At 41.8% G+C, this 144,179-nt stretch overlaps 1 protein-coding gene, 1 long non-coding RNA gene and 1 pseudogene across 4 annotated transcripts; all 3 read right to left on the bottom strand.

Annotated features, from left to right (window-relative positions):
• Positions 1–775: 775 nt before the first annotated feature.
• Positions 776–20,215, bottom strand: CSRP2 (cysteine and glycine rich protein 2). 2 transcript variants are annotated; one of them, XM_002711354.6, is made up of 6 exons: positions 20,128–20,215; positions 7,548–7,660; positions 4,671–4,839; positions 2,907–3,036; positions 1,780–1,873; positions 776–1,064 (listed from the first exon to the last, which is right to left on the bottom strand). In XM_002711354.6, exons 2-6 carry the CDS (start codon positions 7,657–7,659, stop codon positions 988–990), a joined length of 582 nt encoding a protein of 193 aa, XP_002711400.1. In that variant the 5' UTR covers position 7,660; positions 20,128–20,215; the 3' UTR covers positions 776–987. The 2 variants fall into 2 exon arrangements, with proteins under 2 accessions (XP_002711400.1, XP_089163600.1); XM_089307474.1 differs by lacking the exon at positions 4,671–4,839.
• Positions 20,216–24,372: 4,157 nt separating this feature from the next.
• Positions 24,373–53,676, bottom strand: LOC149123543 (uncharacterized). Its single transcript, XR_016216190.1, has 3 exons — positions 53,551–53,676; positions 24,990–25,115; positions 24,373–24,545 (listed from the first exon to the last, which is right to left on the bottom strand). It is a non-coding gene; the product is annotated as an uncharacterized LOC149123543 (long non-coding RNA).
• A 58,825-nt stretch (positions 53,677–112,501) lies between these two features.
• Positions 112,502–113,913, bottom strand: LOC100349068 (AP-1 complex-associated regulatory protein pseudogene; annotated as a pseudogene). Its single transcript, XR_016217150.1, has one exon. The product of XR_016217150.1 is annotated as an AP-1 complex-associated regulatory protein pseudogene (transcript).
• Between the last annotated feature and the right edge of the window lie 30,266 nt (positions 113,914–144,179).

The raw sequence follows: 144,179 nt of genomic DNA on the forward strand, positions 1-144,179 counted from the left end.
GGGGATAATGAAAACAATCCTTATAGTCTAATGTGCCTTTGTCTACCTGACCCAGCTCATGTGCCCAGACACTGCTCCTTACACACGACTGTGTGAATGGTATACTTCAGCTTCCAGGATTTGGTCAGCCAACACCTATCACAGCAGTCGAGGAAGAGCCATATGTAGATTCTATGGTTGTCTAATGATTAAAAATTATTCTGATACATCTACTTAAAGATTTACTTAAAAGACAGGGAGTTCCATCTGCTGGTCCACTCCCCAACTGGCCGCAATGGCTGGAGCTTCTTATGGGCCTCCCATGTGGCTACAGGGGCCCAAGGACCATAGCAGAGAGCTGGATCAGAAGTGCAGCAGCCGGGACTCGAACCAGCACCCACATGGGATGCCGGCACTGCAGACCAGAGCTTTACCCACTACACCACCGCACAGGCCCCAAAAACTTCATTGTTTTAACAGCTTGCCCAAGTTGGGTCAATGGGCCTTTGGGAAACTTGTTAAAAGGGTTTCTCTCTGCACCTACTATTCTGCTTCCGTGGGGCCGAGGTAATTCTAAAGTAGGGTATCTACAAGCTGTGCTCTGCGGGAAAACTGCCAAGCAGTGATGGGTGGGAAGGAAATAGAGGGCAACAGCTTGCTACTGACCAGCAACCCTCTTGAGCCACCACGTCTGAAGCAACCGTTAGCTTGGGAGTCACCTGAATAACAGGATTTAATTCTCTAACAAATCAGAGCAGCTCCTCAAAACGATTAATAAAAAAAGTACACACCCAGATCAAACTGAAGTTTTATTTAAAATGAAGAAAGGGTTCTTGAAAATGCTGGTGAATAAAGCAAAAGAATACACTGCTCTCTTCCTGCAAGTTGGCCAGCTTAGCCAATTACAGGCAATACACAGTACTTAATGCTGGTGGATTTTCACAGTAGTTTATCGGTGTATAGATTATGAGAAGATTCTTGGTGTGTAACAGTTCTGGGGTTGCACCTTTACTGAGCGTGAACGAGAGCTCCTGCTCCTTGGCCATAACCAAATCCCTTAGGCCCAAAGTTCTTTGCATAACATCCTAGGAAAGAAAGCGTACAAGCCCAGTAAGCATTGATAGCCTTGTTTAAGACAAGACAACCTCAGTATGCCAAAGAGTTGAACTTACTCTAATTGCAATATGTGCCTTTAAATGTCTTCAATCTATGAGACAAATGTAAGGCATTCCTTAATGCTCATGGTCCCTTTGAGTATCAAGCATGAAGGACCAGGTAAATTATGTATCTATTACCTTCATATGTCCACATGCTTTACTTAAAACAGGCTAGTATATTTATGGGAGAGTTGTAAATGGGCACTGTTTGTAGTTTTCTGCCATCTCTAAGTATCTGGATTTTAAGACTCATTTATAATTGTTTACATGAATGGAAAGTGAAAGATCTTCAGCGGCTGGTTCACTTCCCCAACAGCTAGAACTGGGACAGGCTGGAGCCAGGAATTCCATTTGGTCTCCAACATGAGTGGCAGGGTCTTGGGTACTTGTGCTATTGTCTGGTGCTTCCCAGATGTGTAAGCAGGAAGAGGCAGTGCACCCAGGATCCCAACCCGCACTCCAGTATGGGATATGGCTTAACCTATGCTACAGCACTTGCTTCAGGATATTTTATTTTCACATAGCCAATATATATTTTCCCTATGTACAGAGTCCTAGTTTTGTTCTTGCTTAGTGCTGGTGACTTTGCATTAACCAGCAGTTTGTATAGTGTTTTCATATGGAGATCAGTGACAAATTTTACCTTTACAATAGATTTCTCCTTCCTTCTCAGTCAGAGTTGTTGATTCAAGACTCTTTCCACATTTTGCACATCGGAAACAGTTTTTGTGCCAGGGCTAGAAGCAACAGATGTGTTAGCACATTTGAGAGGCATGTTTCCTGCAGTATTTCTTTTAAAGATTTCTTTCTTGGAAAGGCACAGTTAGCGGGAGGGAACATCTATCCACTGGTTCACTACCCAAATAGCTGGGACAGGGCCAGGCTGAGGCCAGGAGCCTGGAACTCCATCCTGGTATCTCATTTGGGAGGCAGAAGTCCAAGTTCTTGGGCCATCTTCCACTGCAGAGAGCTGGGTGGGAAGCAGAGCAGCCAGGACTCAACCCAGTGCTCACAGGCAGCTTGACTCACTGCACCACAGTGCCAGCCCCCTGCAGTGTAACTTAGAGAAGCTGGGAAGATCGACCCAATGCAAGTTCCTGATTGCTTTGGTTCAACGTCATCAAGGAAGTTTACAGAGACTCGTCAGGGTCTTACATCCTAGGTCACCTGCAAAAAGGCAGTGCTTAAACTTTATTCCATGGACTGAGAGCTGTTAGGGAGCCTCAGATCTTGCCGAAAATCCAATGTGATGCTGTCAGGACTGCCTGTAGCCTTTCTGGGTGAGGCACTATAGCTCCAAAATGTTATATGGTGATAGTTCCAAGTCCACATACCCAATAGGCAGCCAGTGACTGAAATCTGATTGTTTTAAACTACACTGAATAACCTGTACATTCCAGGTCTGTAACAGTCTGGCTTTTTAGGTGGCTTAGGTGAGAACTGGAATCATTTGCTGTTAATTCAAAATGGCACTGTGGCATAACAGGTGAAGTCATCACCTGCAGTGCCAGCATCCCATATAGGCACACGTTCAAGTCCCAGCTGCTCCACTTCTGATTCAGCTTTTTGCTGTGGCCTGGGAAAGCAGTGGAAGATGGCCCAAAGTCCTTGGGCCCCTGCACCCATGTAGGGGACCCAGAAGAAGCTCCTGGCTTTGGAATGGCCCAGCTCTGGCCATTACACCCATTTGGGGAGTGTACCAGCAAATGAAAGACCTCTCTCTGTAACTCTGCCTTTCAAATAAGTATCAAAAAAAAAAAAGTACTTTACCTTTCCAGCTCCAATTATCTTCTCGGCAGCATACACAGAATCCCCACATCTGGAGCACTTCTCAGCACCTCCGTATTTCTGAGCAAATTTAGAAGTGTTCGGATTTGTTGTAGGTCTGTGAGGCTGAACACTTGTGGAAAGGGGAAAAGACATGTTAATATTTTCAAAAATGCCTTTAAGTCCACAAGGTAGGAATGAGGGAAGTGCTATTCTATCTTAAGGCTAGATGCCTTTGCAGATAATACAGGAAAACAGAAGAAATTAATGTCAGGTGCTAGCCAGAGTTACTTCTTTATCCTGTACAGAGGCTCATATTAAAGCCAGACAGTACTCCAAACTGTTAGAGCTGTCCAAGTCCAGAGAATTCATATAATCAAGCATTAGTTTCTCTGCTCAACAATTATGTTATGCCTTTTAAAAAAAAACCTACTACAGCACACATTTTGACCCCAGATCCACATTAACATCACTGGAATCACAATTAGCTTTTTCCTTCAGAGACTGAAAACAAATATGTTAAGTAGTTAGGTAATTCTGCAAATAGGTCAGTTGCTTTAATAAGTACTCGATAACTAGAAAGTGAAATATGCTTTTCAGATTGCTTAACTTTTCCCAGTACATCCTAAATAAGGGAAAATGAATAAACTTTTCTTACAGTTTAGCTTTTTCTGTGGAGATAGTAATATTTCTTTCACTATTCACTGGGTGTAGTTCTCAGTAGGAACTTTTTTCCCCATTTAGTAAAGTAGGTGTGCCTACTGTATATAACATCCTGGGCGTCTGTAATATTTTAAGAATCTTGTTAGTTGAGAAGATACATAATGATAGTTGATACTTAGCTATCTGCTGGTAACATTTTTTTCCATTAGGAAAAATTTGTATTCTCTTTAGTTGCAAACTTATTTGACATCACATAAAATGTTTACTTATAAATACCTTTTCATAAACAATTTACTCAAGTATTTCCCATGCATTTCCAATATATTATACACTTCTAGCTAAGCATTTTTTTTAACCATCTGATGTGGCCACTGGAAATCTTATTCTAATGACCAATACCAATTCAAAGTACTTCAATGTCCTTAATTTTCCAAAACTCTGCAACCTTCAGGTACACTTAAAAGTGATCTTTAAAAGCTTATTAACATTTTAAGTTAGATTTCCATGAAGAATTTCCAAATCCAGCTGTCAGTATAACAAGAACTTCTCATATCACCCATCTGCTTTCAAAAAAATTTTGAAGGGTTTGTTGCCTATTATAGGTAAGGCACAACAGGGGCTCAGACATTAAATGAATGGCTAGAGAATCAGTAAATTGGTGAGCCTTAACAAACAGGAGATAATTCCAATTCCTAATCGGTTGGAGGAAAGTAACTTCTTGAAGAAAAAGTCTTACACAAAGAAGTGACAGGAATTTTTGTTGACATGAGAAAAAACTCATGATTCAGATACCACATTTTTCCACCACTGAATTTCATTACATCTGATCTCCGAAATGCTGTGAAATGCAAGTAAATTTAAATCACTTGCTTTTGAGACCACAAAGACTCCTTTATACTTCTTGGAATGCTATAAAACCAGGAGTAGAAATCACTGGAATAGTAAGAACTTGAACAGTAATTTATATTAGAAAACCTGAGTCACATTTTGTTTGCTGAATTTCAGCTACAAATCTGGAAACTCCTGGGTTCCTGCCACCAGGTCACATTGTAAGAACTGTAAGAACTCATTTCTGAAGGTAACACACACACACTCCTATCTCACCTCTCTGGCTTGATGCCCAGTCTCTCACCACGGTCCATGTTGAGCGTGCCAGCACCCTGGCCATAACCATAGCCTTTGGGCCCATACTTCTTTCCATAGCAGGATTTGCAGTAGATCTCTTCATCATGAATTGCCACTGTTGTGCTATCTAAATTTTTCCTGCAAACCACTGGGGGGGGTGGGGGGAGGGAGTTAGACTTTTACACATGTTCCATTGACGCCGTTTCTAAAAGTGGGGGCTAAGTTGGTCTATAGTCGGTAAAGGCAGAGACCCTCACATTCCTAGTTTACCCTGTGATTTCCCAAAAGCCATGACATCACCTGGACTGATCGGCTGCACTTGAGGAGAGTTTCTTCCTCCACAAATATGATAAAGGGATTTTTTAATATCCAGCAGAGTTTTCAAAGTGATTTGCTACTCTGGCAGAAGGGAGAGAAGTTTCAGACAGCTATAATTACATGAACAGAAGGAATAAAATGAACAATGCCTTACTCCCACCCTCAACACAATTTTTTCATCTATCTTTACCAGGCATTGTCAGGCCACAACCAAACAAAGAAAAGTTATTTTGGTGCCTCTGTGGCACCTCCCACCCAAAATGCATCCTCCCGGGATACAGAGTTTTGAACCCAGGACTCTAGTTTTCATCACTGGTCTGGAGTGGGGAAGTGGGATGCTCTCATCTACCCTCCGACTTCTCCAGCAGTGATAAGTGTCTGAAACTCACCAAGTGGCTTAAAGTCTGCTTTGTTTTCCCTTCTGTCCCAAAGGAGATTCATACATTCTTTCTTGATGGATTTCTCGCCACAAGACATTTCCACATATCCCACTTCATAAAACTGCCAAATGTCATCATGTTTTATCCAGACATTATTTCACTTTCTAAAACTTCAGTTAAGCTTGAGAAAAATAGTAAAGTGTGAGAGAACATGCTGGTAGCACAATCAGGCAGTTGGAAATCGAAGAGGAGTGTATGAAAGAGGGGTTTCCCTCCCCAAATAGGAGGGAGGAGGGCAGACAGCAAGAGGGAAGGGAAAAACAAGCTGGCCAATTTAAAAGAATTTAAGTTTTCTCTTATCTTAGACTGAAGTCTTGGCTTCTGGAACCTAATTGTTAAGGCTAAAAAGTGACAAAATGTATTTGCTTAAAGATACAGCTAACCTAAAATTACACCATTGCCAAAGTACAAATATTCTTACTGGACAGAATAAATGTAAATAAGTAAAATCTGCTATAAAACCATGTATTGCCAGCACCGCGGCTCACTAGGCTAATCCTCTGCCTTGCGGCGCCAGCACACCAGGTTCTAGTCCTGGTTGGGGCGCCGGATTCTGTCCCAGTTGCTCCTCTTCCAGGCCAGCTCTCTGCTGTGGCCAGGGAGTGCAGTGGAGGATGGCCCAAGTGCTTGGGCCCTGCACCCCATGGGAGACCAGGATAAGTACCTGGCTCCTGCCATCAGATCAGCACCGTGCGCTGGCCGTGGCAGCCACTGGAGGGTGAACCAACAGCAAAAGGAAGACCTTTCTCTCTGTCTCTCTCTCTCACACTGTCCACTCTGCCTGTCAAAAAAAAAAAAAAAAAACCTACAACATGTATTAACCAAGGTATGCTTGGGCATAGGAAAATTAAACTTAACCACCCATCTCTCCCTCTTCTCATTCCCATTCTCTGTAGTAAAGTTCTTAGAGGTCTGTAAACCACTTTGAATTATGTCCTTCAAAGGCTTTAGTCAGCAGAGACCAATGTTAGGAAGGAGTAAAAATGACCAGTAGAAAACTTGCCAATTAGTAAACACTAACTTTAGATGAAACAATAATTTCTAAAGTATTTGCATTTTTGTTCCTTTGCTTTCTTGGTTGCAAAACTGCTGAAAAAAGACTCTTTAGAAAACAAAAAGTAACCAAAAAATGGCTAGACCAAATCTGAGGAACAGTAGCTACTATGGAGGTTACACAGCAAACACTTGCGATATTTTTTCTGACTGCAATGTTTCACCGTTTGTGAAACAATTGCACATAAAGAATCCTGACACCTTGAATGCTGAGACAAAGAACAATACAGGGTTCTGAAGATGACTTTTTGATGTCACTTAATTTTTAACATACGGCTTCTTACAATAATTTTGACTACAATGAAGAGAGCAGGTATCTGCACTCTAGGTGGCTTCCTCTGACCTAATAAATCTTTCATTAAAGAAAACTCATCAAAAGATGAATCAATGAAGACTTTGGTTAAGCCGCTCCTTTACCGTCTTAAAAGTGAAGATGCTGTTGTCAGACAATCTGCGGGGGCTGGGCTGCTCTCCTGTGTGTGTCTACTGCATGCGGACAGGTGGTGGTTTAAGTCCAGTCTGCAAGTCACTGAGATTTCCCATGCAGTACTTCCCAGTCTGCCCCTGAGGTGTTCCCACCTAACCTCCTGTCCCTCAAATTGAGAATGCAGATAACTAGAACTCTGGACATTCACTCAGAATAAAATTTGACCAAGATATCTGAATTTTAATTATGAGTGCAGTACCAGTTAAGCAAGGTTTCAAAACACAAGGAGCCAACCAGACAAGAAAGCTGGAGTGTCACTAAAAATCTGGAGCCATGCCCTTAGAATGTGCCAGAAACTGTTAGGTGCCAGACTCCATCATGATACTGAGCTCTCAGGCAAGCAAATGAGACAGATAGGGCAACTAAGTGGAAGCCAGATGGCTAAACCGAAGGCCAAGAGCTTCTTGTGTCCAGGCTGTTAAGCTCAGCACTTGCATACCTCAGAGAACTGCCAGGTAAAACCACTGTGCATCTCTATTAGCAAAACTACATTAAATAGGTAAATGGAAGCTTTTGACACATGCATTCTGTGAACGAAGAGCATGGAGACACACTTACTGCATAGGAAGCAGCAGCGGTGGAAGCTCCTCCCATCGCACTGCACCTCTTCTGCATGGTACACGGTCCTCCCGCAGGCCCCACACTTGTTGCCACCTCCCCAGACAGGCATTCTGTAAAGAAAAGGATTCATTAGAATGACCTACCCAACTCCTCTTTTCTGACAAGCTCCCTAGAGGGCTGTTTAAACCCTGGGACGGGCCAGCGCTGTGGCGCAGTGAGTTAATGCCTTGGCCTGAGGTGCCAGCATCCCATATGGGCGTCGGTTCAAGTCCTGGCTGCTCCACTTCCTGTCCAGCTCTCTGCTGTGGCCTGAGAAAGCAGAAGAAGATGGCCCAAGTCCTTGGGCCCCTGCACCCACGTGGGAGACCCGGAGGAAGCTCCTGGCTCTGGATCGGTGCAGCTCCGGCCGTTGCATCAATTGGGGAGAGAAGCATCGGATGGAAGACCTCTCTCTCTGCCTCTCCTCTGTGTGACTTTCAAATAAATCTTTTTTAAAAATAAACCCTGGGACAGCTGCAGAGGTTTTAATTTATCTGAAAGTGACACAGAGACAGGAGAGACAGATCTTCCATCCACTGGGCTGGGCCAGGCCAAAGCCAGGAGCTACTTCCAGGTCTTCCACGTGGGTGCAGGGGCCCAAGCACCTGGGCCATCCTCCACTGCTTTCCTAGGCCAGTAGCTTAACCCACTGTGCCACAGCGCCCACCCTCTGATTTTCTTTATTAACCACTCCGACCACTTATTTTAAAGGCCTGTGTTTCTCCAAAATAACCTCATGTCTTCTCTCAAATTACAGCTGTCTTGAGGAAACTGAGAAAAACTTATGCATGACAAGCCAAACAGACCTAAATTCAGCGCAGCAGTGCAGGTTACACCAGGCATGAAACAAACCCTGGCACTAGAATCCACCGCAGATAAGGAAATGCGAGAAGCGAGAAGGCAAACACGGGCTTCTCCAACACCTCCACTTTCCATGAGTGTTTGGAAACCTCAGCTGGAGAGCTTCCTCTTGGGTAGACACTTTTATTGCATTTAATTCATTCTAGCACTAAATTCTTATCATTTAACAAACACAAGCTATAACACACTTGCTAGGGGGAAAGAAAGGGTGTTGCCCTGTAAGAGCAGGTTTTGTATTTGTCTTCTGCAATTGTGTATAATTACTGCCTACGTTGTGTCTGTGACTGGTACAGATGCCAGCATGGAGACTGCTGTGACCACAATAGCCAGCCACCCAGATGGCTGTGACTTAGGTCTCTGTGCCGCACTAAGACCAAGGTCCATTTGCTGGGCCAGCAGGGTCTTCCCTCTTCCATAGGCCTATCAGAAACACTACCACGTTCCTGCACATGCATTCTTTGTAGCCTGCCTGATGTGGATGAGCTGGAGTTTGAATCCTGGGTCATCCTGCTGGCACTGGGCCCACATTTTCTCATCTTCCCCTCAACATATTCGTCTACCTGGACACAGTTTAAAATGCCTACTTCTCATGGCCAGCATCCTCAAGTGCCTTAGCCAAAACAAACTTGTGCTGCTAAGAAAGCATGTTATGACTGCCTTGCCCTGATTTATAGACAGATAGAAAAGGCCAGCAAACAAAAGCAGAGTAACTCTTTGCCCCAGCATCCTTTCCATACTTTCTCCTGTGATACTTGCAGCCTTTTCCCCTTAAGTCACCCGGGGTGTGCAGCCTGCTTCTCTGGGCAACAGCTGATTATGAACCATGAGACCTCTTTCTAGTCACACAGGTGACTACAAAGTGGGAAGAGAAGCGCTGCTTTGTGCACTCGCTCCCCGTGTAGGATCTGTCGTTAATGTGTTGTACTATGCGAACTAACAGTAAAACTAGTATTCAAGCAGTACTCTATACTTTGTGTGTCTATGCGGGTGCAATCTGTTGAAATCTTTACTTAGTATATACTAGGTTGATCTTCAGTATATAGAGATAATTGAAAATGAATCTTGATGAAGAATGGGATGGGAGAAGGACTAGGAGATGGGATGGTTTGTGGGTGGGAGGGAGGTTATGGGGGGGGAAAACCGCTATAATCCAAAAGTTGTACTTTCGAAATTTATATTAAATAAAAGTCCTTTAAAAAAAGAAAAAAGGGAAGTGCTGCTAAAGCAGAAAAGATCAAAGAAACTTCAGTCTCAAAATAAAAAGGGAGGTGGTGAATTCTCATCCTAACCTATGAAGACAGTCCAAAACCCAACAATTTCCTGCACACTAAGATAAGGACATTGCAAAACAAAGATCTAGAGAATTCATCACTGTGCTGGGTGTCTTGTTTTAGGAATAGCTTTTTCATAGTTTCTTCCACAAAAGGAATCATAGCCCTCTCACATTTTTAAGTCTCCCTCCCTCCCTCACACAGATGAAGGGAGGGCAGAGGTATCTCCCATCTACAGGTTCACTCCCCAAATGCCTGCATCAGCTTCAGATGGGTCAGGACCAAAGCCCCAATCCATGATCTGCACCCGGTGGTGGGAACTATTTGAGCCATCATCTGCTGCCTCCCAAGGACTGCGGTAGTATTAAGCTGGAGTCAAGAGTGAACCCACACTCTCCAATGAGACATGGGATCTTAAGCACTAGGCCAAATACCCCTGTAAAGTAATTTTTCTGTGAGATGGAGCAATTTGAAGAGTGAGCATCCATCTACAAGTTCACTCTCCAAATTCCCACAACAGCTGGGAATGGCCTGGAGCTGAAGCCAGGAGAAGGGAACTCAATCCATGTGCGTGCGGTAACCCAATCACTTGAGCCATGATGGTTGCCTCTCAGGGTCTTCCCTAGCAGGGAGCCAGAGTGGGTCACTGAACCCAAGCTCTCTGATATGAGATGCAGGCATATCTGCCCCCTCCTAATCTTTTTAAACACACGTCATTCAGAGAAGCAGTTACTAAAATGTGGTCTCCTAGTGATGGTCCAGCATGCTGGTTACAAATTCAAGACAAAACTGCAGCAAGCATTTGAAGCTCATATATATATATATATATATAAATTTTGACAGGCAGGGTGGACAATGAGGGAGAGAGACAGAGAGAAAGGTCTTCCTTTTTCCGTTGGTTCACCCCTCAGTGGCCACTGCAGCTGGCGTGCTGCGGCCGGCACACTGCGCTGATCCGAAGCCAGGAGCCAGGTGCTTCTCCTGGTCTCCCATGGGGTGCAGGGCCCAAGGACTTGAGCCATCCTCCACTGCACTCCAAGGCCACAGCAGAGAGCTGGACTGGAAGAGGAGCAACCAGGACTGGATCCAGGGCCCCGAATGGGACTAGAACCCGGTGTGCCGGCGCCACAAGCAGATTAGCCTATTGAGCCATGGTGCTGGCCGCTCTTATACATTCTTAAGCCACACCAATGACTTGAGCAGTGTACTCAATTTGTTAAGCACAATCAGTCTGTACTTAGAAGCTAAAACAAAATAGTCCTTAAGCTAGAGAAAAGCACTAATTTAGATACTGATTCTGCCCCGTCTTCATCCATTTTATGCTGCTAGAATACCTGAAACTGGGTCATTTATGAACTACAAAATTTCTCAGTTTGGAGGCTGGAAGTCCCAGATTAAGGCATCAAGCGGTTCCGTGTCTGGCGAGTGCCCAGTCTCCACTTTCACAATGGTGCCTTGCACACTGCATCCTCCAGAGGGGAGGAGTGCTGTTCCTTACCTGGGAGGACAGGAGAACACCAAAGTCACACTGCAAGCCTTTTTCAGTGGTGTTACTGCAGTTAACCAAGCACTTCCTATTAGGCTCCACCTCCAGACACAGCTGCATGGAGGACTGAGTTGCAACATGAGTTTTGGAGGCAACAAAACATTCAAACAGCAAACCGAAGCTCCAGGGCTGGAATGAGGCTTAGCCATGGGCAATAAGATTAGGGCATCCCCCCTTCTTGCCACAGTTACTGGCAAGAAAGGAACGGGCACATACCCAATCTAGTTCAATGAAAGTTAAACTCACAGCCTGGGTATAGAATTTTGTGAATATGGACCTGGAGGTGCTAGCAACGCAAAGAACTAGAATGGTTTATAAGAACTTAAGAATGAAGCTAGCAGAGAGAAAAAGATGGTTTACATCGTCTCTGCTTGAGTCCAGCTGTTTCTCATCTTATCCTGCACTACTCAGTTATATGAGCCAATAAATTCCTTTTAAAGCACTTTGGAAATGGAGCTCCTGTTCCTTTAAACAAACATCACACCACACACAAAGACCTGGCGGGTATGACTAGTTATCACTAACCCTTCAACCTTGATTGCAAAAAGCCTATTTCTTTTATACGAACACAGAAAAGTAATTCCAAGAGTTCACAAATTGTATATGGCTGTGAAGGCATGCAAGTAGGATCAGTACCTTGCAACAACTGGACGCTTCTGTAGTTACATGAAATTGTTCACTCCCTTCCCTGGAGACAGGTGCTCCATTGTTTAAATCCAGAATGAAACTCGAGTCTGACTGTAAAACTTCAGATACACAGCTTTGGTTCTAGTAGCCTGCACGGGCCTGAGTTTGGAGTGCAATCAGTGACTGACTTTCCCCTTGCCTCCAAGGTGACCTGAGTATTGGAATGCCCATGGATAGGACAAGACATTGCTGGCAGCCCTTTTATGATACCTGCAGAAAACAAAGTCCAACACAGGCCAGGTGTAATGACACTACAAACACTCGTATTGAATCCCAAGCACCAGCTGGCTCTCAAAATACTCTGCTTGCCAAAGCATTTCTATGACTGTGGCACTGGTCAGGGCATTAGGAAGTGACCTGTTTGGTATCAACCCGGTTATCTTTCATTTTCACACATTCTTGTTTTGGAACAATCATCAATAAGGAGCCAGACTTGTATCAAGACTGAGGTCAGAGGAGGTTGCCTCTAATATTTAAAAATACATTCTTAAAAACCTAACTCATCAGTGTATGTTATTCTCTTCTATGCTTTTGAAGAGCAGCATGGATTTGTTGAGGGAAGAACCTATCTTCCCTGTTTCTGTAATTCTAGGTTACATTAACTTCACCTGGGATAAGTCAACTCTTTCTATTGTATGCATGACACCAGCCCAGTGTGTGTGTGTGTGTGTGTGTGTGTCAGATCTCAGGAAACACTCAAATTCCACAACACTCAAATTCCTGTAAGTTACAAGCTTCTGCTCCTTGAGAGAAGACCACATCTCTGCATTCCTACACCAGTATTTCAAGTTCTACCCAAAGGGTTTTCTTTCCTTTTTTTTTTTTTTTTTTTTTTTTTAAGGAAAAAAAAGATTTGTTGATTCTGTTTAAAAGGCAGGACATAGAGGGAGAGCCATTGGCTGGCTCACTCATACGGCCCCAACAGCCAGGTTAGGGCCAGATCAGACAAGAACTCCATCCTGGTCTGATACATGGTTGGCAGGGGCCCCAGCACTTGGGCCATCTTTTGCTGTCTTCCCAGATGCGTTCCATTTAAGGGCTTTCCCGGGGATTGCTGTTAACAGATTTAGTTATTTCAAAGTTTATTACTTATAATAATTTAATTTTATTATATAAATTACTTATAATTTACTTACTTGAAAGAGTTATACAGAGGGAAGGAGAAATAAAGATATTCCACATACTTGTTCACTCCCAGCTAAAGTCAGGCGTCAGTAACCCCATTCAGGTCTCCTGTGTGGGTAACGGAGTGCACTACCTCCCAGGCACATTAGCAGGGAGAGGATTGGAAGCAGAATTGCTGGGACCTGAAGGTGCTGATGTGGAATGGCTGCCTCACGAGCCTGGACCACAATGCCGGTGCCTCCTGAGGATTTACGGAATCACCTTTACTGTGATAAAAGCCAATGACGCAGGAGATGATGCAAATGACGATGCTCAGAAAGCGTCAGCAACATTTATGTTTTCTAAAGTAGATCATGAATAGTTGGGCATCCTTAATAGTATTCTCTAGTTTGTGTGCCTGAAACATCTTACAATGGACGGCATGAGAGTGAGCAGGCTGATTGGTTTAGACAGACCTGGATAACTCCAGTATTGCAACAGTTGTGCAGTCCTGGGTGGTTTAGTTTTCTCATCTTCTAACTGGAGAAAGGTGGCTCTGTCCACCTCAGAGAGAGGGAGGTATTGTGAAGCTAAAACAAAGAAACAATTACTTGGAGGAATCCAGTAATTGCTAGGTTGAAGATGGAGGGGGCACCTCGTACTATCCATCCTGCTTTCAGTACTCCAGGAGGAAAATCCAACGATCAGTGCCTAAGGGACACAGCTATAGAACTACAAACCACGTAAAGGAAAAACCATCTGATCAGCCGGTCAAACTTTTCCTGAGATGCCAAACACGGCACAACTCTAACAGTTCCCCTGGCGGTAGTGACCGTTGAAGAAAATGAAGCTCAGATTTACATGAGGCAGAGCCTCTTTGGACATCTCCTGAATCTGGCAGAAGGACGTGCACCTCTACCACTCTTGGCATGGTTGTGCACTTAAGAATGCAAGGCTTCACTTTTCCTACAAGCCTTTGGCTGTCCTACTTCATGACAGCTGCCATTCATCACAGCAATTGGATCTGCACTGAGCAATGGGAGCTCCCTGCCTCTCCTGAATCCTGTGCATCCATTACAGCCTGCAAAGGACAGAAATAAAATCCTATTTGACACCCATCTCAAAAAAAAAAAAAAAAAAGGCCAAACGCAAGCTTATTCTGCTTCTCAGTCTCATTCTTTCTCAATCAAGCACTAGGATTTACACACTGGGATAGATTCAAACACTTGGCCAGGAGCCGAACACCTATGGTCACCTTTTCCTTGATCCTTCTCTTCAGCCGAACTCCTAGACTTACCCCTTACCCCATAGAAAAATTGTAGTCTGAATCTGAATCACCTGTGGTAAAGTTACCCGATTTTCTAGTGAACAAACTGAAAGCTGCTACATGATTACAAAGATCATTCTTGTACCACAGCTGCTGCACTTAGCACCTTACCTTAGAACCCCAATGACTTAATTCCATGCATCCTGGGTTCACATGTCACCACTCAGTTTCAGCTGTCTGCTCTAACATTAAAGGTTTGGGGTGACTCTGCCTATAAATCCAGATTCTAAGTGTTTCCAGAAGGCTTGGCATCGTCTTACTACATATGAGTCTGTTATTACACTAGAATGTGGCTACAACCCAATTTGCCAAAAGGAAGAACTTACTATGATGAACCAATCTCAAGCCAGATCCATAAGGATTTTGCTGCTTACAGTTAGTAGAAATATCCCTAATTACAAAGATTTTTTAGCAAGGTCAGGATTTCAGGGCTGTAGATACTTGGAAATTATGGTTTACTCAATGCCTGTTTCAAATTTTTTTCTTCTACTACCCAGTTTACCTGGGTATTCAAGTTCCTTTTGACTCACTGGATACTGTGAACCAAAGATGTTTAGTGATCTGGCATCTGCTCCATTTGGCTCTTCCTCCCAAAGTCACATCCTCAGCCTGGCCTTTAAGACGGCTCAGCTCAAGGGTGAAACAAGAGCGTGGGTTTTGGAGTCAACAAAGTGTCAGTGCTCACTTGTAAACCAAGGATAACTGTCTTGGAAGAGTTTGTAAGAGGACTTGATAGGAAAACGCGTGTATAACAGGCACTCAACAAATGACAGTCTTTGTTTTCAATATTTTACGTTGTTCAACCTTTGCTATCAGTGTGTGTGTGTACACATACTAATCTTTCCCTCCCCATCATACATCCATCCTCTCATTATGCCCCTATCCTCTCTCTCTCAAGCCAAATACTTACCTTCCTCCTTCATCCAACTACATCCTGACTTCATTACTGTGTCTCACGTGACTGGGTTAGAATAGGGACAGCTTGCAAAATACTGTGCAATGCTTTACTGATTACGAAGCCGTCCAACATTTTATAAACTATACGCTGGGTTAGGAGTTGAGAATAAAACGGTTATAAGCAAAGGTGCCCGTTTCTCAGGGAATTCTACTTTGGTAAAATATACATATTATATATGTAATACAATACAACCAAGGATAGAGAGGCATGTAGAAAGGGCTTTTGGAAGTCTGTGTGGTTTATTTTTTAAGAGATGGAAAAATGGTTTCTTGTTGCAAACTCAATGATAGTGCATTCCTGAACTTACACTGAAGATTATCAAGTGCAGTCAAAGTAATTAGTAATACTTGCCATCAAAACAATGGCATACATGCCACCTCTTAGGGCTTCCCTGGTGTAAAAGATCATGAAGAAAACAGCGTGGAGATTAGAATCACACAGACCGAAGTCTGACATCCAGTTATCAGCTCCGTGAACTCAGCCAACTTCCTTAACTCCTGAGCATCAGTTTCTTCCTGTTAGAACATGGAAATGGAGAGCTCACAGGTGACTGTAAGGATTTAATGACAATAGTTGTAAAGTACCTGGAAAAATGCCAAGACCACACATTTTGACTTCCTTTTCCTTTAGCAACATTGCTGGAACTGAACCCGGCCACCCAGCTCAGGCATTAGGCTAGTCACTGAGGTCACCGACCAGAGCCACACTCACAAACCCTCTGTAAGGAACACTAAGGGATAAAGCCATTCAAGTCACTGAGAATGACCAACTCACAAGCACAGGAGTGCCTTCCTCTCCACCCAGCTGCACCTACCCTGCTGGCAGTAAGTTCCCTCTGTCTACACACCTCACACCCAAACCACTACTTCCAACCAAAAACCTGGCACTCATTTCTGCTAACCGAAGTCTAACCTCACTCTAGTGTTTACCTCAGCCTCGCCATTCTCACTAATCCTGTATCCTGTAGTCACTTAAGTCACATTGGGTACAGCAAAATTCTTGACAGATTTGGATCACTACTTGCCAAAACACTTATTTTAATTAAAATGTAGCTTATGCTGTAAGCTGGGTAACTATAACACCCAATATGTGCCACACAATCCACCTTCTGTCCAAAGTACAAGACAGTAATTATTCAAACAATTTAGCATTCGCATGACTTTTACATGTAGCCAGGCCTAGATTTATATGCCAATACCAGAGTTTATTTGCCAGATGATTTTGGGTTGTCTATGTGATCTGCTAGTTTTCTAATTTTAAAAATGGAAATGTTTAAGACAGTCTGAAATGAAACAATATACGCAAGACATTATCTGTTGTGTTAGGCAGTAATTATAAATATTTACATGAAGTTTACTATATGGCTTAGCTACCTTAGTTTATTTACATTAAGCTTTTAATCCTCCCAGCTAAAGATTATTCCCACTTCATGGGTGGAGAAGCTGAGGCACTGAGATAGAGTGGCTCCCGACTCTGAAAACAGAATTAGCTATTCAACTTAAAAATGAACACCAACAAAACTCAAATTCAAAGTTCTGTAGTGCTTTGCCCAAAATCAAACCACTGCTGGCTACACAGAGGTAGTACTGTCCCCTCTGGCAATGGCATGGGTTCTTTTCAACTCGGTACTACCTTGTGCCCTGTGGATTCAGTTCTTTTCAATTCTGAGGATTCAATTTTCTTTATTTTCTCTTGGAAGTGTTATTACTCCACCATGAAATGTTCTTTTCTAGAGCGATTTGAAGACGTATCTGGCCCTAATGTATTACGCAGGCTCTGATCTTTTCTTATTAGACTAATAATAAAATCAGTAGTTCTAACAGTGTTGGCACACTCAGATTGTAAATGAAAAACTAAGAGACCTGATAAGCTTTCCAGTGATCCACAATACGCTTCCACTGGCCCTTCCTCTAATAAAATTGTCAACAATCAGAAACTGTCAGACTCTTCCACATGCAGACTGAGAAATACTGCCGTAAATCAAACTTCTTAACCAGGGAGGACTGACAGATCCCTTCAAATTTGGGGGAACTGGTGAACTTACCACTGTGTACTTTATTTTATGCACTTAAAAATGCTTTGCAAGGGGTCTGGTAGTCTCAGAATGTCAGAGGTATGTGAGACAAAGTGAGAAATTCCCACCAAGACCCGAAGGGAATCTGGGGTTGCCATTCTCAGAGCCCAAGGGACCACATGAAAACACCAGCCCAGGAAATGATACAGCACATCAAGGAAACCTCTTAACTATCTGCATGGGGCAGACTGGAGACCACTAGTGAAGGCCTGGGAGACACCGTGAAATTCCCTAACATTTCTCTCCTGGAACAGACTTTCACTGGTAGCCATTCCCCCACAGGTTCAACACATGACAGACCATCGTCTAATTACAAGGAGCCGCTCAGGCTGAGCAGGGCTTTTTTTTTTTTTTTTTTTTTGGACAGGCAGAGTGGACAGTGAGAGAGAGAGAAAGGTCTTCCTTTTGCTGTTGGTTCACCCTCCAATGGCCGCCACTGCCAGCGCACCGCGCTGGTCCGATGGCAGGAGCCAGGTACTTCTCCTGGTCTCCCATGGGGTGCAGGGCCCAAGCACTTGGGCCATCCTCCACTGCACTCCTTGGCCACAGCAGAGAGCTGGCCTGGAAGAAGGGCAACCGGGACAGAATCCGGCGCCCCGACCGGGACTAGAACCCAGTGTGCCGGCACTGCAAGGCGGAGGATTAGCCTAGTGAGCCGCGGCGCCGGCTTGAGCAGGGCTTTATCCAGGCAGCAGTGTGCTGCATGACAACCCTGCAAGAAGTACGCCTGACCTCATTTTACAAGATGAAGTAACTTGCCTGTGAGCATCAAGCCCATGGGACGGATTTGGGCCTGACTGGCTTTGGCCCTACCCTTTTCTGCCAGGCCATCCTTACTCGCCCTTGGGGCCTGTCTTTCTCGTTAGACTCATCTCATTTTTGGCATAAGGAAAGTTGGGAACCCAGATCATGAAAGCTATGTTGGCAGAGCTGTGTGTGGACCCAGGCTTCAAAGGTTCCCCATCTCTACTCTATAAACATCCTCGGTGCTTCAGGATAAAATACAATTTTCCCCAAATCCAAGTGTTTCTGCAATTGCATCAGGAAAGGCCTCCAATCAGTAGTACTTTCCGCACAGACTAGTGTCATGCAGTATTTGACACATCTGAAAATCCCTTAAAAACTTCTGATAATCTTCAGACCAAGTCTGCTAACACTACGTGAGTCAAATTACATCTTTGGTCACCTCACCTGCACTCTTACTCCCTCTCTCATTCCTTCCACTGACCCATATTTGGCTCTGATTCAACATGTTCAAAGCACCCAGGCAAACACTGTCAAATTTCAAAGACTCAGAGAATGTAGATCCTGCCTCTAAGGAAACAGGGCTCTGAAAGACCAAACAAAATGCAAAGGAAAAAGAACCTGAGAGATACTGAGGAAATTATCAGATAACCAACAGAACTGTGACCCAGATAGTAGTAGAGGAAGGGCACGAAGTATTCAGACAGTTTGGGGTGCAGTTTAGCAATTATGTGCTTTCCCCTTTCCAATCCTATCCTCCCCAACTCTCCCTGGGAAAATGTGAATGGGGGAGGGAGCTTTGTGGTGCGATGGGGTAACTCCCGGCTGCCCTCCTTCCCAGTCAGCTCCCTGCTAATGCACCTGGGAAGGCGGCGAGCAGCCCCCAGTGCTTGGGCCCCTGCCACTCCTGTAGCATGGAGTTCTGGGCTCCTGGCTTTCCAGCCATTTGGGGAGTAAATCAGCAGATTTAAGATCTTTTTTCCCATCCTGTTTTTCAAATAACAAAATAAATCTTAAAAAAAAAAAAAAAGAAAGAAAGAAAAACGTGAGTCAAAGTATGGCCAACATTGGGCTGTCCTATTAAAATTCTTGTTATTTTAAAAGGAGTGCTTTGGTACAGGTTAATTACAAAAGTCAGGAACTAGAGACTGTTTTCACTTGCAGAGTTTAAGTACTACCCAAATGAAAGCAATGTTCTGCATCAAACACCATTCTCAAGTGAAAACCTACGTGGTCTGCAGACTGCAAGCAAACAGGTTAAACGCGTTGGGTAACCCCTTAATCCAGATCTTTCACCAAAGGCCCAGGCTTAGAAGAGGGAAGGGATCCTTGCCTGGGAAGCCCTCCTCTGCCCCCGGGAAGGGGGAGGGGTTGGGGCGGAGTGCCTGCCTGCGGGAGCTCAGGAACCCAGCTCTTTAACCCCGGGCTAATTTTCCCTGTTCAGTACCTGTTGCAGGCTCTTACAACCACCATTCTGCTCCCCCTGCTTGGAGCTGAATCGTGGAAAGTTCTGGAAAAACCCAGGAGTGACCAACAGCTCCAGGCAGCCGGTAATGGGTGGGCAGAGGCCACCACACAATGGGGTTGCCCGGGGCCCAGCACGGCTGCACGGAAAGGTTTCTGGGCAATAGAAGCCCCAACTCACCCCCAGGGAACCAAACCCGCCCAGAGCGCGCACCCGGCCCCCCGCCTGCGCCAGCGACGGGGAAAGGGGCTCAGCGCTCCTAAAACGCGGAGCAGCAGCAACAGGAACCCCGGGAACTCCGCCTCGGTCCAGAGGAACCCGGCAAGGGGAAACTAACGGTCAGGCCGGATTTCTTCCCTCCCACGGGCGCGCGCAACGAGCAGGTGTTTTGGGGGCAACGGAGTGGAAAGTGGGAGCTGGGTGGGGACAGGCGGCGCCAGCAGGGCAGCCGACTCGGGGGCGGGGGACGCTGCACGGCGGAGATGTTCCCAGCCTACTCACTTAAGTCAGAGACGCGGAGCCTCCCCGCAAGCGGAGCAGCCGAACCTCGTCGTGAACAACCGCGCAGGGAATCCGAACACCCGAGCCCGGCGCGGCGCGTGCAGGCGTCTTTTAAACACACGCCGGTGGGCGTGGCCTGCCTCCGCCCCGCCCCCCGCCCCGCGGCGGATCCTGGGACTCGCTCCCGCAGGTGTGGGGGTCTGACGCAGGCGGGGTGCGCGCGCTGCTCGGCTGCGGGCCGAGGACCGAAGACAAAAGGCAGGAATCCCGCCTCTTCCTGCTGCTTCCCGCGCGCCCCGAGTCGTGGGGGCGCTCCCGCCGGCCGAACCTGGGCCCCTCCAGACCACAGCGGGCAGATCCCAGAAGCCGTTGTGGGTGGGGAAGAGGAGGTCCTCGCCCACCGGCGAGGCGAGGCCGGCCGGCAGCACCGCCCTGCCCGGGAAAAGCCCCCGCCTCCGGGCAGTGGCTCTCTGCGTGGCGGGCGCTGCTTTCCTTCGGGAGGGAACAATACGAGGCTGGGGGCGGGGGGCGTTCGGCCACAGAAATGGGCCAAGCGGGGATTCCCAGCGCCCTCCCGTGTGCCTTGTCCTTTTAAGTAAACTGAACTCCATGGCCTTGCCCAGGGGACAGCTGTTCTCTGGTCCCATTTCCAGGCTGGGGGCCTGCGACATTCTTCTAGAGCAAAACTCCTCTTCCACACTAAATAAATGACGTCAGGGAAACGCCGCTTCCCGAAATGTCTAGCTTTCCCCATCACAGGGCACAGGGCACAGCGCACGTTGCCGAGGGGAGGAAATGTAAACCAGGAAGAAACCTGGGCGCCGATGGGCTCTAGTTCTGGTTTGTTGAGGCCGGAAAACGCCAACGGTGCCAGTGACAACCACAGGGATCTGCAGCCCGAGCTACAGGTGCTTCATGTTTTACATGGAAAGGAGACAACGCCGTCTCCACCCAGTCCACACTGTGGGCCTGCTGATGACCTCTCTGCTAGGATAACCAGCCCTGAGCATTGGGATGTAGGGAATGGGGAGCGGTGACCAAAACGCCCCCTCCCGCCGCCAATGCGATAGCCTCCCCCGGACCGGAGGTTCTCAGCTCCACGCTGGCCATCTTGGGCCGGACACGTCTCTGCTGAGGGGAGGCGGTCCCGTGTGCTGTAGACACCTCCACCCTCTAGATGCCGGTAGCATCCCTGCCCCCACGGTGTGGCAATCCAACATGGCTGCAGACCCTGCCAGACGCCCTCTTGGAGGGAGGCAGGGCCCAGGGGTTGAGAACCGCTGCTCTGGTATACATCTGCATGATGAAGTGCAGAACGGGCTTATAACCCTGTTTTATTTGTGTGCTGGGGCCAATCCAGGGTAAATTCAGTACAATTGCAGCCTTATTCTCAGGCCTCCAACTCCAAGTACTGTACAAAACCACGTAGTGATGATTGACGCGTCCTGATACTGTAGCAGGAATCTGAAAGCATTCCTGCCTGCTGTGACCTTTTCTAAATATGGCAATCCTTATTTTCATGGTATCAGCTAATGTGTGACTTGGCTCCTGGGACCAGCACGAAAATTCTGTTACTCAGAGTGGAGGTTTGCGCTCCTTAACAGTACTTATGTTTTCCTGGGTAGGTTGGTGTAGTGTTGCTGTGGAATGAAACTGTAGAGAGGGTTCCCAACCCAACCTGCTGCTCTTCCGTCAGGATCCTGTTGTCCCTCCATTCCACAGCTAGCATCTGAAGTTGGGCTTGCTTATGACCGAAAAAGGTATTTGTGCTATCTGTTCCTCTAAGTATTTGTATATCTCAACATGAGTCATCTGTACCCATATTTAACTATCAACATTTAAAAATATTTTATTTCCCTTTTCTATAAATATTTCTTTGAACTGTTGAGTCTTTTAGTTTTGGACAATGATGGAATTATTTTTATGTGTTTTAAGACACAGTGGTGTAAAAGAGTGTGGTTTTGGGTCCAGCACTGTGGTGTTGTGGGTAAAGGTTCCGCCTGCAACACCGGCATCCCATATGGGTGCTGGTTCAAGTCCCAGCTATTCCACTTCCTATCCAGCTCTCCACAAATGGCCTGGGAGAAGTACTGGATGATGGCCCTGATTCCCTTTTGGAAGACCTGAATGAAGCTCCTGGCTGCTGGCTTCAGCCTGGCCTAGTACTGCCCCTTGCAGTCATCTGCGGTGGGCGAGGGTGGGGGGGGTGAACCAGCAGGTGGATGATCTCTCTCTCTCTCTCTCTCTCTCTCTCTCTCTGTGTGTGTGTGTGTGTGTGTCTCCCTCTCTCTGTAATTCTGACTTTCAAATAAATAAATACATCTTTAAAAAAAAAAGTGTGGCTTTGTAATCAAATGTGGTTTTAAATACAGCTTTGCGACCTAACTAGCTCGGTGAGCTTGGTTTGAGTACTTGATCTCTTGCACCTGTTTATCTGTAAAATGATGCTACTGCACACCTTGAAGGGCTGTAACAAGATTAAATCAGATGACGTAGGTGAAATGCTAATCATAGCACCTGGCACATGGTAAATACCCTAAATACATGATGGCTGTTAGATTGAGCAAGAATATCTAGATGTAGTTTTCTGATCTTTGGAAATAGTTATAAATGGTGCTTTGCTAAGCATTCATCTAATGTTGTGTTTTTGAGGGTTTGGTAGTGAAAGACTATTAAATGTTTTCCAACACAATTAAGAGCTTTCAGTGGAAAACAGCTTGTGAGGCTGGGAAAGGCAAGTGTGAGAGATTCTCCCTCATGGAGAAGAATAACCCTTCTTAATTCCACCTAGTCCTTGTCTCCTTGACCCCTTCAGCATTGTAATAGGCAAAACCGAAGTTAAGTGTGTCCAGCAGCATTTTTTCCCCATTGAAAATGCACATTATCCTTGAAGTAACTCCTTCATTCTCTGGGACCCATAAACCAATTCTGAATATGAGTCCTCTGTCTAGGCCAGTGTCCTAAGGCAAGCTGAACCACAGTTGCCTTTTTCTGTAACCTTGTGTTCTAGGCTTAGATTTTCCAAATATTTTATTTCATGCTCCTCTTAACAAAACTCTGAATCAGATGAGTTGACTATAAACACAAGACCTCTTTATTTTATTTTAGGGCAAAAATTCTTCCCAGAAGCCAGCTAGGCTCTGTTGGGGAGGACATTTTTAGTATGTACTAAATAAAGGGGAAAAGTAAAGCCTTAATCTGCTAATCTTTGCAAGAACCCAAAAAGTAAGTACTTTTCTACTTTATTTCTTTTTTAAAAAATAATTTATTTATTTGAAAGGCAGAGTAACAGAGAGGCAGAGACAAAGAGAGAGAGGTCATCCATCCACTGGTTCACTTCCCAGATGGCCGCAAGGCCAGAGCTGAGCCAGTTTGAAGCCAGGAGCCAGGAGCTTCTTCTGAGTCTCCCACTTGAGTGCAAGGTCCCAAGTACTTGGGCCATCTTCTACTGCTTTCCCAGGCCACAGCAGAGAGCTGGATCAGAAGTGGAGCAGCCGGGACTCGAACCGGTACCCATTTGGGATGCTTGCACTACAGGCAGCAGCTTTACCCACTATGCCACAGCGCCGGCCCCTCCACCTTATTTCTTTTTTTTTTTTAATAATTATTTTATTTATTTGAAAGACAGAGTTACAGAGAGAGATAGAGAGGTAGAGCCAGAGAGAGAGAGAGAGAGAGATATCTTTCATTCTGCTGGTTCACTCCCCAAATGACCGCAATAGCCAGAGCTGAGCTAATCTGAAGCCAGGAGCTTCTTCTGGGTCTCCCATACAGGGGCAGGGGCCCAAGGACTTGGGCCATGTTCTACTGCTTTTCTAAGCCATAGCAGAGAGCTAGATCAGAAGAGGAGCAGCCAGGACTCAAACCCATGCCCATATGAGATACCTGCACTGCAGGCTGGGGCTTTAACCCACTGTGCCACAGTGCTGGCCCGTATCTTATTTCTTAATCAAGATGTAGCAGTGGTGATAGAGATTAAAAATTATTCAACTCTAATACTCTATGATACATGTTCTAGTAGACAAAATGAGCTACATGCTCATGCACTTAACATGTTGAAAGGTAGATTCCAGTATCATATTCAAATTTACCATAGTTGCTGTTTTAATCAGTCATCAACTGCTTCCTCATACTTGCTTCGTTCCCTTACCCTTTTTTACTGGTGTTATTTCATATTTTTATTATGCTGTTATTCATGTTCTCTTTTCCACTAACGCATTCTAGTTTTTCCAGTTCTGCTTATGCTTTTTTTTTAAAAAATATTTTATTTATTTATTTGACAGGCAGAGTTACAGACAGTGAGAGGGAGAGACAGAGAGAGAGGTCTTCCATCCACTGGTTCACTCCTCAGTGGCCGTAACAGCCGGAGCTGCGCCCTTCTGAAGCCAGGAGCCAGGAACTTCATTCATTTCCTTCCCCTTGAATATAGACAGGGTATAGTGAATTGCTTCTAGAAAACCCAATAACATGTATAATTCTGAAACTAAGTATAAAAAAAGTGGGGCCAGCGCTGTGGCGTAGTGGGTAAAGCCTCTGTCTGCAGTGCCAGTATCCCATATGGGTGGCATTTTGAGGCTTGGCTGCTCCACTTCCAATCCAGCTCTCTTCTATGGCCTGGGAAAGCAGTAGAAGATGGCCCAAATCCTTGGGCCCCTGCACCTGCGTGGGAGACCCAGAAGAAGCCCCTGGCTCCTTGCGTGGGATCAGCTCAGCTCTGGCCATTGTGGCCAATTGGGAAGTGAACCAGTGGATGAAAGACCTCTTTCTCTCTCTGTCTCTCCTCCTCTCTATTTAAAAAAAAAAAATCTTAAAAAACCATGCCTCCCTCCTCAGTCTTCCTCATCTTCTCATCTCTTCCTCACCTTGTATGTCTGTCTTCCTGTCTTCCATCACCTGCTGCAGAGGAAGCCAGCCGCATGGCAGGAGGACACTCAAGCAGCACATGGGAGGCACATGTGGTGAGGAACAGAGGCCCCCGGCCAACAGCCCTAGAGAAGGAGAAAAACAAAGGCACAAAAAGCACATGAATGTTCTCGTGTGATTCTACAGTACTGTGAATCACAGGAAGTGATTCCAGCCCTGGCCAATACTGACAGCACACCCTTGAGAGGTCTGGGGCCATTAGTGAGTTCCCTCTTGCCAAACCAATTACCATTTTTCAGACGGAACCCTCCCTGACCGCTAAGTTACTGGGCAACCTTGAGTGGGTTGGAGTGTGTATTCGTGCACAGAACAGAGTCTCCCGAAAAGGGCCACACAGCTGGAGTTTCACACGAATGTTACATTCCGTCTTTGAATCCTGTTTTGATGCACAATGTGAATATGTTCTCAAACCATCACCACTAGGAAGCTTATTTCTTCCCCTAAGTTATAGTGATGTAAGAGATAGAGAATGCTACAACGCAATAAAAATATTTTATTGTCTCACTTATGATTAGAAACACCAGACACTTCCAGGAAAATGAAGTGTATGCATGTGTATTTTCTAACTTTAAACGACTTTATTTAATGCGTACAAGTTTCACGTACTTCGTATATACAGATTTAGGAACACAGTGATACTTCCCAACCTACCTTCCCTCCTGCCCATGCTCCAACCCTTCTTCCTCCTCCCTCTCCTATTCCCACTTATTTTTTTTAACAAGGGTCTATTTTCAGTATACTTTATACTCAGAAGGTTAACTCTACACTAAGTAAAGAGTTCAAGGGCTAGCACTGTGGCATAGCAGGTAAAGACGCCACCTGCAGTGCCGGCATCCCTTGTGGGCGCCGGTTTCGGTCCTGGCTGCTCCACTTCTGATCCAGCTCACTGCCTGGAAAAGCAGTGGAAGATGGCCCAAGTCCTTGGACCCCTGCACACGTGTGGGAGACCCAGAAGAAGCTCCTGGCTCCTGGCTTTGGACCGGCTCAGTTCCAGTCATTGCAGCCAACTGGGGAGTGAATCAGCGGATGGAGACCTCTCTCTCTCTCTGCCTCTCATTCTCTGTGCAACTCTAACTTTCAAGTAAACAAATAAATCTCTCTTTTTTTTTAAGAGTTCAACAAATAGTATGAAGAAAAAAGACACTGTTCCTCAACAGTAGAGACAAGGGCTGTAAACAATCATTGAATCTTAAAATGTCCATTTCATTCCAACATGTTACATTTCAGGTACTCCATTAGTTACCCCAGATCAGGGAAAACATGATATGTGTCTTTTGGGACTGGCTTATTTCACTAAGTATAATGGTTTCTTTCTTTTTTTAAAAGATTTATTTATTTATTTGAAAGTCAGAATTACACAGAAAGAGAGAAAGAGAGGCAGAGAGAGAGAGAGAGGTCTTCCATCCGCTGGTTCACTCCCCAATTGGCCACAGTGGCCCGAGCTGCGCCAATCCTAAGACGGGCAAGGAGCTTCCTCCGGATCTTCCCACATGGTTTCAGGGGCCCAAGGACCTGGGTCATCTTCCACTGCTTTCCCAGGCCATAGCAAAGAGCTGGATTGGAAGTGGAGCAGCTGGGACTTGAACTGGCGCCTATATGGGATGCTGGCACTGCAGGCGGTAGCTTTACCCACTATGCCACAGTGCTGGCCCCAAAGTATAATGGTTTCTAGTTGCATCCATTTTGTTGCCAAAGAATGCATTTCTTCTTCTCCATCTTCCTTTTTTCCTTCCTCCTCCTCCTTCTCTTGCTCCTCCTCCCCCCTTCCCCCTCCTCCTCCCCCCCTTTTCCACTCCCCATCCTTCCCTTCTTCTTCTCTGTCTCTCAACAGCTGAGTAGTACTCCATAGTGTATATACACCATAATTTCTTTATCCAGTCCTCAGTTGATGGGCATCTGGGTTGATTCCATACCTTAGCTATTCTATATGATCCTATAAGAAAATGTATGCTTACCCACCAAATCTCAAGAAACATTTTCAGAATTTGAAACAGAGCTTATCAAAAGACTTTGGTGGTATTTGCCCATTCAGGAAAAGACTAACTTTAAAAAAAAAAACCACTATAATTCAGCATTTAAACATTACCATTTAGGTGTACAGTTTATTTTAAATATAGTTAATGAGATTTCCATATGTATGTTGATTATTAATCCAAGCTGCAAAGAAAATGCCATACAAGTGTCCAGTGGGGGGCAGGGAGTGTGTACTTGTTTGGAAGATATGGTGAGGAAGGATAACTGGACTTTGAAACAGTGTACCATGATGCAATTGATAGGAGTTATTTATGTAATAGGACCACTAGGATTTTTATAAACTCTTTACATAATGGGATTAAATGTCATTTGTAAAATGAACCTTTCATTGTAAAAAAAAAATACTAAAATCTTTCATGTTTCTGCAGCTCTCACCTCATCAGAAATATCCTGAGTTATAAAAAAAAATAATTCTGTTTAAAAAAACAAATTGTATAAATTCTATATTTATGTTTAAAAGAAGTGCTGGCTTAGATTTTACTTTAAACATTGGTGATTTACACTGTTCCAAAAAGATTGTGGGAATACCTCATTACCATTCTTAATTCTTGTATATAAATGTCATGCATTACAAAACTCAAGCTTTTGATTTCTTGCTCCCTATGTTTATTTCTAATTATAAGACTTGAAGTACTACAACCCCTACTATTAATGGCTGGGTATGAGTTAAAATATATATTCACATGGACTTGTAAAATTATCTGCGTCCTCTGTGAAAGGTCAGTGGGCTATCCCGGAGTGATCGTGCATACCCAAATTCAGCAACAAAATCATAAATGAGGAAGAACAAAGTGTATATGATATTCTTCAAGCCAATAACATGTTTCAGCCAAATAGCAATTATTTATTGAGTGCTCCTTGCATGTCAAACATTGTAGGAATATTTTTTCTCACCATACTATAGCCTTGTAAGATTATTGTTTTTCTTTCTATTTTAAATATGAGGAGAGTGAAAGTCTTGGAAATTGAATAGCTTACTTAAAGCCACATAGTGAGTATGTGGCAGAACAAGGAATCAAATACAGTCCAATATGAAGTTCACACTCTGTGATTGGATGAGTCCTTTCAACAGTGAGTCTTCCCTGCCATACCACAGAACAAAAATCACCTCTGCTTAAAGACCCAAAGACTGCTGGCTCCCAGGGAGCAAGCCTTTGGCTAACCAGACAGAAGCCTTTGCTGCAGAGGAGACCCCTGCACCACAGCTGACTGATGTGAAGGCTAAGACAAATAGTGAGTCGGTGCAGAAGCCTAGCTGGTGTTCAGTCTGGGGTTGGTGGATAAGGTGGATGCAAGGAGGAAGCCAGTACAATACAAAAGATGGCGCCTTGACTATCCCTCTTTGGCTAATGCCTGCCAGAAGTGAATGAGCATGTTACCCACTGTTTACCAAAACCTCCAGACTAAGCTAAATGTGGGGGCACAAGTAGACCACCATTTTCCTACCTCCTCCTTTTGGGGAGGATTGTATCACTTTCTTAAGCATAGAGGGAATGAGGAGATCTGCATGTGGCTTTTGCCTCTGCCGCTGTCTCTGAAAACTTGAGTGAGTTGATTAACTAACTTATTTGTGTTTAACTTTCCTGAGTCCAGCTGGTCACTTGGGTTTCATTTTAGCTCTAAGATTCTATGATTCTACTAGTAATAGGAAGTACATAATACTATTTTTGATAAGAAAATGTTCGTAGGTATCCATTAAAGTTTATAGCTGAAGATAACAATTTCTTAGAGGATCAAAGAAGCAAGACACACATCAGAGGCAGCATCTGCTCCTGACACCATAAAATGTGTTGATTTTTACTTTTTTTTACTTTGTTTTTAAAGGATGCCCACTGCTACCCATGCCTACCTCTCGACAAAATATGAGAGTTTAAGAGTTGAGCTTATACTTCAGCTACTAGAAGATCTGCTGTCCCTGACCATGGTTGTCACCTGGGTTGCTCACTTGCCTGCCAAATCCTCCACCAGACCTGGTGGAAATGAGGTTACGGGTTGAACCCAAGGTGCAAAGGAGACTTAGAAATATTAAGCTTTTTAGTCTCTGGCTTATAAGAAACCTTCTTTGAAGAGTAACTGGGCATTAGTTAAATGAACTTATGTGTAGTGTCTGCCACATCATATTACATTGCAATGCAAAAAGAGGGGGGAAGGAAAAATTGACATGCTGTAATCCTTTTCACACCTTTATATAAAATATGCTATACAAAATATCCAAAAGGGTATATTTTAAAATGTTGTGGTGTTTTGCTTTGATCAGACAGATCACTGTCTTTGTTGTCTTTGTACTTCTCAAAATTGATTAATTATTCTACCATGAATGAGTAGCATTACTTGTATAATTTCTTTCTTTCTTTCTTTTTTTTTTTTTTTGACAGGCAGAGTGGACAGTGAGAGAGAGAGAGAGAGACAGAGAGAAAGGTCTCTTTGGCCATTGGTTCACCCTCCAGTGGCCGCTGTGGCTGGCGCATCGCGCTGACCGAAGCCAGGAGCCAGGTGCTTTTCCTGGTCTCCCATGCGGGTGCAGGGCCCAAGCACTTGGGCCATCCTCCACTGAACTCCCGGGCCATAGCAGAGAGCTGGCCTGGAAGAGGAGCAACTGGGACAGAATCCGGCGCCCCGACTGGGACTAGAACCCGGTGTGCGGGCGCCACAAGGTGGAGGATTAGCCTAGTGAGCCAAGGTGCCGGCCCTATATAATTTCTTAGACAAATGATATTTCTTCTTTATGTTACTGTGAATCTACATGATATAGAGATGGTGACCCTGACTCTTTGTATCTCACAGATGTCTGCCTTGAAGGTATAGGCCACAGACTTAGACCTTGAAAATAACTTTAAAACACATGTATACCTTTTTTCCAGTTCAGATAATATAATCAAACTTCTCCATATTTGAATCAATTTTTAATGGAGACGCACAACAATAATTATTTGAGAATTACCTGGAGGAGTCTCTTTTTTCTTTATTTGAATTGTTTTCTTTTTTTCTGCTTAGATCACGTCTCTCAGTGACCATATTAACAATTTTTTATAATTTTCTCATGAAGTGAGATTGGTGTTATTATACAGTTTCATTAGCAAACAAAGATACATTTGAATTACAAATTATTTACATGAAGAACAGACAACTTTATATACAGGAGTGGTGAAATTGGAAGAAAGATAAAACTTGAAAAGTAGGCAAGGTCTAGACCATGGGGATCTATGAACAATAAGGAATGTGGATTCAACTCAAGTCTCATCCCCTCTAATTCTCTTCATGGGTACTGATTTCATTTTTCATTAGAACATACTAACTATATTCAACCTATTGCTTAAATTTGAAGACTCATTTTTGAACTTGGAAGAGCTTATGAGGTTTCTAAGTTAAGATGTAATTATGTCTCATGAACTATTAATTTAGGCAATAGATTTCTATAGTGCTTTCTAAACTTTTTTATTTTATTACATCTGGTGTTTGTGTTTTTTTGTTTGTTTGTTTGTTTTGTTTTGTTTTGTTTTTAGGCTCCTGCTATATGCCAGGTACATTGTTTGGCTTTGAGGAGAAATAGCAACCAAAGAAGGTTTCTGGTCTCAAACTGTTAATGCTTAGGAGATCTAAGATGTTCACTGATCCCTGCTGCACAGTTTATAATGTGAGTCATAGATGAAAAGGGAGCCTAGACAAGGAGATGAGTCTGACATAAGGATGCAAGAATAGGGAGTTGGATTCTGAAGGTGTAGGGAGGTAGGGAAGTGGAGAGGTGGGATAGTAAGAGGAGGTGACCAGTAGAAAACACATATCAAGGGGCTCTCAATGTGGCATAACATGGTTAAGCTGCTGCCTGTGACACTGATGCCATATGAGTGCTGGTTAGAGCCCCAGATGCTCTACTTCTTTTTTTTTTTTTTAATTTATTTATTTATTTGAAAGTCAGAGTTACACAGGGAGAAAAGAAGAGGCAGAGAAAGAGAGAGAGAGAAAGAGAGGGAGAGAGGTCTTCCATCCACTGGTTCACTCCCCAAATGGCTGCAATGACTGGAGCTACGCTGATGGAAGCCAGCAGCCAGTTGTTCCAGGTCTCTCATATGGGTGCAGGGGCCCAAGGATTTGGGCCATCTTCTACTGCTTTCCCAGGCCATAGCAGAGAGCTGGATCAGAAGTGGAGCAGCTGGGTCTCGAACCAGTGCCCATATGGGATGCCAGCACTGCAAATGGCAGCTTTACCCATTATGCTACAGTGCCAACCCCAGATGCTCTACTTCTGATTCAGCTCCCTGCTAATGTGACTGGGAAAGCAGCCAAAGATGGTCAAACTTCTTGGGCCCCTGCACCCACGTGGGAGACCTGAAAGAACTCCTGGCTGCTGGCTTCAGCCATCGCTGCCATTTAGGGAGTGAACCAGTGGATGGAAGATCTCTCCATCTCTCCTTCTCTCTTTCTGTAACCCTACCTTACAAATACACAAATAAATCTTAGAAAAAAAGAAAATACATATCAGGCCTGTTACTGTGGGGAGCAGGGCCTGTCTCCCACAACATGGCGAAATAAGTACTGAGACTACCGAGACTAGACTAGACCACTGAGACTATTAAGACTAACTCTATGCATCTGATCTCCCATCATATGGCGCTGAGAGTAAACAAATCTTACACAGCTGTTTCGTCAATTAGCTGATTCCTGATTGGCATGCTCAGCACACAGGCAGCAGAGCACGGATTGGTGGGAGAGGACTATAAAAGGGGGAGAGAGCCAACAGCCGCGCCCCCCTGAGAGAGTCGGTTGGAGAGCTCGCCAGTGCCGCTCCTCCACGGAGGTGGGGGAGCGGCAGCAAATCCGCGAAGGATGGGGGAAAGAGAACAGCGCCCGGTGCCGCTCCTCCACGAGTCGGGGAGCGACATGTTACCATTGTGAGTAACTGGAGCTTTATCCCCTGGGAAACTGGGAGATGCTCTACATACAATGTTAGGCTTATTCCAATCAAGAGGTAAAAGGGTTAAAATGTTTAGTCACTGACTTCCAAGTCTTTTTTTTTTTTTTTTTTTTTTTTTTTTTTTGACAGGCAGAGTGGACAGTGAGAGAGAGAGAGACAGAGAGAAAGGTCTTCCTTTGCTGTTGGTTCACCCTCCAATGGCCGCCGCTACTGGTGCACTGCGGCCAGCGCATAGCGCTGATCTGAAGCCAGGAGCCAGGTGCTTTTCCTGGTCTCCCATGGGGTGCAGGACGCAGGCACTTGGGCCATCCTCCACTGCACTCCCGGGCCACAGCAGAGAGCTGGCCTGGAAGAGGGGCAACTGGGACAGAATCTGGTACCCCTACCGGGCCTAGAACCCGGTGTGCCGGCGCCGCTAGGCGGAGGATTAGCCTATTGAGCCACGGCGCCGGCCATGAGGAAATATTAAAAGCCAGTCAGAGGGGAAAACGCCGCAGTATATAGAGAATGGAAAAAAAGAAAAAAAAAGTTAAGGATGACAGCTGACTGCTTGTGGGAAACATTGTAAGGTACCAGACAGAGGGGCAAAATACTGTATCGTTAAAGTACAGGGGGAAAAAAATCTCTAAACTTAGTATTTTAAAACCAGTTAAAAGATATCCTTCAAAGATGAAGGTGGGGGAAGACCTTTGGGACAGCAGTTAATTTGTTGCTTGGGACACCCATATGCTGTATTGGTTTAACTGGTTCAAGTCCTGGTTACCCTGCTTCTGATCCAGCTTGCTGCTAATGAACACCCTGGGAGGCAACAAATGATGACTCATGTACTTCGGTCCCTGCCACCCATTTTAGAGACTCAGATTGAATTCTAAAATCCAAACCTTGGCTTGGCCCAACCAGCTGATGGGAGATCTCTCACCTTCCCTGTGTGAAGCCTAAACAATTTTTCACAACAGATTTGCACCCCCCCAAAAAAAAGTGTTAAAAGGAAGTCTGGCATTGTGGCATATTGGGTTAAGTCCCTGCCTGTGACACCAGTATCCCACATTGGTGTTGGTTTGGGTCCCAGCTACTCCACTTCCAATCTAGCTCCCTGCTGATGTACCTGGGAAACCAGTGGAGGATGGCCCAAGTCTGTGGGCCCCTGCACCCAGGAGAGAGATCTAGAAAAAGCCCCTGGCTCTTGGATTTGGTCTGGCCCAGCCCTGGCTGTTGCAGCCATTTGGGGACTAAACCAGCAGATACATGATCTCTCTCTCCCTCTCTTTGTAACTCTGCCTTTCAAATAAATAAAAATTTTTTTTTAGAAAAAGAAGTTCTTCAGGCAACTGGAAAAGGAGACTACAGGGGCTAGAATTGTTACATGAATGGTAAGCCATCACCTGAGACACCAGTGTCCCTTAAGAACACCAGTTCAAATCCCAGCTGCTCCACTTCCAATTCACCTCCTTGCTAATGTGCCTGGGAAAACAGTAGACTGTGACCCAAGTACTAGGGTCCCTGATACCTATGTGGATAGAATTACAGACTCCTGGCTTTGGTCTGGCCCAGCCCTGGCTATTGTGGCCATTTGGAGAATGAACCAATAGGTAAAAGATCTTTCTCTCTCTGTCTCTCCCTCTCTCTCTGCCTTTCAAACAAATAAATATTGAGAAAAGGAAAATGACACTAAAAAAGATATCTCTACCTATAAAAGAATGAAGAACACTAGACATAGTAATTAGATAAGTATAAAAGAATTTTTACTCTTATTTTCAAAATTTGATCAAAAGATAAATGGCATTTAACAGGCAAATGTGAACAATGTATACAATGTATTGTAGAGTTTACAATATATGTATAAGTAAAATGTGACAATTGTGGCACAAATGCCTAGAGATGGGATAAGTGGGTACACTGTCGTCAGGTTTTTACACTGTATGTGAAATGGAATATTATCATTATGTAACTATAATGTGTTAAGAATATATCCTATAAAAGCAGAGCAATTACTCAAACAAAACAAAATAGTTATGGCTAATAAGCCATAAAAGGAAGTAAAAATAAATAAAAATACTCAATCCAAAAGAAAGCAATAAGTATGAAAAAGAACAAAAAACAGATGGATCAAATGAAAAACCGCAAGATGGTAGATTAAACCCAACCATGTCAATACACCCTCACTTATACTTTTAGACAAATAAGCCAGTTAACTTTGATCACCTACCTGCATGAAATTTCTCTCAGAAAGTTGGTACAATGAAAAATTAGAAACTTGACGTAATCATGGTTGGAACAGCAAAATTATCTTGGCAGTGTTTTTCATTCTGACTTGAGCATATCACAGAAAGACGTCTAACAGGTTCAGCCAAGAGACACTACGCTGAAGGCACTTTCCATTTCTTTTTTCACAGAGCACTTACATAACTCAGATTGCGATAGCGTTAATAACCCAGGCCCAGAGAGTTTGAAAGTGATTTCAGCATTAACTATGCCCTTTCTCACAAGGCTAAGGCTTAGGAACAGAGTTAAAAGGGCTTTTATTTGTACTTTCGAGATTCAAATAAACCCTGCAGGACTTGTGGGCTTCATTTTCTTATTTTCATCAATGATGACTGCTCTCTGGCCAGTACTCAAGGCCATGGGCTGCAATTTCATCTATGTCATGCTACCCTCACTTTGAACCCATGTTTTCGTTTCAGTTCTTCCCCCAGGCTTAATGTCTGATGATGTGCATTTTTCTCAAAACATATTCTCACCTCCCAATTCCATATACTTCATTAATTCTTGTTTATCCTTTTCAACTTAATCCAAATGTTCATAACTGATCCTCTAACCTGACTTCTACTCCATGTTCTTAGCACATATTGAAATTACATGCTAAGGAAAAAATATTGGATGACAGATATGGAAGTAAATATATTATATTTATCATTTCCTTAGATTAAAATATAATACTTGGCTACTGGGCCCCTCCCACATCCACTTATTAAGGGAATTTCTGAACCATATTAGGTAGGTTGGAGAAATTAGTGGTGGGAAAGCTTGAGAAACAAGCCAGGAATACCCCTACTGAGGGAGGAAAGTACTCTCACTACAGATGAGAGAAAAGTGGACCCAGAACAGAGTTGAAGCACAATAAATGAGGGGAGTACAGCAGGGACGTGAGCTATGGCTGGGATTTTGTTAGAGACTAGATAATGATGTATGTCGCTGGGGCAGCTATGGAATATGAGGGATACTGACAACGAGGGGAAAGGGAAAAGAGAACATCAAGATATGACTGTGGGTAATCAGTTGAATCCTCCATGACACTCTTTGAGAGGCACCGTTAAGGAAGAAATTGCTTCAGTGGGATTTTGGTTGCTGTATTTGTCTCCAGGAACAGCAGGGCACAAACCGACCTGTATGGGGCATGGTAGTGGATGGCAGTGGATTGGCACTTTAGCTACCAGTGCCTAGTCTCCATTCTTTTGATAAGACATCCCAGTTTCTTCTGGAAACTAATATTCCTGCTCACTCTCAATTTACAAGCTTCTGCTAGAATTGGCTCGATGCCCCCCCCCCCATCTCTGAGGATGAAACCAAAATGCAGGGGAGCAGGGCTGAAAGGGGAGGCACCAGATCTGTTGTTTGAGCCCCTACACCAACCCATCCTGCAGTTTCTCATTGATTCTTTCACTTCATGAACCAATAATTCCCTCTTTGGGAGAAGTGGGACTTAAGTGAATGCAAGGTAAGGTTTTAACTACTTGGAAAAGAGTTCTAAATTGTATAGCATTTGCTTTTGTGTCACACATGACTAAGACTTGTTTCAGTGATTAAACTTCATGAAGACAGTGACTGGGACTGTTTTGTTGTTTTTCTCCACCGTATCCCTATCAGCTGGGACAGTGTCTGGAGTATTAATTGGATGAATAATTAAATTCATCCTGTATAAACACATTAAATTATTTTGTTCCTGGTTGTTACCTCTTTCTTTGTTAGACTTTATGTTTCTGAGGGCCAGTCGTTGTCTCTATCTGGTACCCAGCCCATTGCACAAGGCTTAGAACGTGTGAAGTACTTCACAAATGTTGGCAGATAAAGGAAGAAATGCAGAAAAATAACTCAATCAGTGCCCACTATGAAATTAACTTGGTTTTTATAAAATTGATTGCCCAGATGCCTATAAGTAAACCTTGATTCTTATAACATATTTGGAAAGGTGTAAATGAACCAGGAATTGATAGCCACGGTACTATCATTCTTTTATTTCATTTATAGGAATGATAACATTTGCTACTAGATTTCTATGCTTCTTTGATCCTAGAAGGCCTGAGGCTATGTTTGTAAGATCTTAAAGAAAAGAATAGTAGTTAACATATCACTACTGAGTTCAGATACTTGCAGTATCTGGGAAGAAATGACTGAAACGCTATTTTTAGTATTTACAAAATCAAAAGTTATGGCAAAATTTCAAGTCAGATAAGCTGTATTTCTAGAATATTTAAAATCCTAACTTATTAAAGATGCAAAATAAAAAAGACCATAAAAATCTCACAAGCAATTTTATATATTAATTACATTACTTATTTGAGAGGCAGAGAACACACACACACACACACACACACACAGCACCCATTCACTAGTTCATTTCCCTAATACCCGCAATGGCAATGGCTGGGCCAAGGCCCATACTGGGAACCAATGTGGTTGGGAGAAACAGAATTACTTGATTCATCACTTTTGACTCCCAGGTCTGCATTAGCAGGAAGCTGGAGTCAGGAACCAGAGGCAAGTAACAAACCCAGGCACTCAGCTATTGGATGTAAGTGTCTTAACCACTGTCTTAATCCCTAGGCCAAATGCTAACCCCACCCATAGTGTTACCAATAGTAATTTTAATCCTAATCCTAGACCCATACATGCAACGAATCTATTCAGAGTGCAGGAAAGCAACTTTTTAAAAATCATTTCCTCTCCTTGTTTAAATATTATACATTCATCAAAGAAAACAGAACTTTCTGGAAGAGACTAGGTACAAGTTCTCTAAATCATCTTTAGTACTTGGGGGAAAAGCTGCGGTGGCAGGAAAACTTTGTTTTGCCAGCCGTATTCTTCTGTCAGAGCACCACTGGGGAGCAGGCTTCTGATGTGAGCAGAGCACTCTTCTCTCCAGCAAGACCCAATTTAAACCATACCAAATTTTGAGAAACCAATGGCAAATAGGGACACAGTAGGACCTTTTTTTTTTTTTTTTTTTTTGCTAGCTTGTGGCAGTCTTTTCTCATCTGTTCCATTTTTTATTCCTTCTAAAGTGAAATGATCCATTAAGTTCACAGAGGCAAGCATACAATACACATGAATCTCTGATTACACCAATTAATTAATGCATGATGAGGTCAGAAGCTATGGTCTGCAGTACCCATTATGAGGAGGTCTAAAGAATATGAAAAAATTGAAAATAAATTTAGTTTTAATGGACTCATGATTAGAAACAGGTCTGAAAGAAACTATTGACATTCCTTCCTTCTGTGGTGAATTAAGGACAAAGGATTGAACTCAGAAAAAGGGGAAAGTTTACCATTAAGGTAACTTCTAGAGCAAGGATTTGAGAATTTACACAACAAAGGAGGAAGTGAGTTCTTCTTTGACACGAAGGCAAAAAAAAAAAAAAGTACAGCTTTCCGGTACCACTCAGCTGAACTCTCCCCTCCTCAGGAAAGTGATAAACTTGTGGAATAACTTTTTTTTTTTAAAGAGAGATATGCAGGGGCTGGTGCTGTGGCGTAGCAGGTAAAGCTGCTGCCTCAGTGCCAGCATCCCATATAGGCGCTGGTTTCAAGTCCAGGCTGCTCCACTTCTGATCCAGCTTCCTGCAAATGTGCCTGGGAAAGCAGTGGAAGATGGCACAAGTGCTTGGGTCCCTGCATCCGCGTGGAAGACCTAGAAGGAGCTCCTGACTCCCGACTTCAGAACGGCCTAACTCAGGCAGTTGTAGCCATTTGGGGAGTGAACCAGCAGATGGAAGACCTCTCTCTCTCTCTCTCTCTTTCTCTCCCCGCCCCGCCACCGTGTACCTCCCTCTCCCTCTCTTTCTGTAACTCTGTCTTTCAAATAAATAAATCCTTAAAAGAAAACAAGAGAGATATGCAAATATATTTGCTGTATGACAGAAGGAATATGTTGCAATCAGATCAATAGCACAGTGACATGAGTATTCTGCCATATTTACATATAAAATCCTCTTCATAATTATATTTATTATAATAGTATTTCATTTGTACTATTAAAACAATATAGTATTGGCAGCCAGCATTTATTTAGCATAGTGGTTAAGATGCCTGCATCCCACATCTGAGTTCCTGGGTTCAATTCCCAGTTTCCACTCCTGACTCCAGCTTCCAACCAATGCGGACACTCAAGTGCCTTCTCAAGTAATTGGGTTCTTGTTACCCACATGGGAGACCTGGATTGAGTTTCTACTCCTGGCTCTAACCCTGGTTCCAGCCCAGTGCAGGCTGTTATGGGCATTTGGGGAGTGATCCATCAAATGGGATCTCTTTCTCTCTCTCTCTTTGTCCCTCTCCCTCTCAAATAAACAACAATTTTCAAAATAAAATGACATATAATATTAATCATTTTATAAGTCAGTGCTCCAAATCCATGGATTCCACATCCACGGGGTCACGAAGGACTGAATGTATTTTTAAAAGTATGTATTTCTACCGAACTTGTACATGCTTTTTTCCTCACCATTTCCTAACCAACACAATATAACAACTGCAACAGCATTTACATTGTATTTAGTATAAGTAATCTAGAGAGGATTTAAAGTGTAAAGTAGGATGTGTGTGGTTTACATGCAAGCACAACAACATTTTATATAAGGGACTGGGGCATCTACAGGTTTTTGTGTCCACGCTGGATCCTGGAACTGTGGTCCCACAAATACTGAGGGATGACTCTATATGTATCGTAAAAGCTAGTGTGCCATGTGTACTTAGTATTCATTTGTGCCAGACATATCATAGGTGTTCAGTAAGTGGTGGAAAAAAGTATAAAATGTTGATTTGATTTCACAAGTATGCATTACATGATTCCTCTAGATTCTTATCTGACTTTTTTAGGGGTAAGATTAACCTGAGAGAATTTAAGGTGTGTAGCCCTTCCAAGCAGTGTGCCTAGAGATCCCACAGATGCTGCAACCCATTTGACAGCCTTCTTAAAATTACACTTAAATACAGGCTAGCTTACATTATAATGCCCCTAATGCCAAAATTAATGGTTCTTCCCATGCATCACACAAAGGAAAGATTGTTTTTCTCCGTGTTACTTTCTCAAGGTAAGTTTTGCAAATTAAATTAGAACCTGCCTGATCTAGCTGTTTGAGCATCTACTAATATTTCTAAATGTTAACCAATAGGGTGAATACAAAAGAATTAGAGTAGTTGTTATTCCATGATCAATTCTTTTTCAGTAACCTGGATCTTTGAAATTTTTTATTTTAAAGAGATCCCATGTTGATAGAACTTTCCTCTTAAGCCCTGGATATTTGCTAGCCCTGACCATACAGGTTAAAGGTTGCAGTGTCTGATACATTGCATTTCCTGTACTTGGCATTCTCTTTTCTACACAATAGAATGGTGACACTCCTGCTATCAAGGACTGGGATATATGTTTCCTCCGCTTGAATCTGAGAGCCCTTGAATGTGACATCCAAGATTAAGTCATAAATGTTGGAAGAGCTTGTGTCTACTGCTTTTGCACACTTGATCTCAAAACCCAACCAGTAAGTTGGAAGGTGGCATACAGGCTGTGTTGGGTGTTTTAGACGATAGCTTGTTGACATCATAGCCCAAAGCCCAAATCAAGGCAACATGTGAGTGAGGAAGCCAAGATGACTCCAACACCAGGGATTGTCAAGCTACTTGAGAAAAAAACTGCAAGAGACATTTGTCCCTCCGAGCCAAGCAAACCTCCAGAATCACAAGGGTTAGTAATAAAATGATTGGAAGGTTTAAGCCACTAAGTTTTAGAGTAACACATTACACAGCAGTAGATAATTGAAATGAGAGAGACTTAAGCTCTCCTTAATTTCCTAAGGAGCCTGTTATAGTCTGAAGAATTCACAGTATTCTTTATTTTGGGGAGGTTTCCTTTTGATCACCTAACAAATTATGAAAGTAGAAGTCAGATTGGATTGTCAACTACGTAGAAATCAGTGATCACTTTCTCTCTTGGTTCTGTCCAGATGACTGGAAACCACAAAAGCTTGACAAAATTAGGGGAATACTTCAAAATACTAAAACATAAAAAGAAAACCCAACTACAAACCTTATATAAAATATCACATCATTTTTGGTGCTTAAAATGTATTTTTGTGCATATAACTGAACTCATTTAAGGCAAAGATTTTTATTCATGCTGTATCCTCAAAGCCTACAATGTGGCCTAGCACAGAGACACAATAAAAATAAGTTGGGCCGGCGCCGCGGCTCACTAGGCTAATCCTCTGCCTAGCGGCGCCGGCACACCGGGTTCTAGTCCCGGTTGGGGCGCCGGATTCTGTCCCGGTTGCCCCTCTTCCAGGCCAGCCCTCTGCTGTGGCCAGGGAGTGCAGTGGAGGATGGCCCAGGTGCTTGGGCCCTGCACCCCATGGGAGACCAGGAAAAGCACCTGGCTCCTGGCTCCTGCCATCGGATCAGCATGGTGCGCCGGCCGCAGCGCGCCGGCCGCGGCGGCCATTGGAGGGTGAACCAACGGCAAAGGAAGACCTTTCTCTCTGTCTCTCTCTCTCACTGTCCACTCTGCCTGTCAAAAAAAAAAAAAAAAAAAAAAAAAGTTGAATGAATGAATGGAAAGACATCTGACAGAAGAAACACTAACATTTATTTCTTGTGGCTAAGATTAGCATGGTGTTTCTTCTTTCTCTTCATTTTTCTACCATGGTTATTTATATAAAATATTTGTAAAAGTACCTAGTTTATTTTAGGATAAAAAAGTTATTATACACACATACACATATAAACAAATCTTTTTCTAAGCAAAATATCCTCATAGGAAAAATCTGCATAATGATAGACCTCAAAAGGAAACTTTATATTGTATAGAAGCCACTGATAAATGACTTTGTTAGCGACAATATGATTTCTGTACAAGGTTTTGTGGAAACATAACTGTCAAAGAGCAAATTATTTTCCTTATTTTTGTTATTTTATTATGATCACTTTATTTAGATCACTTGGGATTCCTGTTGTTTGCTAATTTAAATCAACTTATTCCCAAAAAGGCCCTGAGAAAGTCTTTTGCCACTATGTTCAGATTCAGAGTAAAAAACAGATTTCAGTCTGCATGTCTAGTCTGATTGATTATATTTACTATTGACTACCTAACATGCTCTGTGGAGGATTCTAAGTTTAAGTGATGCCTGTTTGATTAGCAATGTCTGCCATGGATCAGACATAGAGGAGGCCAGATTGCCTGTGAGCACGTGACTTGCACAAATACTGTTAACCTTTATCTTGTGTTAGACCTCACTTTTTTATAAACTGCTGATACTAATTAACTTTTGTTCAGAATGGAGAAGGCAGAATCATGGCTCTGAAAGATGTCCTTATTCTAAACAGTTGATCTTGATTGTGCCAAGATAAGATGGTCACTGATTGCTATGTAACTGGAAGTCTAGTTTGACATCTTTTTCCATTGTAATTGCTGTCTGAAGGGGACTTAAGGGGGCCGATCACATAACGCTAAAATAGGGAGAGATCTCTTTGATTATCTAGGCAGGGCCATTGTCTTTACAAGGGTCCCAAAAATGGAAGAGGGAGGCTAAAGCAATCAGAGGGACTCCTCTGTGACATAGAAAAGAGAACCAGAATGTTGGTGAGCTGAGGGTTCCTTTTGGCTTTTCTAGTTTTGAAAATGGACTGAAGGGAGCCAGAAGTCAAGGAATGTGGTCTCTGGAAGACATGGAAGCAGATAGTCTGGTAGAGAACCTCAAAAGAAACACACACTGCTCAGTGGGATCCATGTCACACTAATAACTACAGAATGGTAAGAATGGACATTTTATTGTTTAAACTGCTAGGTTTCTGGTAATTAGTTTCAGCTTCAATAGTTACAGCTGTAAATTCCACAACTCTCCCAACTGCTGACCCACTGAGTTTTCTGCAAATCTCTTTACAATTCATGGCTGGTTTCTTCTAATAATTTTAGGATCAAGTCTCCCAAGCGCCTTTTTATTATTATTATTATTTTAAAATATTTATTTGTTTATTTGAACGGCAGAGTTACACAGAGAGAGGGAGATATACACACACAGACACACAAATTTTCCATTCGATGGTTCACTCCCCAAATGGCCACAATGGCTGGAGCTGGGCCAGGCCAAAGTCAGGAGCTAGGAGCTTTGAGTGTCAGGGGCCCAGTGCTTAAGCCATCTTCTGCTGCTTTCCCAGGCACATTAGCAGAGAGCTGGATCAGAAGTGGAGTGGCTAGGACAGGAACTGGTACCCATGTGGGATGCCAGTATTGCAGGCAGCAACTTAACCTGCTATACCACAACGCTGGTCCTCTGCATTGCATTAAGTTGTAGGAGAAGGAGCAAATGTTTACGGGTTCGGATGCCTGCATCCCACATTCTTTACTAGGATTTGATTCCACCTCTGGCTCCTGACGTCAGTTTCCTGTGATTAGAGACTCTGGAAGGCAGTGTGGATGGCTTTAGTAATTTAGTTCCTGCTACTTACCTGGGAGACCTGGATTGAGTTTCCATCTCCTGGCTCTGAGATCAGTCCAGCCTCAGGCACTGAGGGCATTTGGGAGTGACCCAGAACATGTGTGATCTATGCTTCTTGCTTTCTCTTTTTCTCTCTCCCTCTCTTTCTACCTCTCGGCATCTCAAATAAATAAGAATAAAGAGGAAAAAAATTGTATGAGAAGCACACAGCTTTCATCCCTGCTGATCAATGTTCTGCTTAATGTCCTTGCCTCTTAAATCATTCTTTATGCAGTAACACAACAATACATTGAACAATTACAGTTATGTGTCACTTCACAACAGGGTCATGTTTGAGAAATATATCATGAAGCAATTTCACTGTTGTGTGAGCACCGTAGGGTCTACTTGCTCAAACTAAGATGCCTGTGATGTCACTGGATGATATAATCTTATGAGATCACCGTCATATATGTGGTCTGTCATCCACAAAACTGTCATTATGTGGCACATGGCTATCCAGGACAAAGCATTTGAACTTGTGAAGCTGTGTACTGCGAGAGGATGATGTGTAATAAGACTATGGCTCTGAGGTAAAACCGTAATCACTGAATACCAGATTTATATAAAGAATGTTGACATTTCATTAAAATGAATCATCACTTCATATACATCTTCTCATTAAATATATAAAGCAAAATCATAAGGTACATATTATTTTCCCTATTTCACAAATGAAGAAATCAAGGCCCAGTTCAGAACTTAATTATGGAAGTCCAAGTAGAGCTGAGCAAGTTCCCTTGTTGGATCAGATCCTTTGGGGTAAAAGATTTGCCCTCTGCCTTCTTGTTCTCTCAAAGCCATACTTTACTGACATAGCACACCTTTTAGAGCTCTGGCAATATGTAGGTGATTTGCTTTAATCCTAACAACCTGGTGGCCACACTCTTAATATTTAATGAAAGTCAAAGCAGTGTCTATAGCAATGCTTCTCAAATTTTGTTGCATTTCAGATCCACATGAGAATGTTAAAAAGTCCAGGATCTATGCCACACCCATTACCAATTAAATAAAAATCTTTGCAGTAGATTTATATGCTTGCTTTTTTTTTTTTTAATTTAGAAGTTCCAAGGTGATTTCAGGTTTGGGAACTCCTGATTTATAACTAGGGACTGCAGGGATTATCTCCCCAGCATGTAACTGGTTTACAGCCTAGCAGGGGTAGGGAACCCATTTTTCTGCCAAGAGCCATTGCATATTTATAACATCATTTGCAGGCCATACAAAATTATCGACTTAAAAATTAGCCTGCTATAGATTTCTTGAATTTCGAGCCCTGCCTGCAGTTACTTTGGGAGGGCCAGATCAAATATAGGCCAGAAGTGGAAAGTGTATAAGGTCCAAGGGCCTGGTGTTCTCCACGCTGGAGGGTAGCATTCAGTTACATGAACTTATATTGATTTTAATGCCTGGCTTTGAGAGTTTCCCAGAAAGTGTCTTGAGGTTGGAAGTTTAATGAGGTCCAGGTTCTCTTAAACTACAGGTTCATTTTTAAAAGCATTTTGGATTTCTGAGCCTGCTTGGTGATATAACTTAACTTTAAAAAATTGTACGTATTTTTCCCAATAATAATTCTTTTAATGGTCTCACCCTCTGTGCTTTCTCTATTTGTATCACCAGTATCTATTTAAAGAATGTGTGTTTTCTAGTCTGTTACCATTAGGTTTTTCATATTGACACCAAGACAAAAACATGGAAGCAGGAAAGTGTTTTAAAGAGTATTGTAAAAACAGGAAATCCAAAGATAGTGCCCTTCTTGTGTTTCAAGAAGGAGATACTCCCTGCAGTCCCTGGTTATAAATCAGGAGTTCTTACAGTTCTTACAGTGGAAGAGAAACCCCATGTCCCAGTGGGCCAGGCAGGAAATCTAAATAAACAAAAAGAACAACTTGTTTAAAGAGAGAATGAGATAGATAGATAGATAGATAGATAGATAGATAAAGAGAAAGAACTTAGGGGGAATACAGTGTCCATGGCTGCCATGTTATCTAATTTTTAAATAAAGCTATTTGATTTTCTCTATATATTTTCAAAGTCTGGTAAAAAATTTTAAAACAGTGTGTCATTCAAATGAAACATGCCTGTGCTTTGAACACTATCCACTGGCTTCCCATTTGCATTTTAAACACAGACAGTGGTGGATATTCATGGGCAAGCATCCTTAAATGAGCCTTCTTGGAACCCAGCCTTGACTAGAATAAAAGAGGATGGTACAAACTTCTTGACAGCAATGACAAAAATAAGGATTTTTTTTTGGTGAACTAAACATTTTTGGTGATCTTCATTACAACATGATAAAATATACATTTTCTGAAGCAACTATGAGCTTGTGATAGTTATTATCATAAGGCTGAACAATTTTGCATTAGTTTATTGCCTAGAGTGCTGCGTGTGCATGTTCTGTATAGCTAACACCTATTATCTATTAACAATATTGATCAGGAAAGAATTAGGGAATCAAGACTACTTCATAGTTACGGACGATCTCAGGAAATTGTGATAATGCCTTTTGAGAGACGACAGTTGTTGAGGCATGGGGTTTAGAAGTGAGCAAAGGGGGCAGGTGCTTGGTACTGAAGTTAGGATGTCACTTGTGACATTCCCATCCCATATCAGTACCTTGTTTTGAATTCTGCCTCTGTGTTTCTAATTCCAGCTTCCTGCTAAAGCACACCTGGGGAGGCAGTGCTGTTAGCTCAAGTGGTTGCGTCCCCACCACCCTTGTAGGAGATCTGGATTGAGTTCCTGGCTTCTGGCTTTGTCCTGGCCCAGCCCCAGCTGTTGTGAGCATTTAGGGAGTGAACAAAGAGATGAAAGATCTCTGTCTATCTCTGTCTCTCTGCCTTTCAAATAAAATGAAAATACATAAATAACAACTTTTTAAAAAATGAGCAAAGGGAATTTCAATCCAGGAAAACTGTGTTCAGAATTTCATTTTTTATGAATGCTTTTATAAACTCATCTTTTATTCTAGCCATCATCCTCAAACTTAAACCAGACAGTCTTTTTCTCTTTGTTGCCTAATTGTTTGCAAAACAACCAGACCAAATTCAGATTTCTCTAGTGTTCTTCCCCTGCTTCAGTTTACCTTCCCTCTGAGCCAGAGGCTTTGCACTGTGTGTACCACACATACTGGCCGCGGTGGCTTCATTCTTTTTTTTTTTTATTTTTTTCACAAACTTTATTTAAAATTTTTTTGAAGATTATTTATTTAAAGAGCAGAGCTACAGAGAGGCAGAGAAAGAGAGTCAGAGAGAGAGGTCTTCCATCCACTGCTTCACTCCCCAGATGGCCATAATGGCTGGAGCTGGGCTGACCCAAAGCCAGGAGCCAGGAGTTCCTTCCGGGCCTCCCACATGGATGCAGGGGCCCAAGGACTTGGGCCATCCTCTGCTCCTTTCTCAGGCCATAGCACAGAGCTGGATCTGAAGTGGAGCAGCCCCACACGGGGTGTCAACACTGCAGGCAGCGGCTTCACCCACCAAGCCACACAAACAGCTCTTTCATTCTGAAGTCTAAAGCCTTTTAAGATTAGTTAACCTGCACCCTGCAGTGGCTGGAAATGTAAATAACCATTTTTGTTTCCCCTAATTTGATTAGCTGTGAAATGCGATTTCTCAATAAGCTTACAGCTCAACCCTCTGCTCAGTTCCCTGACGTTTGTTAATGGTTAAACTCTTAATTCCAGTTAGTGAGAATCATATTCAAAAAGGCCATCTTATTTTAGTCCCTTTGTTGTAGACATGGTCACAGATAGAAAGGTGGAATGGAAGTGATGACAATACTTCCTTATTTTCTAACACCATAGTATTTGAGAGCTAGCAGGAATTACAAACATATCGTGGTGAGCCTGTCTGTTTACAATAGAGGTTAATGATTGGGCCAAGGTCATACATCTGGCCAGGGGACATGCTAGACCTGAATCCACAAATCATGACTTCCATCTTAAAGTTCCTCACAAATTCCAGGCATTTCCACACGTGGCCCTTTTAACAGCACCATACAATAGTCAGGGTGGTAATTATTCTCCTGTTTTGGAAATGATTGAACTGAGTTTCTTCAAAGGTCTAGAAATGTATTCAAGGTCAAATACCAGAAGCTGGAGTTCTCCTTCATACTCAGGACTCAGGTTGAGAATGCCCAAGCCAGCTATGTTGGTTATGCTTTCCAATATCTTGGAACATGAAGAATTGCCCAGGCAGTATCACATTTAACTGTTTACATTTAACAAAGCAGCTGGTTAGCATGGCTCCAAGATTCCAAGACAAGTAGAAGTACTAGGTATAAGTAGAAACAGCTGGACAGTGTCTAAAGTCTGCATTTCAGACACTGGTGAGTGTAGTTGTCCTTGTGGATAATTTATCTTGACTCTTGATAAATCAGGATGGGCCCTGATCTTTGGTAGGGGAAAGGTGGGGAGGAGAGGGAGAGAGCAAGAGAGAGACCGACTATATCACCTGTATATGACTTTTGGCAAGTCATATACTTGCCAAAAACAAAACACACGGAACTTTGGGTTTTTAGGTAGCCCTTCAACTTCTTTGCAGAGGGGGCATTAATAGCTGGAGTCTCTGGATTTGCATAGTACTTTAAAATTAAGAACACTTTTCAAAGAACGAAGGCGTGGGTGGATGTAGTACCTGGCACAGATTATTGGGTATGGGTGGAGAAGGGGTGTTGTACAATGAGAAATAGGTATTTGATATTTGCCCTTGATTCCTAGCAAAATTCTTGGAATCTCTTGGAGTGCTAAGAAGGTCTTTGCTTGTTTGTGACATGACTGGGAGCTAAGAGCCCCCAAGGAACCAAGCATGATCATGAGGAGGGGAGAGGGGCTGGGAGTTGAGTTCAGTTACCAGGGACCAGGGATCTAATCAGTCTTGTCCGCATATTGGAACCTTCATCAAAACCTCTGAGCAACACAGTTCAGAGCGCTCCTTTCCTCCCTTTCAAAAATATGTATCAAGTAGAGATTATGTTTCAGGCATTGGGCTATAGAGGTGAACAAGAGCCACAGGCCCTACCTCACCTGGAACTTAGCTACTGGAGAGAAAAAGAAAATAATAAGAAAACATGATATAAGTAACTGGTAGTATGATGAGAACGCAAACAGGGCAATTTGATAAAAAATAATTACCACACAAGGAGTAGGCATTCTTTTCCCAAAACATTTCCCTGTTTCCTGGGGTATCTCATTTGTCCTTTTCTCTAATAAAGCGCTGGTCCGAGGTAGTCAGATTTTAAATGTAGCAGCAGTCTAAACATACTAAAGAAGGCATGACCTGGTTCACACACACACACACACACACAGAGAGAGAGAGAGAGAGAGAGAGAGAGAGAGAGAGAGATGGCGATGCCTCCTAAGCAGGAGGCAATATCAGGTGACTGAATAACAATAGAATCAAACTGGAACCCCATCAGAGAGCCTCTTAAAGGCAGCTGCTTTGGGAAGTTACAGAAGTACATCAAGGAAGCTGCCACTGGTAGGACAGTTTAGATGTTCTCCTTTGTGATTGAGGACTTGATAGCACTTTCTCTTGGATAATACCCCAGCCTAGCAAAATATGTCTTTTCAAGATGGATGTGAATACTGGAAAAACATATTCGGGTGTCAATGCTGGACAGCAGCTTTTTGTTTTACAAACAAAATGTGAAGTAAATCTAAAAGTGTCTTGAACTGGAAGAAGGGAGACAGGAGCGTGGCAGTTGGAATAAATGTGTCTATTTTGAAGACAAGTGTGTTTTTTTGTTCAAAATTTATTTCTTCATTTGAGAAGCAGAGTTACAGACAGAGAGAGGGAGAGACAGGGAGAGAGAGGTCTTCCATATGCTGGTTCACTCTTCAAATGGCCATAACAGCCAGAGCTGAGCCGATCTGAAGCTAGGAGCCAGGAGCCAGGAGCCAGGAGCCAGGAGCCAGGAGTTTCCTCAGGGTCTCCCACATGGACGTACAGGCCAAAGCAGTTGGGCCATATTCCACTGCTTTCTCACACCATAAATAGAGAGCTGAATCAGAAAAGGGACAGCTGAGACATGAATTGGTGCCCATAAGGGATGCTGGTGCTGCAAGTGGAGGCTTAACCTACTATGCCACGGTGCCAGCCCCAAGTATGGTTATTTTGAGGGAGCATTTTATTTGAATAAACAAATTCAGATATGTTTGCTTAAATCTTTCATTATGCAAAATAACACCTCTTAATTTTTGGACACATACCCCTAGGTTTCTAGAGGACACAAGTGTGTTGCTTAGAGATCACCAGTTCATTGGTTTCTTTTTGCCTCATTTCCAATAAAATCTACTAATGGGATTCTCTCCTCTTTATATTGGTTGTGGCCTTAGACAATAAATTATTTCAATTCCTTCCTGCTTACCATTGTTTTTTTTTTTTTTTTTTTTTTTTTTTTTTTTTTTTTTTTTTTTTCAGAACTAGCTGTAATTCCTAGTAGAGTGAAAACTGGTAGGAATGTGTATCTCACGTGCAAATTCTCATCATTTTCAGGTTTGGTCCTTTTCAAGCACCATGCAATATGCAGAGTAGAGATTATTGTTCCATTTACAAATGATTTTTAAACTGGATCTCTGAAAGTGTAGAAATATGATGCCATTCCCACAGGTATGGGTGGTGGCTCCTTGGGGCAACACTTCAGATGCTGGTTGGGATGCCTGCAACCAGTATCAGAGTGCCTGGGTTGGAGTCCTGGCTGTGCTTCCAATTCCTGTTCCCTGCTAATGTACACAATGGGATACAGCGGGTGATGGCTTAAGTTCTTGGGTCCCTGCCACCAACATGGCAGACCCAGATGGAATTCCTGGCTCCTGGCTTCAGCCTAATCCAGCCCTGGCTGCTGCAGGCATTTGAAGAATGCACCAGCAGATGAAAGATTTTCTTTAAACATCTCTACCTCTCTGTATATCTGCCTTTCAAAATATGTAAAAATTTAAAATATGTTAGTTCCTTAAAAATATTTGTGAAAATTAGATTACTTTTGTGCAAGAATGTTCTGATATCCTTAAATTATTTCTGCATAATATGCATTTTCCACAAACTTTATGAAGAGCCCAGCATAGCAATCACCGATGGGTGGGTTGTTTCCCTCCCCAACTCCATCTTGAGTCTATAGACTCTAGAACAGGGGTAGGGAAAGTGGTTTTTTTTTTTTTTTTTTTTTTTTTTTTGCCAAGAGCCATTTGGATATTTATAACACCATTGCTGGGCTGTGCAAAATTGTCAACTTAAAAATTAGCCTGCCATAGATTTATTGAACGTCATGTCCCACCTATGGTTGCCTTGGCAGGGCTAGACCAGATGATTTGAAGGGCCTTATATGGCCTTATATGGTGGGACATTCCCCACTCCTGTTCTAGAAGAATACTTTGCTAAAGCCTCAGAGAGAATTTGAGGAATGCTCACATCTGATTTTAAGATTCAGGCTATTTTTATCGTGTTTATCACCATTTAGCCAAATAACTTCGGGTTTTGCACATTTGTGTTTTAGCATTTACGAAATCATACAGCTATTTTTAAACGATTTGGTATTTATGTTGGCATCTATTACAGATTTTGTTCACTGCTGCAGTTTTCCACTCGTCAGCTGTGTAACCAGAAGTTTATCATGGATACAATCAGAGCAGGAGAGATTTGCGGAGAGCACCTGAGCAATCACTGGTGTTTTTGTTATTTGTCCTGTGACAGATGATTTTCAGGAATATTTAAGGAGCTAGAACCTGCTACTGATGAACATGCCACTGAAACAACAGTCCTTTGTAAAGGAAAACCACTCTTCTTTTGATATAAAACAGCTTGTCTGAATGCTGGAGTGTATACATTGAAGCTCTGATTACTGCTTTTAAAAAAATTTCACATATATTCTCTCTAACAAGCCCTATGACAGGTGCAAATTTCCCCAGTTTTCAAATTGGGAAATAGAAAACTAAATTTGCCTCAGTGTCATGTGGATGACTAAACGTTGTCTTGGCCCAATTTGTGCTGCTAAAACAAAATACCAGAGACTGGGAAATTTATCAAGAATGGAAGTTTATTGGCTTAGAGTTTCGGGAGCCTAAGAAGCCCAAGATCAATGACCGCATGTGGTGAGGGCCTGTTTTGCTGTGTCTCCACATGGTGAAAGGTTGTTACATGAGCAAGAGGGAGCAACATGGGGCCCTCTCGACCTAATCACCTCTTAAAACTTCCATCTATCAACACTGCTGCACTGCGGACTAAGTTTCTAACATGAGCTTTGGGGAATGCATGTAAACCATAGCTGCGGAACAGCTTGCGGAACAAGAACCCTGATTCGCTCCCAGTTTGCCGTTAGCCATGCTTTCTACATGTTTCCATAACAAGAGAGCAATGATTGAGGCCAATCAGCTCGCATTTCAGTATTTGAGGAAAATAACATTTGTTTCTCTCCCTTCTGCTCTGGGTTACAGTTACCACCCCATCTATATTTTTCCATATAAAAAAGTCTGTGGATGTCAGATGTTATGGGCTCCTTTAAAAAATAGTATTTACTTAAGGCATACAACATATCATTTTGATATGCTTACAAGTATAATGAACTCACTACTACAGTCAAGCAAATGAACATGCCCATCATCGTACAGTTACTTTTTCTTCTGTGGTAAGAGTGCCTAAAATCTAGTCTCTCAGCAATTATTCTGTCTGCAGCTCAGCATTATTACCTACAGGACTTATGTAGTAATTACACGTAGACCATGAACTCCCAGAAGACACTTATGCACAGACACCAATATCCCAGGAAACAATACACAAAACCCTGACTGACCAGGAAACAACAAACACAGGTTCAGGCCTCAGAACACACATACATCTCACCTCCCAGGAAATGACACAGGCCCACAGACTCTGTCTTCCCCAGAAACACATAGTCCCTGACATTCCAGGAGACAACACATGTGCAGACCCTGGCATTCCAGAGACAACACATGAAGACCCTGACCTCCCAGGAGATAAAACGCAGACCCTGGCCTGCAAGGAAACAACAGAAACACAACCTGTAGCATCTGAGGAAACAAAACACACAGATTCCGGCCTCCCAGGCATCAAAACACATGTAGACCCTGACCTCGATGCAAACAACACATGTGCACCACAGCGTCCCACGGAACAACAAAGATCTGAACTCTCAGAAGACAAAATACATGAGAATCCTGACCTCCCAGGAAACAACACACACAGACCCTGACATCTCAGAGCACTGTCCTCCCAGAAAGTAACATACAGGCCCTGATCTTCCAGGAAAAAAAAACAAAAAACAAAAAACAAGATTCAGCTCAACACACACATACACCCTGACCGCCCAGGAAACAACAAACATGCAGACACTGGCATCCCAGGAAGCAAACCATGTGGACGCTGACTTCTGCAGAAGCAAGACCCATGAACACCCTGGCAGTTCAGGAACTAGCACACACAGATTCTGGTCTCCCGGGAAACAGAAGTCATTTAGACAACTTTCCTCCCCAGGCACAACACACTCACAGACCCTGGTATCACAGGAAACAGCACATACAGACCCTGACCCCCCAGGAAACAAGAAACATGCTTACACCCTGGCCTCAGAGTAAACAACACAAGCACAGAACCCGGAATGCCACAAACGGACCTGGCCTGAAGGGAAAGAAAACACACACGCATCCTTCCCTCCCAGGTAACACACACCTGCAGACCCTGGAGCCCCAGCAAACAACACACCTGCAGACCTTGATCACCTAGGGACACCCTGTCCTCCAAGGAAAAATATACATGTACATCCTGACCTCCAAGGAAACAGCACACTGAAGATCCTGGCCTCCTAGGGAAGGAAATCTGTGCAGACTTTAGCCTCTCAGGGGGAAAAAAAAAAACCACACAGATTCTGGGCTTCCCGGAAACAAAACACACTGAACCTGACCTCCCCAGAAACAACAAATGTGACATCCTGCCAGCCCAGGTAAAAAACACCTGCAGGCCCTGAAGTGTAAGGAAAGGAAACACAGTAGACCCTGGCCTCCGAGGCAATGATACACTTGCAAAACGTGGCATCCAAGGAAACAACCTACAAAGGTCAGACCACCCAGGACACAACACACAGACACTGGAACCCCATGAAACAATGCATTAAGAACCCTGACCACCACCCCCCCCCCCCCCAGAACAAAATTAACACACCTCTGGACCTTAACCTATCAGGAAACAAGAAACATCCATACTCTGGCCACAAAATGAACAACACAAACAGAGCCTGGCCTCAAATGAAACAACACACATGCACACAATACACAGTAAGACGCTGGCCTCTCAGGAAACAACACACATGCAAATGCTGGCCACCCAAGAAACTAAACACTCCCACACCTTGATCTCCCAGGAAACACGCATGCTAACTAAGAGCTCCTAGGAAAAAAACCACACAGAGAATGACATTTGTGGAAATAACACACACAAAGACTCTGGCTTCCCAGGAAACAAAACCTGTCATGATCCTAGTATCTCAGGAAACAACACAGATTCTAGACTCCCAGGAAATAAAGCACACTTAGACTCTGACCTAACAGGATACAATACACACACACACACACACACACAGACTCTGGCATCCCAGGAAACAAAACACAGACACTGTTCTCACCAGGACACAACACATATGCAGATATGGCGTCAAAGAAAGCAACATACACAAAGACCCCAACCTCCCAGGAAACAAACATGCATATCCTGACCTCAGAGTAAACAACAAAACATGGCGTGCTGGAAACAACACACACAGACCTGGCCTGAAAGGAAACGATGAAAATGTGCACCCTTACCTCCCAAGTAACAACACACACACACGCAGAGCCTGGGATCCCGGGATACAACACATGCTGAGACCCTGGCAATCCAGGAAACTAAACACATGCACACCCTGAGCTCTCAGGAAACAACACACCCAGACCATGACCTCTGAGGAAAAAAGCTCACGCAGAGCCTGACCACTTAAGAAATGAAAAACTCGAAGGACCTGGCCTCCTAGGAAACAAATACTGCATAGCCCTTAGCATCTCTGGGAACAGCACACACAGATGCTGGGCTTCAGGAATATAAAATACTCACAGCTGGACCTCCCAAGAAAAGCACCTGTGCAAAACCTGGAATCCCAGGAGAATAAGCCCACCTGAGACGACCTACCATCAAAGGATGGATTCAGAGCATGAAGGAAAAGTGAGGTGCTTATTGATACCCAGTCTCAGAGCAGTGACCAGATGGTGGAAGCAAGCACCACACTCAGAAATTCAGCTCCTTTTATCCCTGCCATGCAGAGGTCCCTTCTTCCAGTTTCTCATTGGTTGAGAACCTTGGGAGGCACAATCTGAACCCACATGGTGCCTAAGGACAGTGACGGGGGGTAACAGGTGGATGTTGCTGGGCAGATCTAGGACAGGGGAAGGGGGGTTACACTGTGGTATCACAAGGCTCCAGGAACTGAGAAGTGAGAGCCCTGTGTAACAGGCAACCTACAGAGCTGCTGAAAGTTACAAGTTAACCAGTGTGTCTCTGTCAATCTCTCTGCTGCTGTGTCTTCTTATAATTGCCTTCCCCCTGGCATTTCTCAACATACTCTGCCAATTGCTGCCATTTCTCCATGTAATTGGAAACCACCTGCCATGCCTCCCTGTCATGGACCAGCATGCTTCCGTGTCTTCATATTCTCTGCCACTTGCTGCCATTTGCTGTCAGATATTCACGGTATCAGTCACCTGACACCTGTCTTCCAGTCAGATTCTCCTCCTGTGAGGTCTCCTGATATTGTTCTGCTGCTCCTGGGTCTGAATACCCCAGGTATGTCATGCTGTCTTGCCTCTGTATCATAGGCTTCCTGCTGCCTTTTTGCTGTATTGTGCCACTTCTTCTGGGTCTCCACATCTTCGGCCAGCTCTGCTGTGTCTCCATAACAAGTCCCACCACTACCCACATCTTCTTATCCTCTGCCACCCAATTTCATCGTTGCATATTACAGGCCACCTTATGCCTATTCTCACTAACTTGAGCCATCTGCTACCCTACATCGATGTATCTGAAAATTGCTACAGTGTTTCCAAACATGGGGCCACCTAGTTCTGTTTCTCCAGTCGTATTACGTGTGCTCTCATGTGTCTGTGTCATGGATAAGCTAATATCCTGCGTCCCTGTCATGGGCCTGCTGCTGCTCTGTTTCCATATGTCAATGCACTACTGCCATGACTCCATGTAATCAATTAACTTCTGTTGTGTTGCCATGCAATTACCAAACTGCTTCTGTGTCTCCATAGCATTGATCGCCTCCTGGCACTTCTTTATATATTCTGCCACCTGTTGCCATATCTACAGGATTCGGCCATCTACTGCCATGTATCCATATCACAGGAAACATATCCATCTCTGCATATTCTTGACCAACTCTTGGTATGTCTCCATAGCCTATGCCGTCTTTATATCATAGACTGCCACACACTGTGTCTCCTTATCATGAGCCTCCTGCAGCCTGCCTCTCAGTATTGGACAAGTGCTGCCATATGTCCATATCACGGGTCACCTGATCCTGATCCTGTATGTATACCACATGCCAAGTGCTTCCATGCCTCCGTATTATGGGCCACCTGACACCTTGCTTCAGGACTGGCAGCTCCTGTTGTCATGTCTCCCAATACCTGCCCACTGCTACTGTGTCTCCATGTAATCAGACACCTGATACCATGCATAATGTGTGCCACTTCCTGCCATTTCACCACATCAAGTGCCACCTGTGACATGCCTACATATGTTGAGCCACTTGATACTTATTCTCCCTATGATGGCGTGCTGTTGCCACAACTCCCTACATCTATTCTGCCACCTGCTGCCATGTTTCCATGTAACTGACAGCTTGCTGCCATGCCTCCCTGTCATGGATCAACATGCATTTCTCTCTGTGTATTCTCTGCCACCTGTCAGATCTCCACGTCATGAGCCACCTGATACCTCTCTCCCTGTCAGAGGCCTCCTCCTGCCATGTCTCCATATCTTGTTCCACTGTGTCTGGGTCGCCATATCCCAGGCCATCTGTCATCAAGTCTCTGCATAATAGGCCTCCTGCTGACTTGTCTTCCTGTTTTGGGCCATTGCTTCTGAGTCTTCATATTCTGAACCAGCTGCTGCTGTATCTTCAAATCAAGTTATAGCAGTAGCCACATTTCCATATCCTCTGCTTCCATGGTTGGATATCAGAGACCACCATATATATGCCTAATCTCATCAACTTAAGATTTCTATTGCCCCATCTTTCCATACCTGCAAACTGCTACAATGTCTCCAAGCATGAGGCCACCTACTATCCATGTCTCCGTATCATCTGCCACATGCGCATCTGTCCATTCCATGGGCCACATGATGCCCTGCCTCCCTCTCCTGGGCCTGCTGCTACCGTATATCCACACATTGGCCCACTGTCACCATGGCTCCATGTAATCAACTAACTGCTTTCTTGTCTCTATCAATCCACCCACTGTTGCTATGTCTACATGCAATTGCCCAACTGCTGCTTTGTCTCTATATCATTAGACATCTCCTGGCATTTCACAGTATAATCTGCCACCTGCTGCATGTCTCCATGGAATTGGGAACATAGTACCATGACTCAGTGGAATCAGGCAACTGCTGCCATACTTCCATATCATGGCCCACATGCGTCCATGTCTGCATACTGTCTGCCAGCTACAGCCATGTCTTCATAATCCTATGCCACCTTTTGTTCTGTGTCTATATCATGTGCCACCTGCACTTTGTCTCCCTATCCTGAGCCTCCTGCTGCCGTGTCTCACAATTACGTGACAACTGCTACCAAGCATCCATGACACCTGCTGCTCCCTTTAGTCTAGATCAGATGCCAACTGCTTCCGTGCCTCCATGTCATGGGCCACCGGACACCTTACTTCTGGACTGTGGGCCTCCTAATGCCTTGTCTCTCCATATCTGCCCACTGCTGTTAAATCTCTGTATAATCAGACACCTAGTACTCCTTGTCCATAATATGTACCACTTCCTGCTATTTCATCATATCACCTGCCACCTCCTTATCATGCCTAAATATGATGAGCCACTTAACACATTTTCTCCCTATTAAGGCCCGCTATATGACTCCTCATATCTGCCACCTGCTACTGGTTCTACGTATCAGGGGACACACGATAGCTTGCCTCCCTCTCATGCTGCTGTGGCTAAGTGTATCAGCCCACTGCTGCCTGGTCTCTAAGTCATGGACCAGTTGCTGCTGCATCTCCATATTGTGCTACTTGCTGCCCTGTCAGTACGTCATGGGCCACCTTCCACTTTGTCTCCCTCTCATGGGCTTCCCTTGACCCTGTCCCACAATATAACTATTGCCATGTAAACATATTACGGGCCACCTTCTCCCATTACCCTGGATCCCATGCCACTTGCTTCCATGCCTCTATATTATGACCACCTGACACATTGCCTCTGGATCGTGAGCCTCCTCCTGCTTCATCTCCCAATATCTGCCCACTGCTATTGTGTATCCACATTATAAAACATACAGTGCAGTTTGTCTATAATATGCCCCATCTATTCCCATTTCACCATATCATCTGCCACTTGTTGCCATGCCAAGATAGGGTGGGCTACTTGATTCTACCTGATACAATTTCTTTTTTTTATTTAAGAAATTTTTTATTTATTTGAAAGTCAGAGTTATACAGAGAGAGGATAGGCAGAGAGAGAGAGAGAGAGAGAGAGAGAGAGAGGTCTTCCATCCGATGGTTCACTCCCCAAATGGCCACAACGGCCGGAGCTGCACCGATCCGAAGCCAGGAGCCAGGAGCTTCTTCTGGGTCTTCCACATGGGTTCAGGGGCCCAAGGAGTTGGGCCAACTTGATACAATTTCTCCCTAAGATGTCCTGCTGTTGCCACAACTCTGTCTGCCACTGCTGCCATTTCTACATATCCTGGGACTCACAATGCCTTGCCTCCCTCCTTTGGACTTCTGTTGCCTTGGCTCTGTATATATGCCCACTGCTGCTGATTGTCTGTGTCATGAACCAACTGCAGCCATGTATTCATATTACTTGCCATCTCCTGCCATTTCTGAGTAGATTCTACCTGCTCTCAGATGTGCATATAATGGCCCAGCTTTGGCCATGTCTCCATGACATTTGCCACCATCTTCTTTAGTAACATATTATTGGCCACCTTTTGACTCACCTTACTGTCACGAACCTCCTGATGCTCTATTTCCCAATATCTGCCAACAGCTCAGTCTCTCCAAATCTTGGGCCACCCGCTGCCATTTCTCCACATCACCTGTCACCCACTCTCGTGTCCCCTAGCAAGAGTCGCCTGAAGCATTTTTTACCTGTAACGGTTCTCCTGCTGCTGTTGACTTCCAATATCTGGATCTGCTGTGGGGACTCCATATCACTGACCACCAGATGCCCTGCCTCTCTGTAATGGGCCTGTGGCTGCCATGTGTACATACCTGCCCCTGCTGCCTTGTCTACATGGGATCAACTAACTGCTGCTGTGTCTCCGTGTAATCGCCAGCCTTCTGTGATGCCTCCCTGCCACATACCGACATGCGTTCCTGTCTGTGAATTCTCTGTCACCACTGTTGGATCTCCACATCATGAGACACCTGACAACTGCCTCCATCAGAGGCCTCCTCCTGCCGTTTCCCCCGATATTGTTCCCGTGCTTCTGAGTCTTAACATACCAGCCATCTGCGGTCCTGTCAGTATATAATAGGCCTCTTGCTGCCTGTCTTCCTCTGTTGTGCCACTGCTTTTGGGTCTCCACGTCCTCAGCAACCTGCTGGCTGCTGTGTCGCCATATCAAGAGCAAATGCTAGCTATGTCTGCGTAGCCTCTGCCACCCACTTCTGTAGTTGGGAGAAACAGGGCACCTTATCTTTAATCTCATTAACATGAGCTTTCTGCTGCCCTGTCTCCCTGTATTTGCAAACTACTGCAGTGTCTCTGAACACGGGACCACACTTCTCTTTCTCCGTATTATCAGCAGTGTGCTCCCATGGGTGTATTTCATGGGCCATTTGATGCCCTGCCTCCCTCTCCTGGGCCTGCTGCCCCAGTACATCCATATGTCAGCTCACCTCCCGTGGGGCTCTAGGTAATCAACTAACTGCTGCTATTTCTCTGTCAAGCTGCCCACTGAGGATGTGTCTCCATGTAATTGCATAACCACAGCCATGTCTCTGTATCATCAGCCTCCTCCTGCATTTCTGAATCTATTCTGCCATGTGCTATCATGTCTCCATGGATTTGGCTGTCACATGCATGTCTCCATATCATGGCAAACCCACATCCATGTCTGCATATTCTGTGTCAAACACTGCCGTGTCTCTATGTGCTATGACACCAGGTGCCCTGTCTCTGTATCATGAACCATCTGATGCTTTGTCATCCTATCATGAGCCTCCTGCTGCCCTGTCTTACAGCATCTCGCAACTGCTGCTGTGTATCCACATCACGGGTCACCTGCTCCTGTTGCTCTAGATCATATCTCAGCTGCTTCCATGCCTCCGTATTATGGCATGACACCTTGCTTCTGGGTCATGGGCCTCCTGCTGCCCTGTCTCCCAATATCTGACCACTGCTACTATGACCCCATATAATCAGACACTTAACACGGTGTGTCTGTATTAAGGTCCACCTCCTGTCATTTTACCATATCATCTGCTTCCCACTACTATGTCAAAATATGACAAGCCACATGACATGTTTTCTCCCTGCGATGGTATGTTATTGCCATGATTTCCTACATCTGCCACCTGCCTCTGCTTCTCTATATCATGGCTGCACAATGCCTTGCTTCCCTCTCCTGGGCCTCTGGCTCTATGTATCCACCTACTGCCACCGTGTCTCCATATCATGAACCAAGTGCTGCTGTGTCTTGAAACCATTTGTCACCTCCTGCCAGCTTTGAATAGATTCTATAGATTCTGCCACCTGCTGCTGTGTACATATAGTGGTCCTCCTCTGGCCATGTCTCCATGTCATCTGTCACTGTCTTCCATGATTGCATATTATTGGCTCCTTACACCTCATCTTACTATCATGAGCCTCCTGTTACCCTAGTTCCCTATCTCTGCCAACAACTGCAGTGTCTCCAATTCGTGGGCCACTTCTGCCATTTCTCCGTATTGCCTGCCACCTAACACCATGAGGCCATGTCATGAGTCTGCTGAAACAACGTTTACCTGTCACAGGTCTCCTGCTGCCATGACTTCCTGTGCCTGCTACATGCTGCAGAGTCTCTGTTATGGACCACGGGATTCCCTGCGTCTGTCATGGGTCTGTTGTGTTGTATATCCACCCACCTGCCCACTCTCATTGAGTCTCTATGGAATCAACTAATTTCTGCTTTGTCAATCAGCCCAGTGCTGCTGTGCCACCATATCAAGAGACACCTGAAACATCGGTTACCTGTCATGGGTCCCCTGCCGCGTGACTTCCTGTATCTCACTTGCAGTGATGTCTCCACAGGCCACTTAAAGCCCTGCCTCTCTCTCATGGACTTCCTGCCCTCATGTATCTGTAGATCTGTCCAAAGCCGAAGTGTCTCCATGTAATAAAGCAACTGTAGCTATGTCTCCAAAAATCTTCTCTCTGCTTCTGTGTTTCCATGCAATACAGCAACTGCTGCTGTATTTTTTTTTAACTTTTATTTAATGAATATAAATTTCCAAAGTACGATTTATGGATTACAATGGGTTCCCCCACATACCGTCCCTCCCACCCACTACCCTCCTCTTTCCCACTCCCTCTCCCCTTCCATTCACATCAAGATTCATTTTCGATTATCTTAATATACAGAAGATCAGCTTAGTATACATTAAGTAAGGATTTCAACAGTTTGCTCTCACACAGAAACATAAAGTGAAAAATAATAGATGATTTTTTTTAAATGATGATGAAATCAGATCAGACCTATTTTCATGTTTAATCCCAGTGAGAGTCAAGTTGGGAGTTGATAATTTCTTTTTTTTTTCTTTTTTTTTTTTTACAGAGGATCAGTTTAGTATACATTAAGTAAAGATTTCGACAGTTTGCACCCCCATAAAAACACAAAGTGAAATATATTGTTTGAGTACTCGTTATAGCATTAAATCTCAATACACAGCACATTAAGGACAGAGATCCCACATGAGGAGTAAGTGCACAGTGACTCCTGTTGTTGACTTTACCAGTTGACACTCCTGTCTATGGCATCAGTAGTCTCCCTATGCTCCGGTCATGAGTTGCCAAGGCTATGGAAGCCCTCTGAGTTCTCCGATTCTTATCTTGTTTAACAAGCTCATAGTCAAAGTGGAGGTTCTCTCCTCCCTTCAGAGAAAGGTACCTCCTTCTTTGAAGACCTGTTCTTTCCACTGGGATCTCACTCGCAGAGATCTTTTGCCAGAGTGTCTTGGCTTTCCATGCCTGAAATACTCCCATGGGCTTTTCAGCCAGATCCGAATGCCTTTAGGGCTGATTCTGAGGCCAGAGTGCTATTTAGGACATCTGCCATTCTATGAGTCTGCTGAGTATCTCATTTCCCATGTTGGATCACTCTCCCCTTTATTTATTCCAACGGTTAGTGTTAGCAGGTACTAGACTTGCTTTTTATTCAGTGAGAGAAATGCATAGTAGAGTGAGGGCTGTATCTAAGAGAGAAAGGGCCATCTAGATCCTTACCAAGCAGAGAGTAGGTCAAGAGCCATGTGCAGCAAGCGTTTGGTTATGAGCAGCTACTAGCAGCTTATCACAGGCAGTAAAGGGAAGGCAGAGAGCAGGATGGCCCAAAGGCCATGCACCCCAAAGGTGCAGGGCAACAAAAGGGGATCCAGGGCATCAAGGGAAAATAAGGGGGAAAGGAGGAAAAGCAAGAAGGGAATGCTGTATCTTCATATCATCAGCGCATGCCTGAATTTCTCACTGTATTCTGCCACCTGCTGCCATGTTTCCAAGTAGTCAGCTTCCAGCTACTGCTGTGTTTCCCTACATAGGCTATGTCTGTAACTTACTGCTTTATGTCCATATCAGAGCCCACCTCCTCCCATTTCCCCATATCATTTGCCACTTGCACTGGAGTCTCCATATCAACAGTATTCTGCCTGAATCCCTGTATCTGACCCCTGCTGCCAAGTCCCAGCTTCTGATTGGAAAAATACCAAACACTCTCATTTGCTCCTCAACCCTATGGGTTGAAGCTGCTTCCTAAGGTTACTATATTTGTAATACCGTGGTGTCCCCTTTTCCACTTATAGCCCCCCAGCCCCTGTTTAACCAATCCTGCATATTAAATTCTGCCTTTTAAATCAATAGTATGGCTTCTATTTCCTGCTTACTTTTTTGTGGACTTACACCTATATCCTATGGGAAGTAAAAAATGGAAAGATCTTCCAAAAAAAGAGTCTTGTTTTGTATCTCTCCTAAAGAACATGACACAAAAGTGGACAAAGTATCTCCACTGAACCAGAGAACCTTTTAAACATTGTCATGTAGAATTCCCTTGCGGAACTTCATAGACTCCTTTAGGGTGTTTAGGGCTGCATGCAGTTGTAACCATTGCAGAAGTCAGTGCTGGAGCAGAGAACAATTAGATTGATGACCAGGCAGGAAAAGTAAACATATAAAGTAGGTTCAGTTAGTGAAGCAAGACAGAGAAATGAGTCACTTGGTAAATAGGAGACCATGTAATTTGTCTACAAGGAGTTACTCCTACTTAGTTCCAGCTCATTCTACTATATGAGACTGTGATGCCAATATCTTCTGCAGAAATATAAAAACTTACTTTTTTTTGGTAAAATTTTTAGCAACTGATTCAAATTTATAAAATGCAGCTGCGAAACTGAAAGCCATGGAAGTCAAAAAATATCTTTTTCATTTGGGTTATTGGTCAGAATTTCTCAAATCTCCAGGACCTCATTAGACTTATTTATGGGAGTCATGGAATCTTAGGCAAACTCCATCTGGCGAAATATCTTTGCAGAGCACTTTGTCCCTGTAGTTGTAGGTGTGGGTAACAGCCAGTGATATACAGTTTATATATATTTTTTGTACATATCTTCTTCCTTATGAGACTGTGAGCCCCTAGCACAATGCCTGGAATACAGCACGCATTCAAAACAGTAGGTTTCAAAAACTGAAAAAGTGAGTAATGAATTAAAGAAGAAAATATATTGTATAAAACACATCTTGGAAATTAGACTTATGTCCTAGGCCTGCCTTTGCCTTTAGCTGTGTGACTTTGAGAAATCACTTTAGTTATCAGGAAATAATTTTCTAATCAGTTAAATGGAAATGCTAATACCTACCTTCCAAGGTTTTTTGTTTGTATAATTCTCAATTTATTAAGATTATGAATGTGAAAGTGCATTTAGAGGGATTAGCTAATAGTGGAAGTGGGGGAGGGATTCCATTTTTTTTTCTTCTTTTCTCCCTTTTTGGTAGCTTGCTCTATACCTGTGCCAGAACTAGCACTAAAACATCAATGCAATTTACCTTAGTTCAGTGACAGACTACCTGCTCAGGTTTAAAGCCAATGGGCATGTATGTAAAAGGATTTCTACTGTTTTATCATTAGTATCAGATTGTACTTCCCTCAGAACGACTATGATCCCTCAGAATGACTATGATGATGTTTCCCCATCTGGTGGGGAAACCTTCCACATTACCACAATGGTGTGGCTCAAATCTTTTCACGTGTAATAAAAGGGCATTTCCTTGATTAATTTTCCTTTTATGAAATATCTAAGGTTATTATTTGAGCAAATGGATCCTCTTGTGAAATGTCCTTTTTGGATGTGTTCCAGGAAGTCACTTGCTTTTCCTATTATCAAATTATTTGAATTACTAAAGTGAGTGACTTCATGTACCTCCAATGCTTGATGTGCCTGAGGTGTTTCTGTGATGAAGTGGGCTGCAGATGCCCACAGACATCCAGAAAGCTCCTCCTGCTGGTTACCATTTTGTTGCCTCATCAAAGACTTCTGCAGCATCAGAGCCCACGGCCCCTCATTTATTTCTCCCCTGTGCCTTTTCCTGGCTGTCACTCTTCAGTTAAATGGAAGTTTTGTCAGTTCATAAGAACGCAAAGGCTCACTAACTTCAGTGTGGTCGGATCCTAGGAGGACAAACCTCAAACAGTTTGGCTGCAAGTACACATTTGTCATTCCTTTACCTTACTTTCACCTAACTTTGTAGAAACATTAAGCTTTTAAAAGATACTATTTTATTTCTATGTCGTCTTTGTTTTTCTACCACTCTCAAAACCTCCCCCTTACATCTTAAGTAGAATTCTAGAACCCTCATGCTCTTTACTTTCCTAATCACTTGGGAAGCAGGCATTTAATAATGTCCTAGGCACTGTTATTCTGATATCAGTGGGAAACTGCAATTCCTGTAGCCACATGGCACACAGTGTGTCTTTTCTTGTCTGATAGCTTTTTTGAACCAAGTAACTTTTCTAGTAAATTTTGCTTCCCATGACTCATTTGTCATCCTTTTTTATCGCAGCTGAGAAAATTAATTCTGAAGTCTGGAGAACTTCCCTCTTGGCACACATGCTTGTCCTAGCTGATTTTGACTGGCCAATGAAATCCATTGATTTACTGATTTCAGTTCTGTAAACATTTATTGTTCACTGAGTTAGCCAGACTCTGTGCTAATTATTGTGGCTGCAGAGTTTGTTCACAGATGGATTTGTCATCCAAACACTCACCAGAGTCAATGGGGAGAATTCCAAGGAAAGGCATGCTAACATTTCAGTGTAGTAGATGCTATAGGAGGAGACTTGATCCTTGTCTCAGGGCCAACAAAAATCAGGAAACCTTTCTGAGAAGGAAGAAAGGAAGGCAGGAAGGAGGAAAGGAATTAAGACAAGCTAATCCTTGAAGGATTTTGACCCAGGAAATGGTGTAATCTGATTTGTATTTTTGAACCATTATGAAGCATTAGTTAGAATTAGAAAAATAAATGGCCATCAAATTAGTCATGTTACAATTCATTATTACTAAGTATTTCCATTAACAGCTGTCAATATGTACTCATAAATCATCAATGGGAGCATGACTTTAGATTACCAAGACACTGAAGTATACTCTAGGGGGCACTTCAAGTTTAGAAACCTACAGCCCAATGGGAATGATCCTCACATTTAACACTTTTCTGCTTTAGTCTAGACTGATTTGAATTTTTTGACACAGCCAGGGAATATGCTTTCTCCAAACAAGGAGCAGTGAAGAGGGAAGGAGGAAGAAAGATATTCCTTAAACTCCTAGGATGCTGCTGCTTTTTTAGAACTTGAAAAGCTGATTCACAAATTTATACAGAATTGCAGTGGATCTACAAGAGCCAATACAATTTAGAATAGTAAGAATCAAAGCAGATGATGAATTCATATTTTATAAGAATTATTTTAAAGCTATTGAAAATAGTCTTGAGTTTCATAATGAAATCAATAAAATGAGGGCCTGTGCTGTGGCACAGTGGGTTAACGCCCTGGCCTGAAGCACCGGCATCCCGTATGGGTGCCGGTTCAAGTCCCAGCTGCTCCACTTCCAATCCAGCTCTCTGCTATGGCCTAGGAAAGCAGTAGAAGATGGCCCAAGTCCTTAGGTCCCTGCACCCACATGGGAGACCCGGAAGAAGCTCCTTACTCTCCTGGCTTCAGATAGGCGCAGCTCCGGCCGTTGTGGCCAATTGGAAAGTAACCATTGAATGGAAGACTTCTCTCTCTTTCTCTCTCTCTCTCTCTCTCTCTGCCTCTCCTCTTTCTGTGTAACTCTTTCAAATAAATAAATATTTCTTTTTTTTTGTTTTTTGTTTTTTAACTTTTATTTAATGAGTATAAATTTCCAAAGTACGATGTATGGATTACAATGGCTTCCCCCACATACCGTCCCTCCCACCCACTACCCTCCCCTTTCCCACTCCCTCTCCCCTTCCATTCACATCAAGATTCATTTTCGATTATCTTAATATACAGAAGATCAGCTTAGTATACATTAAGTAAGGATTTCAACAGTTTGCTCCCACACAGAAACATAAAGTGAAAAATAATAGATGATTTTTTTTTAAATGATGATGAAATCAGATCAGACCTATTGTCATGTTTAATCCCAGTGAGAGTCAAGTTGGGAGTTGATAATTTCTTTTTTTTTTTTTTTTTTTTTACAGAAGATCAGTTTAGTATACATTAAGTAAAGATTTCAACAGTTTGCACCCCCATAGAAACACAAAGTGAAATATATTGTTTGAGTACTCGTTATAGCATTAAATCTCAATGCACAGCACATTAAGGACAGAGATCCTACATGAGGAGTAAGTGCACAGTGACTCCTGTTGTTGACTTTACCAATTGACACTCCTGTCTATGGCATCAGTAGTCTCCCTATGCTCCAGTCATGAGTTTCCAAGGCTATGGAAGCCCTCTGAGTTCTCCGATTCTTATCTTGTTTAGACAAGGTCATAGTCAAAGTGGAGGTTCTCTCCTCCCTTCAGAGAAAGGTACCTCCTTCTTTGAAGACCTGTTCTTTCCACTGGGATCTCACTCGCAGAGATCTTTTGCCAGAGTGTCTTGGCTTTCCATGCCTGAAATACTCTCATGGGCTTTTCAGCCAGATCCGAATGCCTTTAGGGCAAATTCTGAGGCCAGAGTGCTATTTAGGACATCTGCCATTCTATGAGTCTGCTGAGTATCTCACTTCCCATGTTGGATCACTCTCCCCTTTATTTATTCTATCGGTTAGTGTTAGCAGGTACTAGACTTGTCAAAAAAATCAATAAAATGGTGTAGAAAAAGACCCACACATTATAGATAAAACACATTTTTTTTTAAAAAGCTTTAAAATTTATTTGAAAGGCAGAGAGAGAATCTTCCATCTGTGGGTTAACTCCCCAAATGCCTGCAACAGCTGGTACAGGAATAGGCCAAAGACAGGAGCCAGGAACTCCATGTGGTTCTTCCACATGGTGGTCAGGGATCCAGGTGCTTGGGCCATCAACTGCTGCCTGCGAGGCACATTAGTGGAAGCTGTTGGGACTGGATCCCAGGCACTCCCACACAAGATCCAGGATGTGGTGTCTCAATGGTAGTTTAACATTCTGCACCAAAATGCCTGCCTGATGGTCACTTTTTTTTTTTAAAAAAAAAAGGTTGATTTATTTATTTGAAAGGCAACGTTATAGAGAGGCAGAGGCAGAGAGAAGAGAGAAGAGAGAAAGAAGAGAGAAGAGAGAGAGGTCTTCCATCCACTTGTTCGCTCCCCAAATGGCTGCAACAACTGGACCTGGGCAAAACTGAAGCCGGGAGTCAGGAGCTTCTTCCAGGTCTCCAACGTGGGTGCAGGGGCCCAGGGACTTGTGCCATTTTCTACTGCTTTCCTAGGCCATAGTAGAGAGCTGGACCGGAAGTGGAGCGGCCGGGTCTTGAACTGGTGCCTACATGGGATTCCAGCAGGTGGCAGCTTTACCCACTATGCCACAGTGCCAGCCCCCTGATAGTCATTTTTGACAAGGGTGCCCGAGGCAATTCAATGGGATACAAGATTGTTTTTTTGTTTTATTTTTAACAAACATTGCTGAAACAACTGGCTGTCCTCATGGAATCAAATAACTTTCAGCTCTTAAACAAAAAATACATGATCTTGAAATGGATCACAGATTTAAAAGCTAAAGCTATAAAAACTTTTCAAAGAAAATGTAGGAAGGGGCTAGTGATGTGGACAAGGAGATTAAGTTGCCACCTGTGATGCCAGCACATATGGGCGCCTGATTGAGTTCTGGCTGTCCCACTTCCAATCCAGCTCCCTGCTAATGCACCTGAAAAAGCAGGAGAAAATGGCCCACTTACTTAGGCCCCTTCCACACATGTGGGAGGCCTGGATGGAGTTCCAGGCTCCTGGCTTCAACTTGGCTCAGCTATGGCTATTGTAGCCATTTGGGGAGTGAACCAGTAGATGGAAGATCTTTCTGACTCTCCCTACTCCCTCTCTTTCTGTAACTCTGCCTTTCAGATAAATAAATCATTAAAATACAAACAAAAAAGAGAGAAAAATCTTATGATGCTGGAATAGGGAAGACTTATTGCATGGGTTGCATGAAGGGTAAACCTTTGGTGGTCAGTGTTGTATGTCTACTTGTCCTCATATTTAGTCAAACCTTAATCTAGAAGTTGTTGTGAATGCATTTTGTTAGATAATATTAAGGTTTCAAACAGTGAGCCTTTTGGGGCTGAAGCTGTGGCAAAGTAGGCTAAGCCTCCACCTGTAGTACTAGCATCCCATGTGGGCACTAATTCATGTCCCAGCCACTCCACTTCCAATCCAGCTCCCTGCTAATGGCCTGCGAAAGCAGTGGAGGACGGCCCAAGTACTTGAGCACTTGTACCCATGTTGGAAACCTGGAAGAAGCTCCTGACTCCTGGCTTCAGATCAGCCCAGCTCTGTCCATTGCAGCCATTTGGGGAGTGAACCAGAGGATGGAAAACATTTCTTTCTGTCTCTCTCTCTCTGTCTATAATTCTACGTTTCAAATAAATAAGCAAAATCTTTTAAAAAAACACAATGGACTTTTCAGTTAAGTAGATTGTCCTCCTTTATATGGGTGGATCTCAATCAGCTGAATGCTTGACTAAAAGAAAAGATTGGTAAGAAGGAGTTTTGCCATGAGCTGGCCTTCACATTGAAACTGCAGCCCTGTGTTTAGTGTTCAGCCTACTCTTTTGAACTCACCAAGAGTCATGTAAGCCAAGTCATGATGTCTCTCTTTCTGCATTTCTCTCTGTATCTCTCAAACATACACACTCACTCACTCACTCATATCTATCCTGTTGATGTTTGTCTAAAGGACCCTTCTCCCTACTACAAAACTATCAAACGTACAAAATAAACAGCATCAAAAATTTAAACTTGTCAAGAAATACTGTGAAGAAGATGAAAGGTGTATCATGGACTAGCAGAAATTATTTGATATAAAGAAATGATATATAAATATATAAATAATATTCAAATATTATACATAATTTATAGTGTTTATACACAAATATATATTATACAAATACACACATATATATTTATATGTATATATAAAGGACTTGTATTCAGAATATTTGAAGAAACTTATGACTCGTAAGAAGGAGACAATAACAAATGGGCAAGATCTGAACAGATCTTTCACAAAAGAAGACAGAAGAATGACCAGTAAGTACCACAAAAGTCAATTTATGTAAAGGTGTCTGGGAGACATGTTAGAGGAGAATGAGGGTGTGGGAGTGGTGAGAGTGGGAATTTGAGCAGATACCTGGGAGGTAGAAATTTAGGGGAAGCCAGAAGAGGGTTAGGTAGTTAATGTGATGGGGCCATCTGGGTAGTTCATTGGTGCTTATCCAAAGGAGAAACATACTTGTTGCAAGGTGAAGCATGGTGCGCCAGCTGTAGTGGCCATTTGGGAGGTGAACCAACAGAAGGAAGACCTTTCTCTCTGTCTCTCTCTCTCTCACTGTCTATCTGTCAAAAAAAAAAAAAAAGCACAAAGAAGCCACACAAAATAGTATATGCACTGTGACTTCATTTACATAAAGTTCTACGAAATGTAAACTAACCGGGGATAACAGAAAGCAAATCAATTGTTGTCTGGGGACAGAGTTGGAAGGAGGGAGAGATTGTCAAAAAGCATGAGGAAACATTTAAAAATGATAGGGAAGTGTACTATTTTGATTGAAATGATAGTCTCTTGGTAAAATTCATCAATTATTATACTTTACACCATGTAACTTATTGTTTGTAACTCTACTCCAGTACAGTATTAAAATTTCAAATATTGATTAATATTAAAACTTATTTAACAGGACATGTATTTTGAAATTTATCTTAATTAACCTTGTCATTATGGTAAATAGACTAGGGTTTAAAAATTGTAAAGAGCCAGATGGTATATATTTTAGGTAGGCCACATGTAGTTTCTCTAGTCTCTCTTTCTCTCTTGCTGGTTTTCTCTCTCTCTCTAATAACATTTTAAAATGTAAAAACTGAAAAACTGGGTCAGGTGCTGTGATTCAATGGGTAGAAAAGCCTTGACCTGCAGCGTGGGCATCCCATATGGCCATGGGTTGGAGTCCCTGCTGCTCCACTTCCAAGCCAGCTCGCTGCTAATACACATGGGAAAGCAATGAAAGATGGCTCAAGTTCTTGGTCCCCTGCACCCACATGGGAGACCTGGAAGAAGTTCTTGGCTCCAGGCTTCTTGACCTGGCTCAGTCCTGGCTGTTGCAGCCATCTGGGGAGTGAACCAGTAGATGGAAGAACTCTCTGTCTCTCCTTCTTTCTCTCTCTCTGCCTTTCAAACAAATTAAAAAAAAAGTAAATACCATTCATAGTTTGCAGACCATCCAAATCAGACTGTCAGCCCAATTTATTTCAATTCAAGAGGGCCAACTCAGCCATTCAATTATTAATTATCCATTTTATTTTAATACTCATTTTTCAGAATGGACTCATCTTCCTGATTTCATTTGATGAGTTTCAGTTCACCTGTAAGACTGGTAAAGCAGGTGGTCTTCATCCCACCACTGCGTGGAAACTGAGCACTGGGGAGCTCAGGGGGCCCGCCAGGGTCAGTGCCATAAATTTTAACTGGAATCTTCTACATTTAGGAGGCTCTATTGATTTGTGGAGAAAACAGAACACAGCCTAGTTCAGGCATGCTTAGTATCTAGTTGTCACTCCAGAACCTTATTATTCATACCTTTAAATAATCTACAATTTCCTTCTCATTGAGATATATTTAAATTGGTAACTGAATTTGTGGTCAAAGTTTATTTTTCATATGAAATCTTGATTGTCTTTGAACTTTAAGCCTGTTGACAGCACTGCTTTGCAATGTCTCTGTCACCAGAAAATGTTTTTGAATACGAAACTGCATAGTTCCTGAGTAGCGTGTACAATGTGCTTCATTAACCTTCTATAAAATTTTATACTGATATTATCTTTTTTGGTAAAAGAGATTAATCATACAAAAATACTTAATTTTCTCTATAAACTTTCATATATTTTAAAATAATTCTTAGGTTAGGGATGTGTCTATCACCTTGACTGTGGTGGTGATTTCATAGGGGTATGCCAAAGTCCAAACTGCATTAAATTACACATTGTAAAGATGTGGCTTTTCAATATTAGTTATACCTCAAAAAACTGTTGAGAGAAAAGAGAAACAGAATTTTACAAAGTCAATCGCAAAGGAGAATATATATATATTTACTTAGTTTTAATTAGTATTAATACAAAAATAAACTCAAGTAAATATTTCCATTCACTAATACATTAGAACATAAATTAATAATAATATGACATGTTTTTAAAATACATATGTATAATATAGATTTTTGTATTATCTATGTGCCAAGAGTTTATTTATTACATATGTCCCTGGATGATATAACATGTAGTGAATCTTTCTTTTGGCCAGAGAAATAAGAAGATAAAGGAACACAAAACCCCCCTGAAAATCAATCCCACAATTCTTTATAATTAGCAAACAATAGAATCAGACTTCCTTTTCTTAATCAGAAAATTGGAAAAAATAAAAATATTTGGATAAAAATTTTTTCTTTGTGGAAATTTTATTCATAGATAATACAGAGAATGTTCAGAAAGCTAATGAGGAGACAGATACTCTGAATGCAACAACATATTAGCTATATGAAGACCCAGTGTAATTTTCTAATGATTCCTATTGATCATCTTCCTTAGATTAAAATAGGGAAATCAGAATCACGTGTTGGAAGGATGATGAGTTGCATTATTTTGTTGTTGTTGTTGTTGTTGCTTTCTGGGGTTAATTTACTTTGGCATGTACATAAACTAGGAATACCACATTTAGTTCATACATATCTAGTAATTTCTTATGTAATTTTACTCAGTTTCTGTGGAAACTTTTCTTGGGCTAACGGAAATGGCTCATAAATCTTAGTGTGAATTCACATTGGGGTAGATGTAATTAATAATAGGCTTCCTGACCCATTCCTTCCAAGCCTTCCATATTAATTAAATTGCTCACATTTCTAAAGGCAGCAATAGGTACCATGCATATTTTTGCAGGATATATAAATTGCATTAAGGATAAATATCTCGGAAGGATAATGTATCTCTTCAAATGGTTCCGCAGGGGCTGGTAGTGGGGCCTTGCATGCAAAACCACCACCTGTGATGCCGGCATTCCATATGGGAGCTGGTTCAAGTCCCTGCTGTTCCACTGTTAACAATCTCCTTGCTTACAGTCTAGGAAAGCAGTGGAGGATGGCCCAAGAGCTTGGGCCCCTGTACCCTGGCAGAGAACCCGAGAGAAGCTCCTGGTTCCTGGTTTGGTCTGGCCCAGGCTAGCCATTTGGGGAGGGAACCAGCAGATAGAAGAGCTCTCTTTCCTTCTCAGTCTCTACCTCACTCTCCGTAACTCTGATTTTCAGATAAATAAATCTTTAAAAAATGCTTTTCCAGTTCTCTCTCCCTATAGGGCAATTTAATGTAGATTTGAGTTAGACAGTTGTGGACTTGCTTGGGGCAATTTTATCCTGAAGAGAAATAGGGAAAGTGGCAAATCCTGGACAACTATGAAAGAAGTTTCTCAGTTACAATGTTACAAGGCAAAGACAAACTGGCAAATGCATCACAGGCTCTTTATGTAGGGGATGCCTTGGAGGATCTTATGGTTTCTAATCTTTGTGTTCAAAGCAGACATTAGCAGGAGTCCTAGGGGAACTGCTCCTTCAGATCCCATTAGCAGATCCTCCCACTGTGTGGAAAACCAGGGCAGAGCAGGCAAAGCGCCACTTTCTTCATGAGGACTGATGCACGCTTTCCTCAGACTTTGGATAGTCCCAGGAACATCTGTCACAAAGACATTCTGGTTTTCATTCTGGTGTCTCTTGTGTGTTGGTAACACATGGTAGGGCTGCTAGTAAAATCACAGTTATAAATGCACACGTTGTATAAATAGACATTCACATGCGTGTGTAATGGTAGCTTATGGAAAATCATTGTGGATGTCTGCTATCAGCGCACTGGACAGTCTGAGACTCCATTCAGGTTGTTCTGCCTCAATTCTGCACCACTTGAGAGCTCTGTCCTCTATTAGCAGCAACCCATGCCTCCAGGCCTCCGCGAAGTTCTGGGTCACTGATTTTGCTTTGAGGTAAAGATTTCCAGAGCTGTGGGGGCAGCCATTGGCCCACACAGAAATGTCCCCTCCCATCCGCAGGAGTTTCTGTCTCTGTGGCTTGGTGATCCTCAGAAAGAGGTTCATCAGACTGTGAGGAGTCAGATGGGTTAATAGATAGTCAGGGGATCCCAATGGAATTCGGGGTATAAAATACTTGCTTTAGCAAGAACAAACAGGCTGCCCTCCTTCCTTTGGAATCTCCAAATTTACCATGAAAATAGCAAGGAAGCTCCTCATAGTTTATTGTGAAAACAAGTTATCTATCTCACCCTTAGTAGGCCAGACAGAATGGAGAATTGTAAATCAGGCCTTTTGATGGTTTTCATTCAGCCTGGTAACTGAATGCCAATCTGATTGTCAGTTTTTTTTTTTTTCCTTCGAAATTGTACTTAAAGCCCACTGCCACTCATCCCCTTTGGATTTTCCTCTATTGGAAGCCCCCCTCCATACCCTTGCTGGAGGTTCTTGATTCTTATAAATACTTTTAAATCTCTTTGCCATCCGCTTGGAAATTCTTCCATGTGAGACAAAGAACCGAGGTAACAATAATTTCTCCACCACCATTTTCCTGTACAAAATGACTTGTGTTACTGCTAACTTTTCAAGGTTGTAGAACTCAAGATGTCTTAACAGAGGGCACACACAGGTACACACAGTCTCTCCCACATCCTCACACACTTAGCACTCACACTCACCCATCATACAACATCCACACACACTCTTTCACACCCCCAAATTGGAGTGATACCTTTCCCTTCATTTCCTAAGGATGGAAACGTTTGGATGCTAATCAAATATTAGATTAGGTAGACAAGGTTGACTGCTTGCCAGAATTTAAAATAGATAGGAGAGTAAATAGTTGTTGATTTTTTTTTCTTTTAAATTTTTTATTCAAGAGGCAGAGAGAGTGCTGCAGTTTACTGATTTATTACCCAAATACCACAGTGGCCAGGACTGGAACACACTGAAGCCAGAAGCTGGGAACTGGATCCAGGTCTCCTAAATGAACAGGACACTACCACTTGAAGCATCACCTGCTGCACCACGGGTTTGTAGGAGCAGGAAGTTACAAGTGGGACCCGAGGATGTGTGTTCAACCCAGGTCCTCTGACATGAGGCACAAGTGCCTTAACTGGCATCTTAAACACTAGGCCCAACACCCACCCTTTAATCAAGCTTTAATGCAAGCATTATGTCAACAAATTTCAGAGATTAGTACACATTTGGCCTAGCAATTAAGACACTGGGTTGCGACATCATGTCCCATATTAAGAGTGTTCTAGTTTGATTCCCAGCTCCAGGTCCTGACAGAGCCTCCTGCCAGTTCAGACCCTGGGAGGCAAGTGATGATGGTCCAAGTGACTGAATTCAGGACTCCCACACAAGAGCTGACTCCCAGGGTTCCTGGCTCCCAGTTCCAGCTTCAGCCCTCCTGTTTCCCTGGACATTGGGCGCATTTAGTGAAGAAACCAACGGAAGGGACTCTGCCTCTGTCTCTCTCGACCTCTATAATTAAAAGAAAAAAAAAAAAATTAAAACACATCCTAAAACTAAAGAGAGAACTTTGAACCAAACAACCAAATGGTCAGTTTCTAACTGAATAAAATGACAGCTATTTCTGACAGGCACACTAGGAGCTGTTTCCTAAATCAGCACATCATGCTTACATCACACTTTCTCTCCTGCAGGAAGGAGTTGTGCACACAGCAGACCCTAGAGCCAGCAGTGGGGTGTCTTTCACCCTGTGACTACCTTGGCATCCCAAAGCGTCGAACTGGTCAGAAGGAGAGTGGCAGCTACTTATGGTCTTTTTGACTCAAATATCTTATTTTTTCATTTTAAATTTTAAAATATTGCTGTGATGTTTCACACCCATGTATACAAATGTCACTTTTTCTGAATTGTTTTTTGAAGATAATTCTTAAAAAGAAAGAAAAATGATATGGAAAATATTGTAGAGTGGGCTTGATTAAAAAATGGGAATAAATTCCCCCCAACGCTTACTTTCCAATGCCTGAGTAGTGTTGTTTTTCTTTGTTAAATAACACAGGGAGCCATACAACCATGGACAGTTAAGGCAAATGTCTTTACAGGCTGCTGTGAGGTCTGAGCTGTTTTTATTCACATGCTTCTGACGCCAATGTGTGGAATGTCTGTGGGGTTTTTTCTTTTTCTCTCATAGCAGTGAATTCTGTAATTCTCTGGGCCCCCACTGTGTGTCCTGCAATTCCATTCAGTTCAGACCCTAACTACTTAGGATCAGCACAAACCCCTGGGGTTCACAGTTCAATCCCCTCAGGCTGCCTTCACCTCAAATGTCAACCTTAAATCCTGAGTCTCCCCTACTTCTGATGGATGAGCTACAAATCAGGGCGTCTCAAGACCTCCTGCCTCGGGTTTGGTGTTTGCCAGAACAGCTCACAGAACTCAGAAAGACACTTTCCTGTGATTACCAGTTTATTATAAACGCAGCAACTCAGGAGCAGTCAGATGGAAAAGATGCACAGGGCAGTGTCTGGGGTGGGGCACAGAGCTCCCACCTCTCTCTCCATTCTCCACCTTCCCAGCACCTCCCCGTGCTCACCAACCCTGAAGCTCCCAGATCCCCATCACTGAAGGTGTTCATGCAGGCTGCATTGCACAGGCATCACTGACTCATTGGCTATTGGTGACTGACTCCATCTCCACGCCCTCTCCCCTCCTCTGGAGGTCAGAAGTGGAAGGTGGGAAAGTTAGTCATGTGATTTCTTCCCCTGGCAATCAGTCCCCATCCGGAAGTTATCTAGGTGCCCACCAAGAGTCACCTCAAGAAAGTCTGTTAAAAACAGACTTATGATGCTGTGCAAAACTAATGCAGAAATGGACAGGACGAGGGAGGGAGATGAGACAAAGGCCACAGGCCATTAGGTGAATCTGTGAAGAAGGAGAAGGGGACTGGACTAAGAGTATCAAATCTAGGCTGAGACCCTCTAAATGTGATCTTCAGCAAGGACATTGCGAAAGGTGCCTGGCAGACTGGTGCTGTGGCATAGCGGGTAAAGCCACCGCCTGCAATGCCGGCATCCCATATGGGTTCAAGTCTCGTCTGCTCCACTTGTGATCCAGCTCTCTGCTATGGCCTGGGAAAGCAGTGGAGGATGGCCCAGGTCCTTGGGCCCCTGCACCCATGTGGGAGTCCCAGAGGAAGCTCCTGGCTCCTGGCTTCGGATCTGCACAGCTGTGGCCGCTGTGGCCATTTGGGGAGTGAACTAGCAGATGGAAGATCTTTCTCTCTGTCTCCCCTTCTCTTTGTAACACTATCTCTCAAATAAATAAATAAAAATCTTAAAAAAAGGTATATCTCCACAGGCTCCTGCACCATCTGCAACAAAAGATGCTCCCCATCCCTATCACCAGGAAATTCCAAGGGTTTTAGAAGCTCTGTGCCAGGAACCCTACATGAAGACCAAACATATTTCTTATTCTAGACAACATCACATGTGCCATTCCATGGAGACATCAAGTTCCAAGTTACAGCCGCCACCAAAGATAAAGCTTGTGGAGGGTTCTTCACAGTTCTCCATCTTGAAATTTTTTCCTCTTTAAAGTCAGGAATATTTCTTTACCTCTATTCATTTATCCATTTCAAACTTCAATTAAATCTTCCTATAGGATTAAGACATCTAATATGTCTTAACACACACAGTCACATATTTAAAACCTCTCATTTTGTACTTTGTTTGAAAAATATTAAAGGGAATCTCAAAAACATCATTATAGCCTCCATGGGTCTACATGATTTGTCCATGTCCACCTCTCCACACTCATCTCCAGCTCCTTCCTTCCGTAGGCTGCAGGATATGGCCTTGGCTTTCCTTTTGTCCCTGGAAACAAGAAGCTGTGTTCTCATCTTAGGGCTTTGGTTTTGCTATTTCCTCTTTTCTGTAATCTTTTTGTCACTAACTTCATTTTTTTAAATTCAATTCTGAACTCAAAAATTACTGTCCAGGGAGATCTTCCTGTCCACTAACGCTGAATTAGACTTCTTGTCCATTTATATTGGAATGTCCAATTGTATTTTCTTCATAGTCATTTCATGAAATTGTGCTGGATTTGAATTCCATATCCAATTTATTATCCAATGTATCACATGTAGATGTTAATAATATTACACAGGTTATCCAGAGAATTAATAAAACTAACAGAGTGCTTAGCAAATAGTAGTTTCTAAATAAATATAAAAAAAATGTTTCCACAGTAAAACTGGATTTGGTGGATATAAATTCCCTGATTTCTTTCATTATAATTCAGAGAAATATAGTTTTCCAGATCTGTGGATGATATTACTCAAGCTTCATTTGAATTATTTTATTCTGTTTTCTAAACTGGAAATATGTGATACTAATTCTGGTGGTTGTTTGATGCAGTGGTTAAGCTATAGTTTGGGATGTCTGCATCCCATATCAGAGTGCCTGGGTTCAAGTCCTGTCCCTATTTCAGATTCTAGCTTACTGCCTTTGCACACCCTTGAAAGCAGTAGGTTCAAGTATTCGGGTCACTGCCCATTGTAACACACAAATTGAGGCTCTCCTATGGTACGGATATGATTTTCCAGATCTACTTAAAACAAGTGCCAGAAAGGATTATGTTCCAGGTTCACAGGTATCAGTGTAGTATAAGTACCATGGAAAAACACAATCCGTTATGTGACATTATCAACTGTCACCTGAATAAATGATATTGATTTACATACAAGTAGTTACTGTCCCTGAAACTGTACTGATATGAGTGTTTTACAAATTTTCATGTAGTCCAAAGAAAACAAATTACAATTCCCTCCTGTGTTGTCAATTAGATGAGCAGATGTGACTGCCAAGATGCGAGTTTTTTTGGGAGCCAATGTTGTATTACTAAATTTAAAATTCTCCTACATGCTAGGGGATTCCTGGCTGAAATCCCCTAGTTATATTTGCCAAAACAAACTATTTTTTTTTAAATTACTGATGCTTTATGGGCAAAGATTTGGAAGACATTACCCAACAATCCATTAAGAATGAAAGCAAAATGATTTAATGTCATTTCCTATCATTTTTATGCTTTAGGTGTCAAAGTGCTTTGGTGGTATTTCCAGTGCAATGTTCTATGTCCAGTGAAAATGAACTTGCTTCCACTAATGCTGGCTTTGATATTTGGCTCCTCATCTGACATTCTTTATAGCCCACAAATTCTGATTCTTTCATATTCAATTCAACTGTAGAAGAAATGAAATAACTTGAAAATTGCCTTGTTAGCTTTATAGCCTGTCACATTAATAAAAAGTCTTATTTCTATGTGCACAATGCTCACTTCCACTTCCTAGTTTTTTTTAAAGGAATGGGGATTTCTTTCTCTAGTTTAGGATTGTGTGTGTCCTGGCCTTGGCTGATTTCTTTTTATTTTCTAAATAGAAACTTAATTCACATAAAATTAATGGTAAATCTGATTATGGTGATTTGCATAAATTAGAACACATTTTTATTAATTTTTGAGGGCTTATCTCTACAAGAAGGGACATGTAAATTTAAATACAAATTAAACCAAGGTTACATTTGTTAATGAGTATATGCATGCATTAGCTTTCTAATGAAGGGAAGGATCCACACTGGTGGTAAAGATGCTGTACAGTAGAAGCTTGAGGAAATAACACAAGGATAGCTCATTTATATGAAGAATGTTTTTGTTTGTTTAGATTTATTTTTCATTATAAATAATACAAAAATAAGTATATGTATTTCCTTTGAAAGAAGAGGAATTTGAATGTAAACAAATGTCTTTTGTTCCTGACAAAAAGAAAAGCTGGAGTCAATGACTGATCACAGGGTGGACGTTGGTGCACTGGTTAAGACACCACCTGCAACACCTGCAGCTCATCTTAAAGCCTCTGAGATTGAGTCCCAGCTCTGCTTCTTGCTAATTTGCATCCTGAGAGGCAGCAGGCAATGGCTCAGATATTTTGTTTCCTGTCACTGAAGTGGCAGACCTGCACTGAATTCAGGGTTTATGGGCTGTTGTGAGCATTTGAGGAGTAAATCAGCAATAGACATCTGTGTCTGTCTATCTCTATCTTTCAAATAAAATAAAAATAAATTCTGAAAATTAAAAAAGGTCTCATGCCAAGGATAATTAACTCTGTCTTCTTAATCTGTTACTGATTATAATAATCATATTCTTCAATTGGCCATAATTTCAGGTATCTTCCCTTCTCTGTTTCTTCTGTCTCTGTAATGGTTTCCCAGTATTACTGGTTGCCAGAATTTTAGGAACACTAACAAGAGAAACAGGCAAAATTTGGAGGTCAAAGGAAAAAATCATTTAATACAGAGTGTAAAAGGGAAGGCAAAGGCAGCTCTGAACAGGACTTTGAGGAAGGTAAAATTTGCTCCCAGGATTTAATCTCCTCGTTTTCTTCTTGGATGCTTCCTGTACACATTATGTCTTCTTGCTACATTTTTATTTTACCTTCTTTCAAAGGTGCCTCATGTTGATCGCTAAGTTTTCACTTGAGCTTGCCCTACCCAGGAGTCAGTCTACTCTCTGAATTCTCCCAGGATTTTTCCATCTGTTGAAGCTACTTGTTCTGTGGACAAGCATTTACTAAGGACCTTGTTGCATGACTGACTAAACTGAACATAGAATCAGTGTGAATTTAGTGGCTAGAATCATGTTGAATGGGTCACTGCCCTGCAAATAGAAGAAACATGTTCACTGCAAAGCACACAGGCTTAAAACTCAAGGTCACGTCCATCTTATACTTCAGACAAGTCATTTAAGTTTTGTAAGCCTCAGTTTCCACACTCACAAAACAAGCTGATTGAGAGATTCAGTTGAGACCATACAGTAGTTGATAGTAGTGTCTGCTATAGGCCAGGCACTGTTCTAAGGGCTTTGCATGTATTAATGCCGCACTACACTACCTATCCACAAAAAGGACCATTGCGATGATCATTTTATAGTTAAGGAAATAAACATTCAGATATGCCAATTAATATAATCTGGATTATTGCAACAGATTACTGACTGAACTCCCTTTTCCCACCTTCCCTCTCATCAGTCTCTTCTTAACACAACAGGCAGAATTATACCATGGAAATTCGAGTCAGATCTTGCCCTCTTTCCTCAGAAGCTTCCTATCTTACCCATAACAAAGCTATTTTCTATATTCTGCTAGGTTTTCTATATTCTGCTAGGTTCTCCTAATTGGCTGCCACCCTGACTGTTCCTTATCTTATGCTGTCCCTGCTACTTCCAGTCAGTTATGCTGGCCTCCTGGACATCACCATTCCCTTCACTTAGGGCCACCACACTGGCAGCCTTCTCCCCAGAATGCTGTTCTCCTTTATGTCTTTTTCTCAAAAATCTTGTTTGTTTTGTTTGTTTGTTTGTTTGTTTTTGGTATGCTGTCCTGGTCACCTCATCTAAAACTTTTACCCCACACCTCCAATAGTTGATAAGTCCATTCTCTGCTTCATATGCTTTCTCCCTTGTACCTATTGTAGTCTGCCTTTTGTTGATGCTGAAGACAGATGTGGAAAACTTGGAGTAAATCAAAAGCAAGTCACTGAATAAAGTGTAAAAGGGAAGGCAGGGCCAGCCCTACAACAGGATTTTGAAGAGGGTAAAGCTCGCTTTTAGGATCTAATCTCTTCATTCTATTCTTTTAAGGGCCCTCCAAAAAGTTTATGCAAAATGTATATTATAAAAACACTATGCATGGATTTAAAAATTTTTGGATCAGAATAAACTTTTCAATTCTGTGTTTCCATGAATTTTTATAACTCCCCATTATGCATACATGTTTACTTGTTAGCAGTACATCTCCTGTTAATAAACAAGCTGTATAATACACAGTGCTGTCTGTTTAATCCATTGCTACATCTCTAGTTTCCGGCGCATTGTGAATTGCTAAGTATCTGCCAAGTGAGTGAATTTCCTTACCCCATATCACACAACCAGCAAGATGTAAAACTGGCTCTCAGGCTTTCCGATTTCACAGACTCAAGCATGAAGATTTACTATATTTCTGCACTAAAAGTATTAAGCATATAACAATGTCTATAAGTTATTTAAAGAGATAACGATAACATAGAAGAGCACATATCAAGTCACTTTCCGAAACTGAGTATCTGGGACGGCCTGATTCCTTGCATGCTAAGGTTTGAATGTTAGTTTGGATGCTGAAAGTCTCACAAGAACAGGTGTTAAAAGTCTGGTTTTGGGGCCGGCACTGTGGCATAGCAGGTAAAGCTGCCGCCTGTAGTGCTGGCATCCCATATGGGTGCCGGTTCAAGTCCCACTGCTCCACTTTTGATCCAGCTCTCTGCTATGGCCTGGGAAACCAGTAGAAGACGGCAGCCATTTTGGGGGTGAACCAACGGAAGGAAGACCTTTCTCTCTGTCTCTCTCTCTCACTGTCTAACTCTGCCTGTAAAAAAAAAAAAAAAAAAAAGAATGGAGGCTTAGTTCTCCATAGTTATCAATTTCCTTACATGTGGTTGAGAGAACTGTTCAGACAATTTACCATCTTCTTTGGATTCTCTGCAGTATTAATTCTTTGGTGTATACTGAAGTCAGAAGTCAGAAAAGTTTTTCCATGTTCATCACAATTGTACAGTTTCTATCTTGTAAGAATTTTCTTACAACAACAAAGATATTTTTTTTATTAAGTTTATCACAGTTACTACATTAGCAACCTTTTTTTTTCCTAGTAAATATTCTATGCTATTCTACAAGCCTTGAACTTTGGATAAGCTTTGCCATACGTATTTGTGTGGTTTTCCAAAGTTGTATAGTTTCATATCTAGTGAGGTACAAAACCCTGATTAGATTTTCCCAAAAGAAACCTTTTATTTAATGAGTACAAATTTCATAAGTACACCTTTAGAAATATAGTGATTCTTCCCACCATACCCGCCCTCCCACCTCTAACTCCCACCCTACCTCCTCCGCCCTCTCCCATTCCCAGCCACACTCTCCATTAAGATTCATTTTTAATTAACTTCATACATAGAAGATCAAATTTATACTAAGTGAAAATTTCAACAATTTGCACATACACGCACACAAAAAAACTGTTTGAGAACAAGTTTTACAGTTAATTCTCATAATACAACTCATTGAGGACAGAAGTCTTGCATGGGAAGTAAGTACACAGTGACTCTTGCTGTAATTTAACAATTAACACTCTTGTGTATGACATTAGTGACCACCTGAGGCTCCTGACATGAGCTGCCAAAGCTATGGAAGCCTTTTGAATCCACAAACTCTGTCAGTATTTGGGCAAGGCTTAAGCAAAGTGTAAGTTCTCTCCTCTCTTCAGAGAAAAGTACATCCTTCTTTGATGGCCACTTTTTTTGGTTAGGAGTTCTTTTACACCATTGGTCTTTGAAACAGTCTCTGTCATTGAGTAGGACTTGAATGCTTTCCTCAATCATATTTATGTTTGTCTCTACTATGAATTCCCTGACAATCCCTAAGGTTTGAGCTTTGGACAAAAACATTACCACACACATTATGTTTACAATGCCTGCTTTCAGCACGTATCTTCTGATGTCTAGTAAGATTGGCAAATTGGGTAAAGCTTTTCTACACTCATTACGTTGATAAGGTTTCTCTCCAGGATGGATTTTCTCATGCTGAGTCAGGTTTGAATGCTCAGTAAAGGCTTTGCCATGTCCTTTGCATTAATACAGTTTCTTGCCAGTATCAGTTTGTTGATGAACCCAAAGGTTGAGCATTTGATAAAAGCTTTATCACATTTGTTACACTTACAAGGTTTTTCTCCTGTATAAATTCTCTGATGTTCTACCAGGCTTGAATCTTGAATAAAAGCCTTGCCACACTCATTATGTTTGTGTGGTTTCTCCCCAGGATGTATATTCTGATGTCTAGTAAGGTGCGAGCACTGCTTAAAAGCTTTGCCACACACACACGCAGTGTCTCTCTCCAGTGTGGATTCTCTTACGTTGAGTAAGGCTTGAACACTCAGCAAAGGCTCTGCCACATTCATGATATTTGTAAGGCTTCTCTGCAGTATACATTCTCTGATGACAGGCAAGGTTTGAATTTTGGCTACAAACCTTCCACATATGTGACATTTATATGGTTTCTCTCCTGTATGGACTCTGATGCCTGGTGAGGTTTGAACCCCGAGTAAAGGCTTTGACACACTCATTACATTTGTAAGGATTCTGTCCATAATGAATTCTCTGATGATTAGTGAGGTTTGAACTTTGGCTAAATGTCTTCCCACAGTCATTACATTTGTAAGATTTTTCTCTGGTGTGTGTTCTCCCATATTGTGTAGGTAATAAAGGGGATTTTAAAATCTTCCCATGTTTAATACAGATGTTGCTGACATTAGGAGAAAGTCTTTGACATAGTGAAACTGAGGAACCGTTGTTGACAGATATTTCAACTTGATGGCATTCATACATTTTCTCATTTTGAAATCTAGATATTTCAGCCAGATGTGCTTGCAAGCTTAATCCCATCCTATTTTCAAAACACTTCACATGCTTGTTTCTAGTATAATGTAAGGTACTTTTCTTTTTTTTTTAAGATTTATTTATTTATTTGAAAGTCACAGTTACACAGAGAGAGGAGAGGCAGAGAGGGAGGGAGGGAGGGAAGGAGAGAGAGAGAGAGAGAGAGAGAGGTCTTTCATCTGATGGTTCACTCCCCGATTGGCCGCAGTGGCTGGAGCTTCATTGATCTGAAGCCAGGAGCCAGGAGCTTCCTCTGGGTTTTCCCATGTGGGTGCAGGGGCCCAAGAATCTGGGCCATCTTCCACTGCTTTCCCAGCCCATAGCAGAGAGCTGGATTGGAAGTGTAGCAGCTGGGTCTTGAACCGGTGCCCATATGGGATGCCGGCACTTCAGGCCAAGGTGTTAACCTGCTGCGCCACAGTGCCAGCCCCAGATAACTTTTCAGTTTTAGCATATTCCTCACAAATGGCTTGTCATGTGCGAAATGCTGGTATGCACAGTCCCTATGCTTTAGGTGAAAATTAATGAAGAATTTATTATACTGTTGAATAATAGCATAATAAATCTCATTCTGTGAATGAGATTTTTGCTATAATCAAATATTATTTTCACTATAATCAAAGGCACTGCTCTGATTTCTTTCATTATGTTCACACTAGCTGTCTCGCTCCTGCATAGTTTTCCAGGAATCCTTGAGGTCAATAGTTTTGGCACTATGACTTTCATTTCTTTCCAAGATCACCAGATGGTATAATTTCCCTTTATTAATAGCTTCTTTCAGTGACAATCTCTTGTTTGCAAATTCAGCAAAAATATCTGGGAAAGAGCCATTCTCTTTTTTTCCTCTTCCTTTGGGCTTTTTTCTCAGGAAAGATTTGCCTGAGCATGCTGGTCGCCTTGCATGATCCACTTCCAGGCTGAGTGTGTTTTAGACATCAAGTAAAGGAACACAGGATTTGACTTCAACTTTCTTAGAGAGTGGGAGGCCCCTTCCTGTGTGACCTCTTGGTTTTGCTTTTTGTCTACCTTGTGCCACCACTTTCCTTAGAGGCACAGGAGACTGGCTGCACTGACACTCTGGAAGCCAATGTTCTGTGTAAGGGTGATGTGAATCTTATGTACTGGACACAGAGCAAAGCCCTGTTGATTTGGGAGATAGTCCAAGATCATTCATGTTGCAGACTATTCTAATGTTAGGCAACATGTTTCCTTTTTTCTTTTACCTATTGGAAACCAATCCACTCAAAGAACCGAAAGGAAACACAATAGCAAATGCTCACTGGTAGGTGAACATTGATTGGAGTAGGGAAGGATAAATGAGAATAATCATGACAGTAATACTTGACAGATGTGAAACTTACAACATGCCTCTCATTATAGTTAAATATATGTAATATTTCATTATGTTCTCATGGTAACTTGTCCTATAGGTGAGAAAACTGAGACCCAGAGACATGAAGAACTTTCTCCAGGGTGACTCAGCGGGTTAGTGTAACGACCTTTTATCTAACAACATAAAGCTGTGGTTTTCCTTTTGTCTTCCTTAGGCACAGTAGCAAACTTCCCTTTTAGCTTCTGGCTATTTGCATTTTGGAATTTCATGGAAATTCCTGATTAAGGAATTTTGTCTCAGCCCTGTTGGAATCTACCTATTTTGCTCCAGGCCAAATAGTATAGTAGAAAGAAAAATGGTTTTAGAAACAAGAAGAGTCTGTTAAATTCCTGCTATGGATCTTCCTTCCTTCCTTCCTTCCTTCCTTCCTTCCTTCCTTCCTTCCTTCCTTCCTTCCTTTCTTCCTTTCTTCCTTTCTTTTTTTTAAAAAGATTTATTTATTTACTTGAAAGAGTTACACAGAGAGAGAAGGAGAGACAGAGGCAGAGAGAGAGAGAGAGAGAGAGAAAGTCTTCCATTTGCTGGTTCACTCCCCAGTTGGTCACAATGGCCAGAGATGCACTGATCTGAATCTAGGTGCCAGGAGCTTAGGCCATAGCAGAGAGCTGGATCAGAAGTGGGAGAGCCAGGTCTCAAACTGGCACCCACATGGGATGCTGGAACTGTGGGAGACAGCTTTACCTGATATGCCACAGCACCGGCCCCTGGAATTTTCTAAAGACTATAGTTAGTCCTTTGAAATTAAGTTCCCACTTTAAAAAAGTTCTATTAGCTTTTCTCTTGTCTGCTGGACCCCTTAAAGAAAGAACAAACACCTTATTAAATCCATTCTCACTGTGCCTAATGCACTTCTAGAAAATAGGGAATGCTCAGTGTCTGCTGAATTAATGAATTTATGAATAAGAAATGGAGGAATGAAGACAAGGCCATAAGAAAAGTAGAAGTTCCCTCCTCCCTTCAGAGAAAAGTACATCCTTCTTTGATGGCCACTTCTTTCCGCTGGGGTCTTCTTTTCGCAGAGAGCTTTCATGTAGGACATATTTTTGTCACAGTGTCTTAGCTTCCCTTGCCTGAAATACTCTCTCATGGGCTTTTCAGCCAGACCAAGAAAACTTAAGGGCTGATTCTGAGGTCAGAATGCTACTTAAATCAATTATCATTCTGTGAGTCTACTGTGTGGACTTCTTCCCATGTTGGAACATTCTCTCCTTTTCAATTCTATCTATTATTATTACCAGACATTTGACCCTATTTATATGATCCCTTTAACACTTAATCCTGCCTTTATGATCACTTTAACACTTAATATGGTTACTTCAAACACTTAAGATGGCATTTTTACCACCCAGCTTAATGGGATTTGGGGTCCCATGTCAAGTTTTTGAATTGTATCCTTAGAAGTAAGTCCATAAGTCCATAGGAATGTATACAGAACTATACAGCTTTGCAGTTACAAACCTCCTCCTCCCTTTCTTATGGCCCAGGTGCTTGGGCCCCTGCACCACATGGAAGACCAGGAGGAGGCTCCTGGCTCCTGGCTTCGATTCGGCATAGCTCAGACCATAGTGGCCATTTGGGGAGTGAGAAGGAAGACCTTTCTCTCTGTCTCTCTCTCTCACTGTCTAACTCTACCTGTCAAAAAAAAAAAAAAAAAAAAAAAAAGAGTTCAACAAATAGTATGAAGAAGAGAGGAAAGAAAAACTGTTCCTCAGCAGTCAAGACCAGGGCTGTTCAAGTCACTGCTTCTCAAAGAGTCAATTTCACTTCTAAAGATTGCCTTTTAGGTGCTCTATTAGCTATCGCAGATCAGGGAGAACACATGGTGTTTGTCCCTTTGGGACTGGCTTATTTATGGCAGTTTTGTGATGTTTTCCAGATTCATCCATTTTGTTGCAAATGACTGGATTTCATTTTTTTAACCAATGTGTAGTATTCCACAGTGTACATATCCCATAATTTCTTTATCCAGTCTTCAGCTGACAGGCATTTAGGTTAATTCCATGACTTAGCTATTGTGAATTGAGCTGCAATAAACATGGAGGTGCAGATAACTTTTATTTGCTGATTTCATTTCCCTTGGGTAAATTCCCAGGAGTGGGATGGCTGGGTCATATGGTAAGTCTATATTCAGATTTCTGAGGTTTCTCCAAACTGTCTTCCATAGTGGTTTTACCAGTTTACATACCCATCATCAATGGATCAGGGCACCTTTTCCCCCACATCCTCACCAGCATGTTGTTTATTGATTTCTATATGAAAGCCATTCTAACAAGGGTGAGGTAGGAGGAGTTTTCATTTCTAAAATTTAGTTTTCTTTTTTCTTCAAGTTTGTGAGATCCTATGTGTATAGTTCTTTCAGTAGAGATTTATTATTTGTTGACCACTCAACACTAATAACTCTTCCTGTGTGCACCCTGATTGCATTTAGGAGAATTAATTCTCCTCACTGGGTGTGGTCTTGCTGGGCTGGCACATTCAGGTATTTGCACTGCCACTCAGGAAGAGGAAGTGAAGTGTGGGTTCTTGGAAGCTCCATCTATGGGATCTTTTTTCGTATCTGTCAAGAACAATTAAGAAGTATATGACATTGTGAGAGTTTCTTCCTTCTTTAAGTCTTATTTGGAATTATGTGAGGTGGGAGGAAACTAGAGTTCCCATACTCCAATGGCAGTATTCAGGAAAGGCTAAAAGAGTTCCTGCTACAAAAATCAGGAGTCATTTGGTGTCTGTTGTTCAAGACTTGTCTTTCAATTTGTGACTCCTCCATAACCTTTTAATTAGCCTTCCATTTGTGCTTCTCTTTGCCAGGACTGTTTATGTTGCTTATTATTATGAAGCCTTATCTGACTCATCCAGTTTTGGAAGAAGCATCATGAAATTCAACAAATCCTGAGCTAAGAGTCGTGGGATATGAATTATAGTTGTGACCCTGCGATCAACTCCCTTTGGGACCCAGTATAGGAGTTCCATGGCCTCTCTGGACTCTGAATTTTTTCATGTATGAACGTAAGAGGCCAGATTACCTTCAAGCTTCAGTTTGTAAAACTATAAATTCATCATTTGGTTATTATTGGTTAGGAACCACTAGCAAGGTATATGATTAAATTACAGTGGCCACACCACCGATGTGATGATTAACATTTATAAGGCTGGTGCTGTGCTAGCTCTCTGCTATGGCCTGGGAAAGCAATAGAAGATGGCCCAAGTCTTTGGGCCTCTGCACTGCGTGAGAGACCTGGAAGAAGCTCCTGGCTTTGGATTGGCTCAACTCCAGCTGTTGCAGCCATTTGGGAAGTGAACCAGTGGACAGAAGACCTCTCTTTCTGTCTCTTCCTCTCTCTATAACTCTACCTTTCAAATAAATATTTTTTAAAAAGAGAAAATACTCATAAAATTGAGAAGTTTTATTAAAGTTTCATTTGATGTTTTGGCCACAAGATACTGTAAGTATCCTAGATGTTAATCCTTGGCCACTAGGTCTTCTCTTGAGGAGGGTGACTAGACATTAGGACATCTTCCTACAGACATAGTATAGAAGTATCCTAGATGTTAATCCTTGGCCACTAGGTCTTCTCTTGAGGAGGGTGACTAGACATTAGGACATCTTCCTACAGACATAGTATAGAAGGACATGTAATTGCCAGTTCTTGGAAAATATCACCTCAGTTCATTGGAGTATTCATGCAAAGCTAACCAGAAAGATGTTTGATGAGAACTGGCTTCAAAACTAGAGAGTAAGAAATGCTAACCCATTACCTCAAACTTAAAATATTTCAGCAGATATTTATCGTCAGTAAGCCACCTGGCCTTTGAGAGGATTTGTCACCATGATAAATTTGAGGAACATGTATGCAATCTCTGATTTTGAAGTGGTTGTCACTGAATGTTTCCTAATAATTCTTCTAGGCTTTCCCTTTTTCCTGGTTTCATCTAATTTGGGCTATTCCAGTATGGATTAGCACCTTCAGTGACCCATGGATTGTACAATCACCAACTGCAAATTACTTCAGATTTGAACTAGACCTTGTGGTTATCACACTTGCTCTTTATTTCTGAACTCAATAGATCAGTAAGTAAAATGAAAGCAAAACCACATCTAGGGGTGGCGCTGTGGCATAGTGGGTAAAGCCACCGTCTGCAGTGCCAACATCTCACATGGGCACTGGTTCAAGTCCTGGCTGCTACATTTCTGATCCAGCTATCCGCTATGGCCTGGGAAAGCAGTAGAAGATGGCCCAAGTTCTTAGGCCCCTGCACTGCGTGGGAGACCTGGAGGAGGCTCCTGGATTCAGATCAGCACAGCTCTGGGGAGTGAACCATTGATGGAAGACCTCTCTCTCTTTTTCTGTCTGCATCTGCTCTCTGCTACTCTGCCTTACAAATAAATAAATAAATTTTTTAGAAAACAGCACCTAAATAAAATTTAACAATGATCCAGAAATTCTAATGATTTCCACATTTAGATATCACCTAATGCCTACAAAAATGACTTTGAGATAACAAGGAATACCTGAATGTGGTTTGCTGGACTACGCACGTCAAAGCATATCCAGTTAATTAGGTGTTAGATGTTTAGTCACATAAAACTGGTGGATCACTTGACTTACGTCCTTATCTGAGACATTTACTTTAACAAAGCTGAAGCTTTTCACTTCTCCAGTTCCTGCAATGGTATCCATCCCATTCATAGAAGTCAAAATTTGCAGAATAGCTTGTAGGACCACACCATGATCTATTCCTGCTGCAGCTCTAGTTTCATCTCCTTCCACCGTCCCTCATTCACTCCATTCTAGCCACACTGGCCATCTATCTTGCTGTTCTTTGAACATGACAAATATGACTGTCTCAGGGTCACTGCTTTTCCTGAGTGATGTGTCCTCTAGCACTCTACAGCTGTGTGAAATGGCCCATTCTCAAGTCACGAGCAATGTATCCTATGCTATGGGAACCAGAGGGTCTAATGGTAAATGTCAGTTCTGGTGACTGCCAGATTGTTGATTGCTAGACTCTTTGATGTGCCAGTTGTTTACCATTCCTCAAAGCCAATTTGATACCAGTCTTCTGCATGGTAGCTAGATTACTACACTTACTGGTACCACCCTCATTTGGAAAAATATCACACTAGAGTTCATAAATAGTGTACCTGAGGCTGGCATTTATTCAGTGGTTAAGAAGCATGTGTCCTGGGGCGGCACTGTGGTGCAGTATTTGAAGCCGCCCCTTGCAGTGCCAACATCCCATGTGGGCACTGGTTTGAGTCCAGGCTGCTCCACCTCTGATCCAGCTCTCTGCTATGGCCTGGGAAGCATCAGAAGATGGTCCAAGTCCTTGGACCCCTGCACCCACATGAGAGACCCGTAAGAAGCTCCTGGCTTCAGATCGGGCAGCTCCAACTGTTGTGGCCATCTAGGGAGTGAACCAGCGGATGGAAGACCTCTCTCTCTGTCTCTACTTCTCTCTGTCTCTCTGCCTCTGCCTCTTTATAACTCTGCCTTTCAAATGAATAAACCCTTAAAAAAAAGTGGCAAGTGCCCCATATCACGTCTAGGTTTCAAACCCACCTCCAGCTCCTGATTACAACTTTCTGCAAATGCAGATTCCAAGAAGCAGCGGGTGATGGTTCAAGTTATTGGGCTCCTGCTACTCATGTGAGAGACATGTGACTGAATTTTTAGCCACTGGTTTCTGCCTGGTTCAGTCTGCCACTGTGGGCAATAGGGGGGGTAAACCAGCAGGTTGGAATCTCTCTCTGTACCTGCCTATCTGTCTCACTGCCTCTCAAACAAACACAAGTTTTATAAAATAGTTAACAGTATTTGTTGAGTGCTTATATATGCCAAAAATATTCATTTAATACACATAACATCTTCTTGAGATGTGCACTATTAACCACATTTTATGGATGGCCAAAAAGAACCTTCGAAAGAGTTGACAGTCTTGCCTCAGCTCTCACAGGAACAAGCATAGAGGTCAGAGTCCAACTAGGTCATTATTGATTCCAGAAGCCATGAACTTAATAACTATGTTGGGCCAAGGTAGGAAATAATCCATTCTCCCACATTCTGTCACTGTAATCATGTCATTTTCACTTTAAAAATACAGCATAATTTGGTTCAGGTTGTAGTCTCTGCAGCCTGGGACAGATGTGAGACTCAAGCCCTATGTTAGAATCGGAATCAGAAGCAACTTGATAACAACTGGATATGATGACTGCACCTGGGATCACTGCTGCAACATTCGCAGAATGTGAGAATACTTATCTCCCCATGTGATCTAAATTCAAACAATGGTGAGGATGGTAACTATTTTTAAAGGTTGCCTCAGGGTTACAAGAAGTATAAAATCAGTAACCTAGGGTCTTCTGCTCACTACCCCTATTTGAAATATAAAGTTCCTTCACTTTGCTCATTTTATTTGCTTTACATTTTAGACTTCCTGGTGTGGTTTGTTTAGAAGGAAGGGTTCTGGTGCTTTAATAAGAAGATGAAAATCTCAAATCCAGGGAGTCACTACTGATGTCTCTTCCTCTTCCCTTTTTAGGTCAGGGCCTGGTAAGGAGCTTAAATCAGTCTGTGGCCTCACAGGGATTTTGTCAACAGAGGCAGTATATTTGGACATGGACCCACAGAGATTTCCTGTTGTCCCAGCCTTCTGGATGCAAGTTGACATGCTGGCAAGGATGCCTTTGAAACGTTTTTTCCAGGTTTCTCTTTTGAAGTGCAGAGATAAACAAAGCCCTCCTTTATAGTCTATTGTCTTTAATTATTTCTGTTTTCACTGTGGACAAAAATAAAAGGTTTTAAAAATTCCAGCTATTTCTATTCTTAGTATTAGAAAAGAAAACTTGATTTTCTCCAGGATAGCAATTGTGTGGTTATTGGGGACTCGTGAAATTCGGATGCACTAAAGGGATTTTGGCCCAGTCTAAAGCTGTACTGTGACTTGCACATTTTATTTTGGGTGGTAGACGAGTGAGGAATTCTGCTCCAATAGCTGCTATGTTTTCCACACTGGGAGAGCAGTTTCACCTTCTGAGTCCCAAAAGCCTCTTCTCCCCCTCCCATTTTAGCTGTTGGAGCTGTATTTCAAGAATTACAAGCAGATATAGATTTGAAAGTATTTTATCACTTTGCTACGTGATTTTCAAACTGAGCTTTTTATGAGTACAGAATAAAATGTAGTAATGCAAGTATGTAAATACTTACCTTTTTAAATCACTAGCTCAGCAGGTTCCACAGAAATGTGGCATAAAATATAACATGAGAAGAAAGAAACCTCAGCTTTAGGATTTGGTTCTTTTTTTTTATAGTTTGTTTCTTTGTTGAACTTTTAATTCTGTTTGTGTTTTGTTTTCCTGATTTTCTTCCATTGTCTACCTATATTCTCTTATAGCTGACTGAGCTGCTTTAAATTAATTTCTGGATGTATGTTTCTTTAGGATCAGTTAGGCTTTATTCTGCTCCTTTAGTGGTATCATGTTTCTGTTATTATCAGTGATCCTTGTGGTTATGAATTGGTGTCTGTGCACTTGAACAAGTGTGTTCTTACTGCAATCTTTTCAAACTTGTGTTGGCAAAGAAGTCCCTTCACCAGCCATATCTCCCGCAAGCTGTCTTGTGCTGTCTATGTTTGCCTCTGGAGTCCCTTTGCAAGCTGAACTGATATCCAGGTCATTAGGTGGGCAGGTCTGGAGTCTGTGTCCACGGGTCTATAGGGACCAACCTGAGTCTGCTTTGAGACTAGATTTATGGTGGCTGGCCTGTTTATTTTTTCTAAAGATTTATTTCTTTATCTGAAAGGCAGAGTTACAGAGAGTAAGGGAGAGAGAGGGAGAGATGTTTCATCTGCTGGTTCACTCTCCAAATGGCCACAGCAGCCAAGGCTGGGCCAGGTTAAAGCCAGGAGTCCAGAACTCCATCCAGGCCTCAAGTGCGGTAGCAAGGGCACAAGTACTTGGGACATCTTCTGCTGCTCTCCCAGATACATTAGCAGAGAGCTGGACTGGAAGCAGAGGAGCCAGGATTTGAACTGGCACTCAGATGATATGCCAGCATCATAGAAGGCAGTCTAACTTACTGTGCCACAATGCTGGCCCATGGCCCATTTCTAAAATAGGCCTGGATCCTGAAACAGCACTGCATCTTGGGTCTACAAAGGCTGGCCTAGATCCTTGACCCACAGGGATGTTCCTGGAGTTTAGGTTTATTTGAGGTGCCTTATACCAGAGGGTGTGGAGGTAGACTAGGCCCTTGGTCTGCTCAAGTGGGTCTCAACCCTACACCAACTTGTGCAAACAGCCATGGGGACTGGCCTGTAGTCTTGGGTCAGTCTGGCTATGAGAAGGACTTATGACCTGAATCCATGGTTCCAGTTGAGAGCTTGGGTCTATAGGCACTGATCTGATGCTTGGTCCTATTGAAGCCAGCCTGGAGCTTTGGTCTGAGGGTACAGGCATAAAGGTTAAATCCTTAGGGTTGATTTGGAGTCTTGAACTCCAGCTGGTTGCCTGGCACTGGAACAACCCTGGAAGATAGGTCTGTGGAGGCAGACTAGTATTGTGGTGGCCATGGGAATCATCTTGGAACCTGCTTCTACTAGGGCAGATGTGAATGTTGTGTACTATGGAGCAGGGGCTGGAGTGGCTAGCCTGGTATTGGGTGAGACTATAGCTTTTTCCATAGGGGTTGGTCTAGAGCCTGTGTACATGTGCTTCCCACATGCCTGGAACCACAGGGGCTGGTCTAGAGTTGGGTTCCATGGGCATCAGTCCTGCACTGACATGGGCTTTGGAGGCTGGGCTTGCTGGGGATGGGGCTGGAGCCTGGGTCCACAGGGGCAAACCTGACACTGGGCATGCCTAGAGAGTATATCACAGGGTCTTGGTCTAAAACATGGGGCTGTGTGTTTCTATGTTAGACCCGGAACCATGGTGGTGTGCCTGGAGCCAGAGTCTACAGCAATGTCAGGAGTGTAGGGTATAAGTCTGTAAGTGTTGCCCAGGCCTGGGGGGAGGGATGATATGGGTAATGTGAAATTGTCTTCCTACCCTCTTCAGAGCATATTTTCTTATTTCTCTGCTACACCAGGTGTACTCTCTCATCTATATCCCTAGCTTTAATGTGTTTTTGCTTCCAACAACACCTGACTGTCATTCTTCAAAGGACTATCCTCGGGCTACTGGACAGAGAACTAGAAGAGCTTGGAGGTTTATGATCTCCAAGGGTGAGGCTTAGCTAATGAATGAGCACTCTGGGAGATGAAAGAAAGGCTCCCTTGCCTTAGGGAACAACTTTGAGGCTGTAACATGTATTCCAGAGACGTCCTGTGGAATCACACGGCAAATGTACTCCAAGGAACTGGCTGAAGCGTGAGAGTGTCCTCATGCTTTCCTTCTCTTCTCTGTTGTGCTGCCCCACTTCCTCAGCCCTTTCTACAGGAGCATTTCCTTGTACACAGATCCTCATCCCAGGGTCTGCTTCCGGTCAGTCACTGCTTTCCGAAGATTCCCTCTGCTTTGCCAGAATGGAATTCAGTAACATAGTATCTGTATCTTCCACATTAGACTAAATACTCTGCTTATGGAGGTAATGCAGGAGTGAGATTTGATTCTGATATGTTTTCTTACTGAACTTGGAAATAAGAGTTGATGCTGAGAAAGTTAAATTAATGAATCATTTGCAAGTCATGGAGTCTGCAGTCAGTATTTTATCTGGATTGCATCTGGATTTATGTTAAGGGAAAAATCTCTCTCACTGTAATTATTATGAATAAATTAGTCACAGACAAAATGTGCTTCCTTTATTTAAACACTGTGAAGTATTGGATGACAAAGACTCATTCCACCTTGAACTTACTCAGTTCTAAAGTAAAAGTGAAAGATAGTACCATCTCTTCCCTCAATAATGATAAATTGCCCTATCTTTTACATTATGTTATAGAGCATGGGGAGGGACTATGTTTTTGTTGCCTTTTAATTTATATTTGCTTACATAGCTCTTGGAATTATTGTGAAGATGTGGTTTGTTGATGTAAGCTTATAATCAAGGAAATTGGATGATGTCATCTAATTGAGGTCTGCTCTGCTTCCCTTTTGTGCATAATGGAAACAGAGTAAGTAAAATGGTATGGTAGGTTAACTGGCAATATTTTAGTATTCAAGCTTCATATGAAAGTAACTTTCCATTGACTTGTTCTGTGCATAAGGAAGAGGATAACTAAGAAAGGGATTAATATATTCCTTAAATGTAGTTTCTTATCTTCATCACTTACCCTTAGAAAGTAATAAATATTTATTCAGCACACGGTGAAATACTACACTCCTCTCATCAGATACAATTTTCATTTTCCATATGGATTTTCATAATCCCAGTGGAAACATGCTGTCCAAGAAGTACCTCATCAGAACTACAGAACAGATTAGTCGGGGCCGGCGCTGAGGCGCAGTAGGTTTATCCTTTGCCTGCGGTGCGGCATCCCACAAGGGGGCCGGTTCTAGTCCCAGCTGCTCCTCTTCCAGTCCAGCTCTCTGCTGTGGCCTGGGAAAGCAGTGCTTGGGCCCCTGCACCTGTATAGGAGATCAGTAAGAAGCACCTGGCTCTGGCTTCTGATAGGTGCAGCTCCAGCCGTTGTGGCCATCTGGGGAGTCAGTCAAAGGAAGGAAGACTTTTCTCTCTGTCTCTCCCTCTCACTGTCTGTAACTCTACCTCTCAAATAAATAAAATCTTAAAAAAAAAAAAAACACATTTCACTTCACTAAACATGGAAATGCAATTTAGATTTTTCATCCTTTATTACTTCACTTTATTTCCTTTCACAAGGACCCAGTATAGGAAGAATTTTTTCCTTTCTGCCTTACTGTGTGAACAGAACTCTTCTCACGAGGAAGCTTACAGATTCTAGACTCATCCCCACATGTGAAAGTTCTACCCAAAGCACTTCGCTCAAGTTGCATCGCTGAAACCTTAGTTCTGCCAGGAAACATGAGGAAGAAATCAAGTTATCCAGTGGCCAACATTTAGTACACTAAATCTTTGTTTGCATATATATATGTATATATAATTAAATATATATATTTCATCAAACACTCCTGGAGTGCCCATTTTGGAAACACCACAGTTACAATAATTAAATCAAATAAGTTAACACATACAGTGTACTTGAAATGCCTCCAGAAACATGGTAAGTTCTTAGTACACAATAATTTTCTCATATGCTCTCAAATCTTCATCTGAAATCCCTGGCATCGGATGCATTTGGAATTTAGAAATTTTTGGATTTTTAAACAGAAGTAACTCCAGTGCCCTAAAAATCAAACATATTGGTATTTCTGCACTGAAATATATGAATATTCACATGAAGTATATTACAAATAATCTCACATTAATTAAGATCAAATTTTGCCACTGAATAAATTATTTTAAAACTTTTGGGTTTTTAAAGCTTTTTGAATTTTGTAATTACAGATGAGGTATTATAACCATGTGTCATCATCACCAGTACTAGTTATTAAATTATATTTTATTTCTGAACCTACATCCTTTTTGAGAATTAAAACTTAGATAGGCAAACAAGTTATTGGAATCCTCTAATAATAACTTTCATTTCTAACGGATTTATTTTAAGAAAGATTTTTACCATAAGCACTGTAAGTAATTTTTTAAAAGACTTATTTATTTACTTGAAATGAAAAATTAGCAGAATTATCTGTTTTGGCCTCCAGGGAGCCAGAACGGATGTGCTGTGTGGGCCAGTTTCAAAGCCAGGAGCCAGGAGCTTCATCCAGGTCTCTCATGTGGGTGGCAGGGGCCCAAGCACTTGAGGCATCTTCTGCTGCTTTTCCCAGGCCATTAGCAGAGACCTGGATCAGTGGTGGAGTAGCAAGGGCATGAACTGGTGCCCATATGGGATGACAGAGTTGCAGGAGGTAGCTTAGCCTGATGTGCTACAATGCCAGTCCCAGGAATTATTTCATCAGAGCTTTCTTTGTTCCACATGTATTCTGGCATTTTACTGATCAAAATGTGTTTAGCTCCAGACAAACCTACTTTTAAGGTCTGGCTGTACCACTTTGGATAGCAGTTCAAGCAATATCTTCCGTGAATTTCAAGGAAAAACAGTTCCAGCATTAGTAAATAGTAAAATCCAAATGAATATAATTATTAGCTCTAAAAGAACCAGTGCCCAGATGGGATGCTAGCATCTCAGGCATCTATGCTGGTCCCATATTAGGTAACTTCATCTAGTGAGTTTTGCATCATGGAGTGCTAGATATCATTGTATTCATTTAATGAATATTGGATATTGTTCACATTGTTACAATTAACTAGATTCTTTTTTCTCACTTTTTTAATTTTATTTTTTAAAAATTTATTTTATTTATTTGAAAGACAGAGTTAGAGAGGGAGGTAGAGACAGAGAGAGAGAGGTCTTCCATCTGTTGGGTCACTCCCCATATGGCTGCAACAGCTGGAGCTGCACCAATCAGAAGCCTGGAGCCAGGAGCTTCCTCCGAGTCTCCAACGTGGGTGCCGGGGCCAAAGGACTTGGGCCATCTTCTATTGCTTTATCCAGGCCATAGCAGAGAGCTGGATTGGAAGAGGAGCAGCCGGGACTAGACCCAGGCCAGGGCGTTAACCTGCTGCGCCACAGCGCGGCCCCTCTCCCTAACTTTCTAAGGACAGATTGAGAGAGGCGTGAATAGTGAGGCTAGTTAGCGCCACATCTAGGGTGAGACCCTTCCCAGATTTCTTCTGAATGATCTGGGTACCTACCAGTTTCCATGTTGCCATTGTGGACCACTTATGATATCCAAATAGTTCTACTTATTACCACCTCCCCTATCCCTACCCCTAGCAAACATTCTTTCCCTGGTATTTTTTCCTCGTTTGGCCTCATCAAGTTTTACCCTCTACAAGTACAAATAGGTTTTCAACAAAAATTTAGTATTCATGCATCATGACATCTGCAAACAGCTACAAGTTGAGAACTACTTTCTGATCGTTATACACTTTCTTTCATCCTTTTGCCTAGGTCTCCACCTAGGACTTCTGACACACTGAATAAAAGTGGTCAAAGTGGGAATCATTTTCTAATTCCGGATTTTAGAGAGAGAACCTTCAGCACTTCCCCATTCTCTATGATATTAGTTGTTGGCTTGTTGTATGTGGCCTTTATTATGTTGAAATACATTTATTCTCTACTGAACTGGTTTACAGATTTTATAAGGAAAGGATGCTGAATTTTATAAAATGCATTTTTCTGCATCTATCCAGATGATCAAATTATTTTAAATTTAACCAAACAGGTGAAAGATTTTAACAATCAAAACTACAATCACTGATGACAGAAACAGAAGAGAAAAAAAAAGAACAAAATGGAAAGATATCCCATTACAGGTCATAAGATTCAATATCATTAAAATATCCGTTGTACCCAAAGCAATTTAGATACAATGCAATCCCTTTCAAAATACAAATGACATATTTTTTCCCAATGAACTGGAAAAAATAATATTAAAAGTTGTATGAAAACACTAAAATCGCCAAATAGTCAAAATAAGCTAGAGCAAAAAGAACAAAGCAGGAAACATTATAGTACCGTACTTTAAAGCCATGATGAAGGTATAGTAATTAAAATGGAATGACACTGGCATAAAAACAGATCCATAGACCAATGGAACAGAATGGAGACCCAAGGAGTAAACCCATGCATCTATAGATGCCAACTAATTTATGGCAAAAGTGCTGAGAACACACTTTGGAAAACAGATAGTGTTTTCAGTGAACAGGACTGGGGAAATTGGATACCCACATGAAGAAGAAACTAAAAATCTATCTCTCATCATATACAAAAACAAACTTACAATGGTTAAAGGCCTAAATATAAGACCTGGAACTTTGAAACTAGCATCCCATATGGGTGCTAGTTTGGGATCCAGTTTGAGTTTGGATGCTATACTTCTGATAAAGCTCCCTCTAATGCGCCTGGGAAAGCAGCAGACAATAGCCCAAGTGCTTGCGCCCCTGTACCCATATGGAAATCCGGAACAAGTACCTGGCTCCTGGTTTTGGCCTGGCCCAGCCTTGGCTTTTGCAGCCATTTGGGGAGTGAACTAGTAGATGGAAGGTCTTTAAAAAAAAAAGAAATTATTAGAAGAAACCATAGAGGAAATGCTTCAAGACACTGGAATAGGAAAGGATTTTTGGATCAGATCCCAAAAACAAAAATGAAAAATGAGATCTCACCAAACTAAACAGATTTTGCACAGCAGAAGAAACAAAAAGAGTGAACAGAAAGCTTACAGGATAGGAGGAAATATTTGCAAACAATAGATCTGACTAGAATATGTGTGTGCGTGCATATATATATGTATGTACATTTTTTTGTGTGTATATATATGTTATATATAATTTAAACCCAATAGCAACACTCAAAAAATAATCCAATTAAAGAATGTGAAGACTGGGCTGGCACTGTGGCTCACTTGGTTAATCCTCTTCCTATGGTGCCGGCATCCCATATGGGTGCTGGGTTCTAGTCCCGGTTGCTCCTCTTTCAGTCCAGCTGTGGCCCGGGAGGGCAGTGGAGGATGGCCCAAGTGCTTAGGCCCCTGCACCTGCATGGGAGACCAGGAAGAAGCACCTGGCTCCTGGCTTTGGATCGGTGCAGTGCTGGCTGTAGCAGCCATTTGGGGAGTGAACCAATGGAAGGAAGACCTTTCTCTCTGTCTCTCTCTCTCTCTTTCAATGTCTAACTCTATCTGTTAAAAAAAAAAAAAAAGAATGTGAAGACTAACATGGCTGTAGGTTACCCACCTAACAGTAAAAAAAAAAAAAAAAAGGCCCAATTCACAATAGCTACAAAAAATTAAATATCCTGGAATACATTTAACAACGGTAGTCAAATATCTCTACAATGAAAATTACAGAACAATAAAGAAAGCAATAGAAGAAGACACAAAAAATGGAAACGTCTTCTATGTTCATGAAGGAATTAATACCATCAAAATGTCCATACTACCTAAAGAAATTTACAGATTCAATGCTACCCAATTAAAATACCAGGGATATTCTTCCCAGATCTAGAAATAAATGATGCTAAAATTCATATAAAAACACAGGAGACCCTAAATAGCTAAAGCAATCTCACAGAACAAAAACAAAGCCAGAGACATATACCAGATTCCATGAAAAGAAGTCAGCTAGTGAGGAAGAAAAATAATATTTTGATTACAAAATTGAAAAATTCCTTCAGCTGTGCCTTAGCTGGCATAATTGTGAAAGCACTTCATCCTATTTATGGGCAAGCTGTAGAAATACAAGGCATGACTGGATTCCACATCAGAATCTGGCTGTATCAAGCTCAGGGAAAGCTCTTCTCCTGAAGTGGAAAAGTCAGGTAGATCTGGTGGCCGGCGCCGCGGCTTAATAGGCTAGTGCTCCGCTTGCAGTGCTGGCACCCCAGGTTCTAGTCCCGGCCGGGGTGCCAGATTCTGTCCCGGTTGCCCCTCTTCCAGGCCAGCTCTCTGCTATGGCCTGGAAAAGCAATAGAAGATGGCCCCAAGTGCTTGGGCCCTGCTCCCGCATGGGAGACCAGGAGAAGCACCTGGTTCCTGGCTTTGGATCAGCGGGCTGCACTGGCCACACAGCCGTTGGCGGCCATTGGAGGGTGAATCAACCGCAAAGGAAGACCTTTCTCTCTGTCTCTCTCTCTCTCTCACTGTCCACTCTGCCTGTCCAAAAAAAAAAAAAAAAAAAAAAGAAAACCACGATCAAAGACCATTTCTGACTAAAACTAAACTTGGAACTTTTTTTGAATTGCCTTTAATGTAACGAATGTTTTCTCACACTTAAACTTAACCAAACATGAGAGGGATTGAATTTGTCAAATTCTTCAAATCTTTTCATGATGAAAACTGTTGACAACTGGGAATAGAAGGAAATTACAGCAACATTATAAAGACCATAAAAGCTCACAGTTAATATCATACTCAAATGTGAAAAAATTGAAAGCTCTTCCTTTAAGATCTGGAACAAGGTAAGGATGCTCCCTCTCAACAATTCTATTCAGCCTAGTACTGAGGTCCTAGCTGGAGCTATTCAACAAGAAACAAAACGCCCAATTGAAACAGGAGAAGTAAAACTATATTTCTCGGCAGTTGATAGGAACTTATAATGGAAAAATCTAAAGAAAAATGTTAGAACTAATAAACAAACTCAGTCAAGTTGCAGCACATAAAGGCAACAAAGAAAAATTAGCTGTGTTTCTACACACCAGCAATGATCTATCTGAATGGAATGCAGGGTATCACTTGGCTTGTCACTTTGGCTTTGGTTCTAAGTGAACCCAGGAGTGCAGTCTCAGTGATTGCTTCCATCCTAATCAGTGTCAGCTGTGTCTATAAGTGACATGGTGGTCTAGTCTGCTGCAGTTCAGAGAAGTGTGGCTTTAAGATGAATAAGGGTTTCCTGGGATGTTGTCAGTCTCCGTGGTGAATGTGATGTGGTGCTGAGGGAGACAAGGGTGGTTGCTCCCCTTGACCTACTGGGAAGCCTGAGTGATGCCAGGGCTGTGGCACCAACTGCTGCGGCTCTAGGACTGTGTAATGTGGATGGCACCTTCCCAGATCCTACTAGGAGAGCTCAACAGATGCTGTGCTTATAAAACCATAGCCCTAGTCCTAGGACTAGAGGATGTGACGTGAACCCTGTTCCAGTCCTACAGAACGACTACAAGTTGAGAAGATTTTACTCTGAGGGTATGAGTCCAGAGAACTGGAATGCAGATAGATACCAGTGGCACCAAGAAGTTTAGAACAAATTATTAGTCCTGGTTTTGCAAGGTATAGTGGGGTCATGGTGGGAGCAGATATTTTTATGGGATGCTTCTGCTGTTTGCCCTCAGTAGCTAGGGCAAATCTCCCTGGCTCACGTGGAGTGTGAGTGTAGCTCTAGAGCTAATGCCCCCAAACTCCCGCAGCTGCAGGATGCATGGGATCTGTTCTTTGCCCCACATGTTGCCCTGACTCTGACTACAATGCTGGCAGGAGCAGAATAGAGGGGTGCTGTGGGGCTTTTTACTGCCAAGTATGATGCTCTGTGCAGGTGGGGACGGGAGTACAAGAAAGCAACATGGCTTCCTGTTCCAAGCCCAGCAGTTGCTCAGACATAGTCAACTCTCCAGCTGAAGTCAGTCAGTGGCTGACTGTGGAATTCCCTGTCAGCTAAAACTGTGAGTGCTGGGGAGTGCGGGCATTTCTTCCTACCTTCAGATGGTAAGATGGCAGCTCCCAGCCGACAAGCTGGCTGTGCTGTGCAGGTGGTGCTGGTTGCAGCAATGTCTCTGTCTTCTCTCCTCTTGTGCCATGGAGTCTTTGTTGTGTTTTTTGTTTGTTTGTTTTTGCTTCTTTGCTGGAAATTTCCATTAGTCAGACCAAAAAGTAGTCCTTCCTTTGTTATTTTCATATCCCAGATCAGCTTAAGTTAGTGGTTATATCCTAGTCAGCCATCTTGGATCTCACCCTTGTTCCCCATATTTAATGTGTATAAGATTCCTAGGAGGTTAAAACCACGGCAGGGTCCAGGTACCACAAGTAATTCTGGCACAATGCGTCCTTCAAAACCCTATGGGAAATAATGAATTGCATCTCATAGGAAAGAGGAGAGCATGCCTGTGAAACACTGGGCACAATCCTGGCATACACTTAGTGGGTGGACGTGTTATCACTAATCTATTTAAGTGTTATGGACAGAGGGAGGGATCTAAGAGTTTAGATGATATAGCAGATGATGTCACATAGTATGTTAGGGCAATGACAATGAAGAAGATGGCAATATTAACATTCTAGTTTCCTCTATTTGGAGATAGAAATCACAAAGAGAAGAAAGGGAATGATATCAGTTCTTATCATTCACATCTTCAAATCTTCTTGAAAGAACTTAACGAGGGTTGCCTTGAGGGTTTGCAGGAAAAGTCTACTATTTTCCAAGTGTCCCTCTGATCACACTTGTATTTCCTTCCTTACTTGGATGTGCCAACTTCATTTACTGGGTATTATCTTGATGCTACAATTTAATGTAAAAAAGCAAAATATAAATATCTACATGAGGCAATATTTAGTTTGAATGTTTAAGCAAAGTATCATTTGTCAGTGGTTCAACTATTTAATAGTTATTTTAATAAATTCTTTGTTTTGATAGGGTGAGTAGCAAAGGAAACTGGAGCTCTTACTATATCTATTAGAAAGAAAGGAAACCCAAGTAAATGGAAAAACAGGACAAGATGTAGAAAGAATATTAAAAATGGAAAACTAATCCATATTTAGTTTTGACTGAAAGTTGGATTGGTGTCCATTGGCATTCTAAAGAAGAGTTTAGTCATGCAGTTTCAAATACAGGCAGCTCTTCTGGATAATGTATGAATTTTTTAAAACCCATTTTTTCAATTTTCTTCAATTCATCTTTTAATGAAGGCAGCATATCATACTGTAGTGTAATATTTGGCCATGGAAATCCAGTCTTAAAATAGTTTCAAACCTGTCTTATTATAATTAAACATTGCAGATATATCTGAAGACTAATGTGACAACTTTTATACCATCACTAAAAGATTTTAAAGAATTCAAAGTATATTTGGTTTTACTGTATTTCAAAAATTAAGATACACAAACATGTACTTCAAGTACACAAAGACTGTAGCTTAGATTGTGATAGAAAACACAAGGACGGTTCCATGAGCCTGAAAATACAACCTGAAGTTTGAAATTAGGCTCACCAAGAATGGGATTTGTGTGATACTTTGCAAATCACTTAACATTTCTGAACCAGTTTCTTCCTCTGTGAAATGGCAAGTTACAATACATACAAAATATCTATTGTAGTAGCTGGTTAATATCACAGTGTAGTAACTTCTTTTATAATTTATTTTTAACTTTTATTTAATAAATATCAATTTCCAAAGAACAACTTTTGGATTATAGTGGCTTTTTCCTCCCATAACCATCCTCCCACATGCAACCATCCCATTTCCCGCTCCCTCTCCCATACCATTATTCATCAAGATTCATTTTCAATTATCTTTATATACAGAAGAACAATTTAGTATATATTAAGTAAAGATTTCAACAGTTTGCACCCACACAGAAACACAAAGTATAAAGTACTGTTTGAGTACTAGTTATACCATTAATTCACATTGTACAACACATTAAGGACTGAAATCTTACATGGGGAGTAAGTGCACAGTGACTCCCATGGTTGATTTAACAATTGACACTCTTATTTATGATGTCAGTAATCACCCGAGGCTCTAGTCATGAGTTGCCAAGGCTATGGAAGCTTTTGAGTTCACCAACTCTGATCTTATTTAGCAAAGGCCATAGTCAAAGTTGAAGGTCTCTCCTCCCTTCAGAGAAAGGTACCTCCTTCTTTGATGACCTGTTCTTTCCACTGGGATCTCACATTCAGAGATCTTTCTTTTAGGTCTTTTTTTTTTTTTTTTTGCCAGAGTGTCTTGGCTTTCCATGCCTGAAACACTCTCATGGGCTTTTTAGCCAGATCTGAATGCCTTAAGGGGTGATTCTGAGGCCAGAGTGCTGTTTAGGACATCTGCCATTCTATGAGTCTGCTGTGTATCTCACTTCCCATGTTGGATCATTCTCTCCTTTTTAATTCTATCAGTTAGTATTAGCAGACACTAGTCTTGTTTATGTGATCCCTTTGACACTTAATCCTATCATTATGATCAATTATGAACTGAAATTGATCACTGGGACTAGTGAGATGGCATTGGTACATGCCACCTTGATGGGATTGAATTGGAATCCCCTGGCACGTTTCTAACTCTACCATTAGGGGTAAGTGTGATTGAGCATGTCCCAAACTGTACATCTCCTCCCTCTCTTATTCCCACTCTTATATTTAACAGGGATCACTTTCCAGTTAAATTTAAAAACCTAAGAATAATTATGTGTTAATTAAAGAGTTCAACCAATGGTATTAAGTAGAGCAAAAAAAAAAATACTAAAAGGAATAAAGCAGTAAGTTATTCCTCGACAGTCAGGACAAGGGCTAATCAAGTCATTGGTTCTCATAGTGTCCATTTTGCTTCAACAGGTTTCCTTTTAGGTGCACAGTTAGTTGTCAGCAATCAGGGAGAACATATGATACTTGTCGCTTTGGGACTGGCTTATGTCACTCAGCATGATGTTTTCCAGATTCCTCCCTTTTGTTGCAAATGACCAGATTTCATTGTTTTTGACTGCTGTATAGTATTCTATAGAGCACATATCCCATAATTTCATTATCCAGTGTTCTGTTGATGGGATTTAGGTTGCTTCCATATGTTAGCTATTGTGAATTTAGCTGCAATAAACATGGAGTTGCAGACAGCTCTTTTATTTGCCAATTTCATTTCCTTTGGGTAAATTTCAAGGAGTGGGATGGCTGGGTTGTATGGTAGGGTTATATTCAGGTTTCTGAGGAATTTCCAGACTAACTTCCATAGTGGCTTTACTAGTTTGCATTCTCACCATCAGTGGTTAATGTCCCTGTTTCCCCACATCCTTGCCAGCGTCTGTTGTTGATAGATTTGTATGCAATCCATTCTAACCAGGGTGAGGTGACACCTCATTGTGGGTTTGACTTGCATGTCCCTGATGGCTAGTGATCCTGAACATTTTTTCATGTGTCTGTTGGCCATTTGGATTTCCTCTTTTGAAAAATGTTTATTGAGGTCTTTGGCCCATCTCTTAAGTGGGTTGTTTGTTTTGTTGTTGTGGAGTTTCTTGATCTCTTTGTAGATTCTGGTTATTAATCCTTTATCTGTTGCATAGTTTGCAAATATTTTTCCCTTTCTGTCGGTTGCTTCTGCACTTTCCTGACTGTTTCTTTTGCAGTACAGAAACTTCTCAATTTGATGTAATCCTAATAGTTGATTTTGGCTTTGACTGCCTGTGCCTCCATGGTCTTTTCCAAGAAGTCTTTGCCTATACCTATATCTTGTAGGGTTTCTCCAATGTTCTGTAATAATTTGATGGTGTCGGTCATACATTTAGATTTTTATTCCATGTTGAGTGGATTTTTGTGTAAGGTGTAAGGTAGGGGGTCTTGCTTAATGCTTCTGAATGTGGCAATCCAGTTTTCCCAGCACCATTTGTTGAATAGACTGTCATTGCTTGGGATTTGTTTTAGATACTTGATCGAATATAAGTTGGCTGTAGATGTTTGGGTTGATTTCTGGTGTTTCTATTCTGTTCCATTGGTCCATCCATCTGTTTCTGTACAAGGACCATGCTGTTTTGAATATAACTGCCCTGCAGTATGTCCTGAAATCTGGTTGTGATGCTTCCAGCTTTGTTTTTTGTTGTACAAAATTGCTTTAGCTATTCAAGGTCTCTTGCATCTCCATATGAATTTCAGCATCATTTTTTCCAGATCTGAGAAGAATGTCTTTGCTATTTTGATTGGTGTTTCATTGAATCTATAAATTGATTTTGGGAGAATGGACATTTGGATGATTTGGATTCTTCCAATCCATGGTCATGGAAAATTTTTCCTTTTTTTTGGTATCCTCTTCTATTTCTTTCTTTAAGATTTTGTAATTCTCATTGTAGCGATCTTTGATATCCTTGGTTAAGTTTACTCCAAGGTATTTGATTGTTTTTGTGGCTATTGTAAATGAGATTGATCTTAGAAGTTCAGCCATGGCATTGCCTGTGTATACAAATGCTGTTGATTTTTGTGCATTGATTTTATATCCTGCTACTTTTCCAAACTCTTCTATGATTTCCAATAGTCTCTTAGGTGAGTTCTTTGGATCCGTTAAATAAGGAATCATATAATCTGCAAAGAGGGATAGTTTGACTTCTTCCTTCCCAATTTGTATCCCTTTAATTACTTTTTATTGCCTAATGGCTCTGGCTAAAACTTCCCAGAACTATATTGAATAGCAGTGGTGAGAGTGGGCATCCCTGTCTGGTACCAGATCTCAGTGGAAATGCTTCCAACTTTTCCCCATTCAATAGGATGCTGGCCATGGGTTTTTCATAAATTGCCTTGATTGTATTGAGGAATATTCCTTCTATACCCAATTTGCTTAGAGTTTTCATCATGAAAGGTTGTTGTATTTTATCAAATGCTTTCTTGGCATCTATTGAGATAATCATATGGTTTTTCTTCTGCAGTCTGTTAATGTGGTGTATCACATTGATTGATTTGCACACATTGAACCATCCCTGCATACCAGGGTTAAATCCCACTTGGTCTGGGTGGATGATCTTTCTGATGTGTTGTTGCATTCTATTGGCGAGAATTTTATTGAGGATTTTTGCGTCTATGTTCATCAGGGAAATTGGTTTGTAATTCTCTTTCAATGCTGCATCTTTTTCATGTTTAGGAATTAAGGTGATGCTGGCTTCATAGAAAGAATTTGGGAGGATTCCCTCTTTTTCAATTGTTCTGAGTAGTTTGAGAAGAATTGGAGTGAGTTCTTCTTTAAATGTCTGGTAGAATTCAGCAGTGAATCCATCTGGTCCTGGGCTTTTCTTTGTTGGGAGGGCCTTTATTTCTGATTCAATTTCTGTCTCAGTTATGGGTCTGTCTAGGTTTTCTATGTCTTCCTGGTTCAATTTCTGTAGGTTTTATGAGTATAGGAATCTATCCATTTCTGATAGATTTCCCTGTTTGGTGGCATACAACTCTTTGTAGTAATCTCTGATGATTCTTTTTATTTCTGTGGTGTCTGTTGTTACGTTTCCTTTTTCATCTCTGATTTTATTGGTTTGGGTCTTTTCTCTTGTTTTTTTAGTTAGTTGGGCCAATGGGGTGTCAATTTTGTTTGTTTGTTTCAAAAAACCAGTTCTTCAATTTGCTGATATTTTGTAATTTTTTTTAAAGATTTATTTATTTATTTTTTTTTAAACTTTTATTTAATGAATATAAATTTCCAAAGTACGACTTATGGATTACAATGGCTTCCCCCCGATACCGTCCTTCCCACCCATAACCCTCCCCTTTCCCACTCCCTCTCCCCTTCCATTCACATCAAGATTCATTTTCGATTATCTTAATATACAGAAGATCAGCTTAGTATACATCAAGTATGGATTTCAACAGTTTGCTCCCACACAGAAACATAAAGTGAAAAATAATAGATGATTTTTTTTAAATGATGATGAAATCAGAGCAGACCTATTGTCATGTTTAATCCCAGTGAGAGTCAAGTTGGGAATTGATAATTTCTTTCTTTCTTTCTTTTTTTTTTTTTTTTTTTTTTTTTTTTTTACAGAGGATCAGTTTAGTATGCATTAAGTAAGGATTTCAACAGTTTGCACCCCCATAGAAACACAAAGTGAAATATATTGTTTGAGTATTCGTTATAGCATTAAATCTCAATACAGAGCACATTAAGGATAGAGATCCTACACGAGGAGTAAGTGCACAGTGACTCCTGTTGTTGACTTTACCAATTGACACTCCTGTCTATGGCATCAGTAATCTCCCTATGCTCCAGTCATGAGTTTCCAAGGCTATGGAAGCCCTCTGAGTTCTCCGACTCTTATCTTGTTTAGACAAGGTCATAGTCAAAGTGGAGGTTCTCTCCTCCCTTCAGAGAAAGGTACCTCCTTCTTTGAAGACCTGTTCTTTCCACTGGGATCTCACTCGCGGAGATCTTTTGCCAGAGTGTCTTGGCTTTCCATGCCTGAAATACTCTCATGGGCTTTTCAGCCAGCTCCGAATGCCTTTAGGGCTGATTCTGAGGCCAGAGTGCTATTTAGGACATCTGCCATTCTATGAGTCTGCTGAGTATCTCACTTCCCATGTTGGATCACTCTCCCCTTTATTTACTCCATCAGTTAGCATTAGCAGGTACTAGACTTGTCTATGTGCTCCCTTTGACTCCCAGTCCCTCCACCATGACCAACTGTGAACTGAAACTGATCACCTGGAACAGTGAGATGGCATTGGTACATGCCACCTCGATGGGATTGAATTGGAATCCCCTGGTATGCTTCCAACTCCACCACTTGGGGCAAGTCAGCCTGAGCATGTCCCAAATTATACATCTCTTTCCTCTCCCATTCCCACTCCCATGTTCAACAGGGATCACATTTCAGTTAATTTTCAACACTTAAGAATAACTGTGCATCAATTACAGAACTAAACCAGTCATATTAAGTAGAACAGATAAAAAAACTACTAAGAGGGATAATGTATTAAGTTGTTCATTAACAGTCAGGGCTATGCTGATCAAGCCACCGTTTCCCATAGTGTCCACCTCACTCCAACAGGTTTCCCTCTTGGTGTTCAGTCAGTCGTCACCGATCAGGGAGAACATATGGTTGGGAAGGAAGAACTCAAACTATCCCTCTTTGCAGATGACATGATTCTGTATTTACGGGACCCAAGGAACTCTACTAAGAGACTATTGGAACTCATAGAAGAGTTTGGCAAAGTAGCAGGGTATAAAATCAATGCACAAAAATCAACAGCCTTTGTATACACAGACAATGCCATGGCTGAGGAAGAACTTCTAAGATCAATCCCATTCACAATAGCTACAAAAACAGTCAAATACCTTGGAATAAACTTAACCAAAGACGTTAAAGATCTCTACGATGAAAATTACAAAACCTTAAAGAAAGAAATAGAAGAGGATACGAAGAAATGGAAAAATCTTCCATGCTCATGGATTGGAAGAATCAATATCATCAAAATGTCCATTCTCCCAAAAGCAATTTATAGATTCAATGCAATCCCAATCAAGATACCAAAGACATTCTTCTCAGATCTGGAAAAAATGGTGCTGAAATTCATATGGAGGCACAAGAGACCTCGAATAGCTAAAGCAATCTTGTACAACAAAAACAAAGCCGGAGGCATCACAATACCAGATTTCAGGACATACTACAGGGCAGTTGTAATCAAAACAGCATGGTACTGGTACAGAAACAGATGGATAGACCAATGGAACAGAATTGAAACACCAGAAATCAACCCAAACATCTACAGCCAACTTATATTTGATCAAGGATCTAAAACTAATTCCTGGAGCAAGGACAGTCTATTCAATAAATGGTGCTGGGAAAATTGGATTTCCACGTGCAGAATCATGAAGCAAGACCCCTACCTTACACCTTACACAAAAATCCACTCAACGTGGATTAAAGACCTAAATCTACGACCTGACACCATCAAGTTACTAGAGAACATTGGAGAAACCCTTCAAGATATTGGCACAGGCAAAGAATTTCTGGAAAAGACCCGGGAGGCACAGGCAGTCAAAGCCAAAATCAACTATTGGGATTGCATCAAATTGAGAAGTTTCTGTACTGCAAAAGAAACAGTCAGGAGAGTGAAGAGACAACTGACAGAATGGGAAAAAATATTTGCAAACTATGCAACAGATAAAGGGTTAATAACCAGAATCTACAAAGAGATCAAGAAACTCCACAAAAACAAAACCAACAACCCACTTAAGAGATGGGCCAAGGACCTCAATAGACATTTTTCAAAAGAGGAAATCCAAATGGCCAACAGACACATGAAAAAATGTTCAAGATCACTAGCAATCAGGGAAATGCAAATCAAAACCACAATGAGGTTTCACCTCACCCCGGTTAGAATGGCTCACATGCAGAAATCTACCAACAACAGATTCTGGCGAGGATGTGGGGAAAAAGGGACACTAACCCACTGTTGGTGGGAATGCAAACTGGTCAAGCCACTATGGAAGTCAGTCTGGAGATTCCTCAGAAACCTGAAGATAACCCTACCGTTCGACCCAGCCATCCCACTCCTTGGAATTTACCCAAAGGAATTTAAATTGGGAAACAAAAAAGAGGTCTGCACCCTAATGTTTATTGCAGCTCAATTCACAATAGCTAAGACCTGGAACCAACCTAAATGCCCATCAACGATAGACTGGATAAAGAAATTATGGGATATGTACTCTTTAGAATACTATACCGCAGTAAGAAACAACGAAATCCAGTCATTTGCAACAAAATGGAGGAATCTGGAACACATCATGCTGAGTGATATTTTGTAATTTTTTTGATTCAATTCTGTTGATTTCTTTTCTAATTTTAATTATTTCTCTTCTCCTACTGGTTTTGAGTCTGGTTTGCTGAAGTTTTTCTAGATCCTTGAGATGAATTGAAAACTCATCTGTTTGGTGCCTTTCCAATTTCTTGATGTAGGCACCTATTGCTATAAATTTTCCTCTTAACACTGCTTTTGCTGTATCCCATAAGTTTAGGTATTTTTTTTGTGCTGTTATCCTCATTTACTTCCAAAAAGTTTTTGATTTCTCTTTTGATTTTTTTCTATGACCAAGTGTTCATTCAAGAGTATGTTGTTCAGTCTCCATCTGTTTGCATATGCTCTAGGGTTTTCTGAGTTGCTAATTTCCAGGTTCATTTCACTGTGTTCTGAGAAGCTGTATGGTATGATTCCAATTCTTTTGAATTTGCTGAGAGTCCCCCAATACTACTGTATTGGAGTCTAAGTCTCCCTTTAAGTTCCTAAATATATCTTTTAAATAAACCGGTGCCCTGTAATTAGGTGTGTATATGGTTTTAATAGTTACATCTTCCTGTTGAATTGATCCCTTAATCATTATATAATGCCCCTCTTTGTCTCTCTTAACAGTTTTTGTGTTAAAGTTTATTTTGTCTGATATTAAGATGACTACACCAGCTCTTTTTTGGTTTCTGTTGGCATGAACTATCTTTTTCCAACCTTTCACTTTCAAACTGCATGCATCATTGTTAGAAAGATGTGTTTCTTTTTTTTTTTTTTGAAAATCAAACAACAATTTGTTTATTACTAAAACCATACTCAATCCTCAGCAAAATCAAGGAAAGCAATTAGAGTGTGTTTTATATTCCTGGCTTTTTGTATTGATGCATACAATTTGGGGTAAAGAAGATGTAATTGTCTATCACAAAATGCAGGTATATATATTGAGAAACTTAGTTACATCCCATCAAAGCACCTTGTACTACAAGGCAAGGAAACTATAATGAAATCAATGAAGACTTTCATACCAAAAAAGATTTTATGTATTCTAAAATACCCGTATTACTCTTTTAGGTGTTTCTTTCTTAAATCATGCAGAGAATATGTTCTGTGTAAAATCTTTCTAAGATCATTTATTGGAAATATAGAATTTAAAAAAATAGCAACACCTAAAAACTTAATATAGCAATTCAAAGTCAATATAATGGCACATAAAATGAAGTGAAAAACCAAAATATATACTTTTTCTTAAATAGTATTGTTTATTATATCCAACTTGAAATGTCCAAACTCTGAAAGCTTATTTTTATCATATTATCCTTTCTTCAGATGTAATCAATATTATCATACTAGGATATATAAGTATAGAAAGAAACTGCTACTCGCATTTCCTAAAGTCATCTACTCAAATTAATTGTGCTTACTATTAGACAATAAAACTCAAAGTAGTCACAGAAATAAATAACACTAGAAAAGGGAACACTATTTTCAATTTGTCCCTCCTCATGCTCCCTTCACACCTGCTGAGAATTCACAAAAAAAAAAGGCCTTAATATTTTCACAGATAATGAAGTAGGCTTAAAGCATTCAAAATACAATATTTTGAAAAGTGAAAATCTCCAATAGGAAACAATGCTATAAAGAAAAGAGCTAAAATAATGTAATTGGTAACATGACAGAACCAATAAATTGGTCTGGAAAAGCAGAAGGCAGATGATGAAATTGCACTTAATTCTGAAGCAAGTCAGATCTATCCTATCATTCCTACTGCTTTCTAACAAAATAAGCATTTACAACATGGTTTTTCCCTTCCCTTACAAAAAGGCTCAGCACAACCATTTATACATTCTAGTTGGTTTTTAACATTTGGTCATAACTGATAAACAAGGTCACACAATTTTACCCTATCGAGTCTGCTGATCTGTATCATACTGCTGCATGGCAGAATCAGACAGTTCTAATACAGGATTTACAAACCCAGAATACTCAGAATTGCCATTATCATCCATTTCCGCACTAACAAAATCATTCTCCCACTCCAGCCCATTGGAATCATCAGAGGCTGATGTCGGATTACTTCCAGTCTTCTTGCTGCTGCACTTCAGTGCTGCCCGGAGAATGTCTTCCTCTGTTTTGGAACATTCTCTCATGGGAAGCATTCTAGTCATCCCTTCTTCATCTTCCCACTCTAGGTCTAAGGATGTGCTGTCATCATTTCCACTAGTTGATTTAGTTTTGGTCATTAAATCACAACTGCTTTCTGTATTTGGTGTAAGAAATGTGGCATCAGACGAGAGTCTACTACTTCGAAAAACTTCATACTGTGACTTTATATTTCTCAAACAAGATTCAAAGTCATCTTCTGGTCCTGAACTTCGATATTCTCCATTGTTGGAAGGATGACATCGCTGTGCAACTCTCTGCCTTTCTTGCTCTTTTTGAATTTTCTTATCAATGTCTTTCTGTTTTTCAGCAATAGAATCATAATGTCTTTCTCTTAGGTCAACAATTTCTTCCTCAGTAAGAGGTCTATGACTGCTTTCTGGACTTTCCCCTTCATCACTTTCTACTAGATTCTCAAACTCTATAGTTAAGTGCTCACCTCCTGAGCATGTTCTAAAATACTTGGATCCTCCGCCGCCTCCTACACGCTGCAGCCGCCCCGCTTCTTTGCGGAGCAGCCCGAAGCACTGTGTCCAGCAGCAGTTCCCCATCGCATGCCGCCCAGGGGCCGCCGCTCCTCCACCACCTCCCTCTCAAAACCCAAACCCAGGTCTGGCAGCCACATCCGCGCGGTGCGAGCTGAAAGGGGGTTCGGGGGACCGAGCGCGGGCCGGCCGGAGCGCGGTGGCCAGAGGGTTGGGGCGACAGGAGGGACGAGGCGCTCGGAACAAAGGCAGCGGTTACTCCAGGGGCCGCCAAGTCGATGCCACGTGAGGGAGGAGCGCCGGGCTGAGGGCTCCGGGCTCCTTCGTGGTCCGCATGGCCCCTATAGCCTCAGCGCCCAGCGCAGCAGCAGTGACCGCCTCCAGCCGCCAGAGAAGGCCCAGATGTGTTTCTTGTAAGCAGCAAATAGATGGGTTTTGTGTTTTAAACCATTCAGCCAGTCTGTGCCTTTTAAGTGGAGAGTTGAGGTCATTTACATTCAATGTGACTATTGATAAGTAGTGACTTTGCCCTGCCATTTTCCCAAAGACAGTTCTAATATATGCTTTGAACTTCCTGTGGTCTTTTACTGGGAGATTTTCTTCCTTTACCATCTTTCGTACTGATGGCCGTGTTTCTGTGTTTCTGTGTGCAACACATCTTTAAGCATCTTTTGAGTGCTGGATGAATAGTGACAAATTCTTTATATTTCTGTTTGCTACGAAAGGTCTTTATTTCACCTTCCTTCACAAATGGGAGCTTTGCAGGATATAATATTCTGGGCTGGCAGTTTTTCTCTCTTAGTACCTGGACTATATCTCGACATTCCCTCCTAGCCTGTAGGGTTTCTGATGAGAAATCTGCTGTGAGTCTAATTGGAAATCCTCTGAGAGAAATCTGACCTTTCTCTCTTGCACATTTTAGAATCTTTTCTCTATGTTTCACTGTGGTGAGTTTGATTACAATGTGTCATGGTGAAGATCTCTTTTGGTCATGTTTACTGGGAGTTCTATGTGTTTCCTGTACTAGGATGTCTCTGTCCTTCTCCAAACCTGGGAAATTCTCTGCTAGTATCTCACTAAAAAGGCCTTCTAATCCTTTCTCTCTCTCTTTATGCCTTCAGGAACTCCTAGAGCCCGAATGTTGGCTTAATAGTATCCTGTAGATTCCCAACAATAGTTTTTAGATTTCTAATTTCTTCTTCTTTTCTTTGGTTTGACTGTATACTTTCCTGTGCTCTGTCTTCCAAGTCTGATATTCTCTTTTCTATCTCACTGATTCTGTTTTTAAGGCTCTCAAATGTGTTTTTCATTTGTTCTATTGAATTCTTCATTTCATTTTGATTTCTCTTCAATATCTCAATTTAATGTTCTACAAAATTCCTCATTTCATTTTGACTCCTCCTTAAGATTTCATTTTCATGAGATTTTCTGTCCTCTCCTGTATGGATTTTTGTAGTTCATGCATTTATTTTTGATAGTTTCTAAATGTTCTTATCATAAATTCTTTGAAATCTGTTTCTTGCATTTCTTCTATCTCATCATCTTCATAATCTTGCATTGGAGTGTCATGTTCATTTGGGAGCATCATGATTTCTTCCTTGTTCTTGTTTCATTGGTGTCTGCATTTATTGTTGGCATTGTGGAGATATTCTTTAGTTTCTTCTTTTTTTCTCACTGTGGTGGCTTTTCTCATTATACTGTGACTCTAGATTAAATGGACTGTCTGCTTTTGGTGAATTGCTAGAGGCTTGGTGGGTGTAGCCAGAGAGCTCTATTCAGTTCTTCAGGGTTAAGGGTGTGCCAAAGGTGACACACCTGGGTTTGGCATGTTAAATCTTCTCTCTCTCTATCTCTCTCTTTTTTTATTCAGAAGGGAAGTAATTCCACTCAGCTGAGCTCTTCTCCGTGATGGCAATCAGTGCCTGAGCACCATCCCCAGTGGATATAATATTTGTCTGCTCTGTCCCAAGGACCACACAAAGGATCTGTGCAGTCCTCAGTGTAAGCTCAGATTCTCCTGCAATGTCTCTCACCAGGTTGCCAAGGTTACCGAGTTTGTGGTGTCTCCCACTGAAACTACTCATGTCTCAGCCACACCATGAGTTCTCCCACACACCCTCAGTTTTTTTTTTTTTTTCACAGTCCCGGTTCAAAAGCTCCACACATTCACTAGGTCTTAGTCTCCTGTTATTTCTCCCCACCAGAGTCAGGTTTTTCTGTTTGGTTGAGCATGGGCGAAGCCCTGAGTTGGCACAGCTGTTATGTATGTCCAAAATGGCACCTGCTCTGTTGTCTTGCTTGCCTTTGTAAGGTGAGTGGAGAGAGAGAATCGTCTCTGTACCATTTCCTTTTATTTATTTATTTATTTTTTTATCTCCTCTAGTTAGGCTGGTGTACTTTCCCCCATGGGGCTTCAAGCCTCGTTCCCTTTAGGCTCTTTCTGCTACTATTCTGCCAGTGTCTCGGGCTACTGTGGTTTTGCCTCACCTCCCTTTCCAGCACTGGTACGTAGACTCAGCAGCTGGGATCCCGAGCCATGGGTGCCCGTGCCCTCCATATGGGTTTACCATGTCCCACTAATTCTGGAAGAGTTTCCTATGCAGTTTTTTCCCTAACTCTTCCCTGAGACTACAGTATCTCCACTTTTATTAAACTATCTTTTCCTGGACTATCAGTGAGTTCCCTCCCTATTCCGCCATCTTGGAGCCCTCCTTCTTTTATAATTTCTCAAATGCATATTATCTAATGTATGTGTTAGAGTATCAGTTGGCATAAATTCAGGAAATTATTACATATTTGAAAATCTGTTTTCTAAAAGTTCATGTATATTATGGTTCATGGTATTTATAAATATATAATGAATGCTACAGTCTGTACTCACCTTGTTTTCAGCCTTAGAATCACCTAGAAAATGGCCTGATGCTTGAAAACACAGCAGACATCACACAATCATGAGACCATACAAATAAGAACAAATGTTAACATCTACTAACAGTAGAATAAAAAGCCTGGAAGAGCCTGGGACCTCAATGGAATCCTTGAAGAATTCTATTAGTTCTGACTGCCTACTTTGGTACATCTTAGTGTATCAGAAAAATAATTCACTACTTGTTCATTTCACTGAAGTTTGACTTCTGTTATTTGCAGAAAAACACATCCTGTCAATTAATGAAGACTGATAATTCTGGGTGAGATAAGGAGAGCCCTCTTTCCAACCCCTGCCCTAGAGAACAGATGACAGATGACTCAGCTGATAGAATGTAGTGTTGTTTAAACTAATAGAAACTAGGGTCGTTAAACTCACAGGAATAGAATGGCCAGAAGATCTTTAGAGAATTTCAATGCCTATTATTCAATATTGTTTGCAGTGTTGCACTGTTGTCAAAAAAAGGTAACCTTACTAATCATTTGTGAATGGAATCTTATGGAAATTAGAGAAAGAATTAATTCCTCATCTGTATCAAAACACACACAATGGAAAAGTATGGAAGTAGGCATCCCAAGGTCAAACAGAATTCACAGAAATTTTGGGGTAGCTCTAGGCCTATACACATTGTGCCATCTAGTCTAGGAATTTGAGACAATTTTACTAGGGTATTTGTGATTAGAAGATTTTTGGATGACATTTGAACTGTATGTCTTTAATCCAATGATTTTACAATAAATTGGTCAAATTGAAAAAATCCTATTTGTATACATTCAATACTGAGAAGTTAGAATGTTTTTAAATGTTTTATTTTTCACCTTCTAAATAGGGGAAAAACAAGATAAAATATTGATTCTTATGAATGTTATATAAACATATAATCAGTAAGGAATGACATTTATGCTAGATATTATACAACCTAAAATAACCTCAATTCTATCTTTTTTCCAGTTGGAGGGTTAAAAAAGTTTAAGCTATATTTCTGGGGTGGGTATATGGCTTAGCAGTTGATACACCACTTGGGATATCCATACCCATACTGGAGTTCCAGGGTTTGAATCCTGGCTCTGCTCCCAATTCTAGTTTCCTGCTAACGTGCACCCTGGGAGATAGCAGATGATGACTCAAGTAGTTGGGTCTCTGCCACCCATGCAGGAGACCAAGACTGAATTATTGGCTCTAGGCTTCAAGCTGTCAGCCCTCAAGGAATTTGGTGAGAGAGCCAGCAAATGTGAATGCTCTCTCCCTGTCTCACTGCTTCTCAAATAAATTTTTAATATATCTAAAACATCCTTCATTTCTTAGACTCCATTGCAGCTAGGCTTCTGGATTTGAATCCAATATTTCTCCCAGGAGAGACTTGAGAGGTGAAAGTAAAGTTGAAAGCATCTTTTTTTGTGGTTCTTGGCTGCTTGCTGACATGTTGAGTTCTGCAAGTGTGAGCTTCCTCATAGCAGTATCCCATTCTTCAGTTTCTTGGGTGTTTAGACGAGTTATAACTTTAAAAAAATGTTGTTCCTATTTCTGGGGATGGTGTCCTATTCCAAATCTGGGTCCCTATGGCCATGTGTGATTGGAAACTGGGGCGTATGTTTACTTAGGCGAAAGTCTCTCTCTCCAGTGACTCAGAATTAGCACATAGATTCTTGTTCTGGGGTTCTCAAATTTCAGATTCTTAAGAACGATGAACAGAACTTGTTAAAACTGAAGAATTCAGTGCTGTACTTTTCATGCCTCTCAGAAATGTCCATTTTCAACAAAGCACCTCCATGAGATTCTGATGGAGATGGCACCTTTGAAGAGGCATAGCGCAGTTCACGGGGCGCGGTTTGTTGCTGTGCAGTTCAATTGAGAGGCATATGGAGCTGGGACTACAGCAACGACTACCTGCCTATAGAAGCAAAGAAAAGTGAGTCTACTTCATAGGGGTTAACATGAGGGAGAAGTAGAGATAAGAGGCAGAGTGCCCTGATTCTTCTTAGCTCTTGTTCTCATAGACTCCTTTGAGTTCTAGCTACATTCCCTGACCTTGGGTATCATATTCTCACCAAGATCTTAAAATACCTCCTTTTTAATTTAATCTACCCTGAATTTTTTTCTCTTTCTTCTATTTTTTTTTAAAGATAAAACAGTGAATCAATTCTTGTGAATCAGGAATTCTTATCAATCTGTTGAAGATATGTTAGTTCTGTTGTATATTTGTGAAGTTTTTTTTTTTTTTAAGATTTATTTGAAAGGCAGAGAGAGAGAAAAAAATCTTGTATCTGCCAGTTCACTCCCCAAATGGCCCTAAAGTCCAGGGCTGGGATGTGCTGAGCTAAAGCTGGAACTTCTTCCAGGTCTCCCACATGGATGCAGGGCCATCTTCTGCTGTTTTCCCAGGCACATTAGCGGAAAGCTGGATCTGAGGGAGAGCAGGTGGGACTTAAACTGGCATCTGAATGGGATGCCAAAGTTGCAAGCGGTAGCTTTACCCACTACACCACAACGCCAGCCCCTGAAGATATTTTTAAAGGTCAGTTTCATATATGCCAGTTGTGAAGCCACTGGAAGCTGGAGAATGAACACGAATTTTTCTTCAGGAAGTTCCTATCTTCAAATCCACATAATATTACATGAGTACTAGAAGCCATGCAGTGTGGAGCATATATTACCAATTTCTGATTTCTGTTGGGGAGGTGAGGCCTGTTAGGCTCAGAGAGATGAGAAACTTACCTGAAGTCACACAGCTAGATGCTAGGTCTAAAATTTGAACCCAGACTATTAACAATGCCTCTTCAAGTTCCCACTTCATAAACCTAAACACTAGAAATACATAAATGAACAAAGCAGATTAAAGCTTCTAGCCACATAGCACGTACATTCTAGTGGGAAAATGTACTGATAAACAAATAAATGTAAATGCTAGAATAAAAAGCATGTTAAAGCTACAAAGGGACTGGGCAAAGGTGTGTGTGAGTGTGTGTGTGTGTGTGTGTGTGTGCATGTGTGATATGGGAAGGCAGGAGAAGCCTTCCTAATAAGCTCACTTTAGCAGAGACCTAAGGGAAATGAGTGAGTAATGCTCAAAGCAGAGGGAGTACTCTGTGAGGGGAGAATATTCATTGTGAAGTCCCAGGAGCCAGTAGAAGTCACAACCCTTTCTTCTTTTCTAAGGAGAGAAATGTAAGCTTTATGAAAAGAATAGCTCTACTTAGTGGATGAATTCATCCCTTTTAGTTTTAGTTTCCTTTTCCTTACTTTCTTAACTCTACTACAACCTAAGCCTGCTTACAAAGTTGGACTATTTTATGTCATCTTTACTTTGTACTTAAAATTTTCTGAGTAGCAGTGATCAATTGCATTGGTTGCTTAGTCTTCCCTTTATGTTAAAACAGAAAAGTAGGGTGAGGAATTCACACTGAAAACCGGAACAGAACATATGAGGTAAAAATTGTATGGAAACATAGAATTAAATGATGTTTGCATAGTTTTTCATTATATGCATTTTTCTCAGCTCCTGAGGATCTCTCAGCTATTGGTTTCCTAGAGCTGCTATAACAACTATCAGCAATTGCACAGCTGAGAACATAAGAAAATGATTCTCTCACAGTTCTGGAAGCCAAAAATCTGAAACCAAGGTGTTTGCAGTACCTTGTTCACCTGAGGTTCCAGGAAGAATCTGCTCTTGCATCTTCCTAGCTTCTGATGCTTGCTTGCAGTCCTTGGTACTTTCTGGCTATGAGAAATTTACTCCCATCTCTACCTACTTGCTATGTGTCTTCTTTTATGTGTTTGTCCTTAACGGGTCCAGTTCTCCCTCTGTTTATACAGATACCTGTCATTGGATTTAGAGCCCATCCTATTTCAGTGTGACCTCATCTCCATTTACTTACATCTGTGAAGACTATTTCTAAATAAGATCATACTCACATACTCACCCAGAATAGAATGCCAGAGGTAAGACTGGGATTCCAAACCAATGCTTCTAAGAAATGAACGATGTTTTCTCCTTAGTTAAGTTGAATGGGATTCTGGGTGGGAGGGGAGTATTTAACCCAAAACAGGGGAACTCTCAAGTATAACTGCCTTTCAGGCAAATGTAAATCATCTTTTTTATCCATTCCCACTCTCACAAATATAAACTGATTGACTTAAAGTCTTTCATCAATAGCTGGAATCAGGAGACTTTTTTAAAGGTCCAGATAGTAAATATCTTATGCTTTGGGGGCTTTCAGCTTTGCTGTGTAGTGAGAAAGTAGTCAAAGATGATATAGGAACGTGTGCAAGGCTGTATTCTAAAAATACTTTATTTACAGTAACAGATGGCCAGCCTAATTTGGCTTCAGGCTATGGTTTGCCAATTCCTAATTACAGCACTGAGAAATTTGTAAACGGATATATACTCATATAATAGCTACCTAAATTCCTGTGAGCTTTGGTAGAGATTCCAGTGGTTTGAGAACAAAATTAAATGGATAATATTGTGCAGGGAATTGTATTCATTGGTTTGAATAACTCCTACCTTCCCTTCTACCTTAAGACTGAAGAACACTAGAAGAGGAAAAAAGGAAGAAAACATTTTAGGTGTGATAGGCATATTGCCATAAAAGTGATAGCTCAATATTACTGTGAACGCAATGTGCCCTGTAGCATCTTTCAATGAAATAAATGTTAATGTTTTCTCACAAAATACTGTAGCACATATACAGTTATATCACATAGTACCAATCTGGCCAAGTTAAAAAAAATAGTGCACAGGACTACAATTTAATGTATTATGGGGCTGGCACTGTGGTGTAGCAGGTAAAGCTGCCATCTGCAGTGCCAGTATCCCTCTCTCTCTTTCTGCCTCTCCTTCTCTGTGTAACTCTGACTTTCAAATAAATAAATAAATCTTTTAAAAAATTTAATGTATTATGGAATATTTTCATGAGCTGGTTATTCTCTATTGCTTTTCATGTATTTTTCATCCTGGAGGGGATATAGGCCAACATGGAAAGATCCCACTAGCCTTCAACATCATTAAACTAATATATTAGGTTTTTAACGCTGTACTTATCAACTATGTTGCTGTGGTAGACAATACTGCTATCACAAATAGATCCTTAAATATAAAGTCACCAACAAAACAGAGGTCACATATTCAATGCAGTGCCCAACTCAATAAATACTAGCTATTTATCATGAGCCTGGCATGCTTCCTAAAAACCACCCTGTGGCATGCATCATTCCTGTTTCAGAGAGGAATAAACCAAGGTTACCCAGAATAGAATGCCAGAGGTAAGACTGAGATCCTAAACCAATGCTTCTAAGAACTGAACAATGTTTTCTCCTTAGTTAAGTGGGAATAACTGGGTTCTGGAATTAAAAGAACTGTGCTCCTATATCCAATTTAATTGTTTTCAATATTAACTAGACCTAAAAGGTAACTGTCAAAATCCCTTTCCATTTTCCATCCAACCCAGGTCTGAGGAAGACAGGCTGTCCTCATTCAATTACACAGCACAAACAGCCTACTTGCAGTCAGTCTGTGGAGATACTGACACAGACCAAAAGCCGCCCTTGAATAACTTGTTTACAAAGGAGACTTTTTAAAATACTAACCCTTAGAGAGAAAACATAAGACAATCTTATACTTTAAGTAAACAACTTTGAGAAGAGGGATTTTAAAAATGTATCATTTGACTTTTCATAAGTAAACCATATGGAATTTCCACCCTCACAGAGCTTATAAATGACTTTGCCTGGTTGTCTTGAAACTTGACCCTCTAAATGCCAAACTCAGTAAAGTATGAAGAGCAGTTGGTATGTGGAACCGATATCCTAAAAAGAAAGCAGACTTATGGATTAGGAGGAATGTCTTTCTCAGTCCCAAAATTTTGGCTTGATTTTACCTCCCAAAATCTTTCAACTTTTGTATATCTATTCTAGAAAAGTCCCTCTCATCATTTGCCTTTGGTATTTTCCAAGGAAGTGAGGAAAATTAACACACTGGTCTATAAAGCATTTTAAGACACCAGGTGACTGAATGAAAGCATAAGGACTCCTTGGGTAACCTAATGATGTATTGTTCTTTGTTTTAATATGTTTTAAGATCATTATTCAACAATTATTTTATAGGAGTGTTGTTTTGACTAATAGGAGTAATTTATTTTTCACTTAAGAACATTTTCTATTTGGGGAAAAGCAGGGACAATATATGTTTATATAAGAAAGCCAAGAGAATTAGTTAGAACCTATTTCATATATACACATGTGACACTAGGATGAATCATGGATTGCTGGGCTACACTGATCCTCAGTGTAGTTCTGAATGCAAGGTTTCCTTGTATCAGTTAGCAAATGCTGAATAACAACCACTAGAAAAATAACCACCATTTATTGTCACTCAGAAGTATACACATCTTTCTTGTAGGACTACTGATCTGGGCCAAGCTTGACTGATTGAGCTGGGCTTGTTCACGTGTTTTTTTGCCAATGGTTGGTAGGAAGCTGGCTTGCTCAGAAAGGTCACTCCTGGAATAAATCCACTATATTCCAACCAGTCTTTCATCTCCCAGCTTGTGAGCCCAGAAACTTTCTGATGCAGGCAGAAATCCAAAGTCAAAAAAAGCCGAAGCATAGGACAGGTCATTCTCTTTGTTGCATTCTATTAGCCAGAGTAAATCGCCAGGCCAGCCAGATTTAAGGTGTCGAAATGGACTCTACCAGGTGACAGGAGGAACAGAAAAATCACAGTGGACTGCAAATGAGCCAATTGGGGTGGGTGGAAAATTGGAGACATATTTATACCTACTCGACCATGATCTGTAACTGTGAAATCCTGAAATGAGTAAGTTTGTCTTGCGTAATCTGCCGCTTCCCCTGCAGTAGCACGTATCAATGGAAAACGTGGTGGTTTAGAATTATGATGTAGGTTGAAGCCCTAGCTCTGTCATTTCTTTGGCAAGTCCTTTTATTCGCTAAGCATTAATTTGTCTTTTTATGCATAAACCACATTTATGTTACTAAACTCACATTAATAAATATGTACTGCTGTGCGGCTGTAAAGAGTATGTGAAAGTTTATAACTGCTCTTTCTTCTTATAGACACAGTGTTAGTATATGCATCTTATGTAAGAGAAAAAGCCCGAGGTCCTTCCCTAACCCAGCTTTCCCCAGCAATGAGATCCTCAGGTCAGCAGGCCTGATGACATTAGGTCACTGTCTTCTGAATGGTTTTTGCTATGGAAACTCTCATGTGTCTAATAAGTTAAAAGACTCTTCCATTTAGATGCGCAGCTGGTTCCTGGCCACTGAATCCCTTCCACCACCACCACTTGGATCCTCTCCTTGCACAGATTTCCTCTGCTCCACACTGGAAGTCTCCCCAGACCCCTCTGCCCACACTGCTCTGGACCTCCCTAGATTTTCACTCTATTTCATCATAACATGTGAACCTTCCCAATTTCTTTTTCTTGTCTTCAAATTATTTAGCCAATCTGATAAACAAGTTCATCCACAGTTGCTAGTATTGGTACATAAAACTGACATTTTTATCATGAGCCTTCTGAGCAACTCAGAGCAACTCCCACACTTCTGTTAAGCTCCCCTGGGCTCTCAAAACACTCTGCACACACTGTCTCAATAATTACAGCCAACTCTTGAGCAACTATAAAGGCTTTAACTACATTTGCCCTATTGTCCCCACTGCAAGTCACGAGCCCCAGCTCTGTGCTCCACTCTGTGTGATTTCAAGCACGTCAGTCACCTCATTTTACCATTTTACACTTTACTTTTATTGGCTCTAAGTTAAGCACTTTGACAAATTGTCTTTGAGAGGTACTGCCAAGATCTTATGGTATTCTGTAATATCTACAAAGTGAAAAATGGAGAACCCATTATTTTGAATATTGCTTTGTTTTGTGGTTACATTAATCAGTTATCGTGATGACATACAGATGATAAAATCATAATTTATTACTTCTACTTTTTTTACTGATTTATTTTTATTTGTTTTTTTTTTCCCAGAAATCGTTTATTTAGGGTATTCAAACTTCATGCATTTCATAAATACAACTTTGGGAACAGTGATTTTTTTCCTGCCCTACCTGCCTTCCCACCCACACTTCTATCCATCTTCCTCCTCCCTCTCCTATTCCCATTCTTACTTTTTACTGAAATCTATTTTCAGTTAACTTTATACGCCTATAATTAACCCTGTACTAAATAAAGAGTTCAATAAACTAAGTAAAGAGTTCAACCTGTACTCAACAGTTGAGACAAAGACTGTTCACAAAGTCATGGTATCTCTAAGTGTCAATTTCACTTTTATAGATTTCCTTTTAGGTACTCTATTAGTTATCACAAATCAGGGAGAACATATGGTATTTGTCCTTTTGGGACTGGCTTATTTCACTAATGCTTATTGAGTAGTCTTGACAAGAAGTTGCTTTAAAAATTGTCTTATCTTTACTTTAGTGTCCTAATGTGAATTGAAGAGTCATTATACTGTGACAAATGGTGATATATTTTATCTTACATGTATCTCTATTCCAAGGCATAGACATTTGAACAAAAAGAATCATAAGGAAAGAAGGTAGGGAGGCAGTGAACACTGAACTCTTACTGTGTGTGTGGTAAGAAATGGTTACAGAAACACGGCATGGACAGAGTTTGCTAGGTGTTCTCCACATTCTTGGTCCTTTCTTTCCTGGGCTCTCAGGGAGCTTACATCTCCCACCTTTTGCTGATAGTTAATGTCTGTGTACTTGTATTCCAGCAGACAGAAAGCAAGTGCAAGTTATGAATACTGACTCCAGGTCTGACTTTATAAAGCCTCCCAAATATGTTGAGGCCCAAAGTGAGATAGCAGCTTTTGCATATTATACATGTGGCAAACCAAGATTCACGTTTGGTTCAGTATGATTCCTCTTATATGGAGGCCATAAACGTTCCTTGCATGAATCAAGGAGAGCTCACTAAAAATTTATCTATCATTTGAGAGGGAAAGAGACAGAGAGAGCTCCCACCTGCTTTTTTACTCCCCAGATACCTGCAACAGCCATGCCCAGGCCAGCCCGAAGTTGAGAGCTGAGAACTCAACCCACATCTTCTATGTGGATGACCAGGATATGATTGCTTGAGCCATCACTACTATCTCCCCGAGTTTGCATTAGCAAGGAGCTGGACCTAGGAACTGAACCCAAGTTCTCAGATATGGGATGTGGGTATCTTAACCAGGAGGCTAAACATGTGTCTTGCTTACTTGAGTTTTAATGTAGAAATTCTCATCATACTTTCACATGTTGGACAAAATTATAGAAAGACCATAATTTCTACCATATTCTGTATCCAACGTGAGCATCAGACAATGTGTTGCAATGGTGTTCTAGATTCTGCCATTTACTGGTCTATGATTTAGGCAAATCAACTTTCCAATCTGGAAAATTAAAGTTAAAACAGAAACATTATATCCTAATGTTTAAACATTATATCCTCATGTTTTCAAACAAACAAAAAAACCCATTCCAAGATGCTTTGGAATGCCTAGCAAATGGTTAAGCTAGCCCTCCAATTTCCCTCACTTAAAACAACAGGATACCCATTTGGGCAATTGCATGTAAGATTTTTTTTTTTTTTAAAGGCAGAGTAACAGAGAGATGGGGGAGGGAAGAAGAGAGATTCTCCATCCACTGATCCCCTCCCCCTAATCGCTATAGCTGCTAGGACTGTAGCCAAATCTTCCCTGTGGAATGACCTTAAGTACTTGGGCCATTACCTGTGCCTCTAAAGAGCATTAGAAGGAATCTGGATCAGACACACGAAAAGATGCTCAGTATCACTAGCCATCAGAGAAATGCAAATAGAAAACATAATGAGGTTTTACCTTCCTCCAGTTAGAATGGCTATCATACAAAGATAAAAAAAAAATAGGGGCCGGTGCTGTGGTGCAGCAGGTTAATGCCTTGGCCTGAAGTGCTGGCATCCCACATGGACGACACTGGGTCTAGTCCCGGCTGCTGCATTTCTGATCCAGCTCTCTGCTACGGCCTGGGAAATCAGTAGAAGGCCCAAGTTCTTGGGCCCCTGTACCCGCATGGGAGACCCGGAAGAAGCTCCTGGCTCTTGGCTTCAGGGTCGATGCAGCTCTGGCCATTGCGGCCATCTGCAGAGTGAACCAGTGGATGGAAGACTTCTCTCTCTGTTTCTACCTCTCTCTGTAACTCTGTCTTTCAAGTAAATAAAATAAATCTTAAAAAAATTTTAAAAAATAATAATAAATGCTGGCGAGGATGTGGGGGATAAAGGTCCCTAATACACTGTTGGTGGCAATGTAAACTAGTACGACCATTATGGAAGACAGTATGGAGATTCCTCAGAAATCTGAAAATTTCTGAGGATACCATATAAGCCAGCCATTCCACTCCTGGGGATTTATCCAGACAAAATAAAATCAGGATATAAAAGAGTTATCTGTATGCCCATATGTATAGCAGCTCAACTCATAATAGATAAGATATGGAATCAATCCAGATGTTCATCAACTAATGGCTAGTTAAAGAAGTTGTGGTATATGCACAATGGGATACTATTGAACTGTAAAAAAGAATGAAATCCTGCTTTCCCAACAAAATGGATGCAATTGGAGACCCTTATGCTTAGTGAAATAGGCCAGCCCCTAAAAGACAAATATGTTACCCCTGATTTGTGGTAACTAATACATGGAATATCAAAAAAATGTAATGTATATGAGCAAAATTGACATTTTGAGATCTGATTATTGTTTATAGCCATTTTCTTTACTCTTAAGGAACCATGGTTTTTCTACTTACTACTTGTTGAATTCTTTATTTAGTGGAAGGTTAAGCTTATGATTATATATTGAAATAAAAATTAAAAGAAAAATAAATTAAGGAGGAGGAAGGGAGGGTAGGAAGTATCATTATGCTTTTAAAACTGCATATATGGGCCGGCGCCGCGGCTCACTAGGCTAATCCTCCGCCTCGTGGCGCCAGCACACCGGGTTCTAGTCCCGGTCGGGGCACCGGATTCTGTCCCGGTTGCCCCTCTTCCAGGCCAGCTCTCTGCTGTGGCCAGGGAGTGCAGTGGAGGATGGCCCAAGTCCTTGGGCCCTGCACCCCATGGGAGACCAGGAGAAGTACCTGGCTCCTGCCACTGGATCAGCGCGATGCGCCAGCCACAGTGCGCCGGCCGCGGCAGCCATTGGAGGGTGAATCAACGGCAAAGGAAGACCTTTCTCTCTGTCTCTCTCTCTCACTGTCCACTCTGCCTGTCAAAAAATAAAAATAAGAAAAACTGCATATATGAAATGCATGAAATTTGTTCCTTATATATAAATTAAAAATTATTTTAAAAAAAGAATCACAGAGTAGTCAGGAAATGAACCCGGTTCTCTGATATGCCACCCAGGCATTCCAAGAGGCACCTTAACCCTCATACTACAGTGCCTATCTTGTAAACTATATATTAAAAATATTCAGTTCTAAGTGTAAAAGCCTTCAGAAAATAGGGTTCAATAATGTTTAAATAGTGATATTTTAATGACTAAAAGAAATTTATTAAGCACCTAGCATAGTGCCTACCGAGTAAAATGTCCTCAATAAAATCACAATCTCTTTTACAACTCAAAATGGCCCTTTGTGCAACAGTGTTTGGATACCAGGTTCAGGATTGCTCAGCATTCTGGATTTCTTTTTTTTTTATTATTAATTTATGTATTATGATGTGATTTGTCTTCCTATCAGCATATATCAAAAGCATTCTATTCTGTTTTTCAGGAAAAGCAGGTAATTTGAGCTGCAGCCATGTTCTCATTCACGGTTATTGTTCAAGAACACAGTTCTCTCAGTTGCTTAGCAACTGTAGCTAGGTGATGGTGAGACTATAAGAGGTGAGGAAGAGAAAAGCAAAAAGGAATAGAGAAAACATATATATTAATCTCCAGGTCATTCCCAGGTAGATGAAAAAAGATCTGTATAGTTATGGTGTTTATAGGTCCAGTTATTTGTTACATGACTATAAATTTTTAAGGAAATATTTTTGAATTCACCGGCTAATAGGTCACAGTAGACCTTTGTTGTTCTAATTCAAGGTAAATATAAATTGTTTCTTGAACATGCTGATTGAAAGTGAAATACAGGGACAGGTTAGAAGTCATCTGGCTTTGGATATCTATCGCGCTACATGATACTCCTGCCACAGCATGGACAAAGTGGGAGCCTTTGAGGAGCTGACAGTTTCGGGATGGGTGTGAGAGATTCCTTCTCTGAGGAATGTGGTAATGGACTTCAGATGGTTTCCCTCATGCAACCTTGAGAATAATTTTAAAAATCTTTGCCACATTTAAAAATTGTTATATAAGGATTCTAAGTTTAAGTGGTTATAAGGAATATAATCTCCTGTGGTTTGTGAATACGGAAATTTGAAAATAAAATTCCTGTATCACTCCATTTAATATATACAATGGAGTCTAAACACTATAGAGATTTGACATGCAGCATCAGCTGTTTTAAAATTCCATGAGTGGGGCCAGTGCTGTGGTGTAGCAGGTAAAGCCACTGCCTGCAGTGCCAGCATCCCATTTGGGTGCTGGTTCAAGTCCCAGCTGCTCCACTTCCAATCCAGCTTTCTGCTGTGGCCTGAGAATGCAGTGGAAGATGGCCCAAGTCCTTGGGACCCCTGCACCTGCGTGGGAGACCTGGAAGAGGTGCCTGGCTTCAGATCAGTGCAGCTCCAGTCATTGCAGCCATTTGGGGAGTGAACCATCGGATGGAAGACCTCTCTCTCTTTCTCTCTCTCTCTCTCTCTCTGCCTCTCCTCTCTCTGTGTAAGTCTGACTTTCAAATAAATAATCTTTTAAAAAAATTCCATGAGCAAGCTCTTTTATATAACTGTCAGCATCAATATTATGAATATTTATCATTTTTTTCTAGTGTAAGCCTCAAGAACTTCATTTGCAGAAATAAGTAATGGGAATGGAAGAAATTTTATTAGACAATGTTATTTCAAATTACTTGCTAAAAATGGCTGGTATAGGGGACTGGTGCTGTGATAGGCCAAAACTTTGCCTGTAGTGCCAGCATCCCACGTGGATGCTAGTTTGTGTCCCGGCTGCTCCTCTTCTGATCCAGCTCTCTGGTTATACCCTGAGAAAGCAGTAAAAGATGGCCCAAGTGCTTGGGCCCCTGCACCCACGTGGGAGAACTGAAAGAAGCTCCTAGCTACTGACTTCAGATCAGTTCATCTCCAGCCATTGTGGCCATTAGGAGAGTGAACAAGAGGATGGAAGACCTTTCTCTCTGTCTCTCCTTCTCTCTGTAACTCTATCTCTCAAATATTATAAAAAATGGCTGGTATGTTTTTAATAATTTTTGGTGACTAGATTAGATTTTAAAGTTGAAAGCTTACTAGAAACCGTTGTATCTGTAAAAGTATTTGGTGGCCAGTGCCATGGCTCACTAGGCTAATCCTCCACCTGCGGCGCCGGCACCCTGGGTTCTACTCCCCGTTGCGGCGCCGGTTCTGTCCCGGTTGCTCTTCTTCCAGTCCAGCTCTCTGCTGTGGCCCGGAAGGGCAGCAGAGGATGGCCCAAGTGCTTGGGTCCCTGCACCTGCATGGGAGACCAGGAGGAAGTACCCGGCTCCTGACTTTGGACTGGCGCAGCGCCAGCCGTAGCGGTCATTAGGGGAGTGAACCAAGGGAAGGAAGAACTTTCTCTCTGTCTCTCTCTCACTGTCTATGATTCTCTCTCTGTCTCTCTCTCACTGTCTAACTCTGCCTGGCAAAAAAAAAAATTATTAGAATCATCTATTCTCTCAGTACAGATAGTAATATCTGTGATGAATGTTCCAGAGGTTGCTATATCACAGAAAGTAGACTTCTATAGCCTTCAACTGTATAAAAATCTTTTGTAATGGGACAAAGTAGAGGCACAAACAGAAAGCTAACTTAAAACTTGACAAGAGATTATCTGGACAAATACATTTTAATAACAAATATAAATGAAATTTGAAGATATAAAGACTATTATCTTAATTTATTTAAACATGTTTATCTTTTGAAAAGTGTTCCAGACTTCAAGTTAAAGTCCCTGGTTTATCCTAAAAGCCAATCTGTGATGTAACTTTTCTTTTTTTTTCTTTTTTTTTTTTTTTTTTGACAGGCAGAGTGGACAGTGAGAGAGATAGAGAGATAGAGAGAAAGGGCTTCCTTTTGCCGTTGGTTCACCCTCCAATGGCTGCCGCAGCCAGCGCGCTGTGGCCGGTGCACCGCGCTGATCTGATGGCAGGAGCCAGGTGCTTCTCCTGGTCTCCCATGCTGGTGCAGGGCCCAAGGACTTGGGCCATCCTCCACTGCACTCCCTGGCCACAGCAGAGAGCTGGCCTGGAAGAGGGGCAACCGGGACAGAATCCGGTGCCCCGACCAGGACTAGAACCCGGTGTGCCGGTGCCGCAAGGCGGAGGATTAGCCTGGTGAGCCACGGCGCTGGGCCAATGTAACTTTTCATAACTTTGATGGTAAATTGGGTATCAGCAGTAGAAGCCAAGAGGTCAGAGTTAAGTTTTCAGTGTGGTATTCACTGAGTTTAAATAACTTTTCATTTTGCCATGTCTTCTGCATTTAAAAAAAAAAAAAGCAGTGCTTGGCAATGCTAATAGTGATTCTGAAAGCCTTTTTTTTTTTTTTACATCACACATCAACCATGCTGTTGGCCCCGCCCACTTACTTTGCTTTTTTATTGGGTTTGCTCCTTCAGCCTAATTTAGACTCTACTTACCGACACAATTTTTAACTGATGACTGGATAAAGAAAATGTGATATATATATACATATATATATATATACACACACACACACACACACACTATGGAATATTGCTCAGCCATAAAAAAGAATGAAATCCTGTCTTTCATAACAAAATGGATACAATTAGATACCATTACACTTAGTGAAATAAGCCAGTCCCCAAAAGACAAATACCATGTTTTCCCTGATCTGTGGTAACTAATAGACTACAAAAAATGTGATGTATATGAACAAAATTGACATTCTGAGATTTGATTACTGTTACAGCCCTTGTCTCTACTGTTAAGGAACAGCGTTCTTTCTTCTTATTGTTGAATTCTTTACTTAGTGGAGGGTTAAACTTATAATTCTAAAATAAACTGAGAGTATGTTTCAGGACAATCAGAATAGGTAGGATCAGAACGAGTCACGAGTGATGGCCCGTGACTGCAGGGATGGGCAGAGGGCTGCAGTGAGACTGCTGCTGCTCTTCAGTGTCCATTTCATGCTTTTCCCATCCTAACCCCACCTGAATTCTGTTCACTTGTCATCCTCTCGCAACGCCAGCAACACCCATGTGCTTCGCTCAGTTCCAGGGACAGCTCTACATGGAATAATGGGAATCCCACCTCCTTGACAGCAACTTCTCTAGAAATGGGCATGTAACCCGATTGGGATAATTAAATTCAAAAAGGGATTTTCTGGAAGACTGAGAAAATTCTTTATTTCTCCTCTAGAAGAACTTACAAAGTGTTTTTCCCCCTCTTTTTTGAACTTGACTTGTGTGGAGCTAATGATGTTTGTTACATGTGGAGAAAACTGACATATCATCAAAGAAGGAGGTACCTTTCTCTGAAGGGAGGAGAGAACTTCCACTTTGACTATGACCTTGTCTAAATATGATCAGAGTCGGCGAACTCAAAAGGCTTCCATAGCCTTGGCAACTCATGATAATAACCTAGGGTGACTACTGACACCATAAACAAGAGTATCAATTTGTTAAGTCAACAACAGGAGTCACTGTGTACTTATTCCTCATGTAGGAGCTCTGTCCTTAATGTGCTGTACATTGTGATTTAATGCTATAACTAGTACTCAAACAGTATCTTTCACTTAATGTTTCTATGTGGGTGCAAACTGTTGAAATCTTACTTAATATATACTAAATTGATCTTCTGTATATAAAGATAATTGAAAATGAATCTTGATGTGATTGGAAGGGGAGAGGGAACGGGAGAGGGGAGGGTTGCGGGTGGGAGGGAAGTTAAGGGGGGGAAAAGCCATTGTAATCCAAAAGCTGTACTTTGGAAATTTATATTCATTAAATAAAAGTTAAAAAAAACAAATAAAATAAATAAATCTTTAAAAAAAAAACAAAACTGACATAGGCAGTAAGGCATATTTAAAGGAATTGGAACAAAAGAAATGGAGTCTTTGTCCTACCTCTGGCTTTAGAGATATAAAACAACAGGGTCCTTATTACTTAAACCTGTTTAAGTTGTGGTTTTTAAGTACCTGCCATTAAAACCTCTCCAAGTGCTTCTAGAGGGGCAGGGAGTGTGTATATGTGGAGTAAGGACTGAGTCAAAGATGTCTTCCTGAACTGACAGAGTAATTTCTGTCACAAGGGAGAAAAAGGGTTTAAAATAGAAATTAACTTCAATCACAGATATACACAGGCAGCTCTTGCACTACGTGGTTTTGATATGGATGCATATCATGGCTTAAACAACCAGCCTTCCAATAACCTGGTTCAAATTTCAGTTACTACAGCATCCAATTAGCAGTAAATGCAGGTTCAGTATCTCTTATCCAAAATGCTTGAGAATTTGAAGTGTTTCAGTTTCCAGAGTATTTCAAGATTTTGGAATATCGGCATAGTTATGATACCTACTTTTCCTCATATTCACCTCATATACCAAGTCTGAAGGTAATTTTATACAGTATTTTCAGTGCGCCTGTGTTCTAAGACCCATTGCATGAAGGCTGGTACAGAATTTTCTACTTGTGGCATGATATTAGGGCTCAAAAGTATTGGACTTTGGATATTTGGGACCCTGGATTTTTGGATTAGAGATGTTCAGGCTGTAATTGCATGAAGTGTAAACTCTGCTGCAACAGTGCACATATCACTACATAAGTAAGAGGCACCCATGATGATCAATCATGTCACTTTTTTAGTATGTTGTTCATACAAGCAGCATAGAGTTGTATTGCCTCTGTTTCCCAGTGATAACAACATATTTTAATAAAACAAATAAATACCACTTGCTTGTACTACATAAAATTGTTGGATTTTACCTATTATTTAAAAAAAAAGAGAGATTTCTAAAGGCAACCCAGAGGAATCCTTAATCCAGTTCTTCATTAGAAGAGATGTGCAATTCGGGACATGCTCAAGCTGACTTACCTCAAACGGTAGAGTTAGAAACATACCAGGGGATTCCAATTCAATCCCATCAAGGTGGCATGTACCAATGCCATCTCACTAGTCCCAGTGATCAATTTCTGTGCACAATTGATCATAATGATAGGACTAAGAACTAAAGGGATCACATAAACAAGAATAGTGTCTGCAAATACTAGCTGATAGAATCAAAAAGGGAGAGAATGATCCAACATGGGAAGTGAGATACACAGCAGACCCATAGAATGGCAGATGTCCTAAACAGCACTCTGGCCTCAGAATCAGCCCTTAAGGCATGCGGATCCAGCTGAAAAGCCCATGAGAGTATTTCAGGCATGGAAAGCCAAGACACTCTGGGGAAAAAAAAAATGAAAGATCTCCACGAGTGAGATCCCAGTGGAAAGACGGGTCATCAAAGAAGGAGGTACCTTTCTCTGAAGGGAGGAGAGAACTTCCACTTTGACCATGGCCTTGTCTAAATATTATCAGAGTCAGTGAACTCAGGGGGCTTCCATAGCCTTGGAAACTCATGACAAGAGCCTAGGGTGATTACTGAGGCCATAAACAAGAGTGTCAATTTGTTAAGTCAACAACAGGAGTCACTGTGTACTTACTCCTCATGTAGGATCTTTGTCCTTAGTGGGCTGTACATTGAGATTTAATGCTATAACTAGTACTCAAATAGTATTTTTCACTTTATGTTTCTGTGTGGGAGCAAACTGTTGAAATCTTTACTTAATGTATGCTAAACTGATCTTCTGTATATAAAGAGAATCGAAAATGAATCTTGATGTGAATGGAAGGGGAAAGGGAGTGGGAAATGGGAGGGTTGCGGGTGGGAGGGACGTTATGGGGGGCAAGCCATTGTAATCCATAAGCTGTACTTTGGAAATTTATATTCATTAAATAAAAGTTAAAAAAAAAAAAAAAAGAGAACTAACAAAGAAGGAAGTGAACAGGCTAGAAGTGAAATGGAATCCAGCATAAACATGCTTTCTGGAGAAGAGCCAGCCGATAGTGGGGATGCTGACAGTGCCACCATCAGAAGCTCTTGAAATGCAGTTAAGAGAAACCCAGTGAAGTTGACCTCATCAACCTAAGTGAGGAATGGGGTTCTGATGAAAAAGATGAAGATATCCCAGCAGAAATGATGCCTACACAAACTTCCCATTAAACAAACTCTTGGAGATATTTCATGGAATCCAAAGTGCAAAGGATAAAATGTTGTCAGACAGGGCGGGCACTGGGGCATAGTGGATAAAGCCACCGCCTGCAGTGCTGGCATCCCATATGGGCATGGGTTGGAGTCCTGGCTCCTTGACTTCTGATCCAGCTCTCTGTTAGGGCCTGGGAAAGCAGTACAAGATGGCCCAAGCCCTTGGGCCCCTTGCACCCACGTGGGAGACCCAGAAGAAGCTCCTGGCTCTTGGCTTCAGATGCGCACAGCTCCGGCAGTTGTGGCCAGTTGGGGAGTGAACCAGCAGATGGAAGACCTCTCTCTCTGCCTCTCCTTCTCTCTCTGTGTAATTCTTTCAAATAAATAAATAAATATTTAAAAAAATGTTGTTAGATGATCCAAAATTAGAAAGGCATATGATAATTCACCAAGACATGAAAAAGATGCTTAGTACTTCTTGTATGTTAGATCATGTGAAGGTTAGTGCTCTTTCAAGTAAAACAAGACCTTATGATTCCAAATATTTATAACATTTTAAATTATATAGTGAATAAATATCAGCTTTACTAATTTTATGTTTCCCTATTTATAGCCAACGGTAAGAGTTTTTAATAATTTGGTAAAAAATTTTTAAGTCACAAGGGCCGGCGCTTTGGCGCAGTGGGTTAAAGCCCTGGCCTGAAGTGCTGGCATCCCATATGTGTGCCGGTGCTAGTCCTGGCTGCTCCACTTCTGATCCAGCTCTCTGCTATGGCCTGGGAAAGTAGAAGATGGCCCAAGTCCTTGGGCCCCTGCACCCGCGTGGGAGATCTGAAAGAAGCTTCCGGCTCCTGGCTTTAGATCGGCGCAGCTCCAGCCATTGACACCATTTAGGGAGTGAACCAACAGAAGGAATACCTTTCTCTCTGTCTCTCCCTCTCACTGTCTGTAATGCTGCCTCTCAAATAAATAAATAAAATACTTTAAAAAACTTTTTAAGTCACAGAACAATTGCAGTTATACATCCATGCCTTTTTGTTTTTTATTCTTCCTGGTCTCCAATCGGGTGCAGGGGCCCAAGCACTTGGGCCATCCTCCACTGCTTCCTGGGCCACAGCAGAGAACTGGACTGGAAGAGGAGCAGCTGGGACTAGAACTCGGAGCCCATATGGGATGTCGGCACCGCAGGCAGAGGATTAACCTAGTGAGCCATGGTGCCAGCCCCAGCATCCATGCCTTTTTACTAGTCACTCCCTTTTCCTAAAATGCCCTTCTCTCATCTTTATTTCTTTTCCACCTGGCAATCTCACTGGCATCTTCCAAAATCCAGTTCAAATGTTAAGACTACTTTGCGCATTTTTGTCTTCCAGTACTGTATAAAGAAATCTATGCCTACATAATAAAGTTACAATTTTCTGCACACCTAAAAGTGTTCTATAAAATTCATGCAACCTGAACATCATATGGAGAACCTATTGGTAAGGTTGTAAGGTTGTATGGACAACTCCTTCAACATCTTGGAAGAATTTGCCTTTGCTTGAAAAGTCGCACCGACTAGGAGAAAGTGTCCTGGCCTGGGAGGGTAGAAGTCTTGCATTTGGTCTCAGCCTTGTAATTAAATCACTATGTATTCCAAAGTAAGATGTAAACCTCCTTGTTTCTAGAAATTTCCTTCTCTGTCAAGTAGGCATGAAAATAAGATAATTTTTAAAGTAGCTTTGTGTACTACATTTTTCTAATTCTGTATCATTATTAATGAGAGAAAAACATGGTACAATTCCCCTTATAAGACTCCTTATTTTATAAGGACAGGAAATGCTTACCAATTAAATGACCAGTATGCCTTCTGTGGGCTCAAGCTATGCCTGAACTGTTTGATTCTGTACAGAAGTTGCTGTGTTCTGTATCAGAGTTTGCATGTAATCTTGTCTGTTGTTCTTCAGCTTCTTGACCATTTATTCATGTCCTCACCGAGCACAATGCTAGGCTCTAGATGAGAAAAGCTTATTCCTGCTTTGAATGATCTGCACGTATGTGTGGGGGGAACCTGCTCATTCTTCTTAGGCAGGGACATGAAAATGCATCTTATAGAAGATGCATAACAGTTTTTCAAAAGAGGAAATCCAAATGGCCAACAGGCACATGAAAAAATGCTCAGGATCCCTAGCCATCAGGGAAATGCAGATCAAAACCACAATGAGATACCACCTCACTCCGGTTAGATTGGCTTACATACAGAAATCAACCAACAACAGATGCTGGTGAGGATGTGGAGAAAAGGGGACACTAATCCACTGTTGGTGGGAATGCAAGCTGGTAAAGCCACTATGGAAGACAGTCTGGAGAGTCCTCAGAAACCTGAACATAGCACTACCACAGGACCCAGCCATCCCACTCCTTGGAATATACCCAAATGGAATTAAAGGGGTGAAAAAAGCCATTTGCACCTCAATATTTGTTGCAGCTCAATTCACAATAGCTAAGACATGGAATCAACCTAAATGTCCATCAACGGATGACTGGATAAAGAAACTATGGGATATGTACTCTATGGAACATTATACAGCAGTAAAAAACAACGAAATCCGGGCATTCACAACAAAATGGAGGAAGCTGGAAAACATCATGCTGAGTGAAATAAGCCAGTCCAAAAGGGATAAATATCACATGTTCTCCCTGATCGATGGCAACTAAACGAGCACCTAAAATGATACCCATTGAAGTGAAATGGACACTATGAGAGACAATGACATGAGCAGCCCTTGTCTAGACTGTTGAGGAGAAACTTACTATTTTGTTCCTTTAGTATTTTTGTTGTTGTTGTTGCTCGGTATGCTCTACACAAGACCACTGGTTGAACTCTGTAATCAATGCACAACCATTCTTAAGCGTTTAAAAATTAATAGGAAATTGATCTTTGTGGAACATGGGAGTGGGAATAAGAGAGGGAGGAGATATATAGGACGGCACATACTCACTCAGACCTACCTCCAATGGTGGATCTGGAAATGTGCCAGGGGATTTCAACTCAATCTTACCAAGGAGGCAGGTACCAATGCCAGCACACTTGGTAAAGAGACAAATATAAATACACAACTGATCCAAAAGACAGGGTAAGTGTCGAAGAGATTACACAAATAAGACCAGTGTAAGCAAATAATGAAAGATAGAATCAAAAGGGTTGAGAATGATCCTGCGGGGGAAGCAGGTCACACAGCAGACTCATAGAATGGCAAATGCCCAAAACAGCACTCCTGTCTCAGAATCAACCCTTGGGACATTCGGATCTGACTAAAAGGTCCATGAGAGTCTCTCAGGCATGGAAAGCCATGACATGGTGGCAAAAAACAATCTAAATGAAGGATCCTGGTGAACAACACTCCAGCAGAAGGATCAGGCCATCAAGGAGAGAGGCGTCTTTCTCTGAAGGGAGGAAGGAACCTCCACTGTGATATGGCCTTGACTAAACAAATTCAGAGTTGGTGAACTCAAGGGGCTTCCATAGCCTAGACAGCTCATAGCAAGAGTCTCGGGTGATTGCTGACGTCATAAATAAGAGTGCCAATTGTTAAATCAACAACGGGAGTCACTGGGTTCATGCTCCCCTCGCAGGATCTCTGTCCTTAATATGTTTATCTATGAAACTCAAATACAACACTACTAGTCGAACAATACCCTATACCTGGTTCGGTTGTGTGAGTGCAACCTGTTGAAATCCCTGCTTAGTATATACTAAATTGATCTTCGGTATATGAAGGTAACAGAAAATGAAACGTGATGAAGGGGGGCGAGGGGAGAGGAAGTGGGTGAGGGGAGGGCCACGGGAGGGAGGGAGGTCGGGGGGGAAGCCACAACAATGCAAAAGATGCATTTTATATTCTACTTAAAACTATTGGTTGAGCTCTGTAATTAATACACAATTACTCTTAGGTGTTTAATTAATGCTATAACTAGCACTCAAATAGTATTTTACACTTTATGTTTCTGTGTGGGAGCAAAATGTGGTAATCTTTACTTAACATACGCTAAATTGATCTTCTGTATATAAAGATAATTGAAAATTAATTCTGATGTGAAGGGGAAGGGGAGAGGGAGTGGGAGAGGGGAGCGTTGTGGATGGGAGGGAAGACACGGGGGGGGGGGGAGGAGGCTGTTGTGGTCCAGAAGCTGTACTTTGGAAATTTATGCTCATTAAATAAATTAAAAAAAAAAAAGAAGATGCATAACAGATATCGACTGAGACAAAGAGAAGCGGAGGGTAGGAGGAGGTCATGCTAAAGAGAGATAATAGCTAGTTCACTGGATGCATAAAAGAATATGAAGTGGACATTAAAAGTGGAGAGATTGAGTAAGCATCATAGTATAGCAGTTGAAGTCATAAATTGGAAAGCCTGCAGCACATTTTAAGTGTACCTGGGATCAACTGATTCCCCTCACTGCTTCCAATCCAGCCTCCTGCTAATGCACCTAGGAGGCCGCAAACGATGGCCCAAGTAGTTGGGTCTGTATCCCCATGTAAGAAACCCAGATGTAGTTCTTGGTTTCTGGCTTCAGCCTGGGGCCAGCTCCAGCTGAGGAGGAAATGGGGTGCATGAACCAGCCAATGGAAGATCTATCTCTGTCTCTCCCTCTCCCTCTGCTTTCCAAGTAAATAAAGACATCTTTAGAAAGTGTAGTATTAGACATAGATCAATGGAGGTGAAAGAAGGAGTGGTACAAGATAGCACTACTGAATTCTGTGTAGAAATTAGAACACATTCTAGTTATTTCTATCAGGAAATCTATTCATAGATGTGAAATAACGTGCTTCCAAATTGCCAGGAAGGAGGAAAAGTGGAAATCAAAGGCATGTTGTTAAATGCTTAGATCATGTTACCAGTGTCATTACCCAGAGGCTGGAGGTCGGGGGCTGTCATTTCCTCCTGACAGTTGGGAACAGTATGAAGCCATTTGCAAAACTCGCATAACTGGTGCACCGTCCTGGACTATGGCTTCTGTGCATGAAATGCTGCTATGGTGAGAGCAGGAGGAAGAAGAGCCTCAGCTTCCATACTGTCTGCCAGTCTTGCCTGTGTGTCTTACTGACAACTCACAGGTAGAATCTGGTAGCAAGGGAATCCAGGAATTGCACTTGCCAGGCTCCCAGTTCCTGTGATGAGAACTTAGGCAGGGAGTGACAATGAATGCTGAGGGTCAACAGACAGTATCTTGCACAGCTGGCAAGAAACAGCCTATGGGGGCCGGTGCTGTGGCGCAGCAGGTTAAAACCCTGGCATGCCATATGGGAACCAGTTTGAGTCCCGGCTGCTCTACTTTCGATCCAACTCCCTGATAACACGCATGGGAAAGCAGGGGAGGATGGCCCATGTGCTTGAGCCCCTGCTCCCATGTGGGAGAACCAGAAGAAGCTCCTGGTTCCTGGCTACAGATCAGCTCAGCTCCTGCTGTTGTGGCTGTTTGGGGAGTGAACCAGCAGGTGGAAAATCTCTCTCTCTACCTCTTTCTGTAACTTTGTCTTTCAAATAAACATAATAAATCTTTAAAAAAAAGGATCAGAGAAAGAGATTCTATACTTTAAAGACAAAAAATAGATTTCTATCATTTTGTTTCATAGAATTAGAGGAGACATTTTGTGCATAGTTGAGGAATACTGAATATTTAGATGATTTGATGATCTCCAAATTTTCATTTTGTTGTAAAGATCACCCTAAATTTTAATAGTATAACTAAAGAATCAATAAGGGGAAACAGATGCCTTAATATTAACTCAGAAATTATTAGTGTCAGTCATTTCTGAAAATGTAACGTATAAAGCTCAGTGTTGTGGAACAGCTGGTTCGAACACCCCTTGGGAACACAGGTATGTGTACTGGAGTGCTGGTTCATCTCTCAGCTGATTTTGTTTTTCATCCAAGTACCCCCAGAACTGATTATCATGCTTAGAAAAACCACTAAATGCTAAAAGAATGAAGAATGTTTTTTAGACCATAAATCATAATAAGTATCTACCCAGTCTGTTCCAGGAGGCTACACTTAAGACAAAAAGAAATGAAGATCAATTTGAGTACCATTGCATCATGACATCAAGAGCTGCTTTATGTAAAAAGTGATTGTGTTAAAAATTAGATATCCATTGTGTTTCAGCTTTAATTTAAAATAGTAACTTAGCTTTTATTGAGTCTTACTAAGTGCCAAGCACTATTATTCTAAATACTTCAAATGTATTAACTTATTATGTTTAGTTCAACTTTCACAGCACTACTATGAAGCAGGAGCTGTTATTATTGCTGTTTTATCCATGAGGATGCCAAACACCTGTCTTAAGTTCCTGCAGATAAGTGGTTTTGAATGTCAATCCCTCTTACTCTGGACTTGACACTTGAGGATGGTAATATACAGTACTTCTAATACTCAAGAACATGCCAGATTTAGCTGAATTATAAAAATAGAATCGCCTTTTGAAAGTTATGCTTTTTTTAACCAGCAAAGTTTAATGCATTTCTTTTTTTTCTTTTTCTTTTCTATTTTTGACAGGCAGAGTGGACAGTGAGAGAGAGAGAGACAAAGAGAAAGGTCTTCTTTTTCCATTGGTTCACCCCACAATGGCCGCTGCGGCTGCCGTGCTGCGGCCGACACATTGCACTGATCTGAAGCCAGGAGCCAGGTGCTTCTCCTGGTCTCCCATGTGGGTGCAGGGCCCAAGGACTTGGGCCATCCTCCACTGCACTCCCTGGCCACAGCAGAGAGCTGGACTGGAAGAGGAGCAACTGGGACAGAATCCGGTGCCCCAACCGGGACTAGAACCCAGTGTGCCAGTGCTGCAGGTGGAGGATTAGCCTATTGAGCTGCGGCGCCGGCCAGATTAATGCATTTCTAAAAATTTCATCTGCCCTAATTATTTTCCCATTATACCGGAAGTTAGTGATAGCAGATTTAGCTTCTTTGGTTTATAGATGGAAGAAACAAGGGGGCAAAGCATAAAAGAACTCAGGGACAACAGGCATCAGTGCATCAGGAACTGCTTTGGCCAGGCGACACAGACAACTGTTTAAACATCCACTTTAATGTGGCTCCTATCGGCCTCTAGTCCATGATGCCATCTTTTACCTGCTGGAGATTTCAGAGTCCCCAGGTGGCACAAAGGATCACATAGCAAGAGAAGCCTGTGGGTCTATGCCTCTCCTGATCAAGTCACATGATTCAAACATGGGGCCTCTAGCTGAACAAACAAATCCAGTCTCACCACTTCCAGAGTTCACAGCTTTAAACACCGTAAGATTAAGTTTTTTAACACTATTGGTACCATTGAATTAAGACTTTAGGGAGCAAACCTTCAAACATAGGCCTTTGTAAGACACTGAAACTAACATTCAAACCATAGAACCATGAATCATTTTTTAATAATATGCATTCTCCACAGACTGTATGAAGACCCCTCATAAACAAAAAGGCCAAACAGAGCTATGTGCCACATGGCTTTGTGTCTGCCAGTTGTTTTAGTCCTAATTATAGGACTGATCTGAAATGAATGCACACTATTGTAGGCTTGTGATTCCTAAGCACAGAAATGAGAGATTTCAGTACTGAAAAACAGGCCATGGTGTTGACTGTGAAACAAATTTCTGAACTGGTTTCACAAAAAGAGTTATCGATGCTGCAATCTTCTGGGGACATTCTAAGAATACAGGCTGTCCCCAAGCCCTTGTAGACATCTAAGACACAGATCCGTCAGTCACTTCGGAACTTCAATGCTAGCTAATCATTCTGGCAAAAGACAGGAAAAGCAGGGAAAGGTGCTAAATTCATGGGAAGATATCCAGGCACTGCCTGGCTGACCCACATTGATTGCACGGTGCTGCAGTCACAGTGCTTCTTCTTTCTAAGAATTTTACTGGTTACTCATTAACCTCTGAATTGCTATTAAGTATGAGCTGTGCATAGCTCATATTTTTGTTTTCTACTGCTACTAGGAGAATGGGATTACTCAGCAGCGAAGTGAACCGGCCAGCCTTGGGCTCTAACAGGTGCACAGCAGCCATGTTCCAGGCTCTGGGACTCAACGGCATCCCAGATGAAGGCGATTATTTCAGGGGTTCCAACTTGTTTTTAAAAAGTGTACAAGAAAGACTGGGAGGATATATGTGGCCAAGTGATTGCCTTTATATCATGGGATGACAGATAAGTTGTTTTTTCTTCATACTTTTTAGTTTCTTATACAAAAGTCTGATTTTTATTAAAATCATTTTTTTTCTTACAATAACATTTTACAGTAAGAGGTTTGGGAAACTCAACTCAATGCTTAAATAGTTGTGCAAATAACACAAGAGGTATCACCATATTCTGGAGTGTGTCTCTTAGAAGAGTTGCAGGGTTAACAATATGTCACCAGATACATGTACTTAGTCTTCTTACCTTGGACATGAGGAGGCATAGGGGGCTGTATTCTCATATGCTACTTTGCCCTTTAGTGGCTGAAGCTTCCTCTCCTAACATGGGCATTTCTAAGCTGACAGCACGTTTGCTGCTGGGACTTCTGAGCTTCTCCCAACCCTTTCCTGACCATGACCCTAGAGATGGTGCCTGGTGCAGGCTTCCTTATAGAATGAATAGCAAAGTGGAGGGCATTTACACCAGAGGCTGCTGGCAAGCAGAGGTGGCTTCAAGCTCTCCACATCAGGGCTGCAAAAGTGAGGAAGGTGCCTGCTTTCTATGTGAGCCACAGAAAGCACTTGGTAAGCCAAAGGAAAGGAGCAATATTCAAAGTCAACAGAGATGGCAGACAAAGGAACAACAGTGACCAAGCTGCTAGACAGAGTCGTCACTCCCATATTGGCAGAGACTTTCCCACCATAGTAAATGAAGAAACACAAAACGTCCCAATTTAATTAATAAATTCTACCACCCCTTGATTCTGTGCTTTCCTAAAGAGCCACACAGAGTCAGGAGTGCAAGAATCCCGCTCAGACTGATAGTCAAATGCACTCCCTGAGTGCCTACTAGCTAACCCCAGCAGCAGCAGTGGCAGGTGGAACCTGACAAATGGTTAAGGATGGGGTTGGGGAAACAATGGGGAGTAAGTGCTGGCACTGGCTCCTCCTCTGTCTGGTCCACATTTACAAGCCGTCAATTCCTCAGCACTTTCTCCTTTACTAGCCAAACAGAGGCTGTCATGATGAGCCCAATTTGTAATCATATTATCCAATTTCTACAATAATAAGTCCTCTCATTTCCACCCAGTGTACTAGAGAAGAACGTGAAGCTCAGTGGTTTAAGGTGTTCAAGGTGATCCAGCTGTCAAGTGTTCAAGTTTCAACTTGTAATCCCACCTAAAAGCAGTCAGAATGAGAAGCTACAACAGTTCTTTCTGATGAAACGAAAATCTTCTACTTGCCT

Source organism: Oryctolagus cuniculus, chromosome 11 (assembly GCF_051225735.1).
Source record: "Oryctolagus cuniculus isolate XC-2025 breed Fujian yellow rabbit chromosome 11, ASM5122573v1, whole genome shotgun sequence".
NCBI classification, from domain to species: domain Eukaryota; kingdom Metazoa; phylum Chordata; class Mammalia; order Lagomorpha; family Leporidae; genus Oryctolagus; species Oryctolagus cuniculus.

Coding starts and splice junctions, on each gene's coding strand:
- CSRP2 (XM_002711354.6), bottom strand. CDS start 7,659: ATGCCTGTCTGGGGAGGTGGCAACAAGTGTGGGGCCTGCGGGAGGACC. Junction 4,840..7,547: donor CCGCTGCTGCTTCCTATGCA/GTAAGTGTGTCT, acceptor CACCCCCCCCAG/TGGTTTGCAGGAAAAATTTA. Junction 1,874..2,906: donor AGATAATTGGAGCTGGAAAG/GTAAAGTACTTT, acceptor TGTTGCTTCTAG/CCCTGGCACAAAAACTGTTT.